The sequence below is a fragment of the Lates calcarifer genome, linkage group LG5 (assembly GCF_001640805.2).
Source record: "Lates calcarifer isolate ASB-BC8 linkage group LG5, TLL_Latcal_v3, whole genome shotgun sequence".
Classification (NCBI taxonomy): Eukaryota; Metazoa; Chordata; class Actinopteri; family Centropomidae; genus Lates; species Lates calcarifer.
In genome coordinates, this window is record NC_066837.1 from 7,763,209 (window position 1) to 7,890,805 (window position 127,597).

The window sequence follows — 127,597 nt, forward strand, 5'->3', positions numbered from 1 at the left end:
AATCATGTGACAAAGAAAAGCAGCAAATATTCTCTTTTCAAAGACGAAATGTACAAATATTTGGCATTTTGTCTGTACTGGCTGTTCTATGTAAACATCATATCCTGAAATGATCACAACCAGAGTAAGGCTGAATGTAGATGAACCCAGTGTCTTCAGTGGGTACAGATGATTCCTGACTAAATATGCAGTCAGTTTCCAGTTTTTAAAGGGACACACATTTCTCCAATACTGCGTTCACATCATTTATATCAACGAGGGCAGTTTAAACAAGAGAAACACCCCTCAGTATAACACAATACAATTTGAAAACACCACATATATAACAGTCTCTGAAGTGGAACAATAAAACGTTATCAAAAAGAGCAAGGTTGTTTGTTAGACTGCATTACTTTTGCCTACATGCACCTAATAAACTGGTCAATCCACTGTTACTACAACTAGAACAGAAGCAGAACTTCTTTGTGAGAGCACTGTCATCATACTGTGCAAAATCAGAGCAGTTTGTGTAAACCCACTTTGTCTTTCTAAATCTCAAGTCTGTCAACAACCTATACACGGTGCCGATTGTCATTATCCTGTTAATAGGACTTATCTCAGCAGAGCCACAGAACTGAGGCATAAATTAACTTCGCATGGGGTTAGCTTGCATAGGAGACGTTGTACCCTGATCAGCAGAGGGAAAAGCATACTATTCACTTGCTTAATCGCGCCTATAAACGACTTTTGCACACTATGGTCAAATTTTTAAAAATCCACGCTTATTATTGTTCTTTATCAACGTGTTGCATGGGCATTAAACTCCTCGCACTTTGCAGCTTATAGCTCAGTTTGTGCAGTTTGTTTAAAAGGCTCAGTGTTAGCAAACAGAGTGATCCAGTACTGTTAAACAAACTCTGCCCAGCTTTAATTTGTGAAGCTAACATTACCACACGGTGCGTTCAGCTACAGCGAGTTAAAAGAGCCGACTTTAACTTCTTTCAGATCGATAACAAGCTCCACATAAGCGCTAGCAATGCTAACTCGGCTAACCAACGAGCTACGTGTTAGCTGGTGCTAATGCTAGGCCCCTTTCTAGTACATCACTGCATTGCAATATTTCACAGTTGTGATCTTGCACTTTGTGATTTTTTACTGTGTTTACCTCAGAAATGTGAAGCTGGACAAAGGCGGCGGGCCTCCCCCGGCGACTCCTTCGGGTCGTGTATCCAAACCGAGATATCCTATGGGGCTTGAAGAGGCTAACGCTTGGGGCTCCGGTGAGGTATAATACGCTCCTGCTTCGCCTCTTGGTTTCCCACCTGCAGCAGCGACTGTTTGCACCCAGCTACCAGGAGCTACCGCGTTAGCAACATCGGCTAACTAGCCCCCACAAGCGGAGTTCGGGTAATGCTAACTGGCTAGTAGCTTAAAACACCGCTAACGTGAGCCGCTCTGTCAAACTGACGCCTGTGTCCGTCCACCCGTTGACTCTGCTCCTTCACTGGGCGCCGTGTGATGGCCTCCGATCATTACAAGAGGGAAAACACGTCCACGGAGACCAGATTTTTGCCGTTCACAGCCTTCTCGACACCCGCCAGGTTCGCTCGTCTCCTGACTCTCCACCGACTAGTGTCGCAACATGATGATGGCACGTTTTTGTTTGCAAGTGGGCGCTCAAATGTGATGTAATAACATGCTCCCAGGTGTGTTTATATCATAAAGCTAATTATTACGTTGAAGAAAAAAAACCGTCTGACCTCAATTTTGCAGTTAAATGACAAATGCAGCATCAAATAAATATATGAGTGGGGTGTGTGTTTTGTAGAATTTTAAAATGTATTGTAATTACCACGTTTTATTATAATAACCTGACTTATTGATTTCAAGACAACTGATCTTTGTCTTGAATGTAACTAATTTAGTTTGTGCGTTTCAATTTTATGATACCTTATGCACTTGTTGAGCACTTTATTAGGAACACCTGTGCACCTGTTTATTCATGCAACTATCCAATCAGCCAATCATTTGGCAGCAGTGCAATACATAAATTCATGCAGATACAGGTCAGCAAATTCATTTAAGGTTCACATTAAACATCAGAATGGGGAAAATGTGATCTCTGATAAGCTGTCTCTACAACTGTGGTGAGCAGAAAAACATCTCAGAGTATCACCTCACATAACCTTGAAGTAGACGGGCTACAACAGCAGAAGAAAACATTGGAAGGTACAGAGCAGACCAGAAGTCTGCAGCTGCAGTGAGCACAGTCTCACCAAAACGGGGACTGCTGAGGCACGCAGAAGGTAGGATGGTAGAATTTGGCATCAACAACATGAAACCATGGACCCAATTTGCCTTGTGTCAACAGTCCAGGCTGGTGGTGGTGGAGGTGTAATGGTGTGGGGAAAATTTTCTTGGCAAACTTTGGGTCCCTCAATACCAATCAATCATTTTTAGAAAGCCACAGCCTATCTGGGTATTGCTATAGCTGATCATGTGCATAACTTTGTGACCACAATTTTTCATTTTTTAACTTCCAGCATGATAATGCACCATGTCAGAAAGCTAAAGTCTCAAACTGATATCCTGAATACGACAATGAGTTAAGTGCACATTAATGGCCTCCACAGTCACCAGATCTGAATCCAATAGAACACCTTTGGGATGTGTTAGAATGGGAGATTTGCAGAAAATAGAAACTGGAAATATATTCTAATCAATAAAGTTTTGAGGGGAAAAAAATAACACAGGAGGAGAGAGAGACTCCAAATCCAAATTTGCATGGTGTGTCACAAATCATGCCAGATGAAAACCTAAACCTAATTCTTCTCAGCATACTGAGCCTTGTTTATTCATAGGCAAAAAAAGAAAAGAAAAGAAAAGAAAAAAAAGATATGGTGGATTAGTGTGCTGCTGCTGCTGAAGTTAGGCCAGCTATGGTTAGCTTTGGCTCATGGTCATTTTCATGCCCTGTATCTGGATCCTCCAGGGAAAGTCTGAAACCCTGAGATATCACTAAGCACCAGACATGTGGTCCTGAGAAGTGTGGAATTGAGGCTGGCATCCAGTCAATGAATACTGAAAAGCAGACCCTGGAAACAAAAGACGACTGTAAATATCCTCACTTTGTATTAAATGCACTCAAATAGGGGTTTGAAAGCAGCTGTAGCTTATGTGCTTTTATGGAAATTGCTCCTGAAAGTGACTCCTCACAAAAAACCTGAGCTCTAGTGTGGAATTTTCTGTTAGTGTGATTTCTCTGCCTGCTGCTTCAGTTGCTCTGTCAGTGAATTTAAAGACTGAAAATGTACTGGATATATCTTACGGTTGTATGTATTGATGTCAGGGTTGGAGCCTGGATCTTAGGAAAACTGAGATCATATCTTAATATTTCCACAAACTCACACCCCAGCAGTTAATCTTGAAGAGACCTGAATTATTATAGAATAGAATTATTAATATTTTGACTGTCTTTACTTTTTTGTTTATTTGTTTGTTTGTTTTTATTAAAATAAAACTGTTTTGTGTCTCAGAGTTTCATTAAATGAATGTTTGCCAGCCTTTTTGACTTGTGACCTCTCAGAATAAACTCATCTTCTTGAAACTCTTCCTTACAGGTTATGGAGTTGTGAGCTTGCTTTTTGGTTGTTTCATTTCATAATAATGAAAACAACAAGAACCATGATGAAAGTTAGTATTGAATTTAGTCCATACCATACTCCCATACACACAATTTGACACGGTTACTGGGAGCAGCCTTGCATGTTGTTTTTGTACTGGCTCGGGTGCAAAGTTGCATCAGTAGCAGCCACAGCCCTCCTCATGTCAAATAAAGAACTAACTTTTCAAATCTGAGAAAACATAAATAACAAGCAGTCTGTAATGTTTGTCAGAATGACTGAATGCTTGTTGTTTTAATTACTATCTTGAGTTTATTGAATTTGTTATTAAGTTCAGTTAGTTTAACAAACTTAACAAATTATTAAATAATTATTCAAACCAAATTCAGTTCACACATATTTTTAAGACACTGGGGGAACTTACATTTGAACTAGCAAGTTGAACCAGCTTAAAATGATTTACAATTGTGTGTAACATTGAATTATAAAATGTAAACTACATATCCCATGAAAACACAGAGGACATGACCCCTGTGTTCTCTGTGGGAGCTACAGCCCAATCACCCTCTATCAAATGTTGTCCAACTGGTGCAAGAGGCAGTCTTTCATAAGAGGCAGGCGAAAGTTTCACATGGTTCAAATTGCTCATCACAACTCTATAAAAAACCAAATTCAAAACTAGTGTGAAGTCTCTCATAATGGCATGAACACACTCTCTCACACACACAGATTCCCTGGTGTATTATGTGTTTTCCACTCAAAGATTGCCCAAGAGTGACTGAATGTGATGATTGCAACAGACGATGCTCTGTAACATCACGGCTCTTGAAGGCAAACAAACACGGCTGCTGGCGCAGCTGTGAAATGGAGCTGATGGAGTGTGACAGGCAGCAACATTGCCTGCTGGGTAGACAGTGATTCAGTCAACAAAGCTTGGTAAATTCAGAGAGATGGGTCACTGGAAATGTGGTGTTATTAATGTGTGCTCCAGGGGATAACATCACATCATTCCTATTCACTATAGCATAGACATGTCTGTAATCGAAATTTTAAACAAGTGTCTCATGTTATAGGCTTAGGTTTCTCACTTTATGCATTACCCATTGCATAGTGTTTTCCAAAATTGTGTTTTGTTGAGAAGCACTGCTGTTTTATCTACATGTAGACCAGTTTAGCTTGTATGCAGCACAATGTGAAGAGATGCTCTTGTAGCACAGCTATGTATCATTCAAGTTAAAGGTACAAGTGTATTTGCACTTTCTCAATAAAATAATTTTGTGTCTGTATTTATGGGATTATAATGTATTGATACAGTATTTTGTTTTCAAAAATTAAATTAAAAAGTGTTTCACACAAAGCAACAAATTATAAAGTAGGGCTCCGGCTATCTTCTTTGCCGATTATTATGTAGATTATTTTCTCAATTAATCAATTAACTCAGTCCACAAAATGTCAGAGAATAGTGAATAATAACAATTCAAGTCCAACATGATATGATCAGGTCACACTTGTTTTGTCTGAGCAACTGTCTAAAACCCCCAAAATCTTTGTCGCTCTGTGATAACGTCGCCTCTCTTCCTTCTTTGCTCCTGTCATAATCACTATGGCCACTAGAGGTCTTTGTCACTTGAAAGTAAACGTCTGGAGCAGTTTGCTGAAAAGACAGATGTCACTTAACAATAAAGTGTAAATAGTGGGTGGGTTACATAATAAGTCTCCTATAACAAATGAGACGCTATGAGGTTGTTTTTCATTGGAGAACAGTGTTCCTCATATGGGACCTAAGGGCTAGAGCTAAGGCAAGGAAGCAGGCCATGAAGAGCCTAGTATTAATAGGCAATTGTAAAAAATTCAAAAAAATAATAGTTAGAATTGATGCTGCAGAGGTTGGATAACGTAGACTTTCAGACTTTTGTAGGCCAAGCTTCAAATGCCTTGAAACCTAACGCAGAGTTTCAGAGCCACGGAAGACATTTTAGAACTGTCTTTAGAGACTGGGTAATACTAAACATGATCTGTACTCCTTAACCTCTCTGGGAGCCAGTGTAAACAGGCAAAAACAAGAGTGAAGTTCTGGTGAAAATCTTGGCTGCTGAGGTCTGCACAGTTTGTGCCCTGTCAGTAGTTTATTGGTTAGGACAAGTGAAGAGCTGTAATAATTATGGCTGTAGAGAAAGCATGCAACATGGTGTCTCTTTCTCTAAAATTTTAAATAGATCTTATTTTTGAGGTTATATAAACATGACCAGACAAGCCTTTTGGCATGATGCTCCAAGCTTAAGTTACCACCAAACAAAAGGCAGAGCATATCTGCAACAGGCTTAATAAATAAATAAAGAGTAATTCAATATTACCTTAGTTGTTGATTATGAAAATGTCATTGTTTAGTCAGCAGTGTCTGACCGGCCCGACAGGAGTGATGACGAGGACACTGTGCAGCGACAGACAGAGCAGCCGTCTGGAAATCTAATGAGAAAGAGAAAGTGAGAAGGAGGAGAAAGTGGAGTAAGAGACTTATTTCTCATTTGTATGCATTGGTTTATATGGATTGTCTGTCCTTGATCCCCCAGACCTTCTTCTGGTACGAGTTCCATCATCTTTTTACAAGTGACTATCAGACATAACAGAGAGCTCAAAGAGTAAAGACTCAGCAGTGGATCGGCAGCAGGGAGGTGAAGAGCTGAAAAGGAACATGTGTTGGACTGATGTATCACACTGTAAACCTGTTGAACTATTATTCTTAACTGATCAGAATGTTTTAGATTACACTTACACCAAGCTGAGAACATTACACATCTATCACTTTAACAATTACACAGAAACAGAGAAATGCAACAATCATATTTATCTCTGAGGCTTCTCCTTGATGTTCTGTGGCTTGGATTGTACCTCATCTGTAAATTATTTTGGACAAAAGCGTCTAATTGAATGAATGTAAATGTAATATCATATTCAACAAAAGAGTCAGCATGTTAACGGAGCTATTTCTAAGTTTTGCCATCGCTACTAACATTAGCATTAACATATTATATTATATTATCAAACTTCTATCACTTGTTTTCTTCTACTGAAGTTAGCATGCTAACCAGCTGACCTGTCTCATCAATTTCCAATAGCAGACCCTGAAGAAGTAGTGCTGCTTAAAGGGCATATTTGAATCTCGTCTATTTTAAAGGCAACGATGGCTGAAGCTTTTGGCAAGCGGCCATCACCAACACCCACTCCCAAGAAGAAGCTGCATTTGGTGGCAGAGGAAAAGGACAAATAGTTCCTTTAACATGCTCACATTAGCAATGTTAACAATCTGACGTTTAGCAGGTAATGTTTCTCATATTTACCATCTTAGTTTAGTGTGTTACCATGTTAACATTTGCTAATACAAAAGTTCAGGAAATCACCAAAGTGATGCAGAGGAGGACTTGAATGTCTGTGCCATTATTTCATGGCAGTCCATCCAATAATCGCTGAGATATTTCACTCTGAAACACAAATGCCAAGGATACAGGATACATCATCAAGGGGCTGTGAATGTCTGTACAAAATAACATGGCAATTCATCAAATGTATGTTTAGATGTTTCTGGAGTGAAGTGGTGGATCAACAGCCTGACATCACCAATACCTACAGCAGTGTCACTAAACATTTTTACTTATCACAATTTTATCAAGATTTTTTCTTTATTGAAATTTTATCAAAAGCTTCATCAGCAAAATAAAAATACTACAACCTTAAATGAAATATTTACACAAGGCATTCCATGAAAATAATATCTTTTGGTATTTTTAACTCCCATATTTACAGTGCAAGATCCTGCAAAATACTGAGAGTGACAGAAAGTAGCGCTCACATTTAAATCAGTGTAATGACTGCTTAGATTCAACACATTCAAGCCAAAACTGGTAATGAAACATCTGAACAGCACCTGTTATCTGCTGTAACATATTCAGTCAGAGAGTTATTATCTATAGTGAGATGAAAATCTTATCAGTAGCAGCTTTTAGAAAGCTGCTTCAGCAACGGGTAGTAATTTATCAAAAGACTCAGAAACAGAAGGCTCCTGATTTCACACTCTGAGATTTCAATCAGCCTCTGAATAAAAACTCTTTCTCCCTAAGTCCCAACCAGCTCTGCACAGGCATGAAAAAGGAGTGGCCCCTCTCTGTCATGCATGCCTACGAATCTTCAACAGGATATTTCCCCATTAAAACCTGCAGCTGGATGGAGTCACACAGTGTAACAAAACAAAGAGGCTTTGAGCTGAAGATAAGCCATCAGCAGAAACTATGAGCAGTCATGTCTGTGAGGGGTAGAGATGAGTGTTGGCCTAATGCACTTGAAGATGACTGCATACTCTTTAACAGCATGAATCAGCAAATGGGAAACATTTGGTAGCTACAGCACAGTGGGTTTTTTTTTTTTTTTTTTTTTTTTAGATTTATACTAAATACTTGTCTTTCAAGCTGATTCTATGAGACAGAAAATACTGAATAAGTACCTGGCGTCAGTAAACAACAAACAATAAAAACAGACAGAGCATGAAAGAACAATACATGAAAGGCAAAAAAACACTGATCATTGTAATAAAAAAAGAGCCACTAGTCAACACATTTAAGTCTAATTGTTCTCCACTGAAGACTTTCAGGAGGAATGACTTTCTGAATGTTTTACTGTAAAAACAAAAATAATGTTTGCAAGTGTCCCCTCAGTGTTGTGACGATGTTTCCTGGCAGTCAAATGACCTCCTGTGGTCACAAATGTAGCTGGATTATTGTAGTAAGGTCAGAGCATCCAAGTTGGCAACGATGCATTGTTGACTGTGCGTCCTTGCATACCGGGAGAGCGTCCTTTGTTAACCTGCAGTAAAGGAATCATGGGAAAGAGAGGTGACAATGTCACAGTCAGAGAGACATAGAGAGAGAGGTCAGTCCTCTATTATCTCTGAATACAGTATGTTCAGGGAGCAGGCACTTACTCACTGGTACTGAAACTAAATTTGTATTGTGATTAAAGCTGTAAATTACTTGTTGTAAAGTCCCTGCATCCAGTGTTCTCTCTCATCCTGACTGCAGTGAGGGCACGCCCAGTCAGTGTCACACTTACTGACTGTACTGTACAGTCCATCCACAGCCTTACTACTGTTGTCATCAGCCTCTGCACAAACAGAGGGGCATTGTTCACACAGCATCAAAGAGGAATCGCTGTGGTCATAACGAACTCATGACACCAACAAGCTCATAAAACTAACTAAAAACTACAAAAAACAAAAAAAAAAAAAAAAAAAACTACCACAACACAACCTGCACTTTCACTTCAGGTCAGTGTGAGCTGAGCTGAAATACTCTCTGCACACAAATCAGAGACAACACAGACATATTTGGCTCTGATTGTTAACACTTCAATATTTTTTATGTTAATTAGTTATAAGCGTTGGTAGCTGTTAATAACATACAGGTGAGCTATTAATCGCAGATATTTCTCCTGTTTTCCAGTGAATATTGAGCCACTTTTTTGTGTTACTGGTAGGGTTGATGCTTAAAGCTACACAAATCGATATTTTTTTAAATAAGCAATAGGTTAAATGGTTATAAGTTTGTATAAAGGTTTGCTAACTGTGACAGCTCCAACTCTGCAGTCTCCTGAGATTTATTGAGAGCTTTAGTGTTTTTCAGCTCAGTAATTTGGTTGTAGGATTTAAAACTTTACTGTTTTAGTGGAATAAATCCACCGCACGCCACCTGCACAGCACAAATGAGCAGGTGTGTAATGTTAGCCACCAAAACAGCTAAAAGGAAAGTTAATAATTCCCTCATATTCATCAGGTGGACAGAAATATTACTCTGAATGAATCCAAAATTTTGTCTGCATCCAGCAGACACAGAGATTTCCTAACATGTTCACCACAACAGTTTTATGGAGTGATAGCATGCCAGTGTTGTATGTATAGCTAGTTGTGCTGCTCTCAAGTGTCAATAAAATGCAATTAGTGCATTAGTAAGTATACAATTGCACACTTTCATAAATTTGGTTTGAACTTTTTTTTTTTTAACCAGACCATTTTTCTTTGAGGGTAGCTCTGCCATGGTTCAACTTCTTCAAGTCTTCCAATTTAAAGTAAGTGGTAGGTTTCAAAACTTGCTTTTTAGCAGCTTTTAAAACACTGAATAGTATATACTTTCTTTAATTTAATTCACTAAGTTGCTTTGGAGTTTCAGTTTTCAAACAGGGCACAGCTGTCGCAGTGGCAGCATCACATTTTGCAACCACAGCAGCAGTAACATCACATTTACTTCTGTTTTGAGATCTCTTGTGTAATTTACTGTGTACAGAGTGCCTCCCTGTTGAATGAAAGTACCATCTAACCCTTGCACAGCTTTGGAAATAAAATCCTGAGAAAAAGCGGTGTGTAAATGACGTTGGTCAACAGTTAGTGGAGTGGACCTTGACCTCGTCTTCCCAGCCATTCCAGTAAAGAGACTATCCCAGAGTTAAGTTGCGCCACACTTCCATGCATGCCTTTTGTAATCACTAACAGATGTTAGTGTGTTTGTGCTTTCAAACAATACCATGTGTAATGACGAAAGGGTCACAGTTCATCAGTCACAGCTATACTGAATCCAGCTGGTGCATCACAACAAACAGGCTGGCAGAAAAAAAGGAACCAGTCGAGAAAAGACGTCTTATTGCCCAAGTCGACTGTTGACCTCTGTTGTGTTAGCATTGTTGTGTAACAAGCTGTGTGTAACAAGCTGGCTGTGATGCCTCAACGTGTAGAACATAAATATTTACATTTTTGTTTTGAGAGTATTCATAATGAGACAGTTCATTTGTATTCACATGTTTTGCAGGTATTTATTTGTAAAGCAATGAACTGGACAATATTTTGACCCCATGATGGCACCACATGAAAAGTCAGGAGTTCACCTAAGTGATTTCAGTTCCTTCAGAGGGGGACTTGAATATCTGTAACACAATTTGATGGAAACTCATCCTATAATTGTTGAGACATTTCACCCGGAAATACAAATGTCAACCTGTTGGTGGCACCAAAGGAAAACCCAGGGGATCAACCAAAGCTGTCCTTACGTAATTGCAAAGATATTTCATGGAATATAAGTGAAAGCTTTAAGCTGCTGGTGTCAGGTTGTATTGTGACTGTTAGACATTTAAAACTGCCAAACAAGGCTCACAGACGAGCAGGAGTGAAAATATTAACAAAAGAGAAAGCTAATATACAGGATACCTGATACAAGTTATTTATTTTATGCTTTTTACGAATTCACTAATAAAAGAAATCACAAATTCCCAGGCAACCATCAGCTATCACTAAAATATAATTAAGTGCAAAATGATTCCATGTTTTCTAAGGTTATAAGTAAAAGCCCCTGACTAGAAGAAATAAACAACAAGAAACTGAAACAAATCTGTATGTTTTCAAGTGTAGTGTGTGAAGTGTAAAATATGCTCACCATTATTAATTATGCAGGATTAGAGTCTACTGCAGTTTCACCTAGAAAATGCAAACCAACAAATAAACCTATAAATGTTTATTCTCTAAATGAATATTAACCATGATCATTTGTTTCATAGAAATGTTGCATACTAATATTCACAAGTAAAATGTATCATAAAATATACAGAATTAATAAAGATGACTATGTGATAACCTGGCACGACACAGGACAGTGACATTAAGCTTTTTGCTGTGTGTTTACCTCATATTAAGCAACAGTGACCTCTGCTGGATGAACTCTTGTACTTTACTTTACCCTTTTACTCTTTTACTTTAAACTTTACTCTTACTTGGCAAGTTTATTCGGTTCACCTAGCTGAAACTAATGCATTGCAATACAATAAATAACTGCCTTGATTCTTTATGGTCATTTTGGAGGCTGTGTGTTGCTGTTGAACTGTATTGCATTAGACTGACAGGCCTCTCTCTCACCTCTCAGTATAGTGCAACAGAATGCAACAGCACCACCAGAATGACCATAAAGTTGAATCAACATCTGTGTAAAAGAGCTGCAAACAAAAACTAAACATTATAAATTTAAAAGTTATTGCTGGGCTGTTGTGTTAGCTAGGTGCACCTAATAAACCACCACAAGTGAGTGTATTTCTCATTCTGATCTCTTTACTTCCTTTCGTATGCATGTGTTTTATATAGTTTTTTTTTTTAATATTATTGTTAATTTTTGTTTACAGAAACTTACCATCTTTTTTCATCCATTGGTCCAACTCCTCCATCTCCAGCTCCAGTACAGAGGGCACATCGTCTTCAAACATGGGCCTAAAGGGCACAGTTATTAAGAAATCAATCATCAATCATGTCAACAAACTGAATTAATGCCATTTCAATAGCTATTACAATTTATTCACCTGTTTTTACAGGAGCTAAACATACATCAAAAGAAGCTAATTTAGACTTTTTTTGTGTGTGTGTGACTACAAAGGTTAGCACGAGGGCTAACCACCATGGAGTAATGTGTGAACAGAATAAGGGGTGTTTTTACTGTTCCTCCCAATCTGACAACAATGTGTGGATGCAGCATGTTACAACAGCAAATTGGCAAATTAAATTGTGATGAAACATTTCACATGATTTGCAACAGTCCTTCAAATTAACAGCTGTAGAAAAATACTTACATTGGCACCTTCTCTGTGCCAGATTCATCCAAATATGGATCTTCTTTTCTTAGCTCTGTGAGAAGAGAACATGCTTCAGTCATCATTATAAAAATGACTTATTGCAGTTATATCAACAACAGGCATTAGTAAAGAGTCATTAGCTGAGTTTTTTTTTAAATATCAATTCAGTATGTTATAAAAATGAAGTCAGAGTTAACATCAGTTGCCCCAGATTACATAAAAATATATTTTCCCACTAAACCCTTGTGGTATCTAGCCACACAGAATTATTTGTCAAGATCAAGTACTTAGACCCAAAAATGATATTTGATCAGATCTCACTGTGGCACAGCACATGCTGTTATATTTGCTGTTATTGAGCTTTCGATGGTGTGGGCACAAAAAAACAAAAAAACATCGCCCCACTGAAAAATCTCAGCAAATGAAACCAAATCAATATGCTCTGAGAACCAGGGTTAAGTGTGAAAATATGAGGATGACCTGACCCTTTAAAGTGTCCACTCTTGTTATGACAGACAAACCTTGATTTCTTGGTTTTTTGTTCCACCTGCGGCTGATGAAAATACCACAAACTATTATGCCGATGATGACAATCACCAACACCACGAGGATGACGATGATGATGAGACCCAAATTCTGCTCCTCTATTGGTGTTGTGGTGGCACCCACAACGGTGGACTCTTCTGTATTTGTTGGTGCAACGTCTGCAGAAGCAATGTAGCAATGATCAGTCAGTTATCATCAGCTCAGCTAGGCTTAACTCACTTGAATAGGCTGTCACTTGAATAATAATAACTACTGTACAGACTGTCTCACTAAATGTGAAATTTCCGCAGATGACACTGGTTACAGCCCAGGGTACTGTTGTAGTTGTTGTCCTGTCATTTTATCTAATGATTCATACAAATAGTATATATATATATATATAAATGTTTTTTTCTTTTTACATGTACAGGAAGACAGACAAAATCAGCATTGTGCTGGTATGTTAGGCCATGGTTGGTCTGACATACCATCAACTCCAGTGATGGAGCGGGTCTGTCCTGAGCCGTGTTCTTCCTCTATGTCCTCCTGAACTGGAAACAACAATATAGGAAATAATGTGATGATTTGACCAACATTTTTAGTGAGCACTCCCTATTGTGCAGGCTCTGTTGTGGAAACATGGTACAGGGCAATAATATCCTCTCATTCCAGCAGATTAGAGGCAAGTTTGATACTTCATGGTCTGACTCTCTTCTGTTTTTACATAGTCAGAGCTTTGTAAGTACAAAGTTTAAGTTGGTTGCAGGTGGTTTTGTCATTTCACCCATAAAGCTGCTATAACAGCCACAAAACAGATTAGATTTACTCCAAAAACATTTGTATAATTAGATATGTGATGCCAAGGTGGACAATAGAGATAAAATTAAAAGAATGTGGGAAGCTGGTTTGGGTTTTATGGTTGATCTGGCAGGCTGGAAAGATAAATATGAACAACCCACTCATGATATAGCATTGCCTCAGGTTTCCATTGTTTGTATGACTGTCCACAGCAGTTCTGATCTAATTTGTCAGCTGGGGAAGACCTTTAAATGTTCTCTTGTCTGGAGACAAAGACCTTTGTTCTGGGTATAAACAATGAGTGACCACTGAATTTTCCAGGTATGTATTTATTATACAGCTTATTGCATTGTGCTCGAAAATGTATTCTAGTTCTCTGGATTACAGATAAAACTCCTTCTTTAGATCAGTGGTCCCAAATTATAATTTGAGGCTTTTAGGACAAAGCTTTTTGTATTTTTATAAAATCTGTGGTCCATACTGGAACAACTGTACTGAGAAAGCTTAGAGACTGATTTCTGGGGTGAAGGATCTCACCTGGAAAAACAACTCTGTAGAAAATCACTGTCTGCAATGTAAGTTTATTATTTAATTTTCTGTTGTGCATACTGTAATTATTATTTTATTATTTTATTTATTTGTATAGAGACAAGTATTAGAGCTGATTTACAGTGACTGTCCCTAGATAGGCCCTTAAAATAGATTAAACCTGACTATAAATTGCATACAACACAGTAAAAAACACAATTTAGAAATAGCTAAACAAAAAAGTAGAATAAAACATCAAGCACTACATGACTGATTCCTCTTTAAAAACTATTATTATTATTATTATTATTATTATTATTATTATTACGTGGCTTACCTGTAGAAATGATGTCTGGTGATAAAGTGGTGTTATGTATATCAGTTGTCGTCTCTACAAACAGAGAGCGTAGCATACCATCATGATGACACCATTTACAATGAGTAACACAACTGAGAGTCTGTTAACATACACTCCATGGCCAAAAGTATGTGGACTATCAAACACACTACACCCAGGGGAGAACGTTGACCATCTCATTTCAATGGGAATCATGGGCGTAACAGTGATAAACTGCTACCTCAGCCTCCACTCCTCTGACAAATGTTTCTTGTTGTAAAGACCCAGTAGGTCCAAAGGCATACAAAAAATAAAACAAAACAACAACTTGAGCCTGAATGAGGAACAAATAGTGTCTCTCAGAGAAACTGAAGTACAAATGTTTGAGGTTAACCAAGCTTAGCCTCATAAAAGGAACAAAAAGTAAAATTGGTCCCTGTCTCTTACATAGGTTATGTATGACATTATTAAACGTGTGCAGCTGAGGTGCAGCTAGTTTTACCTACTTTATATAGAGTTAGATAGTGTAGTCTAGTGGTTCCAAATAGAGGGGTCGGGCCCCTCTAAAAGGTCACAAGATAAATCTTAGAGGTCATCAGCTGGTTAATAGGAGAAAAAGTTCTGCTGCACAAATTTGTTGTGTGCTTTTGCACTTTTCATGAAACTCAGTTTTTATTATACAGGTTGTTTATTAGAAAACTTCCAATAAATTTAAAGGAGAAATCAGGTGAATACGAAAACAGCTCACAAATTTCTGAGACAGTTCAAAAATGATTCAATCTCTGACAACATACTCTTTTTATGAGTTCATAAAAATGTAAATGCTTAATCTGATACAATATATTTATACAATAATTGTAGTGGAGTCAAAGTAAAAAGCAGCAGAAAATAGAAATACTCAAGTAAAGTACAAGTGGTACAAGCAGTACAAGTACAAGCCTGAGAGTCCAACCAAGCATTCAATAATAAATTTGAATGCTTAACATTTTTTTAATGGTATTTCTCCACCTATCCCTGGTATTTTGTAGATGGCTTTGAGACAACATTCAGACTTCTTTCCAAGAAACAAAATTTCAGGAAAATATTAATGAACAGTTAACAGGATGAATAAAAGATGAAAAATCCAAATGATTAAACGTAATGTTACTGGAGGGTACTTGGACACGTGACTTCAGTGTCTCTAAAATTCTTGCACAGGACCCTGCAGCTCTCTGCAAGTCAGGCAAATTCTTCCACAGCAAACTCTGAAAACTATTTGGAGTACTCTGGTGGCTGAATGGTTACAGTGCATGCCACATAACCACAGTGCCCATAGTTTGAACCTTTGCTTGGGACCTCTGTTGCATGTCATACCTCTTCTCTCTCCTCATGTTTCCTGTCTGCCTCTTATCGGTTAACCATCGAATAAAAGCAAAAAACAAAAAAAGAAGAAAAAAAAAAAGGAACACGAAAAAGTCTAACCCCAAACTGTTGCCACAAAGCTGAAAGGTAACTCTATATATTAAAAAAATAATTGTAGCTATATCATCCCTCTAACCTGTGCACATATATAGTATCCATAGAAACGATGAGATGCGTTGTAAAATAAATAAAGTAAATATGCTGCCCCTTCCCCCTGGAAATACGTACAAAAACTACTCATAGTGGGTCTAGTGGTTAAAATGCAAACCAATGTAAAGAAAAGAAATGAAATTAAAGTGTAAATACTAATTATAGCCTCACAGGATCTGGACAATAGCAGTCTGGGTCAGTGCTGTTGCTACATATTTCATCAGTTTTGGAATCTCACACCTGTTAATGCATCATAAATGGATATTGTTTATATAATGTGAGAGCATGTGACAGTTGTCTTGGCCTGTTGTTTGTATATTGTGTTGATGATTTGTATATTTTAGTCTCAGTGAGACTTTTACTTGGTGAAATAAAAAAACATTATTGCTATTTTTAAGGAGACTAACCCAAAATATGAACAGACTTGCATGTAATGTGTTTACATACTTTTGGCCACATAGTGTATTATTGTTATGATTATTTCTGGAATACATTTTATTATTCATGTCTCACCTGATGCACCTTGACCACCATCACCTGCGTCATCACTACTGTTGCCAGTGGCCTCCCCATCTGTCTCAGCCCCTGAATCTTCATCATCATTGCATAACACTGCAATCCAACATGGTTCATTACTTTATATCATGCCACTGTCACTTCATCGTAAAGGATGGTGAAACTTTAGGGGAACAGTTGTTGCAGCATTTACATTAAAAATGAAACACACAAGAGGAAGGAGATTGTCGTTTCTGAAAGAGGGGTTTCATCTGCCAGGTTTTGAAAAACAATATGTGCAGTAGAGGAGAATAACTGTCACTCTCATGCAGATCATACAGGAACTCAACACTTCCGTCTAAATGATTTCAAACGGCTGCTGCGAAAATCAAAACTGTTGCAAAATGCACACACTGGGTAGAGTGGAGTAGGTGGAGATATTCATCATGTTGAGCAATTTCTTCCCGACAGAGCTTTGTCATGTTTCTCTTGCTTAAGAAAAGATAAAAGATTTTAAACAAAAGAGGAATCCTCATGATCAGTTTTTACTGTTAATACTGATATATTATTGTATATACTGTCACAGTTTAAAGGTTGCTTAGCTTAGAGAGAGCAAATGCAGGAGCGATTCAGTGTCTAAACATGGCACAGTTTTGACAGAGACAAGTAAGATAAAAACAGAACTGGAACACAAAGTTATGTTCTTCGGTTCGTTGAGCCTTGCTATTCAATCTATCTGCTCATTCTGCCACTCCTCATTTAACAAAAGATCCACAGTATTAATAATAAACACTCTTTACTTTCAGTCAAGGCGTTCAAGTTGCACTAACAGTCAGAAAAATTGACCAAACCACAAGAGAGAGAACAGCGAGGAGATGAAGGAAAGTGGAGGGTGTTTCCAGTTTTACCTGTCCCAGTCAGGGCGTTCAACAGCAGCAGCAGCAGCAGGAGCGGGGTCTTCACCCGGGGGCCTCTCATGTTACCAGGCCGAGAGGCAGACATAGTGCCATTGTGCGCCTGCTTCCTTCTGTAATGTCACAGCATCACACTTCCTGATTTGACTTAACATGTTAAATGGAAGGAAAAGAAAAAAAAAAAAAACCTCACACGCCCTCAGACTCACACAGATAAGTCACTCGGATGTGATGCAATCCACCGTGTGCTTGTAGCCACAAGTCTGACGGCTCCTCAGCTGCAGTACAATCACATTCCTGCCGGTTAGGTATGCGGCCCTACAGAGTGAGGGGGAAGCTGAACAAACTGTAAGGGAAGGAAAAACAATTTGTATGAGCTCAGTGAGTGCCAGCTGGTCCCAGTATCTCTTGAGAAAACTGTTAACATGTCTAAGCTGCTCCTTAAAATAACTCCAAGGCTGTGAATTTGTTTGTTGATCTGTGTCTTGATACTTGGCTCTGGCAGGATCATAAGTCACTCTTTGTGGTGAAATACTGGTCATGAATTTGAGGGTCATGCTGTTATGATTATCTATGGGTGAAGGCTGTTTCGTCTGCTTTAAAAAAGACTCTACAGTCTTCATGTGACAGGAGAGACATGGTGGTGGCAGGTCTCAACAGGATGCCAGGGCTTTTGTGATTTTTATCAGCTGTGAGTATTATTAATGCTTTAAAATGGCATCAATAAACAAGCTATATTACACTTCTTCCTTGAATTCAGCTGGAAGCCACTTCTCAAAACAGAGAGAGTATTGAGCAATACACACAATGATAATGCTAACGTGTTGATACATTTTCTGATTCTCACCAAACACAGAGTACAGCTCATGAAGCCACAGTCATTTTTGACTCTAAATGAAAAGTTCAAGGATCTCCTAAGTTATTACAGTGCATCCTGGGAGGGACATGAATGTGAAACAATCCCACACATGTAGAGACACTTTTATAAAGACAGAATATACACAAAAACACCCACAATATTTCATAGTAGAGCCTTAAAAACCAGATAAAATAGATATCAGTGTGAAGATCAGTGTGTGGGTGGACAGGCAGAAGAGCACATGTATATAGTGATGCTCACTTGTCTGTATTGAGCGTGTGTGCTGAAGTATGTGTGTATCTGTGTGTGTATATTAACTGTGATGTGTTGTGGGTTTGTATTTTGAATAGGAGGATGCATAATTGGCTACAGGCGCTGAGGTGTCCCAGTGGCAGTCCAGGATCCAGTCCAGTCCATCCCTGGAGCCAAAATAACCACTTTCTAATGAGTTCTTGAAGTTCAATACAAAAACAAAACACAGCAAAACAAATGACGTTCCCAGCAGCATCAGCTGTACTCTGTGTTTGGTGAATGCACCAGCACATTATCTTTGTCATTCTGAGTATGTTATCATGCTGCTGTTGTAGACTCTTGCGCTAATATTAATATTCAAGTTCTATTAATTGCAATGGAAAATGAGTTTGTAATGTTCTGGGTTACCTCACCCTTTAGCCTGATATTTGTCATGTAAGAGTCATCACATATTGCTCAACACTCTCTGTATTTCTAGAAGTGGCCACCAGCTGAATTCAAAGAAAACGCTTTGTATATTGTTTATTAATGGTAATAGCCACAATTGATAGATATCACAAAGCTCCAGCATCCTGTTGAAACGTGCTACAATGATTTCACTGTGTCATTATATGCCATCAGGCCTGCAGTGTTAATAAGTCACTAATAAAGGGTTTTAATACTAATACATGCAGTTGATTAATAGCTTATGACTGATATATAAAACGTTAGTAAATTACTTTGTAACTAAAGCAATAAGTTACAACTTGCATCCTCTTATTAAAGGGCACCTTATCATAAAGTGATACCAATACAATTTATATTTCTGAGATTCAAAGTTCATTCTTGACCTAGGAAACTGCAGCGGGGAGAAAACAAGGTCCATTTAGTAGCTACTCTGAAGCTTTCAATCATTTAATTCCTTTGCTTCCTGGATAAATGTCTCAGTATCTGACTGTCCATTTACTGTTAAATCACAGATCTTTTTCTCTTCGTGTATTCAAACAGAAAAACAAGAAACAAACAGTTACATAAAACAACCCAAAATGACCACAAATTAAACTGTTAAAAGCTTACGTAAGATACATTTTCAGGAAAGAAAGAGATGACTTTAGATCTCATTGTGTGGCAAATTAGAATGAAAAACTAAATAACGTTTTTTTGAAAAAGAAGAAGAAGAATTTTTGTTTTCTAGTCCTTGACTGTGACAGCACAGCCAGCTCATACAGTGTGATTTCAGAATACGTAACTGCTCTTCCTCAATCAAAAGATTTCATTTATCTAACTGAGTCATTCGATCTGAGTCAGTCTGTTAAAGGTGTAACTCACTTCAGGGGACACACGCTTAATTTATCACTGTGAGCATGACTGACAACACCCAATGTTTAACAAGAAGTGTGCTTCTGTTTTGTTTTTGTAATTTGTTGTTGTGTCATGGTGTGACTGTGATAGTGGTATTCTCACCAATAACTAAACAGATTAACTCAGACACTGTACTTAGAAGGTACAGTTTTGAGGTATCTGTACTTTATGAGAGTAATTACTTTATAATTCTATTTCACTACATTTCACAAGGAAATATTGTATTTTTTTCACTCCACTATGTATATTTCAGAGCAATCACTAGTTGCTTTACAGGTTAATACTTTACATAAAGATACACATAATGTTTCTATAATATAAAATATATTGTTAAAGACTAAACCAGGGGATCCTGATCTTCACAAAAAAATCTGATGTTTCAGATGTCTATTACTTGTTAGCTGTTCCACCACAGTGATTTCTCCCTCAAAACATCTCAGCTAGTTTCATTTATATTAAAGTTTGTGACAATTATCCAATATTTCAGACACATGCAAAAAAGGAGGAAAGTCCAAAAATGAATAATTACTTATTCATCTTTAATTATCTTCATGAACCCTAAGATTCATATTGTGGCCCTATAGAGGGGCCTGACTAAAAAAACTAAAAAGTAGCTGCAAAGCAACTTGTGAAAACAGTAAAATGCTACTTCTTTAATACTGCATCCATGTTAGAAATTTAACTTAAGGGTTAGGGTTAAGGGTTAATTTAATCAGTTACAGGGGCCTTTTTTCTGCTGAACAAGTTTTTCAACTTTTATATTTGTAGCACATTTTACACTTTACTGATTATAGCCATGCACTTTTAAGTAAGCAGGATTTTGAATGGAGGACTTTTACTTGGGATGTGGTATGTCTACATTGTTGTATTGGTGCTTGAATGATCTGAGTACTTCTTCCACCACTGGACATCATTGTTCTCCCAGAAAGCTTTGAGGACTGTATTGTTTAATAAAATTACATGAGGTGTCAGGATTCTCCTTCCTTGGAATTGTGTGTCTTTGCCTCTGTTTACATCATTCAGGAGTTCTGAAGAAATCTGAGCTCACCGCAGACACACATGAAATTACCTCTTGCTCCAGAATTATACACCTTATTGCCAAATGTACACTGGCACCTGAACATTTCATCTATTTGTGGATGAATGTGGAAGTTACTTTACTGTTATAATCAGTCACAAGTGTAGCAGAATAGAGTATGTACTTTACACAGAATTTAGTCCAGTGGTTCCCAACCTGCAGGTCAGGTGGTAGGTGAATATGGGGGCAGTGGGTGTCATGAAATGATTATTAGGGTAAAATAGTTGTGAAACTAACAGATCAAATTTTTCTTCCTTTTCAATCATGTAATATGTGTTATACTGTATTACATTGTAGCTTTGTGTAAACAGAGCAAAATTGCATGCACAGGGGTGACCACATACTTTTGATCACATAGTGTATGGCCAAATTATAATCTACCTATATGAGAAAAAAGTTGCCTCTGATTTTTGCAGATTTTAAGGTGATGGTCTCAAAAGCAAACCAGGGCCTGTTCCTCTCCCTCATATCTGATCAATTTAACTTGAACCAAGTGTGTTATTCTGTTATTCTGTGTTATTCTTTTGCAATTTTGTCTTAATTTTTCTGTCTTATCTTTTAATACTTGATTGTGATTGATTTTCTTATACATAAAAACACCAGGGGCCACAGCTGGAGAGGCCCCTTAAATATCCCAGTGTAGAAAAGACAAAAGGTTTGGGTTAGGGATAAGGTTTGGTTCAGAAAAACAGACTCTGATCCAACAAAGAGAAGAATGGAAGTAACTAAGAGTCCCAACATTAAAAGTATCTTCTATTCTTTTTACACTTTCTGCACACTTTCAGGGCATTATAAAGACCTGAACAAGCATGAAATACATTATATTAAACTAAACTGTTAGTAAATTAATTATGAGCTTTCTCAAACCAGATCTCATAGTTGAAGGTATCATACAGTAAAGCTACTGAAGAACAGTTGCACGCAAAGTTTGCACACATCACATACATTATGCAGGGTTACTTTTTGTGGACTTTCATAAAATAGAATCAAACAGTAGCCGTTTGAACAGTCTGGTACTAGTTAAGATTAGCACTAGCTTTAGTGCTAGTTAGTTAAAACATGTGGTGTGAGGAATACTCTTAATAAATTGACTTTTAAGTGACACGATAAGGCACTGAAAACAGGAACGGTGTTTTTCCCCCGTGACACGCCCGGACATAATTTGACAACGGACCAGTCCGCTTCCGGTGCAGTTGTCAACAGAGAAGTACCACGCGTGTACAGTCAAAATGGTAAAAACTCCGTTACGATAATCCGATTTTTGTCTTTTTAAATAATAATGTTACCAATTAAAGCACATATAATGATTTTTAATACGAGCTCGGTTGTTGGAAACAGCAGATAAAAGCGGTGACTGTTACTTTTTGCTTTTTTCAGCCAAAGGCTCAGAAAGGAAAAGTGTCGGAGAAAGTCGTTCACCCGTTCAGCAGGAAAGCTGCTTATCTCGCCCGAGAAGAAATCAGACTGAAAAGGAAAGAAAGGTGTGTCGAAGAGAAATAAAACACAACCGATAACAGACAGTATTTATAGCAACGCATGTCTGTTGCTCTCTGCAGTGAGCTTATAGTTATAGTACGCCATTATTAACTGTCTGTCCTCTAATGTCTTGTGGTATTTGTAATAGCTACTACATTTAAAATGTATTGTGACAGATTTGATTATTATTATTATTATTATATCCTCCTCCCATTCTCCTCTTACTGTTGTGAAAGACTGTTAGATGTTAAAGTCTAAACGCTGTTTGAAACCCACTTTCAAATCAAACTATTTTATGTATGTAAAATGCACGGTTGTGGGCTTGAATGATTTTCATTCCTCTATTTTCTTTGCAGGCAGAAAAATGACAAAGCCACGCGTCTGAGCAGCATTGGTGAGCTGTTTTTTCTTTTATGCTTTAGAGCTCTTTATTTTATATCTTAACATATTAGCTTGTTGAAGTTCATATGAATAAACACATAGAACCATGACAAAGAGAGTTAAAGAGAAGCCTGGTATTCCCTTCTCATCCATTTGAAAAGTGATCATATGCAAATGTTCTATATGTGGTATTATTATAACAGCCTCACAACTATAATAATAATGATGATGATAAAATTGATAAAAAAAATATTGAAATAAAACATCTTGTCTTTACTCACAGGTGAGAAGCTGTTGTGGTTTCAGGGACACTTAGATCCAGCAAAGACGTCTTACACCAGAAAAGATGCCTGCGACGTCATCGAGAGGTTATAAAAAATTCAGTAACTAATTGTTTTAAGTTTGAATTGAATCAAATTGTATAAATAACAATATTTTGTAATTAATTTTTAATGTAAGCAGTTATAATTTGCACATTTTCATTTGTATGTATTTTAGAGCTGTTGGTCATCCGTTGTGCGGGTTTAGATTTTTTATTTTGGCATCGATCAAAACAGTATAATTATAAACAGTAAAAATAAACCCACAAATAATCATATTTTCCCCTGTATAAAGTGTTAGAGATTTTTTTTTTCTCCAAGTGACCCGTCAATATCTTGTATCTTCTAATGTTTTGTATTTATTTTGTAAAACATAGTTGTCTAATATAAATCACTACAGAGGGAATATAATAATTGATGCATTTATTTAGTTGGGGGAGGGGACCTTCAGGAATAAAAATACACAGCTCAGCTGAGCATGTATGTGAATTTGTGTGTGCATGTGTGTGTGTGTTTAGGTACCTGCAAAGGTTTGATTCTGAACTCGAGCAGATCGAGTTGATGAATGGGATCAAAGGTCGTCAGGGCCGTCTCCATGGTGCCAGAGAGGCTGTCATCAAGCAGACCATCGAGCGGGAGCAAGCGCAGTATGAGGGCGTCGGATTTGGTGAGTCCTCACTGTAAAAATATAAACACACATATACAGTAAACACACACAAGTCATTGTTGGAGAACATGTAACAGTTCTGTGTGTTGTCTCCTTCACAGAGATCCCAGACATCATCAATGCAAAGCATCTGAAAACATTCAGGTGAGTAAACTGGATTAACATCACCTGGTTAAATGTTTTGTTGTCCATACCCCGATGGATTTAAAAATGATTCAGCCTGTTTAGACGTTTGAGAGATTGTGATTGTGCAGAAGGTGAAAGGTATTTTGCTGTTAATTGTAAACCTTGAGCAGAGCAGGGCTCTGGGTGGGCGGCCATCTGCCTCGACCAGTTGGGTTGAGAGAGGAACAGAGATGATGTATAATAATGATAATCATCATCATCATCATCATAATAACACTTGATAAAATTGTAGTTTAGCAGGACCATGGGGGCAGCAGGAGGCTTGCAATCACAGATCCAGACTCCACAGATCCAGAGGCAGAAAGCGACAGGAGAAATGGGAAAGCACAAAACTACGGGAGAGAGAAGATGCTGTTAGTAATACAGGATATTAATGGCATATGAATATGTACAGATGGAGAGGGCGAGGAGGAGAGAGGAGCTCAGTAGTCTAGGCTTGTGGCAGCAGCATAACTAACAGATGGCTCAAGGCAAGCTTAATCTATCCCACACTATAGACTGTATCAGAAAGGAAAGTTTTAAGCTTACTCTTCAACGTCACTGCATCATTTCAGTGCCAACACAGCCTGAGAATAAGACTACATGTGTTTTAACTGTACTGCCATTGTTGTGTGACTGCATTGTGTAGATTGGATCATGTACTTTACCTTGTGCAGAGAAAACCATCAGATTAACATGTGAACATTTACAAACATCCTTTCTGATTACCTGTGATGTTGCTTGTTGATTCTTTCATTTTCGGCAGGGAGTGGACCGGCGACCTAAAGAAACTTCCAAATATTAAACTGCGAAAAGTGTCAAAGAAGGGTCAGGACACAAAGAGTGAGAAAGAAGAGAAACACGAGGCAGAAGATGATGATAATGAGGATGATGACGATGATGATTTGGATGACGAACAGGTAAATGAGATGGTTCTGATGTCGGACTCAAACTGAGGCTGTCTGTTCACGACAACTGAACATCAGACGGCCTTCAGCAAAGACTTTTTAATAGAAAAACTGTTAGTGAGCATGTGTGAGAAGATGCTGCTACTCCACTGTTGTCCAGAAGATGGCGCCATGACCTCAGACATGGAGAATAAATTTCTATCACTTTGAGACTAGACTAAGTCTTGTTGTTGTTCAAATAACTTAAGGCCAGTCTATGAGGGGTTCTACATTCATTGTTTATTACACAAACAAATATGCAATATATATATAACCTGAATATTCCATTTTATCCAATCAGAGATAGAAAAAAGGTTTTGACAAAGATGTTGAGTGCTCTCATGTTGTGGATATAAGACAGAGAAAATTGTATTTTCCGTGACTTGAAGTGACACCAGTAGAAAAAAAAAACAAACAAACCCAAATTAAACCTGTATAAAAGTGGACAAGTGTAAACAACAGCTGCCTTTAGCAGATTGACAGCTCAGTCGTTCACACTGCATCAGTTCAAACACTGTTAAAACCTAATGTAAAACAACAAATGGCAACCATGAACGCTCTAGTTACACAAATGTATAAGTTAATGGACCTTGCAGAGCAGGACCACGGAAAGCTGCAAACTTTCAGAGAAAAAAAAAAAACAACTGGGCTACTTGAGATTTGCTATTTTAAGAAATATTCAAAACTTTTCCTATGACAGTAAATAACATTAAATTTTGATATCAGACTGAGATAAAGATACTGTTTAAATAATTGTTTCTCTATTTATAATATCTGACTCTTTGGTGTCTGAAGACCTGATTGTCCAAAGGGAGAGTTAAGGCCTCAGTATGCTTCAAACAGAGACCTTGTCATTGTCTAACAGCGTCTAACATCTCCTCTCCAACCTCCTTTCATCACGCAGCAGATGTGTGGAGGTGTGTGCAGGCTTCACGCAGCTACCTTCACCACGTGTCGTGGGAGTGCAATGCGACAAATGCCTCCCAAAGCATGCGCCATTGTTTCCATTTCAACAACTGTCAGGTCTTTCATGTTGCCATGTTTGATGAGCATTTTTAACCTTACCCTAGCCTTTAAGTGCTTCCTTGAGTAAGTGCTTCCTTGAGTAAGTGCTTCAAAGTGCATCCAAAAATGTCAAATTCACTTTGTGTGAACAGACTTATGCAGTAGTTTGCATCCACTGTCTATATTTACCCTTTACACTAAGATTGGCCAGATGTGCAGAGGTGAGAGAGGAAGCAGGGTATGAACCTCTCTCTATTGCTCTATTTTATTTTTCATAAAACTACCTTATCACTTGAGGCTAGCCACAAGTGTGCACTGCTATTTGTTTTTGAATGATTCATCGCATCTTGCCTCTCTGTGACAGCAGGCTTTCAAGTGCAACCGTTCTGGACAGCTGTAGACATGTTTTCCCTCAGACGTGGTCATACAACGTGCCGTCCAAGGTTTTCTTGGAGCATACTGAGACCTTTAGTCAATAGCAACCACAGGGTATTTACACCTTTAACCCATGTCAGTGCAGTTTTTGAAAAGTGCATACAAGAATAAAATGGTGTCAATATTCCACATAACAACAGTCTGTACATGCTGGCCTTGCTAATGGCTTTATTTTCCTTTACATCTCCTCACCTGGTCTGTTGTTCTTCACTTAATCAGTTTACTGCAGCCCTTCAGCCTTTCAGTTTTCTGTGATCCACTGAGGGACAGGAACGGTTTTTTCCCTTCAAATCTGTCTGCTGTGTCTCATAAGATCAGAAATCACAGGAGCTGAGAATGACAACACACTGAAACACTGGATGAGTCTAAATCACACCGTGATCACACCGGCTCATCTTCACGGTGTGATCCCACTCTCTGAGCGGGAACGGAATCAGTCAGACAGGGTTTTGTGTCGGTGCCACCGCAGCCTCCACTGACATATCTGAGTCCACCTGTGCCTCTGGAGCCGGGCTGACTGGGACCTCCACGGTTTCGTGCTTGCCATTGGTGAGGGCGCTGGGCCGGGCCTGAGGGTTGTGCAGGTCTTTCTCAGGGCAGTTCTGCACAGTGATGATGCGGTTAAAAGCCTTGAGGCGGCGCCACAGCTGCAGGTACACTTTACACTGAATGTACATGAAGATGAGGCCGCCCGTGAAGCCTATGGCCACCACAATCAGTTTGGTCCAGAAGGGCCACTCCAGCACACCTGAGGACATACACACACACAAACACACAGAGTTGCTGTAAGTCAACCTGTGGGATGTGTGAACGGCCACGATGGGTGGTGTGTGCAGAGCTGTGCTTACCCTGCGGCGAATAGTGCTTCAGAAGAGAAATTCTCCATAAATCGTCTGCAATCAAGAGCGAGTGTAATTTCTCTTTATTTCTATGATCTCGGTAGAAATGTGGTCTATGCTATTTTTATGATATACAGGAAATATATGTTAATGTTTATTAATGTAAATTAAGTGTTGTACACTGAGGTGCCAGTTTATCAGGTACAATTCACTCAGTCTAATCCAACGGATCAGACAATAAATCAAACCTTCATGAAGGTGGTAATGTTCAGTTTTTATTTAAACTGTTTTAGAGAGGTGTTGATTCAACTTAATGAATATTGGCTGAACTGCACTGTTACACTGAACATCATAACCTTCATGAAGGGTGAGTTATTGCAGAGCTATTGTGTTATGTAAACTAATAAACTGGCCACTGAGTGTATGATTTCTGCCTCTAATGTTAGGTCCTACAAGGTGAGAATGATAATACAGACACACTAGCATGACAGCACAACACCACACCATCACTGAACACAATGACGAACACACAAAGCACTGAGGAGCCTGTGTTCACTTTGACAATGATGTTAATTGTGACAAACTCAAAACTGAAGCTAACGTGTGCATCAGACTGTAACCAGCACATCTCTGATTTTATTCAGTCAATAACCATCATGTCAAAGTGTCACTCTGAGTCAAACTGTCAACATCTGAAACTCGACATGAACCTCCTCATTGTGTTTGTATTTGCATACAGTTTTGTTCTCTGGGTTTCATTTTCCAGTGCCATACTGTAGCTCCTGCTCTTGAAATTAATGTTTTTCACCACACATGAATATTGGAATTTCCACAAATTCACCAGTGTTTTCCGAACAAACCGTTGTTTATGTTAACAAAAGAACATAGGGTACGTATTCATTTTCATGCATGATTCAGGTAAAATAATAAATTTTATTTGACTTGTGTATATGTGCAATTCTTCAAGAATATATGTTTTCTAAAACCACATAGACAGTTAGTGATGACTTCTACAGTCTGCACTGTAGAAGTCATCACTAACTGCGCAATACTGCACAATATACTAACATACTTTGAACTAGTTTTATTAGATATATAGAAAACATGAATACAGTGGTTGACTACAAGGGAAATGTATCTTCAAAATCACATCACCAGAGTCAGACAGGTGTAAAGATCAACAGGTGAATAGGTTAAAGGTGGCCGCTGGAGTTTGTGACCTCTGTGGTGCTGCAGAGTAATGGCCCTGTATTGTTAATTATCAGATGTTTTGTGATGTAAATTCAGGGCAGCAGCAGTGTTTTTATCTGTAATTTTAATTATCTTAATTTCTATTCTTTATTGCACACACTTTTTAGTGCAGTTTCAGGAGTGTGCCACCTTGTATTTCATGCTCATTTCATGCATTTCAGCATGTGACAAATATAACTTTGAAACTTTAATCTTAAAAATTTGGAAATGTTTATCAAGGTAGAAAATGTTTGTTAGGCGCTAAGTGCACTTACAATGCCTTCAGGTGAGTAATGTTGAATGCTCTACACCAAAAATTCGTACTTTAAAATAAAAATGATTAAAGTTTCAAATGTCACTCTGCATGTCTCTGGTGTGTAAGAAAAGGAGTGAGGAAAGTACTGACCGTTCTTCCCAAGTCTGATCTCCTCAGCAGTTCTCTTGACCAGAATGTAGACTGACCACAACATACACACTATTGCTATCAGGTGAAACAACACTGAACAGAAGATCTTTCTCCTCTCACTCTTCGACATGTGTAGTCTCTCCCACTAGAAGACAGAGGGACAGAGATGGAAAGGAGATGAGAGGTAAGATAACATCAGATGTCAAGACGGTTGCAGGGAGAGAAAGAAATGAGAGGTTGATGAGTGTGCGCTTACCTTGCGTAAAGGTTTGAGTTTAGTCTCCATGATGAAGTCAAACTTGCAGAGTTCACAGCAGCGAGTGTCTGAGGATTTGATCCACTGGTTGAGACAGGCCTGGTGCACGAAACTCAGGCTCCCTGTGCAGCGACAAGGCATTATCAACGGGCACTCGTCATCCCCCTCACAGTGGCAGATCCTACACACACACAAACAATGGAAAATATATACACATTCATTAGGTAAAGAGTGAAGTGCACCTACTTCAGTGTTATTATGGATTGCCTCTGCTGTTTTATCCTCTCTATCTCTGCAATCCTTTTGGATAACAAAGTTGAACTTGGAATTTATATTGCTAGATGATCCATGTGAACACAAACACCCACTAACCTGCAGACCTCAAACTCTGAGTCATCAGAACAGGGCCGTGGTGTACCTCCATTCACACTGCAATGTTTCTGTGGTGTAGGAACTGACATGTCTCCACCCCCTGACCCCTTTTCTTGGTATCTCTTGGTGATGAGCTCTTCGCCATCCTCTGCCAGTGAAGAGCTGCCTCCTGGGCTCCGAGACTTGCAGCTTTTCTCCTTATCTCTGCTTTGTGAACCCTCCCTCTGTGAAACGTGGCCTTCTCTCTTCGTGGAGCCCTGGCTGCTGTGCCGCTTCTTAAGGCCTCCACTGTCCTCCACCAGAGGCTGGTTCTCCCTCCCTTCATCGGAGCCCACCGACTGCAACTCCATGATGTCTGCTTTATCTTCGCCTCCTTTACCCCTGGTCGCCCTCTCACTTCCGCTTCGGCGGCGTGCTCTTCTGGCTTTTTCTTTGCTCCAGCTGCGCGCTTCACGCCACGCCTCATCCTCGGAGGAGGAGACAGACTGTGCAGCACCTGAGCAGCGGAGGCGAGGTGGGAGCTCCCTTCGGTTCTTGAAAGACCGCTCCCTCTTTTCCCCCCACTCACTGCGGTCAGAGCTTAGGCTGCGGTCGCTACGGTCCGTCTGATCCTGTTTGCCGTTGGTGTCCACGCAGTCAAAGGCGGTACAGCTGCTCCTCTTGCGGCGGTGACGGCGCTTCACCTGTTTCTTCTGGGCCTGAGCCGACGAGCCCAGAGTTGTGCTGGTGACTGTCATCACAGAGGTGTGTGCGTGCTTGTTGTGCTTCTGTGATTCAGAGGCATCCTCCTCTAAACGGGTCAGCTGGCCAGAACTAAACACACACACGCACACACATGCATACAGATGGAGATGTATAAAAATAAGGTGAAATGAGATGGAAAAGCCATGAAAGTGAGGACATAAACTAAACAAATGACATGGAACTTGACAGTACGAACCTGAAGGGTCTATACGCTTACAAAAAAATGGTTTTGTTTTTCATTTCTCCAGGTTTTAAAATATTTGTATCTTGAATTTCTGCCTTCACCCCAATACAGTGCAGTACAACAAAATATCTCTTTCCAGAATTTCTGTCCAGGCTACACTGGAAAACCCACAGACCTAACTTTTCATATGGACTATTTCTTTAAAATAAAGTAGTACCAGTTACAGATGTTCACATCTCCTAATTATCGTGAGTAACATGTTTCTAGAAATACTGACAGTGTTTTAAGCACCATAAACCTAATTCCATTCAGCTCCATTGTAATCAGGTGAAGCTGAAAATACCTTAAAATCTGTATAAATAAAACTAAGACTAGCTGAACAGCTAGATATCTTTTAAGGTGAGAAAACATATTTTTGTGATTCTGGTAAATTATCAATTTTAACTGCCACTGGCAATAATTCTCCAGAGCTGACTGATGAAGATGATATCAAGCCTATGAAGTTCCCATCTCGGTGATTCAAATAGGTCTTTGACAGCTGAAGCTGAGAAATAACTGAGCCAATTAGAGCTTTATAAGTGATATTAAAAATGTTACATGGATGGTAGTGATCCAGCTCTACATTACAGAAATAACTCTTGTAAAATAACAAGTTAACAAAACAACTGCTATGCCCTCTGTATTAACTAAAAATGATATCTGCAGGATGGATAGGTCACTTAGTATTTACTAGTCAGGGCAAAATAACAACAACTGACAAAAGCATAATGTCAGACTGAATAATGATGGTGGTGGTGATGGTGACATTTGAATGACTGAGCAATGGTAGGTGACAAATGGAGGTCCAAGCACTCACATACATCTTGCGTCGATTTTGCTAATGAACACAGTGTCCTTTCAGCCTGGAAGCCACAGGACTGAGCCTGTCAGCGTGACGACCACACCCCCATTGGATATAATAAGCTGAAGCATCCCATTTCTGCAATCAGCCATCTTCCTCTCATTGATTGCTCTATGGGAGCACCATTGGATTTCAGCATCCATTTTAATTTTGTTATACCCTCGGGGTGCGGCAGACCATACTAATTCATTCTCCCACTCAGTGGAGAAGAAACCATAAACTGTGCATGTTAATATCACAGAGGAAACTGTGGCTGCTCTAGCACCTGGCTTTGAGAGAGGTGTTCTGCGTTCTGCCCAGGTAACTAAAATTTTGGATAACACCTAGAGAGACAGCTGTGTTACCTGCATATGTCCTGAGAGGATGGGGTGATTGATGTCCTCGAGGCTGTAGTGAGTCCTGTTGTAGAGTTGCTGGCCTGCAACAACCAATAGACCCAAATTAGCTCTATGCACATCAATTATTGCTGAGATCTTTACACACTTCACACAAAGAACTCATGATCGCAGTTACAGAGCCCTGACGAAGGACCCTATAGAGCGGTGTGGCTATCAAGTTTGGTTTGTTACTTTAAGTTGCCTGTCTACATTATACATAGTAATTTGTTTCATAGCTATGATGAAAAATAGTAGTTAATGGAGATTAAAAGAATAATTTCATGTCCCGAGTTACACAACAGTGTATACTTAAAGCAACTGTATATTGACTGGTTAGTATCACTTCTTGCATCACATTCTTGCACATCAGATTCTGCTTGGATAAACAATGCCACTATACATTATGAACTGTGACCTTGACTTTGGCCCTTTAAGCTCTCTGATATTCAGTGGTTACCTTGGAGATGTTGCTGGATCGACTCCCTGAGCGCCCAGGGGCCTTCCTTCCCTGCAGGGAGAAGGAGAGAGAGATGGAAAATCATTACACAACACAGACAGATGTATGTGATGCTTTAATGGCACATGGCACCTGTGATGCCTGAAGTGTTTAAACCAGTGACTTCTTTGGCTCTCGACACCAGAACAATTTTATGATATTAAAAGGATATTTTACTTGTGCCAACACAGAAGCTAAGAGGTCATTCATCTCACCATAACAGTTTAGTGTGAGCTGGCTAAATACTCTGCAGGTGATTTTGGAAAATCCATTTATTGTTAAGTAGATAAAATCAATAGTTCTGAAAGCTAAAAGTGATGTCTTTAAATGTAAATAATATACAACACAGAAAAGCAATAAATCTTTTGATAAGCTAGAACCAGAGAATATTTTCCATTTTGAGTAATTAATTCACTGGTTATTGGCATTTTTGGCCACTACTTTTCTGTCAACCAACTAATCCTTTAATTGACTAATTGTTTCAGCTCTAATCTGTTGTCAGTTACATTTTCCTTAAGGTTCCCACATAAAAAAATGTATAAAGGCACTGTTAATTTTGCAAACTAGATTTTCAGTTGTAAATTCTGTTACTAAGGGAAATGAAAGAAATCTGGGTACATTTTGTAAGTTTTGTGTTGTTAAAGTAGCTAAAAATAAAACTGGACAAGCTGATTATTAAACTCAGTGGTAAAAACAAAAACATTATAATTAAACTAAGAAGCTTTAAACATCACCAGTGTGTTCTATAGTATTCAGTGTTTGCTGGTCCTGTGTCGTCTGGTTAATATCCAGCGTTAGGAGTCATGCGTGGCCACGTGTCCCTGTTATTTCGTTGTGACCTGAGCTAAAGCCAGCCAATCCTATTACCTGGTTTGTCCTGCTAAGTGCACAAGATGTTGCTGTGCAATGTGTCTCTATTTAAAGTCAACTTAAAGCACATTTTCTAGAACTTCCTAGAGCGCTGATTGTGTGAGCTCAACTGGTAGACCTTGAACTCAACAATCAGACATCTGTGTCCTTATTCACCACCAGCAGCGTCTTATACACGTTTCAGTTACCAGTAGACAGTGGTGCGTGGGAGTTAGCATGAAAACACGCATCTTCCCTGGTGTCTGAATCATGTTTTCCAAGTTATTTTCCAAACACCAACACACTCTTAAACCAGGTCAGCTTACAAGTAAGCAATATGGATGAAAGTCTATATCACAATATATATTTTTTATATCACAGTCTCCATTTTACTCATAACATAGGACATTCTATTAAAAAAAAAAGAGAAATTGTTCATTTCTGTCTGAAATGTCTGTTTTGGGGTAAATACATAACATCACACTGATGCTAAAACCATATAAACGAATCAAACTTTACAATGAATCATTTCTGTACAACAAGAACAAATTTATAGTGTTTGACAGTACCTGTCATATCATCCAAACCTAGTTCAGGCATGTGTGTTCATATGAGTAAATTACTTCTTGTTTAAAAATGTGAAATAAATGTATGTAAGCTGAGCTACTGCAGGAGTCTGGTCCATATCGTGTACAAATTTCTTGTAATGTCATTGGGCCCTAAAATATCAGAAAATTCTTGGCAATTGTGTCAACAGAGAATGCCCACTTAACACTTACTTTGTTGTGGGTTGCTGAAGCTATAGTGAGAAACTACCAGATTTATTAAGAAAAGATACAGACTAACTGGAGCGATCACAAAAAGAACTCCAAGTCAAAACTTTTCCTACACTACAATCACTACTATGACTACTATGTCTTTCATCCCCAGCCAGTCGGTATTGCTGACAGCCAGATGGATTATTTTTTAATACATCTTGTCCCAAACACAGGACACATGCATCCATCCTCTGTTGCCTGTGGATATGTGCTTTGTTTGAAAATTAGTCCCCAGCACGCGCGCACGCACGCACACACACGCACGCACGCACACACACACACACACACACACACACACACACACACACACACAGAAACAAGCAGGCTAACCTTCCAACTGAGCTGTGGTGAGTAAGCAGTGGGAAATTAACTGAAGCATAAAATAAAGTGAAACTAAAATATATGTTGTCAAAAGATTTACACAAAAACTAGACAATAAGGCTGCTTATCAAAACCCCCCTCTCCGTCTGTAGTACTTTCAAAAAAGGCAGAGTGATTTCCTAAAACATTTGAATATCTGTAGTTTTTCAGCAAATGCTGCTCAAACAAGAGTAGCAATTATTTTCAGCTTTGAATTAATGTGTATTTACAGCAGTAGGAAGGTGTCTGTGGGACTGATTGAAAATAAAAGACAGTGCCTATATTCAATGTAGTGAAGCAACATGTCATACAGTGTGGTTCACTGATGTGATTTCTGTATAGGTTTATGGCACAGAGAGCAAGCTATATCAGACTGTGGCTATGCAGACATGATGCACTTTGTTGACTGTAATATTTGTTAAAATACTCCACAGCTCTGATGGCCTGGATAGCAATACACAGACACAGCCAATTGTAAGACGGTAACAAAAATATTTTAAAAATCACTTACAAAAATCAAAAATTGGTCTTTAGTACATGCCTGCTTACATGTAGTTAATATGTTTAAAGTCTGCCATTCTTGTTTGTAAAATGTTGGTATTTGGGTTAGACTGTACAGTATAATACCTAGAGTTGTTAAAAGTATGAAGATGGACACTTTCACAGGACGAGACAAGATTAATGAGTTATTATGTATTTTACAGAGTTTAAAGTTTATGTTTGGAATCTCTCATGTGGGTGGCTTCTTTTTTATTTTTTATACTTGACATATAAAAAGCAATACAGAGCTTGCACATATCAGCCCACACACAGACAGTTGTGGGTACACTCTGTGCAAATCGGTGAAATAAGTAAGAGACACACTGACAAGAAAAAGACTACATCATCTAAGCTGATCAAGGGATTTGCTGATAGCCAGGTTTAAATCAGTAGTCCTTCGTGGAGTCATAGCAAACACTGTGCAACCTCCTCTGGGTGTTAGAGGGGATGGACACATGTACCTGTGACCTCAGCTGCATGTGTGTAAGGTTTTGGCAGTCTTAAAATAAGCTGCTTATCAAAAATGACATGCTTCTGTTTAATTTCACCCTTCCAAGTGAATAAATTACAAAACGTGTGTTCAGGAGATTTTGCATTTGTCTACACCTGTATTTCTGATAAGATGTAGGTGTTTGTACCTGTGTTCCCCATTCAGAGATTTAACATTTTCAGCCATATCAGGTTTGTAAAAGCATTTACTCATGGCCAACTTCAACTGTCTGGTATGTTGGCATTTGAACTCAGCTATCACCTCCTAATGACTTCTGTCACAGTCAGATCAGGCACAGGTCCAGAAACTTGAGCACATGAGGCAAAAACGAAACAAGCTGATATTCAGCCCATTATTGTCAAGTCTGAGGATAGCCCGTGACCGCAACTGGTCTAACAAGTGTTTAGCATTTCTTACCACAAAGACTGGAAGAAAGCGAAACAGAAAGCCTTGTTAGCTACTACTAGTAGTGAGCTAATTGCCAGTACATCTACGAATCCACTGGATTTTCTTCCGACTTCAGTGCTATGAAAGTGTGGCAGTACATAAAACACAATGTGTTAATATCACAATTTTGAAGTTGTTGTTGGAAGGCACCTTTGACAGAGCAAGGCTAGCTGTTTGTCTTTGTGCTAAGCTAGGCTAAACACATCTGGACCAGTCCACTAGACAGAGAGATTAAAGTGATATCAATCTTCTTACCTAACTCTTGGTAAGAAAGCAACATAAAGCTGGATTTTGGAGGATTCTACTGACACTGGCATGTTGGAGTTGAGCTAAGTAACAGGTGAATTTACTATTCAGTCCATGCAGTTTTTTTGAGGAGGCTTCAACACAATCTGCACCAGATGTAAAAAAGGAGAAGCACCTTACTGAGGCAAGCAAAGAAGCCAAAAAAGGACACAAATCGTGCTTGTTCAGAAGTCATTGCACGACAGAGCCAAGGAGTTAAATGAAGATATGAGGAATATAGAGCCTGTTCAATTTCTTATGGGCAGTTAGTGTAGCTAATAAAAACTTCTGCATGTAAATATTGTGTTGGCTAACACTGATGTTGGCATGGTCCACCTTAAATCACAAAACAGTTGCAGTCCTGTGATAAAATCTACTTCATTATATATAAGCTTTTTTTTCAGAGAAACTATTTTGAAAACATTGTGTGAACATGTGAAATAGTTTAAGCTAGTCGTATGGCCGCATTAACGCACTAAACCATAGCCGTCAAGACAAGATCACCACAATTTCCAGTATCTCTCTGCCATAGACAGTAATAGCATACCATTGGTAAACTGAGAGAAAAACAAGAAGTGAACATGACATCAATGTTTTGCAGCCAAGAGCTTAGCAGAACTAGGAGGACAGGATTAATACACAGCAGAGTGATGAGAGTGAATGTAGTTTTATAAATGCCTCTGAATACCTTCAGTCAAAAATGCAACATGCATCCCCAAATATGTATATAGGTCTGTAGCATACAGACAGTAGCTGCATCTGTATCGAACTGTATTTGCCTCACACATAATAAGACGATCAAAATAAAAATCCAATTCTATTCCCATAAATGTATGTATGTGCCAATTTTTGATAACAGGCTTAAACTCAAAAAACATTTTGGTCTTGATAGTGGTACACTGGCTTCAGTCCCTCTAAGGCTTTATCATAATCTATACTTTTAGTCCTCATGACAAATGAAGCTGTAATTAAACATCCAAAGTACCCTGAATTAACAGCCTGATTGGCCTAAGATGCAACAAAGCACTTCCAGCTAGAACATTTGGAAGAGGAATTACAGACAAACTGAACATTAGAAGATCAGAGTAAAACAAACAGTTCTGTTCTACCGGGGGCATGAACATGCCTCACAGTTCAGCAGTATTAAAGTGCTGTATCTGAGCTAACATGCAGTTGTCACTTACCTGAGTCTCTCTTCCTCTGCCGACACTCTGACTCTGATGCACAGCAGAGACTTTGGTGAGTCTATGTGTGGACATGTGCATGTTTCTGCAGCAGGGATTAAGTGATGTAGCGTGGACCAAGGGCTATACTTTGGTTCTGTACTCTGGCTTGGGATCAAAAACTCCTACGGCCACATTTAGACAACCAACCATGTAGCTGCAGCTGCACAGTTTGTATTTGGCTACGAAATGTTTTACAGAATCTCTGCTTAAAATCTTAAATATTCATTTACAATGTGAAATAGTTATGATTAAATAAACTATAATCAATTATGTTGTGGTTTGATCAGATTGTTGCATCTCCACAGCAACATAACAAAACAAACCAACAACTGTCATTAGATTCTGACTCTTTCCTCTTCAGTCCTGATTCATCCATAACAAAATATGTGGACTGATTGATATGTTTGAGGCCCGGGATAGGAGGAGATGAGTTAACCAGCTTTCAGTACACGCACACGCAGTTTAACTCTTCATGCTGAAAGTTTGAAGTTAATGACTTTTGGGGTATTTATGTTTAGGATAATTAAAAATTGCAAGTCAGCACTGTTTGAGAGAATGGTCCACAGCAGCGATTGCATTGTCACTATCAAAATGGCGACCACTGAGAGGGAAGAGGTAATAGTCTGAGGATGCCATGTCCTTTTTTTGTGTGTTATAATCCTGCTACTGCCCCATATTTTTCTGTTTGTTTTCAATTTCAACTGTAAAATAAAGACAAAGAATGCAAAAAAAATAATGATGACAAAAAAACTAATCATATACTGTAGAGAGGTGTCAGGTAATAAGGGAGAGAGGGGAGATGACATGTTACCAAAGGTCTATGGTAAGACTCAATCAGGGGGAGGTTGCATTGACATGCTCCGAGCAACCAGGACATCGAAGATGATGTTATTTATAGTCTTTTGTGGTGTGTGACACTTGCCTTAGCCTGTTTATGCTGTTTGCTTTGTATTTATTGTATTAACAATGTTTAATGCCGACTTGTTGGCCAGGCCTCTTTTGAAAAAGAAATTTTAATCTCAGTGAAACTTTTTCCTGATTAAATAAATGAACAGAAAAAGATACTTTATATAGTGCTGTGATGGTTAAAGGAAAGCACTGGCTTTTTATTTTATTTTTCATTTTGACAGGGCTAATTAGTTAATGAGTATTTCAGAAAGCCAATAATAAATCAGGAAAGTGAACCTGTTTTACAGTACTGTATTTACTTGTTAAAACTGGTGTTAACCATCTGACCACTTGCATGACTTTGTAAATGACATAGACTTAGACTTAGACGACTTTATTGATCCTTTGATGACTTCGAATTACGTAAGTTACAGATCCTAACTTTTTAGTTGATGTATGGCCACAGCAACCTCAGGTTTCTTCCTGCTATTAGACTCTCACTCTGTCTACATCAAATCCTCCCTGTACTGAGAGAAAAACACTTAATATCCTTATGTATGTGATGTAACATGAGGTGACGTGATGTGATGTTCTACGATGTTCTCTAGGATATGATATTTTATGAGGTGATGTGATGCCAGGCTCTGTAAAAAAGAGAGTTGAAAGTCCCCAAACCCCAAGTGAGTGAACAGTGATAAAAGGCTGCTGAGTGCATCCACACTGTACGTGTGAGTGATTGAGGGAGAGTTGAAGAGACTGTCAGCTAATACTGGAGGCTGACACACACACATACACACATACGCAACCTCCTCTACAGTCATGAAGATCAACACTCAGAGATAAATAACTCATCTTGAAATCTTATATCTGACTAACTTTGCATCAGTTTTAGGTCTGAACTGCTAAAACAAAGAAAAAAAGCCTGCAGAGGTTTTATTTGGACCTCAGAGGCTTGAGAATGGAGTTAAGAGGTCAGAAACTCACCTCATTTTTGTCCTTGGAGCGAGGAGCGCTCTTGCCGTTACTGGCTGTCTCCCTGGCCGGCACCACAGTTATCTGTTGTACTGGCATGCTGCTGTTTCCAGGCAACACTCTGGCGTTACTCCCACAGCATTCCCAGCACGCCGCACCTTCCTGTCCTCCGATCTTCGTCCCTGTGTATGATTCGCTGTCCCATCCACGATCTGTTTTCAGGGAAGGAAGACGGCGCTACTGGGTCGCTCTCCTTTATCAGCCCAATCCGGATCATCAAGAGGAGCGGAGATGGAACAGGATCAGGTCACCGTGGCAACAGGAAGACAGCTCTGGAGACGGTGGGGTGTGAGGTCGTCATGACGACTGGGAAACTACTCAACAGTGCGCACCACCTCCTCCCCTCCTCCCTCCTTTTTCTCCTCTTCCTCTGGCCTCCTGCTGAGAGAGAGACGGAGAGAAGAAGAGCTGGAGCTGAGCAGTAAACAAGGCGGCAGGGAAAGCGTGTGTTGTTGTGATGTGTGTGTGTGTGTGTGTGTGTGTGTGTGTGTTTCTTTCTTGGAGGGGTGGAGCCAGGATTTTGTCGTGCTTGGTGGGTAACAAGCATACGGTCCACGAGGATTAGGGCTTAGACTAACCTCAATCTCCTCCTCTGACCAGTGGTGCTGCTAATAAGCTTACACAACTTGTGCACATGGACAGCACTCACACACACACACACATACAAACATGCACACACATACACACACACACACTGCCCAATTGTTCAGGGACTACCTGATGAGAAACAGTGTGTTGACATACAATATGTTGAGCCTCCTCATTTCTTCTGTTGTGTTGAATGGAGAGAGGCACATAACTCGTCTGACTGGCCGTGAAGTGAAAAACCTACAGAAATCATGTACAAGCATATCAGTGTATTCACAGAATGTGTGTGTAGGTGTGTGTGTGGGTGATGAGGGTGTAATCCTATTTCAAACTGTCTCAGGTCATGGGGATTATGATTAATATAACTGGAAAATGGGTGACTTACAGTGATCACTAAAGAGTGGTGGTTGACTGAAGTAAGAGGGCAGGCGCAGACAAAGAGGCAAACAACTCAACACTGTCCAGTCTGACAGTACCGTTCAGAATGATTCATGATGGCCACAAACTGCGTCCAAGATAATTTGGATAAATCACAAAAATGCATTCTTGCCCACTGCTAGTGGCATCTTGAAACAGATTCAGTAGTTTTTTTCCCTTACACTTCTATTATCAATTTTACTACACTACTACAATTTATTGTTTTAAGGGTTTTTTTTGTAACATGTATTTTGATTAGCCACAAAGTGCTTCCAACACCTGAGATGATTTTGGATTTACCAAAAAAAAAAAAAAAAAAAGATTATTCATGCATTTATTTTAAGCTTTTATATTTTAAAAGTTGAAGTGCTAAGTCACAATATGTTTTACCATAAACAGACTTTTGACAGACAGTTGAGGGTTTAGGTGGTTTCATCCACCTGCACTTTGGTTGTAACTGACCGATAGATCACTTCCCCAGGCTATTTCCCCATTAACCACTACAGGGTTCCCATGTCCTCTTAAACTTCAAATTTTTGACTTTTGACAGTCAACAGCTTGTCAGTAGTAGTAGTAGTAGCAGTAGCACTGTTTTCACCAAGCACTGTTGAGAGGAGAAGTGGTCAAGTAAGTGTCCCAGATATACGGTGCGTGTCCTCCCACATCCTTTTCACACACACGCCAGCATGCTTCGTTGCAATAGCATTTAAACACATTGCAAATGAAGAAGTAAAACAATACTTGCTCTGTGGTCTCAAATTAAAAAGGAAAAAGACTACTATTCAACATCTACACGTCTGACATGTAAAGCTTCATTTCTTTATATCTTGAAAAGATATTTATGTTTTTATGTAGGTACTGAAGATGACTACGGGGTTTCAGGGGGAAAATTGGAATTGTTCCACTGCAACAGGGCAATACCACATCACAAGGTTTATTGCAAAAAACCCCAACAGAAAACCACAAACTTTATCTTTCACAGAGTTTCAGTTTCAGAACCACAGTGAGTGTTAGCACAAACATTTTAAAATACTAAAATCTTCTGCACTCCTACCATCTAGAACAAATACTCCACCTGAGAGCGGTCATCAATCATAAAAAAAGAATATATTCATACATTTTAGCTGGGGCGTTTCAACTGTTAAACACACAGACACAGACACACAGAGGCGCAGGGTGCATTAATAATTAGGGTTAATATGATCTCACTTGAACTTGAGAGGGGATGTGTAAGTTAGCGCTTCACAGTTCTTGCAAGGATGCTACACAAAGACAGAGAGAGAGGGAGGGAAAGAGACAGAGTGTGTGATGTGTTATGAAGCTGCTCTGTTGATGGTCAACATCACAGTGCTACTATAATACACCAGGTAAGTGTTTAATGCTAATTTACATTCAGTGTGTAATGGGAGGTGGTGTCTGATTTTACATTTACTGTCGACACACAGCTGTGGCAGTAGGCATATGTAGATGGCATCTCCATTCACTGAGCTGGAGGTGCTGACGATCGTGTTCTCTCTCCTGGTTTTCGCCCTCTTCACACTCACTGGGATGCTCAATGAGGAATGTCCACACTCGAATGGTATGACTGCAAACACACACACACACACACACAATCATATGTGTTCAACTTTTACACACTGCTACTGCCACTTTAGTTTTTAATTGGGTGGGGGGAAAAAAACAGAAATACTTATGTACATAGTGTTTCTAGTTCCTGGTAAACTTGAATATTTTAAAGACATTTTGATTTAACTTTATGGTCGTTATGGAGGAAGTGGTTTTGCCCATCTACCTTTATTAATATAGTAGATATTAATATTATATATGAGGTGGAAAACATTTTAAAGACACTTATTCTAACATTTTTGCTCTGTTTAAAAGATGACTTAAAACTTGTTTTTAAAGAACCTGTATTGTATCTACATGTCTGCTTCATCATTTAATTCCTTTCTGTCCTACATTACAGTTTATTTCTTTTATTCCTTAATAGCACCCTTTATTTACACTTTTGCTGGCAATGCAGTTTGTGTTTTATTTGCTTAAAAAGAACAACATGAAATTATATTATTAAGTGTTCCTGATATTTTGTCCATCCTACTTAACTGCAACTGCAGCATCCAGAATAATTATAAAGTTGAAGAAAGCTATGGAAAATAAAGATTAAGCAGTGGTGATATGTACGTATATTGATATATTGATATGACATGTTATGGAGATAGGGGCCAATTATAAAAAGCTGAACAAAGCTGGGATTACAGGGGCGTATGCATAAGTGACTTGAAGGCTTTTGAAGAACCAGATAATACAGGTTACGGTTGGGTTGATGCTTTTTCTGATGGCACATCGTAGTGAACCCAGGGAAGTGTAATCAGCCCAGTGCCATTTCACATGATAATGAATTATATCAAGATATGGTGATGATGAGATGGTCTCTCCATTTTGGCTGAATGCAGGAAGTCTTATATAAAACAGTTGACTGGGGAGACAAGTGAGGATTTAAGATTTCTGTAGCATGTACAGAAAGGTGATAATTGTAACATGTTCTCTCTCAGGGAGTACATGAGGTGCTGGCAGTGGCAAGGATACACAGTTAATGATTTACAAAACAATGATAAGGCCAAGACTTAATTACAGTTGCTGACAAATCAGCTCTTAAAAGGGTGGATGTAGTACGGACAAAGGCATCGAGAGTATGGATGTTATACAACATCTGCAATCGTCCTCCTGCTGCCTTGATATTCTACTAACAGGATTTTTCAAAAATGTTTCTAATTGCATGAACTCAGATCTTGTACAAGTCGTCAACACATTGCTCCTCTCAGGCGTGTAAAAACTGCCATCATCAAGCTGCTCTTAAATATGAACAATCTAGACACATCACTAATGAATAATTATAGACCCGTACCAAACCTCCTGAAAAAGCTGTTTTTCAACAGCTGAACAACTTCTTAAGCACTAAACAACTGTTTTGCTGTGATGAGACTGCCCTTGTTTAAGGTCCTCAATGATACCCACTGAGACCCAGTAATACTGGTACACCTTCCAGTATTACTGGGTCTCAGTGTGGCATTCGACACAGTCGACCACAACATATTACTTCACAGTACTCGCCTTGTTTGAATCCTACTTAAAGGACAGGTACTGCTTTGTGTTTATTGACAATTACAAATCTGGGTGGATAAAAATGAAATGAGTTTACCAAGGCTCCATTCTGGGGCCTCTTCTGTTTAACATGGTGATAATTAGCTCTTTAGTAAAGATAAGTTAAGCACTGTTTGTGTTAAAGGTTTTACATCTGTTCTGAATGAAATTCTGTAGATTTGTTACTAAACAGGGTGGCTAGCTACATGAGCATACAGTAAGTGTTATCACGGTACACTGTAATGGTGGAGACAGAATGAAGCATGCTTGAAGTGTTTTTAGTGAAGTCATAGCATCTATGAGGGCAACTGGAGAAGTGGAATAACTGTACATCCTATGCTGCAACCTGGAGCACTGAAGGTTGCCGGAGGCAGGGACTTGTTTTACTGGTTTAATTTACTTTTAGTTAAATTATTCATTTTTGCAGGAAATCCTTTGGAGAACTTATTAGTTAATTATTTTTCTATTTAGAGTTCAGAGTTTATTAAAAAATGCTCCAAAGATCCTTCCTGAATTTTATTTTTGAAAATATAATGTTGAAATGAATTGAATACATGTTTAAAGGCATTTAAAAGAAGTTTAGGAGTTTGTGTCAATGTAAATTTTGACGCTGTAAATGTGTACCAGCTCCAAAAATCTGGTGATTGGTCTCCTTAATTAGTAACACTTGGTATCAGTATCTGACCTGAAAAAAAAAACATTGGTTGACGCCTAGTTAAGATTACTTTATGTTGGTTTTTATTCATTAATTTTAAACATTTCAATACATTGATTTTTCAAATAGATATTTTAAAATACATATATATTATTTTATTTATAAGATTTCTTTTGTTCTTTATAGATTTTTCTTTTATGACACTACAAAGTTTTAAGATTTCATAAGATGTAATTACAGACAATTCCCTCTCATAGATTACATACAAAAGGTGCTAATCGTGTTGATCAGAAATTTTGTTCAATCTTTTAGGTGGAGGTGGAAAAGTAAAGAAAGTGACCATTTTAATGTTTCCTCTTATCCAGAGACTAACACACAACCACAAAGTGAGGACCATGTTGTTTGACCCCAGATGAAGTGACAAGTCATGACAAAGAATGAAAAACCTCTGCCGACCACAGCAAACCCTTTCTTCCTGTTTGCTGCCTTATGAGGACGTCAAACCCTGAGGACTGTGTGTCAGTATGTATGTGTATGTGTGTTATCAGTTACCAGAGCAAAGTCTAAATGGTGACCTCTGGATGTGTGTGTGTGTGTGTGTGTGTGTGTACTTTGTTATAGGATCCAGTGTTATTTGCTTCCAGGATGAGGCACAAAGGAGTGGCCTAGATGGGACACTGTCAAAAAAAAAATCAATAAATAAACGCCTGCTTTAACAAACTGTGACGAGACAGTATGTCACGCCTGCTTTCTTTCTTCTTTGAGACAGAGTGTATGTGTCGATACACACAAATTCTTTTATTTTGATCTTCAGATGAAAAAACCTTCTGTGATTCTGCTTCTGGTGAGTTCCAAAACCTTGTGACTACCACGTTTCTTGTTTTATTTGTTCAAGAAATTTGTATCAAACGAAGGTCATTTCTGATTTAAAGCTACAGCTCTGGAGAGGTTTTTCTAAATCTAGGTCAGAAACAAAAGGTGTGCTGACAGGACTAGAGTGAGCTCTCAAATTATTCTGCAGAAATGAATCATTCTTGTCAGGGATCAAAGGGTGGAGCTTGTATGAATGAACAGATCTACAGCAGCAAGAAAAATGTGTGAATCACAGGCCATCTGTGTTTGGCTATTATGATTCATTCAGCCTTTTGGCATTAATATAAAACTGCATGGTGCAAGATAAATGATACCTGTTGATGTATTATGTCAAACAGACCAGCGGAGAGATCATACATTTATTTAGCCTCTTTATACATTCAGTGACGCTCCCGACTTTCTTTTACTGTGGTTCGGAATATTTCTAAAGGTTTTCATAGGATGTGTTCATAAGAAATGTTAGGGGTTCATTCACTTATTTTATGGCTAACCTTAAGAAAGTACATTTTTTTAAACTTAGGTAGCTGATGTATGTTTGCTTAAGTTAGGTTTAGAGTTTAGAGGAGGTGTGATCACTAAACTCTGCTGAAAATGAAAAATTAATTCACTGAGGTTCCCTGAAAGCTCAGTTCCCTGAAAACTTCCAACACCTCTGAGTAACTCTACTTTCGTCTTTGATTTCAGCACTGTTTTATTCATGTGAATAGTGTGTTTCTTAACTCTATGATACTTTAACACAGCATCTGATACTGCTAAGGCCATGAACTGAATAGATCAAATGTTTGAGGCTGAAATTAAAAATTAACAGAAGATTCTGCAAATCTCATAAACAGATTTTCATTTGAGAATGATGATTTTTGATTCTTCAAACTGTAAACGGATAACATTGAGCACTACAAAGAGCACTGTAGGTAGACTGAGGAGCATGAGTCATTATGAACCAACAACAGAGTTAACAGTTGGAAATAACAAGGTTATAAGGCCCTCTGGTGGAGATGACAGGCTGCTGCATTTCAAGCTGTATGTAAACAATATTGCTGTGAAAAGACTATTTTTCATGCATGTCATGCAAATCAGTGGCTTTGGTGCTGACAAATTAATCTATTTTAGTATATGGATTATATGTATATAAGTTAGCAATAATGTAGAGTTTTAGCCTGTATTTGAGACAAGTCCTGATTTTATCCACATTAAATGTGTAGTATCCTGTTCCAGACCTCACATTCTCAGCCCACATCTCAGATTTGTTATGTGGTTCAAACAGTGAATGGATAAAGTGAAAAGACTAGAAATGCCACTCCATGGGTGTAGGCCTTTACCAACCAATCAAGTTGCAGTTCACATCCAACATGCACACTTCACCTGTTTCTGTACATCCAAGCATGGATGAACTCATGCTAACTGTATACACATGTAAATATGCACAGTATGTAAATTATCATATGACATACTGTGTTGGGTGTGAGTATGACTATGTCACTTTTAAACATAAAAAATGAACTATATTGTATGATCCTCAGTTGTCCTACTGTATCTCTTGAAGATCTATTTTTACAAAAATGACAGCACAGTAAAAATTTGTCCGTTTCTGACGTGCACTGCATTCTATACAAATATGTTACATAGTGTAATAACATGCTTTGTGTTATACAGTTGTGTAGATGGAACTGCCATTCACTGGCTTTGAACTGACCTTCATCATCGTTGCCTTCATCATCTTCTCCCTCTTCAGCCTAGCTTCAGTCTGCATCCAGCCACAAGGGGCTCAGCCAGGTACCGAGTCACCACTGTTATCAGACACACACAGACAAATGTCAGCTTTTCGAATGCTACAAACTCTATATGTGTTCACTTTCAGAAAAAGATGACTATGAAGCAAAGAAGTCAATACTGTCACATCACAGAAAGCAAAGAGTGATCACCAAGCAAGCTGGAGAGAAGCCATAAAGTAAAAATCTGACGAGTGCTCATTGTACTATGAAGTTCTCTGAAGAATGAAACAGCGAGACAACACAAAATGAACTGAAAATTCAACATACTGCTTTCCCATCCAGTTTGTTTGATATTAGAGCAGGTCATTATGGCTCAAAACGCTGAGGCAAAGTCCATAATACTGAGTTCACCCAATAATAAGGCAACAATAAACTTCCCCAGCAAATGATGATACAAATATGGAAAAGGTCACATTTCACAACTGTTACATATTGCTATAATTAAATCAGAGTAGAGGGTATGAATTAACTAACTGTTCTTTTCTGCCATTTGTTTTGTGTTACTTGAATTTGGTATATATGATGAGTGATGTGATTTGGTTTTGGGTAATCAATAAATAAATGAAAAAGCATGAAAAAAAACAACAGAGTAACAATTTGCTGAGTATGTGATTTGGTCTGCATGTCTCCCTTTTTCTAGCCCCATCTGCAGTTTTCAACAAGAATCATATTAACACTAAGCTAATTCCACTGAAAATGACCCCAAGTTAAACGAGTCAAAGCTCAAACTTCAGCAGAACTTGATGAATTTCTCTGTATACTTTTAGTTCTACTAATGCACAGAGCCATAGTGCAGTCCAGGGCCTGGACCCTGGGTTTGTATGTGTCCACAGAAGCCGCTGCGTCTGGGTTAGGATTTAACAAACCAAGTGACTTTTGGCCCCTGAAGCCCTTGTGGGGTGACATCCTGGGGGGGTTAGAGGCTGCTCCCTGTTGAGTTTGCCCCTTGACCCCTGAGCCCTCCGTCACTCCTCTGCAGTCAGCCGTCTAGTTGCCAACATGGAGGAGAGGAGGAGCTCCAGAACTGTCGTGAGATCTTTTTCTTCACCAAACTGCAGGAGAAAAAAAAAAAAAACACTCACACCCAGCTCATTTGTGTTGTGATTCAGGTTGTGCGATGTGTCCTGATGATCTACACCATCTGTGTGTGTATTGAGTGTTCACTGCTGTTCATGTGTATATGCATCCATTGAGGTCTGTATTGGGCAATCAGAGATAAAGGGTCTTAAGAGTAATTAAGCTCTGGCTGGCTGCGGCCCTCATTAACAGTGACGACCTACGCCATGACAAGAGGCCCACTATCACTCTAACGATGGACATCGAAGTGACCCATCAGATCACAATCAACACTCGTACACACACAGAGACGCTGGACTACACCCTAAAAATTTCAGACAACACGGCACTTAGCATCTCTGCTCTCATGCATACAACCATTACAACTTGGTTTTTATCTTCATATTTCTAGCAGTTGGTTCAGTTATGATTACAAAAATGTTTAGTGGGGGGTGATAGGATATGTAATTTTATATCACAATGTCAATTAAGACCACAATTTAAGATTATTTTCATCAGTAGCGTAGCACATACATTTGGGCCCGTACATATTCAGCTTCAGTGGGTCTACTTTTCCTTTTAATACATCAATCACCTGTTACTAAATCATCAAATTATGAAATATGTTTGGTTCCACCCCTGCAATAGAAAATCTGTTCCAAGGAGAACTGATATTGCACTGGAGACTTGTGTTGGCCCAACTTTAAGTTGGTCACCTATCTGTATGTAGTGTATACAACTATTTGTACATGTTAAGCCTACATGTATAAATGCAGTAATGTTCAGCTAAGTGGAAAAGAAACAGTCACTTTATGACCCACTGTTCTTAACAAGTTTTATCAGAGAGGAAGTTCTTTATCAGTGGATCCTGTTCAAGAGAAGATGGGAGAGGAAGAAGAAAGTGAAGATTCAAGAAGGGAGGAGAGGCTGAGGCTTCCTCTATAGTCGTAAAGATCACAGCTACTAGGAGGACCATGACTACTATCACCAGCTCTGCAGCCCAACTCTGTCCAGCTCTTTCCTAAGTTACACACACACAATGGCAAAAGGATATCAGGTAAAGCATACTGTTCCACTTGCAGGCAGACACAGCACGGTGAAAAAAGCCTATCGCAAGTTTCCACAACCAAAGCTGAAATCTTCAAATTCGACCAACAGTCTAAACCCATTTATATTCAAATTACAACAGAGAAAAGCAGCAAAAGTTCATGTCTGAGAGGCTAGGACCACCAACCGATTATGTATGTACACTATAGAACTGATACCAAGTTGATACTTCTTCCAGCTCTTTTCTTTGAGAAATACAAACATGCTCTTCTTTAAACTCTTCTCAACCAATAAAAGAGCAAAAGTTTTCCAATGTTAAATGTGTCTGGACTAAGGCAGGCATCATGCTGATAGATTTCAGTTGAGTAGAGCTGAAACAATTAATTATCAAATTAGTTGATGGACTGAAAATAATTTTGGTAACGGTCTGAAAATGTGATAAAGTCATTTACAAAGCAATAACATTCTTTGGCTAGTATTTGCTGCATTTCTATGTTTTATATCACTGTTTAGTGAATATTATTTGGTTTTGGACTGTTTGTTGAACAAAACAAAACATCTCAAGACATCACCTTGGACTCTGGGGAACTGAGGGATATAATTTACTGACATTTTATAGACTGGTTGAATTAATCAATAATGGAAAATAATTATTTGTTGCACCGTGACAGTATTGATAGTTTTCAATACTCAGTGCTACCAACACATTTTGGTTGATACCAAAAAAGTACTGAGTGTTATTCAACTAGTCATCACATACAAAATATTCACCTTTCATAGAGTGAGTGTGAAGTGCAGCCCTGCCAAGGTAGTGAGGCAGTTTAATTGGGGGCTGCCCTGTATGTGTGTGTGTGTGTGCCTCTCTCGTAGGGGAGTGTTTGAGCAGGCTGGGTAATCCCTGTAAAGACGTATAATCCCCAGGAAGAGCAAATATTACAACATGCTCGAATCAGTCACACAGAAACCTGGTGGGGAGAATCTGGCAAGAATCACTTGTTTCTGTTTTTAGGGGTCGACAGAAAGAACCAGAGACAGACAGAGAAACTGAGATTTGGCAGCAGTTAGTGGGCAGTGGATACCAGGTGGCTCTGAATGACAATTGAGACCAAATTAGCATATTCAAATAGGGAAAATAAAAGTTTTTTAAAAGACAATGGCTGCTGATATGCAAAGCGCAGCCCGCCACAGAAACAAACTACATACCTCAGCTGAGTGTTTGCAGCAAGATGAATGTGTGTACGCGAGTGTGTGTGTGTTTGTACATTACCCAAATCCATGAGGAATCTCTGTCATTTCAAGCAACATTTTTGCAAACACCATAAAGCAATAAAGACAACATTTCTGAAGATATAATGACACTGACACATACACACACAAACCACTAAAAAACCCACAAATGGAGACTCTGTCCTCTTTTGTCTATTTTTCAGGGCTAAGGAGAGCTGACGGTCCAGATGCTTGTTCAAAGTCTCTGTGACTATTTTGAGCCCTGCGGTCCATTAGTGTCCTGCTGCTTCTCTAATCCTCATTCACATGTAATGGCTGACATTTCATCTTAATGTGTTAATTCATTAGCTGGGTGCTGAATGGAGAGTCTCAGTCCACAGAGACGGCTGTAAGCAGACACGCTAATGAGCCCCCACACTTTGCAAAGCCACCGGCAACCGCAGAGCTAATGCCAAGTGAAGTGGGATACCTGCAGCAAGAAAATCCCCTGATATACCACCAACTGACAACCTGCATGAGAAGCAGGGCTTCATATTGTCTGTCTAATATGTCGATACTGGTACAGATACAATTGGAGCATTTCATGTTTTCACAGACATTTTTTCAAACGTTAAAAGTTGTCTAAAACACAAGCAGCTTTGCAACAACTTTGTCTGAATGGTGTATAATTCAAAAATATAATTAAAATCACAAACTTGTAGAAATGAGGTTCTACACTCAACCCTCATGGTCACACAACCAATCTGACTGGCGATTAACAAATAAATAATCAAAACTACAAAACTGATCATGAATTTGACTCTAGCTTTTGATACTTGACAGTTTTCGATACTCTTTTTTATCTGTACCAAAAAAGTACTGAAGCTAGATTTCCTGCACAGAGAGAAGGTGAAACAAACCAAATGAACTGAAGACAAAACTGCCCTAAAACACAGCACTTCTTGCTGCAGTTGCATAAAGGACAACTTGTTAGAAAAATACAGAAACTTCGAAGTTTTACACATTAAACTGAATTAGAATTAGCAAGCAAACACCCACAAAACAAAGGTAGACACTCGTGCAGACAGACAGAGACAGTAGATGGAGGCCCAGACAGACACACAGAAAGTCAGGCTGTTGTTAGTCCAGTGCATCGCTGGATTTCATTCAATCAGGTCCCCTGCCCCAAAATGCTTGGTGCAAACAGCACCCTCCCTCCACTCCACCAACATCACCCAAAAGCCCCAGATGTGTGTGTCCTCAGCGCGGGGGTAGGGGACGACTGAGGGAGGAGGGATCTGTTTCTTGAAGGACCTGCTACTTTCAATTACAGCTTCTTAAAGTCTTTGCTCTAATGTTATAAGCAATAAATCAAACATGCCTGCTTCTTCCGCTCTCCTGAAACATATCAATCACTCATAGTTGCACACACACATACATGCATACACAAAATGCAGCAGGAGAGTGTGTGTTCAAGGGGCAGTTGGAGGCTAGGGAGGGGGCTTCCTGTCATTTGAATTACCCTCTACATGTGGGGTCAATATGTGCAGTGCTGAAGTGTGTGTGTTGGAGAGTGTGTGTGTGTGTGTAAGGAGTTGAGGTGGGGGCTGCTTTGGGAGCTACATCCCCCCATACTCCCCCCTCCCTCTTAAAGGCTGTATAAAGGAGGTGGGGGGAAAATCACCTTTGTCACTTTGCTCTCAGACACAGAGACAATCACACTCTCACTGGACACACAAACACTCTGGACACTCACATTCCTCTGGGACATACTGATTATCCTGAGAAAAGAGGTACTTCTGTGTGCTGGATTCTCGCCGTGGTGGGCCATCCGGACTGAAAGAGAGGAGAAGAAAAACAGAACTGAGCCGCACTGAGCATCATCAGCCCAGCACAGAACCAGAGGGACTTGTGGAAAAAGTTATAATTAACTAAGCTCCTCTGAAGCTAACTAAAACCAAACCATGAAGATCTTCAACTTGCTCTACCTGCTCCTGCTGCTTGCAGCTGTTGTAGCACCAATCTCCTCTGCCAGACCAGGTAAGCATCCCAAACTTAACCGTTCCGTTTTCCTGAATGGCCGCCAGGTGCCCTTTAAAATAGGTCGGACCATATGTGGTCCAGGCAGTTAAAGCAGCGTTCTAAATCACTGCGCAATGTAAAGTACTTCTTAATTAACATTAGTTCATTCTGATATGTTAAAAATCGGAAACAAATGGGTAAATAGCCTTCGCCTATTTTTGCCTAGCATGAGGGTAAAGGCAACTGGAAACTTTATCGTCCAGCGTTCTAGATAGATCAACAGGTGTCCGTTAAAATCGGTCAAGACAGTTAAAACTTAGCCCCAGCTGGACAACGGTTTTTAACATCATTCTAAATCACTGCGCGATGTACGGTATACTGGAGGTATCCATAGCAACAGCACTTCTTCCTCTTGCTAACTTAACTAGCTTAAATCACTGGTGAAACAAACTGAGGTTAAACAAATGGGTAAACTCACTTAAAACTTTTAGAAAAGTAAACACAAGTTTATTACGGGACCTTCTTTAGACTGAGGTAATGGTAAAATAATAATAATTAAAAAAAAGTCCATAGGTTATTTCACTGCGACGTAAACTGGAACTGTACCTACCGATTCCCTTCAATGTACGCTGCGTTCACGTCTTTTCGGACAAATATAATGAAAACTATGACGAACACCACTGCCGTTAAAAAATAACTACGAAAAAGTGTCAACGAAGCGGTGGTAAAGCGACCTACACCACCAGTTGCTTGCCAGCAACCACACGGGGACACGACAAAACTGCTAATTCATGATTTAGTTATATTAATCTGCTAAACAACATGGTTACCAATTCAGTAATTACAATAGGATAATGCATTTAACGTGGTTTCCCCATTCTTTCATTCTGACAACAGGAATTGAATGCAGCAAGGGGAAAACACGATTGTGGCTCGTTTGGATTTTAAATTATTAAGTATAACATTTCGTCTTTAGGGCACTTTGATGAGAAAACTATCTAAAACAGTGGACGGGTTGCTGCTCCTGTCTGAGGTAGCAGGTGCACTTATTGCGCAAATCCAAGCTGGTTTGCGGTTAAGTGCTCCTCGGCCTTGCGGCGGAGACAAAACAGCTGTTGTTACGAGGGTTGAGGCTTCGGGCTTGAGGTCGTGACTGGGTTCATGTGACGATGGAGAGGAGAGGATGAGGGGAGGAAGAGGGGAGGGGGCGGGAGTGGAGCGCCGCCGGGTATCGCACAGCGGCCCCAGTGAGTTCTATTGTCCCCGGCTGGAAGGCACTCCGTCGCGCTTTTGTTAATCACGGTGTTAAAACGCCATGCAAATACCCGAGCTCTATTAACATGACATGGAGTAGCGGTGCCAAGTGTAAAGAAGCCTACCTTCAGGCGTGGGGAGCAGTTTCTTTCGGAGGTACTCAGAAGGAGAGGAGGAGGAGGAAGGAGGGAGGGAGAGGGAGTCATAAAGTCATCTGGCAGTTTATCTCTTCCTGGGCTTGGCTGGCAGCCTGTGAACCGCGGGAGTCAAAGTGGATTTATTGAGGACGTTTAAAAATAATCATGTGTTAGGTCGGTATGTCCCAGTTTATTAGAAGGGGGTCGCCCTGCTGTTGGTAAAAGGCTCCAAACAATAAAACCCGTGAAAGTAGGATTTTCTACGGTCAGGAGAGAATAAGTTGAGTCATAATAGGCACTGTTAGTTTCAGAATTGTCCTAACTTGGAAAATGGTGACTGCAGGAAATGCAGTTTTATCTTCTTTTTGTGCTTAACGGTACAGACTGAGCTTATCCTCCACTTGGGATTAATTAGGCCTGTTGGGTGATATGCAGGGTCCACCTGCAGACATAAATCTTACTTAAGATGACATTTACACCTAAAACAACATCTGATAATTTGTCTGCCAGCAGTCCAGCTTATTATGTGGTAGAACAGCCTGTTTATTTAGTGGCTTCAATTCTTCACATTTTAATAAAAACATGCCTTTCTTTCAGATTTCCTGAACCTGAGGAGAAAATACCACAGACACCACTGCCCACACAGGCGCTGTCTGCCCCTCCACTCCAGAGTACCCTTCCCCTAAGGTAAGACATGCACTCATAAACGTGTTTCTGTGCAAAAAGAGGTCATGGGCTGAGCTGTGTGATACATATGGTACAAAACCTGGTTTACAGAGCTGGCAGGTGGCAGTTGAGGAGGTGTGTGTGATTAGTGGGCAGAGGTGTGTATTCACGCAGAACAGGAGTGCAGGGGGAAAAGCCTCAGACATAAATCTCACTAACGATGAAGAAGAAGGCTTTAGTGCCATGAGGAGAGGGAGGAGGGGGGGTTCAGCTTTAATTTAGACTCTTGTACATGCACAGTTACTTCAGCTGTTTTTGTCTGACCTTGAATTCCTTAACAGGACACTAAAATGTTTTTGTTTTTGATACAGGTAGAAGCACAAGGAGAGTGACCTAAGAGAAATATGAATATGAAGCAACTGCAGTGGGTGGCACAAACACCATGGGTGGATCCCAGTACCAAGACATGGACTATGAAGTGGAGGGAAAGGAGAAGAAAAAAAAAAAAAACCCTACTCGACACCGTGAACATGCCACCCAAAGACTGTCAGCTTCAGCTTGTGCATGACTGACAAAACAAAAATGAAAATATAAACCATTTCATGTTACCGTAAGGCAGTTTGGTGGCCAAAGATCTGTGTTTCTCCAGTTGCGAAGATCTTCCCTCGTTGTCCTTAAAAGCCAATGCTGCTTTCACTGTCACGGAGAAGGGAGAGGAAGCCACAAGATCATCTACTCTTCATGTAATTTAGACCCTCCACTGAAATGCTACAGACCAAAGAGCTGGAAACATTTTATTGACTGCAGCTACGATGACCAGCATCCACATAGTATTCCTAAAAAAGTGTTTATAATGCATGTATGCACTTCAAATGTTTATTGAATTACATTTTAAACTTTTTAATAAAAATTTATAAATGTACTTTTTGAGTCTTTTTCTGTGTGTTTGCATTAAAGTAACAATTCATGCCATGTGGCAACTTTGACAATGACAGTTAATGCTTGTTGCTGTGTGAAGCCATACTTCATTTAAATTTGGGATACTTTTAGTCAGAACAAAGTAAAATATATATATCTTTATATATGTACAATCTAAAAGCCCCAAATCAAACACTTATCCTGATACCTGTGGCACTCCCTGGAAAACTCCCAGCAGAGGCCACATGAGAAAGAGGTCGTAAATGCTGAGCTCCCTGTGGAGTTACGGACGCCAGAGCATAAAGGAATCACAATGGGACACAAACACCAAGGGCTCAAATGACGACCTCGATATTTCGTTTACGCTGGATTCCCGTGACTGTCGAAATTTAACACAGAAAGGGTGAGGCGAGAAAAGGCAGCATTCACTCCAGCTAATGTTGACACAGCAGAGTTTCTGTTGTTGGGGGCTCTTTATACAAGATAAACACTGAAACACAAAACAGTAGCCACTTACTTGGGTTTCACTGAAGTATTGTGACATCCTGAAAAGGCTTTAAACATGAATTAAATAAACAAAACATGAGAATATTAAAGATTTATTGGAATCTGATCACAAATACACAAACTAGCTGATTGTACAAATAGAAAAACAGTCACCAAATAATGCATTTATACATTCAAACTGATAAAAATACCACTTACAGACATTTAACAGCGTTACTTCTCTTTCTCTTGTTTGACCCTGATAAGTGATAAAGTGATAACCTCTCCCTCCTCTATCTGCTGCTAATTCTGTCCCTCCTTAGTGCAGATGATCTTTAAAACAATTTCACCTCCTCTCTCTCTCTCTCTCTCTCACAGTAATACAAGTGACAGCAAACACAGGTCACTGGGGGTCGTAAAAGAGCGATAAAAACCCCTACCTCTGATCTGTGACCCATGACTCCGCTCCTCCTCCCACCTCTCCTCTTTAACTGTCCTCCACTTTCAGCTCACCTCCTCCTGCGTTATCTGTCCATCTCCCGTCTGTGCGTACAGGTGCACATGCTTACTTTAGTCTTTCATCCAGTGGCTTTAGTCCTTTTCTTTTAAACCTCTCTCGGAGTGTTAAAAATGATCAGGCTTGTTCTCCACAGCGCTGTCCTCTCCGGGGAGGGTGTTGGACTGGCAGGAGGAGGACGAGGAGGCCTGGTTGTGGTCAGTGCTGAGCGGTGAGATTGAGCAGCCTCTTGCTCAGTAAGGTGTTGTGCTGTTTCAGGTATTCGATCAGGTCAGCCTGCTTCTCCACCACCTCCTCAAGACTGGAGCCCTCTCTGTGACACACACAAACAACACATACACCCTGTTTAGACAAGAAGCTGTAACTTTGCTGGCTGCATCTGTCTGCTTAAAGACAAATCTGGTGACAGCCTATATTTTCATATTGCACACAAATCACATAAAAAGACTAAACCCAACAATTAACTGATCTGAAGTTTTACTAACTATAGTGAGTACTGCCTATTAAGAACACATCAATGGTCATGTGAAAAGACTGTCATGTTTTGGGAGAATATAAACAGTATTTAACCCTTAGAGACATTTGAGCATGTAAGATAACTACGGACAGGAAGACAGTGTATTTTGAATTGATAACAGAGGAATCTGTGCTGAGATATGACATCAGTCACTGTAAAAGCAGTAACTCAAAACTGGTATAAAGAGGAACCTCCCATCAATCAGCCACATCACACTGATGTCCTACACGACATGTTCCTGTTCCTTCAATACCATGAATATGGGCACTTTATTTGGAGTCAGTCCCATATACACATGCTAGTGTGCCAAATCTGTAGTTTAAAATAAAGCCAAATAAATTAACTGTTTACTGCTTGAGAGACGTTTCCAAAAAACTCAATTTTCCACCTATTTTAAAGAATTATTTTGTCTTTCTTTAAAAATCTAGCACACACACTGTATATATGACTAGTTTTTTAAGATGTACATCATCAGTAGTAATGAACATGGCAATGCATTGTTAGTGTTGGTCTTTTCATGGGATCTGTTTGACAATAACACAAATACAGGCCTTACACTCTGTTGCTTTTTTGCCTATAAAGAATTTTTCTTTGTATAAATGTTCTGCTATGACTCTATTCAAACATGGCAGGAGCCATTAAAAATATAAATGCAATGTTTGTGCAATATTTAGAATCTGGTAAACAAGAAGCAGTGACGGCAGTGCTGGAGAACAGGTCTGCATGGAGCAAAAAATATGAGGATGAATGATGGTCTGATGATTGCTGTGATTTGTTGTGAGGATTTTTTTCCTACTGAGGGGCAAAATGAATAAAATTCTAAAATAAAATTGGCTCATTTTATTTTCTTTATGCATAAGAGACTAAATGGCAAAATTATTGCAGTACTTTGAAGATTGTGGACCAGCATTTTATATCTGTTTATTTTCACCTTGTGCTGCTGTAGATGTTGTGACTCAGGGGTTTATCCAAACTTGAGAATGACCTAAAATGTCCAGCAGTTTTATGTAATATGGTGCATGACTGAAAGGGGTCATAGAGACAGGGATGTGTGTGTACCTGAAACCGGTCTCAGTCGGCAGACTCGTGATACTGTAGGTGTGCAAATGCTCTTCTTGGCTCACGTCTGGTGCAGCTCGCTCCCTGTTGAACCGCATCACCTTGACTAGAAATGTAAACAAAACATCTCCAGTCAGTTGCACATGAAGACACGCAGACATTATCGAGCAGTGAGAGCTTTCCTTCAAACGTTAATTACTCAGGTGAGAAACAGCACACGTGGGTTTTTTTTTTTTTTACTGTTTTCCATCCCTCTCCCTCTCCTAAACACACACGGGCTGTTATATCCTGCACTTAGTCCTTATGGGTTGCCATATCCTGCACTCAAACCTCTAATTCTCACACCCTAAACATACACCTTTACACAAGGGGTGGGGTCAGCAGCAAGGTGTGAGTGTGAAGGATACAGTGGCAGCAAGAGGAGCCAGAGCCAAAATATGGGATGAATGTTGGTGCTGTTTGAATGGAGATAAGGCTGAGGTGTGTGTGTGTGTGTGTGTGTGTGTGTGTGTGTGTGTGTGTGTGGATGCAGGCCGGGTGTGTGAGGAAGGGCAGAGGGAGGAGCTGGCTGAGTATTGATAAGGCTGAGTGTCATTAGCCAGAGGAAATTGTCAGGGAGGTTCTAAAGAGCGCTATCTTTGCTTTGCTTCAGTGCAGCATCTCAGCATCCACACTCACACACAATCCAAAGAAATACTGCAAATTCCTGCATAATGAGGCCCCGAATCTCTCGTGTCGTGTCGTGTGTGTGTGTGTGTGTGTGTAAATAAAGAAATAGTGCGCAAGTATGTGTGAGAGAAAGACATTCCAGGGAGGCAGAGAAATGAGCGTTGTGTAAAGCAGAATGGAATAGAAGCAGGTAAAAGGACACAAAGTGATGATGAGGCTGCGTTTGCTGAGTTTTTGTTGCAAAATATGACGACGCAGAAAAGGCAAATTGCTGTCAAATATTTACAATCAATACCACCAAGGCAAAATCTAACTATTCCCCCAGAATTTTTTTTTTTTTAAAAGGACACAAATGGACAAATGCTTCCATGTAAAAACCTTACAGAGAATAACCAGTAATATCTTTATTAAAATATTCACATTCACACAACCTGTTTTCCCCAATAACTTGACTTTATATTACTAATAAAATACATGTTACCAATGGACATTTATTGGTGAATGCTCAGTGAGCATGTCTTACTTATGGTAACATAACTTTATTTCCATTTCATATAGTTGACTACTATACTTTGAATTCTTAATATTTTTAGTCACTTAAAATGGCATTCACAGACTTTAAATGGTAAACGCACAAAAACTTGTTAAGATAAAAGTATTCTACATATAAATAGACTACATAACAGCTTAATTTCTTACATTTTCAGCTTAATTTGTGCACACAAATACTAAGACAATATTTTTTTTTACAACCTTTGACCAATCTATAATGATATTTTGAGTGATTTTTCTTGTAAATTGTGTGCCTGTAAGCTGACTTTAAACTGATAAGAGATACCAGGATGGATGGATGGATGGATGGATGGATGGATGGAGCAGTGTAAAGGAAGTGACAGATTTCACACATCCCTGTTAGAGATTCTCACACACTCACTCGGCTGGACAGACAGTGCTCAGACCTGGTCTACTCAGATCTGAGAGGCTGCAATCACCCATCCAGAAGTGCACATTTCCAGGTGATAACAGTGAAAGCTGCAGAGGTGCTAACAGCTAATGGTACCACACACAGTGCTCAACAACTATGCAGTGCCTGTACTGAAAATCAAAGACCTGGAAGGAAATGGATCCCAGCAACCACAGAGACTGATATGAAGTCTTGAATAGAGCAGTGTGAACACCTTTCAGTTCAAAGTAGAATGAAAGTCTGATGTCTACTGGAAAATAAACCCTGCTCATGGAACTGTTTCATATGCAGGAGCTGCATATGTGGGAAAAGATTCAAAAACCTGCTTCAAAGACACAACTGAGGAGACCCTCAAGCTTTCCTCAGACTTATTAGACTCATGTTCCACAACAAGCAAGACCCATTTAGAAATTATATAGATGAAAAAGACCAGAAGCAATACAAGCGAAAGAGTCTGCACTTCAAAAGAGTGTGGATGCTAAACTAAAAAAACAACTGACAACTTTGTCCATAGTTACAGTTTTGGTACTTTAAGAGGATGAACACAGTTTGTAAAGAAATTAAACAGTGGACTGGCACTAACTGGGCACATATTACATCTTTGAAACTGCAGGAAAGATGTTAGGTGAACCTTTGAGTTGTTGGTGTTAACTGCTTGGGTTTTGTATAGGTCTGCCATTGCTGAACTTTCTTCATAAACAGGTTTCTATAAGAGGACTGACGCAGGGTTATTAACTATGGCTTCACAACAGTAAACCTGTAGTTACTGCTAACTTATTACAGGTCTTTTTTTTCACAGAGCTCTTCTAAGAGTGGAACTTATCATAAAGTAATTTAACAATGTAACTTGACTGATTGCAGAAAATGAATCTAGCAAAGTTACACCAGGTTGTTGCTGAAGTGATGTAGCTATACATGATAAGACAAACATGATATTTACTGTGATATTTATCCTGAGTAAGGATACTTATATTACCAATTCTGACATTCATTTAGCACTGGCATGTCACCGTCATAAAACAAGCGTGAACAACAAAAGTCAGGTATTTATGGTCAATGCTATGAAATCAATGACTGTATGACAATGAATGACATCTCCCATATCACACAGCACATGCGGTTTGTGTGTGATACTGTAGGTATCTTTATCTTTATCTTTGTGTGTGTTTGTGTGTGTGTGTGTGTGTGTGTGTTTTGACCCTGTGCCCTGCAGTGCTTACACTAAGTTCTGACCAGTCAGAGGAGAGAGATGTATTAAGCCTTTGAAGGCCAAGGCATGGCTTTGATGTGCATGGAGGTCTATAGAGGAGAGTGTATTCATGTTAAAATGAGAGAGGCAGAAACATACAGAAAACCTCAAAGACACACACACACACATACATGGGCACGCGCGCACACACACACACACCACACACACACACACACACACACCACACACACACACTTACGATCAGCATGCACTTCAAAGAGAAGTTGAACGAGGCCTTCCTGTATGGACTTCATAGCTGCAGGCGTTATATCTCTACCTCTCTGTCTCCTCCAAAAAGAGAGTTTTTCTTTTCTTTTCACAATCTCACCAATGTCAACTTGATTCTGCATCAGTGTGTGTGTGTGAGAGAGAGAGAGAGAGAGTTTGTGTTTGTGGTGTAAAAGGTTTGCGCTGCGAGGCGTCGCTTAGTTTGTGTCGTGCCTGGCTGCACTGATCTGAGCAGGAATGCGATGGGTGAACGGAGATACCCCTCCCTCACACACTGGGTCACCCTCACTGTAAACACAGGACAATGTGTGCTAGTGTGTGTGTGTGTGTGTGTGTGTGTGTCTCCTCGTGTTTGGGTGGAGTGGGCTCAGGGCTACCCTTTGGCTAAGTCAAATCCTAATGCCTCTTATCTCCTCTCTTTGCCTCTCTGGTATCTCCATCTCCAATCTGCGCCCTTCAGCTGCCAAACACACCTTTAATATAAATTTCCTTTCAATAGACATTCTTCAATATCAATATCCTCTGATAGAGAATCGTTAACAGCAGTTTTCCTTTACACACCAAGAGGAAGGCCACTCTATTGGCCCGCACCAAACACTCTGGGCAATATACCAATATTCACTGTTTCTTCATCATGTTTATCACTGTTAACAGTGGCATTTTTAAAATTTTGAGATGAACACATTTATTAACTAAACTTAAAAAAAACACACATATAATTACTACAAAGTGAAATTTAGTGGTTAAGGTGCTGACCATGAGCCACTATGTCACCAGTTCGAGTCCGACCACAGGCCTTTGCTGTATCTCTCTCACTCATTTTCTGTATAATAAAAAAATACCAAAATACTTTAAACAAAAACAAAAAATCTGTCACCTAATTGTTTCTGAAATACCCATGCTAACGTTGGGCTGGCTTTTGTACTACTGCTGACAGATTTGAGGAACACGTTTTTCTTCAAACTTTCATTCTCTATTTAAGAAAATTGTCCAAACTTCTCAAATACTTTTTGCATTAACTTGGTTTATAACAAATCAGCTTTAGAAAAACTGTTCCTCAGCAAAATTATGAATTACTTTTGGTGCATGTCAGTTATTTTCTATACTCAAAGCTTATTGAGGTTCCATGCCCCTATTCCCAAGTTTGACTTCCTGTTAAGATGCAGCCTGATGTGATGGAGATCAGATAGAAAAATTGAATTTTTAAATGTTTTTCTCACAGAATTTTCCTAAACAGATAAATATTGATATCACACACATTTTTTTAAGTTCATAGTGTTTCTGTGAGGCATGTGTATCTCTCCCTTAGATATGGAAGATCTATATCTAGTGACTGTGAATATGTACAGGAAGAGGAGTTGTAGAAATGTCAGTTAATAATAAGACTAAACTAAATATGGTTCATAAGTTAAGACAGGCCTGATGTAAAATTCAAACCTACACAGATTATAATATTAGGGCTGAATCTTATCAGGGAATGTTCTGAGAAAACCATCGTAACACAGGAGTGACTTCTAATTGAACCTATGTTAATGGATGATATCATAACAACCACAGCCTGACCAACATCTCAGCATGTGAGGGGTCACCTGTTTTATCTGAAACATGTGCAGAGACCACACTGGCCGTAATCTCCACTGGAGTATTTCATGACACTTTGTTTCTGTGCTTTATATTCCACATGCACATTAGTTCACCATAAACTTGATTAATCTATGGTTAATTGTATTTGGGAGGGTCGTCCAAACACACAATACAATGATTTCACTGCTTTCCCACATGCTTTTGAGTTATTTTTCCTCTTAAATGCTGTGACTGATTATAGTATTGCCTGTTATTGCAGTTTGAGGCCATTCAACAAAGCTATCAAAACTTTGGACCATAAGGAGTTAGTAAACAATTGGTTATCCAGCTCCTGGGCAGAGGGTGAAAGACAATAGATGTATGGGTATCATCATCAAGTCTGTATGGTGTTTGTATGAGAAGCAAAAAATCAGCACATCAGCAGTGAGAGGGGGAGAGAGGGAGAGAGAGGGAGGGAGGGAAGACAGGGAGCTGAATGGTTGATTGTCATGCTGTCGAGTCTGAAAAGGGCAGGGCGGGTATTGTGATGCGAATGTGCACAGACTGAGAGTGGGGGCAGTGTGTGTGTGTTTGTGTGTAATGTAATCTGCAGGGTGTGTCTCTCCTATATATTACTACAGATATTACAAGCTACATCCACAGACAAACTAACTGAGCACGAGTGATGCTGCAATACAAAAACAACCTCTGCTTAGCTAAAATATTAGCCTGGACAAAGGTCTCACTTATCAGGCAGGTATCATAATGACTGTCTCAGTCAAAAGGGGAGGAATGTTTAAGTTCACAGACTTACACTTAATACAGTTAGATTAAAAACAGCCCTCTGTGAACACATTATGTTCAGGGTATAACCTGGTTTCACTGAGTGATACATTTTGGTCCTGTCCTCTCTTCAGTTTCCTCCAAACCCACTGACTTCCAAAGTACCATCCAATTTCAATGCAACTAAACTCACAAGAGAAAACTGTAGTATTTTGATGCCATTCATTATGTTTATTTATACAAAGGATTTAGAAGTCAGGATACATGGCATGCTCTCTTCATTATGAACTGAGAAAATACACATTAAGGGTAGGGTTAAGGGAGGGTTATTTAAGAATGTTGCTCACATGCTACCTTTTATACTGCTGCTGCCTTAACCTTCTCTACTCTGGGTGCCTACATAGCTGCTACATCACTGTTTTTTCATTTTGTATTGTAGTTTATTGTAACAAATCTGTTGCTTATTTTTTTGATTAATGATAGATTAACCGATTAGCTGTTTTGTTAACAAAATGTTTCAGAACAATGTGAAAAAAGTCCATCCCAATCCCCAAAGCCAATGGTGATGACTTCAGATGTCTTGAAGCCAAAAACCTAAAGATACTGAGAGAATATCTTAGAGGGCTAATGTGACCAGAAAATATTGTCTTCTGATAAATCTTTATTGTGGCATGAATCTTTTTCTTGTATATCTTTGTTAGTGGGTGGTGAAAGGGTGGATGGAACTATGAAAACAGATGGGTGTGTGGATGCATTTATATATGGGAAGGTGATTATGTGGCTTGATGAGGTGGGAACAAGGGGTTTATGGTTGGCCATAAAAATGAGGACGCATGTTAAGAGTCCATGAGTTAAAAAAAAAAATAAATAAATAAATAAATAAAATAAAACTTTAATCAGCTTAGTAAACACTTGCAGAAATAATGCTGTTTAAACATGTGTCTATCTGCAGGCAGAGCACCATTATTTAACACTAAACAACTGATAACAAGGATCAGTTTACCTGTGTAATAGAGCAGACATGGCACTGCAACCAACAGCTCCAATCCCAGGATGCTGAGCAGCAGGTAGGTGTGCACAGTTGGTGATAATTTAGCAGCCAGAACAACCAAGAGCAAAGCATTCCCTGAAAAACAAACACACATTTTTCCTTAAGTATTACTGCCACCTTGTGGTTAAAACTGACCTCTACATGAGAAGCAAACAGACCATAAGTTCACAGCTGTACCTGCAGAGTGAACGGTGAGCGGCAGGTGATCCAGTCCCTGTGTCTCTCTGTAGAATCGCAGGTATCCTCTCCTTCTAGCTTGACTGTGATGGTGCTGCACACAGTGAGTGAACACCAGCACCAGCACCCACAAACACACCTTCCCGAACACAATGACGCTGTCACCCGACACGTTACCCAGAACACTCATGCACACCTCCACCTGGCCAAGTTTCAACACACACAGAACTGCCACACACACTGACAACACCACGTACACAACCTGAAGAAAAGAAAAGAGGAGTGGAAGTAAGACGGATGAACCCAACCAGCATAATATAATTTCTGTTGATTGATTAGTTGACTAGTTATTTCAGCTCTAAATTATTGTGGTAAAAATATCACAACAACAATGTCACCATGATATTGAAACAAAATAAGAATCATTACACTTCAACTTTTAAAGACTGGGTTGTGCTTTCAGCAGTTTGTTTTTTAATCACAAGTAATTCCATTTCCAGAGTTGAAAAAAACTATGCAAATGCTTAAAAAGTCAAGTTACTGTTTGTCTACATATCATACATGCAACAGAGACAGCAGGCCGGCATGGCAGTGTGTCGGCAGAGTCTGAAACTCTCTCCTGATGGCAGAGTGGAGGGCATCAGCAGAGATCAGAGGTCCATCCACCATGGAGTCTTCCTCTAAACTCCGTGTCATGTCTACCGAGGTGCCTGCCTGCTGAAATAAACACCATGTTATTATACTACAAGTTTAACAGTAGGCTGTCTTCAAATACAGTCATTTGTTATTTTCTCCACAAACTATTTTCTAAATAAAGGGTTAGAAAATAGTGGCATTGTATTTAGTTTATTATAATATATGACTAACAAAACCGTCTCACATTTTCACACCAAAATAGTTGATAATTATAATTTTTGTCAGACAGTAATCGATTGATTGAGCTCTGGTGTGCAGAAGTATTACCAGCCCACACATATATGTTTTCATATCAAAAATATCTCTTAATCTGTTAGGGGTTTTGAGATCAAAGCATTTTGCTTCATCGTTATTCAATAACGCTCATTCTTCGCAAAAACGAGTAATTGACTAAAATCAACCCAGATCACCATCTATCAATTATTCAATTCGCGGGGGAATGCCTGTTAGCTGGTTAGTATGTTATAAGATATCTGTATGATTAACCTCTGTGTTAGTGACCGAAAGAGAAAGAGAAACTAATTGTTTGTTGTCTTTAATCTACAGTCTGCACCACAACTATCTTCAATAAAACCAGAAGCAAAACAGGAAAACCGCAAGATAACTGACCGCAAGTGTAGGTTTTAGTACGTGTTAGAGCTGCTTAAGACTACTATATCGTTAATCCGTGATAGAGAACCGTTTTACTACACGACATAAAAACCCATCACAGTCGTACTTAGATTTATATTTTGATGTTTTTAGCTGTCAGCTCTAACTAGCTCCCAGGCTAACTAACATAAAAACTAACCGTTGACATGGCAACCAGTTAACATTAAATGACGTGTACGTACTCCATAAAGCGAGCGTCCCTTTGAGTCCATTTGGTTTTGATATTTCGACGTTTTTGAAGAAAAAGAAAAAACACAACAACAAACATTAGCTTACATGCTACCTATAGAAGGGGCGGGCTAGCAGATATCTGTAAACTTCCGGTTCCCCTGTTTTCTGGTCCCGTTCTCTGTTGAAATTAAGTTCCTAAGACAAAGGTTCCGACGGAGCAGCGTCATTTTAGCGACACAGAAAAATGGAAACACTTCTGTTGTACTGATACTTTTATTTACTTATAATATCTGAATACGTCTAACCGTATAAATTGAGCTATCCATTATGACATTTTCAGACAAAGCCATGATGTTTTCATCCCTTAGACTGCAGACTTTATTAAAGAAAAACTCAAAGAAAAAAAAGAGACAGCATCCAATTTAAAATATTTTATTGATAAACATACACTTGCTATAAAAGACAATGAACTGGGTGCTCTACTCCTCTGAGTGGCGAAGACAATGTCAGGTGTCCAGATAGAGGCAATAACACAGAGAGGAGTTCAGCTCAGACTCTGGGGAGGCAACACTTGTGATAGAGGCAGACGAGGAAGGAGAGATTTTAGGACACTGTGAACTGATATAATATCAGGGGGTAATTAACAGGGAAGCAGCAAATAACTTTGTGTCATTGGTTTAGCCCATGGGAAAAGGTGGAAGAAAACAGGGTGATTAAGAGCGGCTGATCCATTTAACATTTTTTTTGCTGGTATGGAATTGTGCTTCAGGTCAAATCACACACTGCATACATACCTATACATGCATGATTTCATACACACATGCACACTCACTCGTAACACACACACACACACAATGTGCCAAGACCCAGAGGTCTATGTGAGTGTGAAATACTCCTTCACATAAAATTCACCAGCCCTCGCATTCATTACATAAGGCACTGATTCAGATGCAGTCACTCTCTGAGAATAAACAATGGCTAAAACATCTTAAAGGGAAAATATTTAAAATCCAAAGAACAAGTATTATTACTTAATATAATGCATTCCCATTCCTGTAAAATGAATAATAAAGAAAAAGCTTGAGCAAGTTAGCCAGATTGCCAAAAATTCAAAAATATGATGATGATGTACAACATACAAGAGGAAAGTTAAAGTTCAACCATTGAGGAGATAATAACCTACGTCAAACTCACACTATCCATCTGAGCAATACTCACAATAACTTATATATGTTCTTCTTTCATGCAAAACTGTAAACACAAAACCCAAAATGAATGACAAAGTATGATGAGTAAGGCATTATAATGGTCAAGCTACTTCAGGTTATCCAACCCACAACCAGTTTTCAACACACTCAAGAGAGTGGAGTCACATGGTCAGTGCAGAAGCAGGGGTTAATGGATCAAGATTTTTGAGACTGTGTTGTGTTAAAGACAGTAGTGTTTAGCCCATAGTGTAACATGTTTAGCTTGTGACAGAACAATTCCTTATTTTAGTGTCTTGGCTAAGTATGGATGTGCAAAGACCTAAACACACTGATTTCTTCATTATGTCCATGCTACACATATTAAAAAGAAGTGTATACATGTGTACAGTTAAGAAGCACATATCGCACTGTATGTGCGGGTGATGTTGTGTTATTTAGTCCACATGTCAGTCCAGTTCTGCCCTCAGAAACATCCATAAAGCTGTTTGTGCATTTCAGGAGAAAAAACAAATTTAATTGCAACGTTCCAAAGAGTTTCCAAGAGTGTTCTAGAATGTGATTCAAGGTTCTAGAATCATTCTCCGCCCAATCACAGACTGCGACGGTGATGGTGGTATTTCCATTTCTAATGTAACTCATCATAGCGTGGTGGGCTGTCCCCTGCCTGCACACACACAAAAAATGACAACATATTCATGTCTGTGCAACAGTCTGCTCTTATAATTTACTGAACTTCAGTGTTTCAGCAACTGACTCTGTTATTTAGTTATGTTATCATATTTTGTTACAATTTAGTCATATTATATCGGACCAGGATAAGTCAGATTGTGTGTATTCTTAACATGTGCTAATAGAATATTTCTTAATTTTTCTAAGTTTTTCCAACTACCTCCACTTTATAATCCTCCATCTCTGTCACAATCAGTGTGTTCCTTTGAATGTGGAGTAAGAAGCTGGTTGAATCTTACATATCCTTTCTTATTTTTAAGTATATGAATGTAGTAGGTGGGTGGTACTCACGACTAATGTAAGGTATGTGTGTGTCTGTGTGTGTGTGCTGGTTCTCACCTCGAGATGCAATGTAGCACTCATGGCAGCTCAGCAGCCCGTTACGAATCCTTACGTCAGTCCCTGCAGTGGCGTCACCCAGCTGCCCATCACACACCCCACACTGAACAGAGAAACAGTACAACAACTAACATTAATAAGGAAAGGAAATGTCACACATGTCTTCACATGGATAAATATGTCATACAAACACAGAGGATGGGGATTATCAAAAAGTACATTGACCACCTTTTTTATATATGTTAAATATATCTTACATCTACGTACATCCTCAAAACCCTCACACAGAAGCCAATTGCTGCTCCCATATGAAGTCAAATAAATTTTCCTAATTAATGTGCATGTGTGTACTAGAATAACATGGTACCTTGAAACACTGCATGTGGAAAAACAGTCCCAATGTATCGATGATCATGGCAGCTCCTTTTCCCAGAGGTTGAGAGCAACCAGAGCAGAGTCTCTTCCCACTAACACACCTACACACGGACACAGCAGTGTGAAAATGGACATTAATTCGGTTACCAGTCCTGATTCGCCACATTTAAACCTCCTAGTCTTTCACTATTACACTGTAGCCATCTTTACTTTTGGATTTGTTATTCTGTGTCATTACCTGCTGGGTGATGGAGGCTGTGGTGATGGTGAGGAGGGAGAGGACTGTTTGCCTGTTACAGCGTCATGTGATCCAGACCTGTGGTCAAAAAACAAGAAGTTTACTGGAGACCTTACATGAATATCCAAAACATCTGTAACATGACTGTAAAATGTTTCAGGTAAGTCAGATGATAACTGTATATACAAGAGAAGAAGCATGGGAAGAGAATAAAAATATGTAAAGGTTTATGTAAAAAACAAAATAAACCCTGCCTAACAAGTGAATGTGTTTGTGTGTCATCTATACAGTAGAATACTCCACTGTTCAAACCGTTGCCACATGGACATAAATTAATTTATTCATGCAGGGTTTCCGGCCATTTGTCCTTCATTAAAATCTTGGCATTCAATTCAATAAGAAAACATGGCTAACACGTTATGATGCGGGTACAAAACACATGCTTAAGTAATGCATAACTAATGTAAGCCACATGATGATTTAATACAAGAATTAATGCAGGCTGTATCACACAAAAGCATACCTTTTAACAACATGTGCCTGGTTTAGGCTGTGAGTTGCGGTCCAAAGAGGACGTCTTCCACAATTCCTGTTTCTTTGAGGGCTCACCATCACATGCAGAATCTACAAAAACACAGTAGTGGCATTAAACCTTATCACAGAAACTCTGAGGAATACACAGTTCAGCTGTACATGAACACATGCGGACACCTCCTGCATATCTATCTGTATTTCTGCATGAATCTCACCCTGGAAAAAATGCAGCTTTGATGAATGCTGGTCCTCATTCCCCACAGAGATTCTTTGGCCGTTTTGCTGAGGGGGGATATTTCTGTTCTCTGTCTTGTTGTTCTCTGGAGCTGTTGGAGTCGTCTCTGTCTGCTGGCTCAACAAGCCAGTGGGATTGAGGGGTGTTACAGTCTCCTCCAGAATCCGTCTCTCCTGGAAAGAGAGCAGACAAAATAAACACACAAAGATTGAGATATAAGATACATGCAACCAGGAAACCATGTGCTTTACTTAAGTGTGTCAGTCTGTGTGTGTTTGTACCTCCTCGTTGTGTTTTCGCTCCTCCTCCTCCACCTCTAGCTGTGCTTTTTCCCACTCCTTCTTTAGCTTCTCCTGTTCTCTCTGGTATTGCTCCTGCAGAGAAACACTGCACATGTTAAACACAGTATACACAAAAACACACACACACACATAACAAACACATAAAGACATATACAAACATCCAGAAAAGCCTGTGTCTTCTGTTTTCTGCTAAACATTCCCCGAGCCATGCACGTACACACCATTCCACCAGTGTACCTGTAGGAGACGCTCCTGCTCCTGCTGCCACCTTTCCAGGCGTTTACGCTCCTCATTGGGGTCCCAGACCCAGTGATTAACACGTTTAGCCAAGTTCAACATGGGGGTCTCAATCTACCCAGACCCGACCAACAAGGAAACAAACACACACACGCACACACATACATGTATACAGACCAAAAGGACAGAAAGAGAGGAAAGGTGAGAGGACAAGTCTGACTACAGCGACTACAGTGACTACTGGAGACGAAGGATCAGGACAGGGTCAAATTTAAGAATGAAGGAGAAACAGAAAAAAAAAGTCAAGCTGGAACTGCCACCAAGATACTCACAGACACACTGCTCTCCTCGAGTCCCTCTGTGGAAGAGAAAGACACAAAACACAGTTCAGAACTGCCTCACACTGTAAATGATACTTTACAGAAGTCTAAATTGCAGTTCTGTGAATTCTAAGTGATTGAAAAGACAGGAGCGAGCAGTTTTACCTGAGACAGTGGGGGAATATTCTTGCATGCTGCTGGGTGATGTAGGTGACTGGGGCATTTTTTCTTCCACTGGCGTTCCAAACAATCCTGTGGTGCCATTGACCTGAAAGTAGGATATTCAGCTAAATGAATAAAACATTCACTGGAAGCCAGATAACTGGAAATACACCTGTGTTTGTCATGTTTCTACTTAAATATTTAATGGACAATACTGGTGTTTATGGATGTTGTAGCCAATTTAGTCAAAATTACATAAGATTTAAATATCTGCTCAACATTTTTTAATGTGTTTTCCCTTCTCCTGACCCTCCAGACAGTCGCTTGTTTCTCTTTATGCAAATCCAATATTAAAATCAACCTGGGGAGACTCAAAACTTGCTTTGCATGGGCCATCCATCACAGTGAACCACTGAAGAGTGTTTTAGGTCATGTTTCCCCACTGTGAGTCTGCCCATTTTAAGACAATGTAGATGAAGTGCAACAAAACACTCTCACTCTCTTCTGGTATTTTAATCTAAGGGAGGTAAAAATGCAGCTAGCCTTGGATTTGTGCAATCACCATGTATGGTTGTGTTTAGTTCTGACTGTAATTGTGTAACTGTTTTTTAATTGCTTTTTTATTGCCTTATGCAATGTTTTATGTCTGTAATATTTCCCATCGCATTTATTGTTTTTAGAAGTACAAAGCACAAAAGGCAAATTTCCCAATAGGGACATTAAGTATATTTTATTCTCTTGATTTTCTATTTGTATTATCATTTTGTGGTGATGTAGATTTTTGCGGGGCGAGGGGACTCTGCATTGGAGTATTAATGTGCTTTCAAAACCAGAGTCAGCTGCTGAAATGCAAGCTTTCAAAAAGCAAAAGTAACTATATTGACAGTAGCCTTTTAATAATGTCCATGTCTGTGCATGGTTTGCCTCCAGGGTTTAATTTTCCTCCAACGCAGCTCATGAACAGAATGAATCAACAGCTGATTCTCATGTCTCAGGTGTCAAAGGTTTCCGTAAACACTTGAATGCTCCAGGATGGAAAATTCATGAAAACAATTCCCACTTTCATCTGTATTTCCGCACAGACAGTAAACACAACAGAATTATTGTTGAACACCTCTCGCAAGCTAGACTGAAGTCTCTGCAAGTGGTTTTTAAAGTGCGCAGAAAAAAAAACTGCAGTATCCTTTTGAAAATGGTCAGTAGGAATGTTGCAATTTGTAGTAAATGACTTACGTATGTGCAATTTGTAGTAAACGACTTACAAGAAACACAGGTATTGTTCTTTAACATGTCAACTGTTGTGTTACCTGTCCATTGCTCTGGATGTCCGGGTGATGAGGCTCCACAACAGTCTGCGTGAGCTCTGTGACAATAGTTGTTGTGATGACACAGTTTCGGCCTCCGATCAAGGAGCTGATGGCAGAGCCTGTGGAGGAGGTTGATTTCTCAGTCTGCGGAGGCAGCTGCTGCTCAGTTGTCTGCTGATCTTTCACAGCCTCCTCAGGGGGAACATCTTTCTCCGTCTGTTTAGAGGTGACGTCTTTAATCTCCTGTGGCGACGAGCGCTGAGGGGAGGCAGGTGTAGCGGAAACGGACGAATCCTCCGTCGCCTCTCCATTCACACGCACCAACCCATCCATCTGAGTGGGACACATACAACAAAGATCAGGATTTGAACCTTCAAGGTTCAAAGTTATATTTATTTAACCACATACTTATGGAAAGCAGTGCTGATTACAGAACATACGTAAATAAAATGAAATAAAACCATGGATTAAAAGAGCAAGAATGGTCTGCGACATGAGCAGCGATTGGAAATCAATCTGGGTACAAATATCCAACTGTATAAGTATACATATTTGTATTCATCTAATATGTACAAAGGAAGTGGGTCAGAGGCGTGACCTTGAATTACTTCTTGTCAATAGAAAAATAATGCACAACAACACTGGCTTCCTTTGGAGAAGCTCAAAGAGGCTTCTCTTTTGAGCTTCTCCTTTGGTGAAGCCCACTTCTGCTTTTTGAGAGAAGCTGATACTTGTTGCTACTGACAGCTGATCAGACATGTTACTCAATACACCTCCAAACTGCATGCAGAGAAATAACACAGCATCCATGTCACTGAGTGAGAAGTCAAAATGATACCTCCTATAAGAAACAATCCTTTAATTTAAGCATGAGGGCAGGCACTGAGGTGAAATGATGAAGTATCAGATGATGCTGACTGGTATGACTGTAACCTCACCTTGACAGGTTTGTGTCCAGACGGTGTGCTCCTGGGCTGGCAGTAGGGTTTGGCTGCCAGAAGGGGAACAGGTCTGGAGGGTACAGATGGAGACAAGGGGAGTGGGCGCACCGGCGGTGTCATGTGAGGCTGCACTGCTGCAATCTGAGGCGGTGTGTGCTTGGTCTGAGGCTGTTTGTCTCCTGTAATTGGCTGTTTCTGATGTGTGGTTGGTGACTCTGTCGGTGTGGACTGAGGTTCATTAAGTTCTAATGACTGAGGTGGTACAATTTCTGAGTTTGTGACCGAGGTGAGGGGACTGTTGGGTGTTGGGGAGCTGGTGGAGACACAAACTGATGCCTCTTGTTGAGCAGTTGTTTCCACCTCCATTGGTTCAGGTTCTGTTTCCCTTGGTTCTGTTATAACAGCTGGTTCTGGTTCGCGCAGAGGTTCTAATGTTTCAGAGTCATTAATGGGTGATGACGGTTTGTGCTCTTTGTCCACCTGCTTTAGGTCTGATTTGGGTTTTGCCATGGATCTGGGCAGTTTCAGGCTGTCCAGTGTTGCGTCACTAATGGTGAAGCGGAGAGCATAACGCTGCAAAACCATGGCTGCCTCCTCTGGAGTCGCTGCATTCCTGTAGGCTTCACACAACTCTGCCTCTCTGCGCTCCCTAGAAAGGAGGAGTAAGCAGAAAGACACAAAGCATTTGGTGTCTAGGTAGTGTTTTTATATTGTATGTATGTATTGTATGTATTAGTCTAAACAGTGCCTAAATATCACCCTTACTTCTCCTCCACGATCTCTTTGTAGGTCTTGATGCTTTTCCTCTTGTTGCCATCACCTCCCTCCTCCTTCATCCGTTTCTCCATCCTCTTCCTCTCCTCCTCCTTCTTGATCAGCTCCTGTGAGGCGCTGCGACGGCGATTCTTCCATCGAGCCAAGTCCTGTCACAGGTTCACAGTGTCAAATAACGGCAGCGTTAACGCAGGATATTGCTGTTATTTAAATATGCTTGTGGACAATAAATTTTCACCTCTATTATTCAAATGGATACAGCTATCTTACTCTATTTTTCTTTAATGTTATATGTTTCTTACATCTTGCCAGTGGTCCTCCTCTTCCCGAAAGCTGCTGTACTGCTCGTGCATGCGCTCGTGTCGTGATTGGCTCAGTGGTGGTAAGTGTCCCACTTCTTCTTCATTAAGCATGTCACCCATACTCACACTCCTGGACAGGAAATAGACACAATAATCTTGTATAAATTACTTGACCCAACAACATGCTCACTCTGTCCAACTTGGCTATGGAAAACAGCAAATATTTACTTTGGTGACCTCAGTGTGTATTTTCAACACAAAGTTTCACACAAGTTATAAACGCAATTTAAAAAAAACCAAAAAACATTCAACATCAAAAAAGAGCAGTGTGGGAAAAAAATCTGCCCCCGTCTCAAAATAAATAGATGACACAATCACAGATGGTCTGCCATAATTGCAACCTTTTTGCTACAAAATATGAACACACAGGAACACATACACAACCAATAACAGTCCACTAAACATACAAATTACATTATCGTTCTTAATGTCCTCTTTTCTGTATATGGTAGATTTATATTAGTTGCGTATGTGTTGCCCTACACCTCAATACAGACAAAAATATGATACTGTCCTATAACTAATCACAAAGTAACTTAACAAGCAGCTGAGCAAATTAATAAACTATAACTACCAAGCCAAACAAATACATTCAACTTAATAGTAGTGGGTTAGTTGAGTAGTTCATATCAGCCTATGTATCTTTAATTAAAAAAACAAAAAAAACAAGCAAAAATTGCATAACAGAATTCAGTGGTGGAAAGTAACTAAGTACATTTACTGCACTGCACATACAGTAAAAAATATTACTCTGACTTCATTGATCTCTGGGGGGAAATTCACAAACTACTTAGCAGTATATGAAGTAATTAAAAGTTCCACATTTACCCAGCTGTATGTTTACAGTAGTATATAATTTTTTTAATATACAATTTGGAATGCAGGACTTTTACCTGTAACAGAGTATTTTTACATTGTTATATCGCTTCTTTTACTTAAGTAAAAGATTCTTCCACCACTGACAGATTTACATTAAAAATAAAACTTAAAGCAAAATAAGAAAAATAACAAGTTGGATGTCAGTAGTAAGTAATAACTATAATGTTATTGTGTTGCATGTTAATACATTTTTGGCATGTACTCTTGAAATCTGAAATCGTGCACTGATTGTATATGTTGTTATCATGCAGAGGCTCTTCCAGGTTCACGCTGAAAGACTTACTCTGTGTCCTCAGACATAAAAGCAACTCGCCGGCTCATCCTAAAACAATAACAGAATAAAATGAATGAGAGGAAAGAGCAGGTGAGGGAAAGCGGAACATGGTGCTGTAGTCACATCTCAAAGGAAGACGTCAATTAAACATTTCCATCATTGCAGTAAAAACTCTAACAGACAGTAATTGTTTGGTTCTCGTTCACATCCATTCACAGATGTGGTAAATATGTGAAATAAAAACAGAAGTGAAGACATATTCAAAAAGCTTCAACGGGCATCTCACATCATTGGAGGTAGATCGTCCTCTAGCCAGAACGGTTTCTTTCGTGGTTGTTCATTCACATCCTTTTTTCTCTCTTCCTCTCTTTCCTCAACTCTCTCCTCCACACTCTGCTTCTCCAACTTTGCTTCCATTTTGCAAATGTGGGCAGAAGCAGGACCGGGTGGAGGGGTGAGTGATGGAGAAGCGAGAGGTTCGGCCACATCCGTGACAGCAGTGTTAGGGGCTGTCATGTCCCTCTGTTGCTTTCCATCCTCCTCCTCCTGCCTCTCCCTCAGTGCTGCACACTTTTGGCTGGTTGGAAGTGCGGGGGGTGGGGCCTGAGGTTCTGCTGCTACGGTAACAATGCTGCTAAAATCCAGTGACAAGGCCGAGATTACCAAGAATCACATCTTAAAAGGTAAATCAAGACGTCATCACAGGCAAGAGAAGACTGAAGCTAAGCTGTGCTTCTGACCACACCCCAGTAGTGAAGTACTGTGAGATAACTGAGTGGGGAGTGGTCAGAAAAGTAATTTCACCCAAATTACAAAAAAAAGTTTTCTCACTCACACATATATATGTCTCTGGCTAGATAACATTAGAGGTAAGGTAAGAAATATGTTTTTCAGTTTTATTTTACAGGTCCATGAACTCCTTGGGAGTTTAAGAGCTAAGTAATTTGGTACTAAATATAGGAAATATAGAGAAGCTAGAGTCTGTATTCATGACACAGTGGCTCAGCTCAACATGCAAAAATGTGAAATATATTCAGGTTAACATATGCGGAGAATAATCAATTCAAGTCCAGTAATAAATGAATTATAGTTCTTTTAAAAAAATCTATTTCCCTTCTTTCCACAAAACCTACTAGGCAATTATTAGGTAATTTCAGACTTGTTTACATTTTTTTTTGTGTGTGTGTAATTTGGGTGAACCAGCCCTTTAAGAGTTTCAAACACTAAAGCAGCAACAGTTTCTGTCCCCATGTAACTCAGCAGTGATTTACACTTCGAATACAAAGATAACTCAGCTGAAACTGAGCAATCAAAGTGATGCCAAACAAACTAAAAGGCCAGACGAGTCCTAAAGCAAGCACAAACTGAGCCAAGCCATGTGAGGAACAGAGCTGCAAGAATCTGACCACGACGACAAATCAAATCCACCATTCCTTTGATATACAAATAACGCAAGTGAAACCACATCAGACGTGCAGCTGCAGGCACTCAAACATGCTGGAACCCAAACAACGACACCACTAAGTCAGGATCTAAATCATCAACAGAGATTTATTAATGTTAGTATTGCAGCTCATAAAACTTGCGAACATGATTAAACCATCATCTTTGGCCGTAAAATATGCTTTGTTAGCTAGCTAGTAGTTGACCAACACCACAATCCCATCATCACTCAGACACAGTAAATACCTTTCACTAGTCATCTTCTCTGTGAGCTTAGGTCTGCTGTGTAGCTGCTTCATTGCAGACACTGGGCTGACATTGTATTTGACTGATCCAGGTACAGGCAGAAACTGGTTAAAGAACTGATTTGTTCTGGCAGCAACTGGTTTTTGGTAAGATCCGGTCCTTCGTGCCATCATATCGTCCTTCTCCAGGTCAGGTGCAGGCTCATTTTCGTCATACTCGTCCTCATCGTCATCATATTCGCGTTCACTGTGAGATGTTGATCGGATCACTGTCGTGTCAGGCTGCTGTTGAGGTGTTTCCATGCGAACACTGGGTTGCTGTTGCTCCACTCTATGAGAGAAACTCCTATAATTGAAATAACTAAACATCAAGTTGGAGAATGTCTTTGAGGATGCAAACCACACCGAGCTTGTTAGTGTCCTCTGCACACTGTTAGACACAGTCCAACACAAATCACAGCCCACCTGACGTTCAGTTTCTTGTTTCTGTCTGAATGCACTTCCTTTTTGTTCCTCGGAGCAGCATCAGTGGTGTCCTCTCCCTGTGTGCAGCGTTTAGAGGCGGGCAGAGGCAGGAAACGGTTGTAAGTCACTGTAGCGGCGCTTTGTTTATGGAAAACACCTGTCCTCCTTGCCATCATATCGTCTTTTTGAAGATCTGGAATCCTCTCCTCTTCCTCCTCGTCCTCCTCCTCTGTTCTCCTTTCGTACTGAGCCAGACGAGCATCCAGCTCAGCAGGAGTAAGAGCGGCCACAGGGGTCAAGGGTGGGAGGTCAGCAGAGGGAGGGGTAGCATGACTGAGGTCAGCTCCATCAACCTGGCTGTGAGAGCATTGCATAAAGCTCTAACTACAGCAGTAAAGATGGATAATCTACAGTATACCCAAACTTGTAACTATAGCCTTGAAATTCAGGCATGTACATGCAGAAAAACCACGTATGGTCACTCGGAATTCAGAATACAGATTATATTTTCAGTGTGATCAGAACAAACTAAGTGTTAGAAAAGAAAACATGCAAAAGTCTATGACGAGATGTTGAGCCACACTTTGACCATCCTGTGATGACCTTCTCCTATAAAGTGGTCTGCCTGGTAATTCACTTAAAATATATCAAAAACATACATTAGAATGATTCAATGATTCACTGGCTTATTTTTCACATACACAAGCAATGCAAGGTGGTATGCTTCTAAGGCTGTGCTTAAAGACTAATGTAATAAAAAATAATAATAAATACGTCACAATTTTAAAGTAGTCAGTCAAATGTAAGGAGTAAACAGATTGTGTATTATCTTAGCAGAAAAACATGTAAATAAATAATTCCAGAGACGCATGATATGTGCATTTGCTATAGATCGAGTCAATTTATCACACATATAGTGGTATGTTCACTGGTGAATAATAACAAGAAACTGTAGTATCTGAAATGTTTTTTAAAGCAAGAGGTCCTAAATAAAGCTCCTAATTATCCATATATTATATTATAAATAGCTTATCACAGCAAGGTATACATGCATGTGTCTGTGTTTGAGTGAGTGTGTGTTTACCTTTGTTTCTTATTAAAACTACAAGCAAATCACCACAGTGCAGAGAGGTGCATCCAAACTACCTGATTTACTAATTCAAATAGGCTTAAAATGTACTGTGTGACATTTCCCAATATGACACTGGCAAGCAATTAAATGACACCAATTACTAAGTAATGCAATACTAAAGGATCTATTTATTCCTCAATGCAGTCCATACTAATGCAGGTGACTCTGGATTCAAGCCACTGTAGCCTAAAGTTGTCTTGTATTTGGCCCTGTCCATACCTGCGTTCCCGCTCTGAAAGCTGGGAGCCCAGGCGAATGGTAGGCATGGCTACAGTTGCCTTGGAAAGGAGTCGTCTTAGCAACTCTGTCTCCTCCCCTTCATTTGACGTGACTGTGTCTATTGGCTGCTCGATCTCAGTCACACCCCCAAAGGTCACAACTTTGCTGTGACCTCGTCCAGCCTTTGCTGATCCGCTGAAAGGACTTCCATAATTTTTCTCCAGACAAGCCTGACACACAGGTGCCGGGCTAGCCTCACTGTAGATATAACAACCTCACAAGTGAAGACACACACAAACACACACACGCACACACAACACCAGCCAGCAAAAGAGCAGGGGGGAAAAGAAGCAGAGTGGAAAAAGAAATCATGAGCAACTAGAGACAAAGGATCAGACTGTGAAGACAAAGGAAGGATGAGGTGGAAATGATGAATCAGACAGGAAGTGTGGATGGACAGAAGAGGACAAAAGCATGGGTTTGTGTATTTAAACCACTTCAACACACATGTACATTCACATATATATGCCAAGCTTTTTATCCACTCTAGTAGGTAGCCACATTTTCCCGCTAACTGCTGCTCCTCTGGGAACACAAAAAACTCTTTATCCTATCTAATGACATCAGCACAGACAGAGAGAAAAACAAAGCCGAAGCAGTGCTCGCAGCCAACAGTCGCCTCTTTTCTTTTTTGGTCACACACACATAGAGTCTCATACACACTGGCCAATTCCCTACTCTGTTTCAATGCCTGTCAAAGAAGACTGAAGAGGACTGAAGTGCACAATAATGAGGAGAATAAACAAGCAGATGAGAACATGGGGAGAACAGAGACAAGGAGAGAATGGAAACCAAGCCAAGGCGGATAAAAAGCTGCTTACAACAGGAGACGAGATTTAAGACAGAAAAGAGTGGAAACTGAGGGAATACTAACTTTAGATGCTGGATGGTGTCTTTTAAGGTATTTTTTGAAATATTTCTGATTGTGTTTCTAACAATAAAAGATTGTTGGAGAAGGACTATAGTGACATGACCTTTAATCTGGCCCAAGCAAACTTTATTTACTTTACAAATGACTATCTACATTATGGATAAACCTGATGATTTTTTTTTTCAAAGAGACATCTTTAAATTGATTGTTTTGTCACCTTCGAGAAGCCGTAACAAATTAATGGGCATTTTTGCTTAATTAATGATTCAAAGTAATAGTTTAACAGTTTGGGAAATACCCCTATTTGCTCACTTGCTGAGAGTTAAATAAGAAAATCTATACCACTATCATGTCTTAACAGAAAATATGAGGCAACAGCCATCAGCTGGTTAGCTTTAACCAATTATTAATTATCTTTCTTTTCCTAAATCTGAGTCATATAAACAAAGATTTTAGTGTTTTGCTCTGTCTTGAGCCCCTGTTAAATACAAAGATATTGGAATATTAAAAATGGCTGACAGAGATAGATTCACTAGGCTTTGAGCTTTCAAGCAAATACATATTTTGTGCAGGTTTAGTAAGGATTCAGCTGGATGACATTCGAAATAAGGTATTAAATCCCCACTTATATTCAAGCTGCTGTATGTTTAAGGTTTCAAGAATATCTCTTATGTAAGTTTGCGTGGTTACATCTCTGCAGATTTATTACACTCCTCTTCCTACAATGACTTGATCAAGACTGGAACAAAAACTAGAAGCAAATCCAGTCACACACACACACACACTGCACATTCTTTCATCGGCTTTGATACACACAGTCAATAACAAACCACACACTTGACATACAGCAGCATCTAAGTGCTTTGTACTGCATGTGTGCTGAAACAGAGAGTGTGTGTTGGGCACCTGGGTTCAGTCATCTTGAGTCTCTCCCACTTCTTCATATCTGCCTGGCTCATGGAGGCAGAAACAAAGCTCACCGGTCCGTCCCTGTGAGGGAGGGGCCTACTCTGAGCCCGCCTACGAGCCAGGTCATCCTTCTGCTTGTTAGGCATGGCCTTAACCTTTCCCTCTTCTCCCTCTTCCTCCTCATCCTCCTCTTCCTTGTGGCGAGGGGCGGAGTTTAGGAAGGGGTTGTCTCTGCGTGTAATGATGTCAGGGAATGCTTGCTTGTCACTGTCCAATCACAAGGCCAGTACAGTGGCATCACATGGCACATGTTACACATCAAAGTGGAGCACACACATCAAATCACAAGTGATCACAACACCCAGAGAAAGAAAGAGCAGGACAATGGGAAAGAATATTTAGAAGAGAGTTTGAGGAAATGGAAGAAAATAGGCAAATTCACACACAGACACACACAAACATACACAGCTAACCTGATCTCCTTCTCCTGCAGTGTTTGCTGTGAGGCCCGTCTAATGCCCTCCCAGCGCTCTCTGTCTTTGTTGCTACACACAGGCGGAGGGACAAACTGGTGCACTGTGCGAACAACGGGGCCGCGATGAGCTCGTCTGGATGCCAGGTCGTCTCTATGAATGTCTGGAACTTTCTGCGCCACTGTTTCCTCCTCCCCATCAGAGGAAGAATCCCAGGCAGATTTCTGAGAGCTCAAAAAGTCATTATCACGACGAAGGATGATGCTCGGGGACGGTGACCTCACTTCCTGTTCCTCCATTGCAGGAGGGCTGGAGTTTGAGATGGGATGACGTGAGCATGGTCATTTCAGAGATGATTAAAAATCCATCCTACCACATTGCGAGCAATGGTAGTGACGTGCAAAATTCGGACTCAGCATGTGCTTACAAATATTGTTAGCAGGTCCTGTTGGGTCCTGGTTAGTTGACGTTTGCTGTCAAACATATCATAACATGCTTCAGAAAACAAGGATTTCACACATCAACCCAAAAGCAGTCGCTCAATCAGGTAGCATTCCCCGTCCACTGAAACCTCTATTCCATCATAAGCACCTTACATGATTTAAATCAACTTCTCTCATGCGTCTCTCTCGCCCAACTCCAATAAAGAACCAGCAGTTAGTTATCAGTCACCCCACAAATCACTATCCTATCACACAAAGCTCATCACAAAGCAACCAGACTGTTGAAACAAGATAAGACACAGCACCAGCCCCAAAACAAACCACAGGCAAAATTACCATCACAGCTTTTCGTTAGTCAACATGACCAAAACTGTTGAACCACAACGACAGCAGCAGATCTCATGCCCGTCCTCTCTGACCTGCTGTAGCGAACAGCAGCAGGCAGGACTTTAATTCCTGCCTTCTCCAACTTCTGCAGCCTCCTTTGCTCCAACACCTCCCGGGTCACCTTCTCCTCTTCCTGTTTTGACTTTTCCCCATTGTTCTCAAGAGCCCAAGTTACAGTCTTAGGAGTTTTGTGGTGCAGTTCAGTTCTTTTGCCCTGCTCTGGAGTGGCTTGAGGGCGACTGGGGGACAGTGCGTAATGGCAGGGAAAGATTAGGGATGATGGAAGTTTGTGGGTCTGTATATCCGTATGTGTTTTCCTTTTTTCTGCTCAGATTTCTTGTGCTGCTCTTAATACCATACATTTCATTTACATTAGAATTATCTACTATATTAACGTGTGAGCTGTTACCTCCGCTGCTCTCCCTCCTCTGTGTGTGGTTTTCGTCGTGGAGTGGGGATGTAGGAGCTGGCGTTGGCTCGGTTTGGAAGAAACTGGTTGAAGGGGATGGAGCTTCTTGCTTCACTGCTGGCAGTTCGCCTGGCCAACATGTCATCCTTCCGCACATCTGGCTTCCTGCCTGGGGCATCAGCCTCAGAGTCGCTGCCTCGCCCTGGGCAGCAAAGAGAGATGAAGCATAAAAGAGAGTAAGGTTAGAAAGTATGTCAGGACTTTGAGGAACTATTAATTGGCTCTTGCATAATAACCCTGGCAAACACTATGCAATTGTCAAGACATATGGCTCTAAGTTGTTTTTCCACCAAAAGTTCATAGTTTCTTCTGTGCCATTTCCAACTTACTGTGTGTTTGTAAAAGCAAACACTGCTATGATTTTGCCTCATGTATCTTTAGTTTCTAAACACTGATTAAACACCCGTTATTATAAAAACCAGTTAACACCCGTGGTATTTGCCTCTTTTTACCTTTGGAAATTAAAGGATGAAAGATAGAGTAGCAGAAGAACAGACAACAAAGGCAAAGAGTGACATAAATACCTTAACTGTCCATTATAAACATCCATCCAGCTTACTGTTTACTTTCAGTTTTACCTCCAAATAAAGTGGTTTACATTATTTGGCTATACTTTTGGCTTGTTTGCAACCTGTGTGGTGATCTGGCCAGCTGCATTTCTTACCCAAACAGGATTTGTCTGCAAATCTCAGCAATTATTTTGATGAGTACAGTGTCAATAAAACTGACAGAGATACTAAAACCAAAACTGTAAAATCAAAAACAGAAGGACACACTGATCAGTTCCTCTCTTGCCAACTCTTTGACAACCTTTTCATGCACAAATCAATGAAGTAAGACTTACAGAGTAGTACAAATTATAGCCCCTGCCCATCTTTCTTGTTGGGTAATAAATATTGCTTAGTAAAGCAGCACAGTATCTCTGTGACCTTTGGGAAATGTAGGGAATTAATCTATTCCCAGCCCTGGATTAGTGTTTTTCTTGTCCTCCTGCATACATATTATACTGTCAACATAAAAGACACAAACAGGATGCCGCGCACACACACACACACACACACACACACACACACAGACTGACATGTGACAGGCAGGATGTTGACCTCAGTTTGTGTTTCCCAGGTCCAAATCTCTGGTGATTGCTACTTAGACTAACAGCTGCTGCATCTGGGGCATGCACATATATACACACACACACACACACACACACATACACACACACACACAGACAGACCGAGACGTTCAGCTGTTGTCCACAGCCAACCTAAGTGACCATAACATACCAAGGTTAAAACCCCAACATTTTAGAGAAAAGCAGTCAGACTATTTAGGGATGAATGGCTTTGTATTTCTGCTTCAAACTAGTTAACTTCTTTGCTTTCTTTTTAAGAGTTACATGAGAGGATCAATACCACTCTCATGTTTGTGCATTAAGGTGGCAGATAGCTTAGCTTGGAGTTAAGTCTGGATGCCATCACCAAAGCTCAAAAATCTTTACATTTCCTATTTGAGACACATTAATCAGAACCAACCGTCACTGTTGCCTCGATTCACCACATCAGGAGAGGGACTGTGCTGTGAGCGGGAGCCAAAAGAGTCCAGACTGTTCAAAAAACAGATCAGAAAACATATTACAGTTTCACACCGTAGCAACTAAATTCACACATGGGATATTTATTCAAAAGCAAATGTAGGTTTTATGTCAACACTTGTATTGAATTTCTCATGACTGATCTCAAATACCCCTTAGTGTGTGTGTCCACATATTTGGGTTATGTGTGTGTGTGTGCTGACAGATGTCTCTCACCTGTCGAGGGAGTTGTCACGAGTGTGTCGTGGTGGAGAAAGAGACTCACTCCTCTCAGAGTCCCAGCAGTCATAGCCGCTGTCTCTCACACTGCGTTTCTGTGGACTGTCGCCTCCTTCCTCGCTCTCCTACAAGAACACACATGAAGAGGCACTTGGATTAATTTAAGTCCCACCAAGATCACATATGCTCACAGTTCTAGTAGTTGTGCCTTTAAAAAAAAAAACTGTTTTACCACATTAATATGCAAATGTTTGCAGGAAGACATGTCTACATCTCATCAGATCATCATATGGTGTACCTGTGGTAGGAAGTAGGAAGTTTCTACTATATACTGTATCTGTATTAAGTTATGTGGTTCACAAGAATGTGTCTACACAGTAACAGTCACTGACACCAGCATTTACCAAATCAGACAACAGTAAAATATATGAACAACTGCATAAAGATGCATAAAGAAAATAACTTTAGAAGACATAGGTGAGAGGAGAAATTAATTACAGAGGAGACACATAAGAGGCTAAGGAAGAGAAACTTGCAGACAAATGAAAGAAAACTGAAAACAAAATACAAGTGTTTGGTCATTGTGTCAAAGGAGCCTAAACTGCAAAGATTAACTAATTTGAGTGGACCCTAATTGATCCAGAGGATACAATTTGCAGAGCAAAGCTTTTTTCTAAACTCAGACCCCCCCCCATCTCTCCCTGAAATAGGAGTAGCTGTGGTGTAACAAAAACAAAGATGTGTTTTCTCCTGTCTCCTGCACCCCCCCAACAAAGACAGGAAACTAACAAATCCATCCCCCGCGCCTCCTCCGTGTTACTATCTGTCTTTCTGTCTGTCTCTCTCCTCCTTCTTTCTCCGTCCTCATTGCTGTGTTCACTTACCATCTTCATTTGAGCAAGAAGCCCTTCAAACTCCTTGAGGTTGAGAGTAGGGCCACTGTAGGAGGCACAGCCGCTGGCAGCCTTCCCAAGCCAGAACACTGTGTTCAGCACCTGGGAGACATAGATAAGGGGGGTTGGTGCATTTTATAACTGCTGAACATGCTAGCACTGAAGGTAATGCAAGGAAAAGAGTAAAAAAGGAAAATAACAACTCACATTTTTTAATTTGCGGTTGCAGTCAGAGTCCCTGGTGAGAGAAAGTGTGTTACTGTTGTGTGATGCTACATTAAAATGGACATGTACAGGAATAAAAGCCACCAACACGGCTATAATTACTTGAGGTTAGCCCGTATAGAAGTGTCCTGCAAGTCTCCGGGGTCAAACAACTGGGAACCCTTCAAGCCCAACTCCTCACAGCCCCGCAGGAAGACTGACAGGTTGTCCTAGAGGAAACAGCAGGGGACCACAGAGTCAGTCAAGAGTTCATCACTTTGACGAACAGGGTGGTTTACAGGGCTAAATGTCACACTGGAGAGTGTCTTCTTACCAGACCAGCGATGGGGGTGGGCAGTCTGTTGATCTTCTTGACCAGCCCTGGTTTGATTGCACTCAGCAGCCTGTGTGGTGGGGAGGGGACAAGCAGAGATTTATTGAGTCCTAGGGGTGTTTATGTATGTTGCTGCTGCTTCAGACATCAAAAAACCGTAGTGAAGCGATGTCACGGGCTTACTCGCATAACAGGATGCCGTTCTCCAGCGCCCTGCGGAAGTCCTTGTCTCCAAAGCTCTTCCCTGTTACAGCCTGGGAAGAGGGGACAGGAAGAGACAGATGTAAAGGAGGTGGACTGGAGGCTGGGATGCAGCTAACAATCATTTTGAGTATTGATTGAATATTGGTAATATTTTTTGTTTGTTCATCATTCGTTAAGTCTAGAAAACATCAGGAATCACTGAAAAATGTCTTAACAGTCCACAACACAGAGACATTCAGTTTATAGTTTTAGAGAAAATCCTTACATGTGAGAAGGTGGAAACAGCAAATGTTTGACAGTTTCTTTGGTAAATGGTCATTGATTGATTATCACAATTGCTGGTGTTCAATCTTCTGTCAACTGACTAACTGCAACTGCAACTAAATTCTTCAAGCACACCTCTATCTGATGCACTGATCCCATACACCTCATCAATGCTTTATTCAACAGATCAGGTATCATTATTGTTTCTCTGACAATGTAATGGAAAAATCAGCTACATTCAATCAGTCAGGGTGGGCTACTGACTCACAGCTCTTTGTCCTCATGTGACCTTAAACAAAAATGATTTGCACATGGTGAGACACAGATTTTAAAGGAAGCACTGGTATCCAATCTGTACTCAGCAGAACTCACGAGTTGAGGTATCGGTATCAGAGTCAGGAGAAAACAATGGCCTAAAGCCTCAACTGGAAAACAGATCTTGATCTTAATGAAAATTCCTGCATAAATAAATCTTAACCAACTAACTACTTAACTAACCAACCCTGAAGTCCACTGTTTTCTATTCAAGTGCTGCACTCAAAAATGAAAGCAGTATCCTCTACTGAGGCCATGCTGCCCTTCTTATGAGTTTGTGTTATGAAAAAACATTAAACTGTAAACTAATTATCTTTTACTTTTTTGCAATGTTAGACAAATTAAGTACTCTGAAGATATTACCTTGGACTCCTGGAACCTGTGACTTGTGGCATTTGTTGTAAGTTTTTCACGATTAGTTGTAACCATTATTTACAGCCCTAATATGATCACAGTCATTTATAGACAAATGTCCTGGGATTGTGCCTGACAGAGGAACCTACTGCTGCATGCTTCACCCTTCCCCCACACATTTTGCTTCAGTAGAAACCAAATTAGAGTGACGCCAGGCCAGTGACACACTGCTCTGTGTGTCCTCATTCCATTTTCCAAAATGCACCCACATGCACGTCCCTGATTTAGATGCGTGCAGTTGTAGCTTGAAAAAGCTGCAACGATAACCTCAATCCTCTAACTTGGACTCCAATTTGCTGTCCATCCTGGCAGGAGAGAATCAGGGAGCCATACTACCACAACACCAACCCACTCTCACACACAGAGGCATGTGCACACACACTGCTTTCTGGAGCTGTTGTGTAACCAGCGGCCAAAGATGAATGGAAAAGTAGAGAGGTTTGACTGACACTGTTTAGACGTCTAATCCAGATTAGCACAGATTACAGTTAGCACCCAAACTGCTAGCTGCAGGCACACGCTGTCTCTGTCTCTACTGCCCATATCTACGTTCCTATACATGCTTCTACAAACACACTTAATCTCAGCTGATGTTGTGGGCAACTGATCACAATCATGTACTAATCTGAGGGTTTAAAAACTTGGACAGCGTTTAAATGTGAAAAATACTTGACTCCTCAACTTTCTTCTTCTGTTCCTGTCTTCTCCTTCTTGATAATGATATGTCTGATTTATTTCTAATTCTTTATGTACAGTTTTTGGTGGACATGTATCATATGTGTGAGGGGAAAACACACACACACACACACACACAAACATACAAACACACTCACAGTGCATCTGCAGCTATGAAAATAGTCTATTGTTTTTTGTTATGTAAGTGATGACCAGATGTTTCCCATTGGCATCCCCTTCTTTCTTCTTGTCTTTCATCATTCTGCTATCACACACACACACACACACATACATGCTGGCACATGTCATGTTTATTAAGGTTCGACTCCAGGCCTTTGAAACATTTACACCATGGTCATGCATAATTTACCCACCAAGGAGAGAAACTGTTTTGAGGTAGAGCAGGACTACTGTGTTTGTGTTTTGTGTAGGTAGCGTGTGTGTGGAGGAGGCAGGACACGGACAGTTGATGGGGGCTGGAGGTGGTTAACAACTAGCTATGTGCCCAATGCTGCAACTGAAATACAGCAATTAGACATAGTGACTGGCTTGTGAGCGTACACAGTTTAGAAACAAAAGCTAAACAGAGGAAAAGGGATTGTTGTGACAATTGTGTGTTAAGGAAAGAGACAGAGTGTGTACATGTGTGTTACATTCATGTCTGCTACAAAAACCAAGCCAAAGGCCTTGGGGGTATTTCAGTGCCAGCAACGGTAATTCGACCCTCTCTGGCTCCCTCTCAGCCCTCATGGTGGATTGCTCTGCTAAGTCTGGCTGAATGGCAGCAGCAGCTACCATTTAAACCCTGAGGTGGGAGTGTGTGTGTGTGTGTGTGTGGGGGGGGGGGGGGGGGGGGGGGGCAGAGGAGAAGCAGAAGTAGGCCAAAGTATCCTTTGCCTTTATTTTAACAACTGCAAAAGATGGAAGGAAAGAGAGGCTTGAAAATCAGAGCGTGCAGGAGATGATATAGTACATCATTAACACAGTTAGTGGCATTGCTTCTGCTAAGCACATCATGTGCTGTAATGCACTAAAGTGACAAAAGCCAGGATTTTTTAAGTGATGAGGAGTCTGTTCAGGGCCATGATGCTGCAGTTTAGTCTAATTGTTGTTTATTTTTGGCATGGGGCAATCAGACAGTCTCCTGGGTTGAACCTAGTCCCAGTTTATATCCATCGTGTATTACCATTACTTTTGAGTCCCAAAGCTAAGCATCTGTTTTTCTGAAACATAAATGCCTATCTATGCTATGCAACCTGGTCATTTATCAACACGTAACACTTTTTAAATTCTGTGTTTAATCCCCAGAGATTCCTCGAACCACCTGGATTAAAACATTTTTCTTTTTTTTTTTGCTACTACACAATAAATGTGTACTGATTATATGTCCTTTCATTTTTGTCTTTATTAGGAGTCACAACATGGGAAGTGGGTTCAGGAATCTTTTTACTGTGCAGTGGATTTTTTTTCATCCAAACAGTTACAAAACTCTTTGAGGTTTTAATACTGTCAGAACAGTGGGCTGTGTCTCCCTTAGATGCAGTTTTAATAAGACATCCGTCATAATCTTTCTTTCCTCACATTATTTTATCGGTCGAGCACATGTTTATGTTTTATGGGAAGTGCACTACACCCTCAGTGTTGGTACATGACCCTCTGTGTTTTTGACAGGTATTTTTTCTGGAAACCGGATGCTTGTGACTGAAGTGCAATGTTAGAGCAGTGCAAAGCTGAACGATTAGTTTCACAGAAAATTAAGTGACATCTATTTTGATATTTGTACACTGGGCAAAACAAGACATTTGAAGACATCACCTTGGGAATGGTTTTCGTTCTTTTTTGTATTTTATCCACTGTTTTTTACTGAGAGAACAATTCAGTTGCAGTGTATTAGATGAGAAGCACGTACTGGGACTGGCTCGAACTAACTGTCTGTGTGCTGCCAGTAAAGCCTGTCCTTAAAACAAAATGCACTATCCTGCAGTAAGCGATGAGGATGAGGAGTATTTGAGCCCTTCTGTGATGCAGCAGCCACTAAGAGAGCCTTGTTATAATGTTATAATGTGCTGCAGGCACTCTGTACACTACTGCTATGTGGTACACAAAGAAAAAGTCAACAAAGAAAAAAAACAGAAAGGAAGAGAGAAGCAGACAGATAAGGTCATAATCCAGATGCATCGTAGGTTTGAGGATGAGTTTAATCTGGATCAGAGTAATTAACCAGAGTGAGTCGACACCAGACAGCGCCAGACTCCTCAGCTGCTGTCAGCTGATCTCTCTTCAATATCAACTGTCAGCAGCTGACGCACACTTATTCTACTGCATATTTTGAAAATGTAATGGTAATGTGCTTATTCAGTACAGTAAAATACATTAGTAGTGCACTAAAATGGAGTTTACAGCGATGTGAGTAGGCACCATCATGGTGTAATCGCTGTATGATAATTTGGTATTTTCAATTCAGTGACAACTCATACACATGGAAAAATTTGGTGTTCTAAAAGGACACTTTTATTATGTATATAAATTTCACTTTACATTGTACATCAATATGCAGTCACAGTGTGAGTATACATAAAGATGTGGTATTTTAACACAGTGAAGAAGTAGAACTCTGGACTAAGGCTCAAGTTATGAACATTTTTGTAAGCCTGTTTGCATGTACATTTCTAGGTTCTCTGCATCTTAAAAAGTGGTATAGTTCAAGCTAATACTATCTAACTAATACTATCTGCACAACGCATTTATTGAATTATTAAGACAATCAATCATATATCATTATGTATGCTATGCTATAAATGTATGCACTTTCTAATGCTTTAAACAAATACATGACACGTTTAGTTTTGTCTGTGGCTAACTGTGACTATCCTGGCTTTACAAAAACTCTTTAAATCGCTGGGGCATGAAAGACATTTTGGCCAGCAGCAAGTCTGTGTCAACATTATTATTTCACATTCTTTCATGCGGAATTTGATGCAAGGAAAGTCCATGAATCTCAGCTCTCACACTCTCTCTCTCGTGCAGACACAGCTGGCTGTCTGAGACCACTGGAGTTAATCTGCACAGGACAGCTGTGACATCTGGCACGCACACACACACACACACACATACACACACACACACACACTTGCTCCGTCACACACATTCCTTCATTTATTCCCTGTGTATCCGACCCTAACTCTTGCTATGCACTGTATGTCGGTGACAGCAGAGGTTAACTGCTGTCATTAAAGTTGTGTTTCTTTGAGCCTGTACAACCTTAACCTGCTCAATGTCACATCCAACAGGTCTAAAGCACCTTCGACAGTATGTATCAGCTTTGAGACAGTCTAATCCAGCCTTGTCCCGTCTATAAACAGACAGAAAGGTCTTGTCTGTGCCAGTCTAGCTTCCTGATCGGGTCATGTGGTGATATATAGCCTACTGCTCTACTGCCCCCCTGGAAACAGTGACACCTGAGAGCCTGCCCGTGTTATGTTCCCATAGTGACCAGTGTCACCCAACCGGGGCGTGTCTGAGGAGTGTGTGAGCAGTATCATGCATAGCTGATTGGCATTTGTGTGTGTGTGTGTGTGTGTGTGTGTGTGTGTGTGTGTATCTGTGTGTGTGTGTATGCTTTGCATACTCTTACACACACACTCACACACACACACACACTGAAAATGTTGCATGGAGCATAGGGTGGCATGGTTAACCCTGAATCATCCCCACCTGTGAGAGTGTATAAATACACCCCTAGAAATAGAGTCAGCATGACCAGCCTGAAAATAACTGGAGAATTAGGAGGCAGGAAGACGACAAAGCAAAGGCAAAGAGATTAAGACTTAGAGGAAAGCATTAACCTCGACCAGACTGTTTGTACTCACTAGTGGTGTAACATAGCATTGGTGCTTTTTTAATTGCTGACCAAAATGTGTCCATTGCATCAAAAACTGCTAATGATCTAAGGTTTTAAAGCAATTTTTGCAGAGTTTAGTGGACTACAGTAAAACACGGGGCGTTTTAAGAGCAAGATAAAACTCTGTTAAATGAAGATATATTGAAAACTGTTCTACAGACTGACTTACACAGACCTAGCATTAAAATGTCATATCATATCCAGATTATATCTAGATATGATTTTGACCTGATTACATTTACAGCTGGTATTAATGTGTGTCCACATTAAAACTGAGATCACTCTGTCCAGCTCATGTCAAATTCTCTTCTCCTTTGCATGGGTCCAAAAAAACAATAAACAACAACAAAAAAAAGACAGAGGAAGAAGAATAGAAAAAGATGGCAGCCAGCCATAAAGCTGTGTTTGCTTGCTTTTTGAAGTGGGAGATCCCCCAATTGTCTTCACTCCAGTAGCTGTTGTATGTGGACTGACAAAGCTATTTCATTTACACTTGTGTTTTCTTGTGGTCAAGCACAATCCGATTACAATACTATCACCTCAAACACATTTAATGAGGTCTTAGAAATGAGTTAGTAAGTAAAAGTAGAAATTTGAGTATATTTTGATTGTGAAAAATGAGGCTAAAAGAAACAGCATTTGGTATTTTTACTGAAAAAATAATTTAACCTATTTGTCCATTTATGATATGATATTGTATATTGAGAAAAATCTTTTGAAAAGTTAGTTGGAATATAACTTTTGATTATCAAATAACTGTTTTAATATGATGAAGAAGGGTTGTTCAATGTGTTTGATTTTGGTGAAGTATCAAAAAATGTCAGTTATTGCTCGCTTATATTCATGTTGACACTAAACTCAAGTATCATTTTGTCACTGGTATGTTTTTCTCATATTTTCAAACATACCCAGTTCTAACCATCAATGAGCAAAAATGTATACTCATTACAACAACACACACTTCTGGTTTGAGCTTCAAAGGTTATAGAAAGATGCTCACATTTCTTCAAGATGCATCAGAATTATCAAAAAGCCATGCAAATAATTTAATTCCTCAAATTGCCATCTTTTGTAATCTTTTTTGTGACTTGAGAAGGATGACTTTTGAGGGTAAATGACATCCAGTCTCAACATGACTCACTGAAGAGATAACTGTGCAAGTTTGGTGGGATATTATCTGTTCATGTTAATATCCCTAAAGCCACATAAAGAGGTCATTACTCTCCACAGAAATAGACATTTTAATAAATGCTGATTACTTTGATTTCCCTGCACTGTATGTGGGACACTGTGGGAGGTGAATGATCCACTTCTGTGGCCTCTGGAATTTAAAAGTAATCATGATGGAAAGATTCAGCCTCAGGCGAACCATTTAACTTAGACTGAAAAGTCAGAATGAGTATCAGAGCTACTGAACCGAACATTTTTTGACATAAAAAGGTGATGATGTTATGTGAAAACTGAGTCCAGTGTAGACCAAAACACACCAATACCATCGCTACCACAACCAAAGTGTCCCACAGATGGGATGGTACACTTTAAATACGGTGAGCTCATTACTCCAGCTGTCATCCCAACATCCTAACATCAGTAACTTTTCTCTCCCTGACCTAGTGCACATTTAAAGTGCCCTTGAACTGTGTCCTCACTAGTGCTGACTAAAAAGCTTTCACCTTTCTCCCACCTACTTGCCTTAAAGAAAGCATTACAATCTTAAAAACTCACTTGAATGCTGTATGACAAAGTTCAGCTTTAAGCAATGCAGGTGGACTGCTGACTGAATCAAGTCTTCCCCTCAGGACTTCCTATATGCCCTCCCTGCTGAGACAGTTCAGTACTAAAACCCACACAAACCTGCACAAACTCAACTCAGTTCAGCTGCTGTTATTACAAGGTCTTGTACATGCCCTCAACACTTATTGTACATGCTGAACTGCAGCTGTACATGATGAGTCAGGCTTACCAACTTTATTCATGTACCAGAGTCAGTCAGGCTTGTTAGCCTGTGGATATTACTCCTGATTCCTGTTGCCTATGGACTTTGGAGAAACTCACTGCTGTAGTTTTGTTACGTTACACAACTTTTGGTGCTTGTTAGTGTTAAGAATTTTGATTTAACTTAACATTTCTATCATTCCCAAGTTGTTCCTGTCATGATACAACATGACTTAGTAGAGTTTGGTTTATTTACTGTATGAATACACATGTTTTTTTCACAGTAAGTTAAGTAAAATAATATTAATATGGTGTATATACTGACGGAAAATAACACTTGAACATCCCAGCACTAGTCTTCACCCAAGCTAAGAGCAGATGCTCAGGTTAAACTAAAGTGGATAGCCCAGGTGGCTTGCTAGGAAACGTAATCCAAATGCCACTGCATCAGTTGTGGAGACTGTGGTGATCTGTCAAATACATGCATCTATCCATCTTCTTCACTCTCTACCACAGCCAGCAGTAATCTGATTTGTGTGGCAGCCCTGTAAAAACACAACCACAAACTTCGACATCAACATGCATTTTGACGTACATCCAAACCTTTATTTCCCCAATCTGAGATTCTAGTTGGCAGGTAGCTCGGCTAAAGCAGACTGAGCTATGAGAGAGAAAAAATAGGTCATAACGCAGCTCCACGGGCGAATCATGATTCACCACTCAGGCTTATAGAAGGAGGCGTTTTTTAGCCAGATGATGGTGGAGGCGATGCAGCAGACCACGGATGATAATCTCATCCCATCAACTGTTGGTACAGTAGGCTGCAACATCTCGTGCGTGAATGCTGGCCCGGTTTCATAACCATGGCAACCGGAATCCCCTCGAAAAAGGGGGCGTTTCTCTAGCTAGCAAGTAGATAACGAAAAAAAAAACTTTTAAAAAGGAAAATAAAAGGGGACTACGTGGGGGTTTACTTCGTGTGTGTTGTTTATTTCCTTGCTTGGACTGTGTTAAAAGTCCCCACAGTGCTGGGGGCTCGGTGTTAAATTTCACCACGAGTCAAGCATGTGTGAAAACTTTTAACACACACGGTTGTTCCCGCATGCAGCAGAGCCGTTGTCCCACAGCGGTAACCCGACACTGCATCGTCCCCCCCCAACAGGTGATGATGCACCGGTGGTGCTGTACGGCTATGTATTTATATCCCCGGTCACAGTATGTGGCAGTATGACCCATTTCTGTCCCCACTATGCTGTAGCAGCAGGCCCCGGAGCCTCTCTACTCGGTCACTTCACTTACCTCTATCCATTTCTGTGCCTCCTGACAGGCTGGTTCGGGATGGTTCGGCTCCAACGGCCCCGACTCGTCCCGCGTCGGAGCGTTCGGGGCGTCTCGACCTGCAGCGGGGCTAGCCATCTCCGGGCAGGCCGTTTAACGAGAACCAGAGTCGGACGGTGATGATACGGTGATACTTGTTATATGTGATAAAGCTCCCTTCAGATATGTGGTGGTGCTGCTCCCCTCCCCGCTCTGTCAGTCTGCTGTCCTCCTCCTCGGCTTTCTACCGTCAACTACCCCGCAGCTTCACGCGCAGTCAGCCCTCTTGTACTCCCCCGCGAGTCCTGCTCAAACTGTGGCCAGAGGATGGAGAAAAAAAATCCTGCTGCCAACCCGCGACGCTGCAACACGAACCAGGCGCTAAAAATAACGATTCTTGTGCACCTCCAAACTGCGTGAAGCTGACGCTGCCGCCGCTGCTGCTGCTGCTGCCGCGCATTTCAGGACACGTGAACGCGCAGCCAGGAATCTATGCGGGGGAGGTCGAGAGAGATAGACAGAGATAGGAGAGAGAGAGGGAGGGAGGGAGAGGGGAAGAGATGAGGGGGTCCCGTTATTTCACAGTTCCCATGCGTCAGCTGAAGTGACTGGTCGTGGTGCTTCGTGCTTACCTGAGCCACAGAAAGAACAAGCACGTGTCAAAAAGTAGAGAGAATATTTCTCTGTTTGAGTCCATGAAAGATAGATTGAGATTAAGAGTGGATTAGGAAAATATAGACAACCAGCCAGGGCCTCAGGCTTTACCATTACATAATTTGATTAATCAGCAATCTGGTAGAAATGTGCACCACTACAAAATCAACAATCACTGGACTATGTGTCAAAATCTAGTTTAGTCTGTAAATATAGCCCTAATTTGAAGGTGTGAATCCTATTTCAAGGCCCAGTCTTCAAGGCTGGATTATCAAATAAACAAAGAGGGCAACCACCCTGGGACCCTCAGACTGTCAAGGGCCCCAAAAACCATCAGGGCAGGTTCACTGTTTCTGCTGACTGGTGACAGAGGTGCATAGATTTGGGGAATATGCACCACCATGACATTACATAAAGTGCATTTCTACAATGCCTTTACTGTGTTGTTTAATAACAAACCTTGGCAAAATGAAGTCAAGCAAGTTAGTCTGGCCTTACTTTTACACATCGCCAGGAATAAAAACTCTGGTGGATAATTACTAATTCCTCTATTGATTTACTCATTTGTCAGTCTCAAAGTAGATGAAATGCAACATACAGAGTCCAAACTAGAATGTTAACTTCTCCTAAGGTTGCTATGACCCTGTGTTGACCTCAGTGTTCTCAAAAATAGCTGCAGTACAGCCCTGTCTTCAAATTGCTTAAAATAAGAGGTTTGCCCCCATTTTGAAATAGACAGCTTCCCTGAGATCAAACAAAAATCCATACAAAAATCAATGGCTTAACAGTCATCAGTGATGTTTTAAGTAATCAGTGCTGTTGCTATCAGTTGCGTACACAGTGGGGTTGAGTGTTAGTTGCTCCTGCCCTTTACTATTGGATGCAAATGTGACCTTTTCAAATGGCAGGTCAAACCTTTATTTTCTGTGCATGTTACTTTATCTAATCACCTGAATAGAGAGGTAAAGTCCTCATGAGTAAAACACACAAGTAATTTTGACTAAAATTAGCTTCACAAAGTACCTTTTCTCTCCCCTATCCTTTAGTCTTGTCCTTTAGGTCAATATACTGCATATCCTGATGTCTACGGTCTTTTGCAACACAGAGGAAGGTCTTGTGTCAGTATCCACAGTGATGAGCTGAATCGCCAGACAACCTATCGTCAGCTCTTCTGTCTTCCTTGTTTCAGACCTCCACCACTGAAATGCATCCAAAATCAGTCAGGATGAGCCCTGAGCCACGAGAGCAAGATATTAACCACACTGTGACAGAAAGCATGAATGGACATAGACTGGTGACCCAGGGGTGGGGGGCTGTAATGTATATATATATATGTATTGTATAATGTTGATTATACAACTAAACAGTGCAGCTTTACACATGTTTGCAGTCAGATGACTAGAACATATTAGGAAAATAGCATTTTGGATTTTATTAGGTGTATGTAAAAGAAATCAAAACACTGACATCCAGCTTGGGATATCTGACTTCATATAATGTAGGTACCTTATGTAGATTAGAAGGCAGGTGCATGCAAACACAACAAGGAGACACATACAGGTTTAATGGTTGCTTTATTGAATTCCCACAGCATCACCAGCAGAACTACAGCAACATAGTATTTGGAAAGTGCAAAAAAGGTAAACAATTTGAACACTGCCTAGACATACAGTACTAATCACCCTGCACTGCACGACAACAACCCAACATACAGTAGCACTTTACTTAGATGGTCCCGATCTTGATTGGAAGTTTTGTATTTTTTGTGTTAAACCTGCACAGTAATAGTGTATTTGACTATTTGGATATTTGAGAGCCATTTTCAAATGAATAATTTACAAATATAATTCAATTGAGTTGATCAAATTCTGAAAAATGGCAGTGAGCTAAATTAAGAGAAATGTCTGTAATCCACCGTCAGCTTTATTTCTGTGCTTTAAATTGAAACTTCTCACATAAAACTTCAGTTTTTCAGAGAAATGTCAGAGTGACACCCAAGAACACAACTCAAAAGGTTGCCTGCATGCTTCGAAACAATGGTTAAATTATTCCTACGGACACATTTGGGCTGTTGTGAGGAATGTCAGATCCTTACGAGCTCAACCACACAGCAACTAAAGGCATTCGGAGAAACAGGCCAAAAAAAGTTTCCCTAAACAAGTTTCCTGCTTTTTTCCCCTCTCACTCTTATTGGCACAAAAGGTATTTAAGCATCAGTCTTTTGAGTTTGACACAGATGCACCAATGATTACATTCAGAAAACAAAAGCTGCAAAAGGACAAATGCACACAAGCAGTGGTGAGATCTGACCTCATGTTTTACAATTTTCACTGCTAAATGACATCACATAAAAAGATTTGGACAAGCTTGTATCAGTTAGTGTTAGCAGAACAAAAGGTTTTGATTTGTGTTTGCGTGTACATGTGCTAATGCTAAAGAATGCTTTGTTCATGAGATGAGAGTACAATATGTGGAAACAATATGTGCTTTATAGTGCATAGTGTCTGCAGATGTATGTGTGTGCACAGGTCATTCTGGGTGCCTGTTGATTGTGTTTGCCATGTGAATGCTCCAACACATTTTGGTTTACAGTTTGGTTCTGTTTCCTGCCAAATATCTAACTCTGACAAAGAGCCACTGCAGAGAAGCGCACTTCGCCTTGCTCTCTCTCCATGAATCCACGGCACACTTTGGCTGCATCCTGGACACAATGAAAAAGAAAAGATAAAAAAGGAAAATTAGATATGTCTATATATTCACTATATTTCAATTAAAAAATACTGCACTTTGAAATAAAGACTCAACATATGAGGTTACTGGTCACAGGTACTTCTTTTAATTTTTAGACCTAGACAACATCGCTAAAATATTAATACTGTACTATGAGACCCTGATGTCATGAAGTTTAGTTATCATTATATCTTCTCTGGGTTTTTTATCTGGTTCTCCTGTACATTCTCTGAACTTATTAGACCATTCTAGCTGAGTAAAATGAATGCCTCTCAATGTTCATTCTAAAATATCATTGCTCCAAAAGCAGTCCCAAATATCATAACATTTCTGACATATCAGTAGCAAAGTATTAAATCTAACTACCACTACTAATACTTTTACTTTAGCAGTGCTTCATCCTTTAAATGAGATCCAATGAATCATCACATTTAATGCTGCATTTTCATCACTAGTGCATGTGGAGCCCTCTTGTGGTAGTTTGATGTGACAATCTAAAAAGCTCTGTTGCGTGCGGTCGTGGCTCCCAAAGACAAAAACATAAGCAAACTGAGTCTGTAAGTTTGTTGTTTTTCCAGTTGAATTAGTCGTATTCATTGTGTTTTAACCTTTGATAATTATCATATATTTAACACATTTGAATATCATGGCCTGAGAGTATGATGAGACATAACTGGCTGCAAATTCCAGTTAAATTCATAGTTTCTTCTTTATACACTACACTGAAGATATTGCATTAGTGTGCATTAGCCAAGTTTATTGATTGAATCAAGACTTTCAGGAACAACCACTCCCTATTGCAGTTCGATGCCATGATTCATCACAGACCATGTGCATGGAGGAACTTGGCTCACAGTTACATTGTAACATATCCAGAACTGACACATAAAGTTGAAGAATGACCATACTTTTACATACCGTTATGAAGGAATCATCTTTGGTGTCTCCGTGGTTCACTGGTCCATTCATTCTCCCATCTTAAAAACGAATTAAAATAGTTGGGAATCCAATGACTCCATCATAAGTGAAACACAAACCGGAATGTACATGATGCGTAGACATGCTTACCAAATTCATAAAGTTGTCCATTTACATTGACAAAGGCAATAAAGTGGAAATTGACTTTGTCTGCTTCCGGCTGTGAGAGTTGAGATATGTAGAAGTAAATATTTTGATACTAAAAAAAAAAAGCTTCAGAAAAGACAAGCACCGCAAGACAAGCATATTGTTGCCTTCAACATTACATCTGTTTTGAATATAAAGTCTGTCATCTCTCTTATACCCATACCCCAGCTCATGCATGTGCTATAAAGGGAGAGGGAACGTGCAGGACAGAGAGAGGTGAAACTGAAATGTAACTTTTATCTGGTAATTATTCAAAGAAATTTGGTGCAACTCAGGTTTATGAGTAACGTGTGTGTGGAAATACACCAAGGACTGGAATCTCTGTATCACAGTGGCAGGCAGGGTGAATGGTGTCTCATACGAATGGATCAAACATGGGTCAAATGTTGAGTAAAACTGCTGCTGTCTGATAAGACAATAAGATGTTAGCCATTAGTTGCTGTTGATGTTGTGGTTAAGTATCTTACCCTACACTGGCCCTGTGCTGCAACATCATTGTGAGCCTCACGGATTGGCTGGAGAAGAAAAATTCAGAACATGTCAGTTTAATTAGACTGCTAAAACATTCAAAGATGGTGTTAATGGCAAAGCACAAAGCTGCCCCTTCTAGTGACAAGGATTTAGCAGTGTCTGGCGCCCCCAAGCGGCATTGACATTAACATGTTGACAACTCGTTAAACTGTCCACATTGTCAAATAAATTATTCTGTTCAGATATAATGACATGTTGAAATATGGAGGTACATTTGAACTCTAAGTGATATGCAAAGTTTTGACTATTTTATTCAATATTTTATGTATCTTCTGTTGTTTGAAACAGTCACCATAAACGCATGCAATCACATGGAAAAAAGTCATAAAGGGCAAGTTTTGATTGTGAAGCTTTATAGCAAAATAGTCTCATTAATATCATAAAAGATACTTTACCCTCCGCTGACCAGATTTGCAGTATAATCTATGTAATAGCTGAAACTTCATTCTTTTATACACAACATTACATAAAGCAGCATTACCTTGTTATTCTCCAGTTGTTTGGCACGGTCATCAGCAGACATCTTTGCAGTCTCATCTAGAAATTTCTTCAAGGCAGAGTCACCATCTGAAAACACCAAGAGCAGCATTATCTTACTCCATGATAAATAAATACCATTTATTTAAATTACATTGTTTCAAATGACAACCTGCCACACCAAATAACTGCATCATCAATACTCACTGAGTACTTACATATGGGTAGAATCAGCCATTTTTGCATCTAATTTAATTTTTCTGTCCATAACAATTCACTAAATACTTGAACACATCCACCACATTTTCTTAAGCAAACAACTGAAGAAGTAACTCCTGTATTTGTGACTGTACTGGGCTGTAAAATTAATCCCTGCTGAATCGACAGTCACAGACTTTTCAGACTTGTTTAACTCATCTGTGTATCAGTTCTTGTACTCTAAAGTTGTTTAAATTCTAGTCCATACCTGTTATTTTGGTGAAAAAACCTGAATTAAGTAGCACCTCCAGTCACAGTCCTAAGAGAAGCTGCTGTATTTTACATTTCAGTAACATCACAAATTCAGATAACAAACAATGTCTAATTTGATTATCATCTTTAGGAATGATGGTGCAGGTTTGAACAATAGCGTAATAGTTTGTTTTATAAAAAAAAAAAAAAAAATTAGTTATTGTTCTCACTATTGTACCATTATGTATTTCAATCCCACTCACCAAAAGTCAATTTGCTTTTGTTGTTGGCTGCTGCATGCAGCAGGGCAATAGTGCCACAGGAATTGGTTATGGTCTGCTTCAGGAAATAGACATCAGAGTCTTCTGCAACCTTGTCTGTCTGCTGCTGTCTGAAAGAGTCATGCTGCCACACACACAGACAATAAATAAATAAAATAAAAAATAAGCACACATACACACACAGCATGTCCATTGTCATCTGCCCATGAGAACACAATGTGCAGCCAGTTCTGCCTCTTGAAATGTGCACATGAATTACAGACAGAACTGGAAATGGCAATCAACAGAACAGGAAAAAATAATATAAAGGAAAAAAAGCTTCTCTAATGTAGGGATTAGCTGCTTTTCTCTACTCTGTTTCATTGTAAATGGGGCTACAACTAAAGATATTTTCATAATCAATTAAACTGCTGATTATTTTAATTATTAATCAGTTAATTGATTGGTCTATATAACATCAGAAACCAGTTAAAATGTCCATCACAATCTCAATACAGTCTAAAGTGAAGTCATCAAATGTCTTGCTTTATAAAGCATGATAAGTTATTTAATTTAATAAAATGCACAAACAAGGAAAAGCAGGATTTTTTCAAATTTAAGAAGCTTTTAAGAACAAGAAAATATTGGGTGGTTTAAAAAAAGAGGAAAAGACAAACAATTTATCAAGTATCAAAACAGTTGGAGGTTAATGACTAATCATTGTAGCTCTAATTTTAAACTGAATCTCTGTGGGTTTTGAACTGCTGAGGAGACAAAAGGAGTCACCTGAAAGTCTCATCTTGAATTCTAGGAAACCACGGTGGGCAGTTTTCATAATTTTCTAACATTTTGTAAACCAATTGATGATTTAATCCACTGTGAAATGAACATAATGACATGACCTGTTATTAACTGTTAAAGAGTAGTCTGGGTTTGACAGGATAATTATATTTCACCTAGAGAAAGCAGGGAAAGCATCTGCTGAATCACTTCCCCATCATCCCCATCTTCCAGCTCCTTCTCCCTCTCCATGCCCTCCCTGCATCTCAGTCTCACCCCACCCCAGACAGCCTGTATCACTGGCTCACCCCACCCCTCCCCAGTCACCACCACCAACGCCACCACCACCCCATTATTATTACCTGTTGTGTCAGTGGGAAGAGCAGCATCAGGGCACAGCATGGTTTCGGGACGGCAGAGAGTTGGTCACCCTCCAGCCCCAGCACATCCACGAAGCGCCAGTTTTCACCCACGCCAAGCTTGCTCATCATCTGAAACACAGGGCGAGGAAATAAACAAAACGCGATGCTTTAAATTGGATGTCAGACAACTGAGGTTACAGTGGCGACATCCATCAATGATCCCCCACTGAGTCTGTTTAAAGATGCTGCGTTGTGTTGGTCCAGGCAGACCACACCCTTTAGCCCAGACACAGGGGACAGCGCGGGGAAGGATGCTGTCGCTCATTAAAATAAGACAAACGCTTCTCCCCTTTGATGTCGCACCTCCTTTTAATACGATTTTCCACTTTTTTAATCTAACCAGTTGATAATACCAGTAGAGCTGTATTCATGTAATGGCTGCTACGTGTGGCCTGGTGGCGTTTTAACGGCCGTCTTAGTAACGGTTTAATTGTTCTCACAAGTAGCTAGCTCCCGTGAAACTTACCCGACAGTTGAAACAAATAGTTATCAATATGTCGCCATTACTCAGCGTCTAACGTTTGCCACCCACCTTGTTCAGCATCTGCAACGACATAAGCAGAGATAGCAGGTGAGTTTGCGACCTGTGCCGGCATGACAAAGTAAATAGACACAATTATATCCCCACCTCAGGATTGATCTCCATCGCGGTCCACTCCATTGTTGCAATAGTTCGGTGCGACTCCGCAAGTTTGACGTTGTCCTGTCCCTCGGTTTTTGCAGCTGTCAGTTGAAGTTACAGAGCGTACCCACACTTTATGCTGCCGGTCGTACCATCTTACCGGCAGACACGGGGGTGGGCTCAGATCAAATTACCGGTGCTGTGCAGATTTAGCCGGTTTACTCATAAATATTTGAAAGATTTAAACGCTAGTCTTTACATGCTACACATTTAGCGATGTAGCAACGTCCTAGAGAGAATGATATCCTTATTGAAAGCAGATTAAAGTTAAATCACACCGCTAAAATGTGAGATCACTCTGGTCAAACCACGCTCTTTCTAGAAAGAAAGGTGTGACGCATCAATCACCCCCCCATCAACAATAGTTCTTAAATATTAGATTTTTGGATTCACAGTTTAAGGATTATCAAACAATTACTTTTACACAGCTGTCCATCTGGCAGCGAGATACATGCACAATATGTGAACCAGCAAGGCCAATCATGTGACCTCTTTTTTCTTGAATCTTCTGTTGATAAAGTTTACTTTTGCAAGTGGTGCGCTTTTCTTTGCTGCCAGTTGTCCACAGCTCCTCAGTTTAATCTATACAAATTGTTGTTTTTGCTGGCAATGTAAAATACATACAGAACAAGACTGGTTTTAGTGTAGTTCTTTAGCTTTAGCCTCCTCCTTGAACCTTGTGTGAAAACAATATCCACATTTCAACTGTGGCAACACAGGGGGATATATTGGTATATTATTAGATTTTAGATTAGAATACACCCTCTGACTTGTAAAACCCTGGTTATGGTCAAAAAGAAAGAAACTGCAAACAGAAGAGCGTTTTCTTCAACTTTCTCTGCCTAGTGAAACTGACTACTCCAAGATAATATTTTAAGTCACAAACCTTTATGTTCAGATCTATGGCGTGCTTGGCTGTAGTGTACACTGGGACTATGTTGTGCTGCACAGTAAATGATGCTTTATATAGCTAATAATAAAATGTTAACTGACAACTAACATAATCGTTAGTGCGTCAGACTGCAGTTGCCGAATGTCACCTCATTCTGGGTGGCGCTATTGTGCCATTAGTGAGAAATTTACTGGAAACTGAGCATCAAGTACAGGAAAACCATGCACATTCACTCAGTTCTTATATTTGTACAGTTTGTGAGAATTGAGTGACTCTTCCCTGCCTACAGTTACACAAGGGTTAGTTTGCTCCAGCTGTGGGTTCTACTTTTGCAATATTACTTAATGTGGCCTGTTTTCCCAGTTTTTGTACACCTTGTTTGTTCATGCTGGTGTTTCTGTAAGAATGAGCACCTGTCTGCCTTACCACCTGATCATTCATGTTGGTACACATCTGTGGCAGTGAAAATAAAAGTGTATAAATAAATGCTCCTTGTGGATGGGAGTTTCCCCTTGTCTTTTTTAATTCAGCTTGTGGCTCTGTGGCTTTCCACTCTTCCTTCCTCCTGGTGGCACTATAACCATCTGCACTTAGTTTCACTAGTATGACAATTGTGAAGAGTGATGATAGTGACTGAATGCATTATAGTTATAGAAGACTTATTTATTTATTGTTGCATTTTGTTTATGTTTGCTGCTGTTATTGTCATTCTAATTCATTGTTTCATGATACACTGTATACAAAGCCTTAAGAGACCATGACTCCAGATAAATGCAAAACATTTCTTCTAAATGGAGGTGTAGCAAGTGGAAATTAAGGTAATTTGATCATGTACACCACAAGGACTGTATTCTCTCCTTTTTTAGAGATTTTCAAAATGCATACTAGTCACAATGTAGCCACAAGATGCATGGTTTATTCATGCAGACTGGACTTTGTAAATATGTTTTAATCAGAACTGAAGACAGATAATCACAGAAGGTATCGATCATACACACCTGCAGGACGAAGTCACCTGCAGGACGAGGTCAATGGAAATACGTGTTTGTATGCCTGTATCTGTGTGCGTGTGGTGTGTGTATTTATGAGAAAGCGTGAGATTGCCTGTTGGCTGATGGGTTTATAGGTAATTGGTGATTTACTACTACTGAGACAACATTACTGTTAGACTTGCTGCTTTGATCAAGATCTTTGCTCTTAAATTAGTTTTTGGACAGCTGCTGAAAACAACAGTTGGTGTCCACGAGCTTCATGGAATAACTGTGGTCCTCAGAAAATAAGGAAAACCAAATATTCACCGATGGACAACAGATTTGGGGGACCTTGATAGAGTTACTGTTCATCACCAGCAGGGTTAATGCTGGAGTGTTCACCTATCACCCCCCAGCCAACAAGGAATCTGGTTGGGGATGAAGCACAGTGGTGTGTGTTTCTCTCTTTGTCTCACTTAGTTCTGTTAGTTCTGCTGCTTTGGTTTTTAATTTGAGAATCCCAGTGCTACAGACACAGAAGGTGACGATACACTGTGACCTATACCCACTACCTCAACAGACCGTTTGTGTGGGACTGTGCCTGGCAGCCTATTGTGTGTGTTTTAAATATTTCATCTGTCAAACTTCATTTACAGCTGGTCTGTTTGTATGAGCAGAGTTAATATGATCTTAACCTGACTACAGTATTAAACATGTCAAATGCCATGTAAATATCTGAGCACAGTGCTGCTGTTACCTTACTTTAGACTTATGGTTAGAATTACATTTTAGATTGATACTAGGCAGAAGCACTGAACTTGCTTGCTGTTCTTGAAGATGTTGGTAGTATGATGTGTAGTATGGATGTATAAGATCTTCACATTAAATTTAACACCTGGACATACCAGCAGGATTTGTGCCCCATCACTACTAGTCTGAACAGGCAGTCAACTTAAACAGCAGTGTTACCAAGTATACTGAGGATTAACTTTGGCACTTTGACAGTGGAGACATCTTGTGTCAAATACAATCTTTTAAATAAAAAAAGTATAAGGAGAATGGAGTAGAAGAAAGAGTTTTTGTGAGATCTTTTTTGAAAAATTGTATGAGACACAAATTATTATTCAAAGAGCACTTTCATATGTATTAACACATTTAAAAATAAATTGTTTTATTTATTGCTCTCTCAAAATAAAATATTATCCATCCTCTATCTAAAAAGTCTAAGTGAATTCAAAGTCTGAATAAGCCTCATGTTTAACTATTTGTGTTTTAAAGTAGTGTTTAAATGGTGTAAACCACATTCTGTCTTCTCTCCCCCTCGCTCTCTCTGTTTACTTTGTCTCTTTGTTAGCATTGATCTGTAGCCCTCAGTTCACTTAAGTTGGTGATTAATGGACATGGCATGGAGATTCCATACATGCCAAAGCAAAAGAGAAAAGAATGGACAGCATTCATGGTAGAAACAATTCAAATCAATATATTTCTATGGTGACATTCTTCATTGTGACGGGCTACATTATACCCCTGTGATAACAGTTCTGGTGTCAGTCTCCACCTGATATCAAAACCTGGTGTCTCCTTGTTTCCAAATGTGGTCTGATTATGTGGCCAGTTTCTGACTGCAGTGACTGACTACTTATTTATTTGTTTCATATTTAATCATTATGACTATGAACTATTTGTACATGAGCATAATTTTAAACACCTTAGATTCCTTGTTTACAGACCAATCTAGTGAGGTGCCCTGGCTCCTACTGTCAGTTAGACTATTGCCTCAGGTAAAGTTCAGTTTAACCATAAAGTGTCCATAAACACTGATTGTCCTTTGGTTATAATTACAGTCAAATCACATCAGGAATAATCTGGTGCTTTAGTGAGAGTGATAGCAATTATTCCTTGACCTACAAGTTCTATATCTTCTTGACCTAAATAAAGTAACACAAATCTAACATGAGTACATAACTGACCAGTTGATCAGTAGCCTATCTCTGTCTTCAGTTTATATACTACATGAATGACTACACATTGTAGTTGCATTGCCTGGAAATATTCACTTTAGGTCAACAAAAAGAGTAGCTTGACATCGGGAGAATGATCTTTATAGTTGTTAGCCTTTAACTGAAATGGATACCTCTGCTTATTCTGCTGCTATTAAACATTTTAAAACAAAGGTGAAAATCAACTTTTTCAGCATTTAAACACCCAAAACATCATTTCCCAGAGTGCTTAGGGAGTAGGGCTACGCTAGAGCCCGTGCGCACTGGGGTGTGGCGCACACACGCGCACCGGCAATACACTCACGCGCACCGCAGAGAGTTTTTCCGAGTGGGTTTTCTCTCTCCGTCCTCCTTCTTCTTCCTCTCTTCACTTTCTGCCGGGTCTCTCTGTCTGCTCACCGAGCTTCATCTGTCAGCTGCAGCTCTGCGGTAAGTCCCTCACATCACCGAAGCCGCTTTAACCTGGCACGAAAAGTTCAGGGGCATCAGCCAGGTGAACGGGGACAGCCGGGGTCTACCTGGGGGACAAAGGAGAGACACGGCTGGAACCACGGAAGTCTCTGACAGCTACTGTCGACTTAAGAGAGAAGACAGAGCAGGGAACCTGATTTAAGCTGACAGGAAGTTAATAACAGACGTTTTAAGTAAATATGGATCTCCAGAAACTTTGGTATCTGTCTAATTTCGATTCCGAATAACGTTTTTCTCTCTTCACCAGACTTTCTTCTTACCGTTGAATAAATCTTCAACTGTCAAAATGGTGAGTCACTTTCATTTCGCAATATTTTCTCCATTTGTGAAAAATACTTCGCTTAATACAAAGTTTGTATTGAGCGCATGTTTAGATACTTTAAACAGTAATTCCTCAAATAGTCTTTGTAAAAATCCGTTATTTATGCAAATGTATGAGTCACAGTGGGGTTTTTTTTACCCTCTAAACTCCAGGACAACGCCCACTTTATTCTTCATTATATAATGCTAAGACTTAAACTGACTGGTGAGAATAAGTCAATACAACATGGGTAGTTGTTCACTGTTGATAAACTTTAAATAACTTTCAACTTTACACAAACGTAATAGTATATTTGCTTTTAGTTTAGTCGTGTAAGGTGAAACAGAATGGACTTGGCAACCTGCAGCTGAATAAGTACTGCAACTTGTTTCTTTAGTTCAGTGTATTTTACCAGAGAATGTGTGGTATGGACACTTTTACAAATGAAACTTATGAAGTTTTAAGTGTTTATGTGCATGTTTGGATTTGTCTTGCTGTTTGTGAGGACCAGTTTAAGTTTGAACAATTGCAGTAAGGACATCGCTACATCATAAGGTTGTTAGACTTAGGTTCTGAGGAAAGACTGGTTTCTGTCATTTAGTTATGGTTGTTAACATTAGGGTGAGGCAGCTAGAGAGTGCATTATGTCAGTGACGGTCCTTACAAGTATAGGAAGAAGAATGTGTGTTTTAAGTGTGCTAGCTTGTGAGGCTGCAAAGACTTTTTCATTTGGGAAATTGGGAAGTTTAGTGTATGACTCATGTGGGCTCTATTCCATTCGGGTGGGTCTCCATGTCTCTCTTTCTCTCCACCTCTCTGCCTGTTTTAATACACCCACATCCACGTCTAGCCATGAGTTTAAAGCCTCCCTCCCTCTCTTAAAGGGGAATGAGTTCTTTTACTGCACGTCTGGGTGGAGTCTGGTCCGTCACCATAAAACATTTTATGGTTGTGTTCATGATAATAATCAGTTGTGATTATATTAACACTGCAGCAGTCTGCAGACAGTGTTATAAGCCACTCACAAATGGACTAAGATCTAACTTGACTTTAAAGATGAATCTGGTGATGATCTGTTTTTCTTGTTGTCAGCAAATCCAGTGAAAAGACCAAAACCAGCAATTAATTGATCTTACTAACAAGTATTGTCAGTGTTGCAAAAGCCTGATGTAGCATATTCCTTTGTACCACAGAGCTCCACTGTGCACCAAAAATTAAGTGGGCCACACCTTTCTAGTTGGTGACACAATCAAGGGCACTGTAATTTATTTTTGACACTGTCCTGGAGCCTCTAAATACTCCCTTGCATGTGTATTTGAATTAATAGTTCGCGACAAATGCTCCATTTACTCCTGTTTCGGTAATGTTTGCTAAAAGCTACAGCCCAGCTCCATTAGGAAGTTACTTCTCCTTTTTTGAAAAAAAAAAAAAATGTGCTGAGTCCCAGGGCGGCAGCTGGGATTTTAGAAATACGGAGGTCGTAAGTTCAAGTAGCCTCCTTACCTCCCTAATTAAAGGGAACTGATATTCTGTAGAATTAAATGATATCAATTTTCATGTTTATACTTTTAAAGATTCACCTCAGACATGTTTTAAAACACATATATTCTGCAATGTTTCTTTCCCACAATAGTTCAGTTACCTTGTTAATTCTTAAAATTGCATGAGCTCCTTCACGCTCACTGAAGAATCCAGAATATATGAATGTGTACTTCTCAACATCTCAACTAACAGCCGTGATATGTCTCTTCCACTTAAAAGTCCATTAGCAGTGTTTGTATTTCTTCACTTTTCTCAGCCTGAGAGTGAAGGACACAGAGTGTAAATATTTTGGTATCCAACTTTTCTGCAACTCACTATGTGTAACTTTAAATTATAAGGTGTAAACTGCACTTTGAATTTCCAAATACAAAAATACAGAGGACATGATCTCTGGGTCACAGTCCTGCTTGTATGTGCCACAAACATGGCAGTGTCAGACAGTGCTGAGAGACAGATTAACACATTGTTTAAGGGATTTGTTCACAATAAGAAACATATTGAACAATGCCAGCCTCATTCATCAGTCTGTAAAAGGGTAACATTCACATTTAAGCTCTACAGTACTGACAGTGACAGCAGAGTTAGCTTTATAATGCATTATATGACAATATGATAGGGGACTTCCCTTCATTGTGTACAGTCTCTATGGTGACCACAGTTCATAAATGTAGGAGGGGAGTAATAAGACCTGTTGCGTTAAGGCAGAAAGATACCAGTTGTAACAGTCTCTGTTTAGATATGGATGGTCAGCATACCTCGATCAGAAGCCCCCTCCGCCTCAGGCATGCCTGAACTAGATCCACTGAACACATCATTTGCTATAGGAGTTAAAGTTGAGTCTTACATTCCAGCAGAAATGATCTGCATTGTGATGTGTTGTTGTCCAAATATCTCCCTGTTTGTCCAAGCAGCCATCTGCACTGAGTGCTATGTTGATTAGATTTTGTTTAGCTTGTGGTGATGAGTGTGTTTGTGAAACAGGAAAGCTTGTAGACATTTTGGCATTTCTTCCTGCAGAAAAAGACAGAATCATGGTTGTTAACGGTGACTTGTTTTTTTTCCCCTTGGACATACCACATGTTATCCAGATTTTTGGGCTCACAATTCCAGAGACATTCCCGTGGTTTTCCTCTCTAAACATCTCTCCCCCTGAAATACGAAGCAACCCCTTGACTATTCTATTGTTAATGTGTCAGAGTTTTAGGGAGTGGCTGGAATGAGTGTAGCACTTCACTAAAATCAATCTTGCAGTTAATATTTTTTCAGCCTTATCACATTCAATAGTCAGTCTGCTGTTTGGAAATATTGGCTCCACATTCATGAAATGATTAGCCAGGTAATCTGACTGAATCGCCGTTTCGTTTCACTTCATCCATCACATTTGAATCGCCAACCAAATCTGAGACATGGTTGGCAATTCAAAGGCTAAAAAATGATGTGGGAACATGCCATTTATGAAACGGGAATGTGTGAAAAAAGTGGTTTAATGTGACGTCTTGTGTGCACATCTAAAAGTATTTCATGGAGCTGCAAGTCATTAAGTTCGTTAAGTTTATCTTTGAGGCGAAAATCTCTGATGAGTATGAGAGACAGACTTTTATATGTGGCATGAATCTTAAGATTAAATCTGTACATTCTGAAATATATCAAGGGGGAAAAGGCAGAAAGTCTGATAAATTTATCCACGCAACAAATCTGAGCTACAAAGGCAGAAAGTCTTTGATGAAGTCATACACATGACATAATCTGAGATATGTTTTACACAGTATTTATGTAAGAATGAACATAGAGATTTATTAAGTTGCAGTGATATGAAAGGGGAAGAACGCAGAAAATCTTTCATAACTGTATGCAAATCTGAGATAGAGCGTTTTATATGAATGTATGTGTGAATAAAGAGATTGATTTATTCTGCTATGATTTAAAAAAAGGGGGTAAAGTCTTTGATGAAGTTATCCATATGAGTAATATGAGATTATATATATATTAATATGAGCGTAAAGCTACACATTGATTATGTGTGCTCTGCAATGTTACAGCAGTTAGTTTACGTCTGATAAGAAGCCACAAGCAACAAGCATGTATTATAAATACATTTCAGAAACAAATTCTCTGCTAAAGCTGAGTGTTGCTGGGCTTACAGTAACATACAGAAAGAGACTTCTCTACATTTATGTCTGTTTACTGTTTGATGCCACTGAATAGATAATTTTAGTTATTCATTTTTAATAACTTAACATTGTGGTCAAGAGAACAGTTAGCCATAAAAAATATAAAGAAGTCTCTAGAAAACATGGTTCTGAACAGTGTTAGTAGCTACAGTGTTTCCAGTTAATGCCTGTCAAACATTAGTGACATCCAGTGCAGCAGATCTAAATATTCTTTATCTTTCCTATTCAGTAATATGATTTTTGAGAGTGAGAGTTTATTTGCTGGAGGGTTTTAATCTTGCTGAGGCTGTGGACAAAGCGAGGGTTAAGGGCGCACTCATGGCCCATTATGGTGGTTTTAAATGAATGTGACCTGTGTCTAAAATTGTAACACATGGGTGCACTTACATAAGGTGTATAATTGTTAGGTACTTGCATAATGTCATGCCAGACGTTCGTGTCTGGAAGTCCCATGATAATTAAACTGCTGTGGGTGTAATGGATTCTGTTCTATATTATCTGTATATTGTAGATGGAAGAATATCTTAATATATTTAGACATATAGAGGGTATCTGAATTTGTAGAAAGTGTCTGTGGGGACACTGTATCAGCTGCTCTACAAGAAGGAATTTTTAGAAAAAAGACACGTTGGAAAATACACCAGAATAAACCTTCTCTGCCCACATCTTCCATGTTGCAGGCCAGCAGAGGAACTGTAAAAGCCAGCGGAAACTTCAACGCCGGTGCGGATGCTGAGGTCCTGTACAAGGCTATGAAAGGGCTGGGTAAGATGACACTGGTTTGTGTGTTTACATATGCTGTCAGCACAGTGTTATCTGATACACTGAATGCGTGCCAGCCTGTAGTATTCCTCCAACAGACCAATGAGAGAGTGTTATTTGGGGAGTTCCTCTCTAAGCAATTACTGTAATGATCCCTGCTGTCTGCGTGGAGCTCCACCCAGACAGCAGTGACTCATAAACACATGAGCAGAGAGCTGAAACTTGAGACGCGTCATGGTGAGCAAACACGCATACTGACTTCCACTGAGGGCCGTAATTATATGGATGAAAAACTCGTAATCAGGAGTCTACCTTGACAGAGTATGCCCATTGTTATGTAATGCGTATGTCATGCGAGAATAATCACAAACACTTACAGCTTGGCTGAGTAACCATGGTCCTTGTTGCCATAGGGACCGATGAGGATGCCATCTTGGAGCTGCTGACGGCTCGCAGCAACGCCCAGAGGCAGGAGATCAAGACCACCTACAAAACTCTGTTTGGAAAGGTTGGACTGAGTCATAATCACATGATCATACATAACATCACAACTCCAACTCAGAAGCCTCAGTGTACAACATGTCATCCAAACACATCATAATTCATACTTGTTCCAAACTGCCACACTCAAAGCTGTCACATCCTTCTCCTGGCTGAATCCCACTGCCTCCCCAGTGTCTCTCTAAGAATTTGGTGTACCTTTGCAGTCTTGATGCAAGGCTTTAGCTAGAATCTGTGTTCCTATGAGCATTTAAACCAATATGTGGCTCCAACACGTGTAGCTCTAAAAATGAGACAACTGAAAAGAAACAAAGTCACTCATTGCACTGCATCAACAATAAAGAAAAATATAAACATGACCAGCTGAAACTAAAAACAGCATTAAATTGAACTTACCTCCAATTAGATGAGAAAGATGCCACTCTCATATCTGTATATGACCATCGCTAGAAAGTGCAAAAAATGAAATACTGTGGTTTTATCAGGGGTCAAGTGCTGCACTGTTTCTTAGCCAGATTCCATTTCCACTCTTAATGTTAATCTAAGCAGCTGCTGGATGTACATGTAGCTTTATGTTAACTGTATTCATTTATCTCTCTGCAAGAAAGTGAATAAGCATATTCCCCAAAATGTTAAACCCAATCTTCCACACTTAAAAGTTGAACAGGAAACTGTGTGTTGCAACTGCACTGAGTGATAATCACCTGAAATGATTTGCTTTTGCTGAATTAGCTAACTGAGCTGAACAGGGGACTAGCCACTTAACACTGTAATATTATTCTGAACATTCTGACACCTCAAAAACATTCAATAGCACTTGGTTGTACAAATAACAAATGATGCTAGTGGCAAAAAGAAAGCTTGAAAAGTTCAAACCCTGCTGCTTTCTCACCTCCACACACCTGATCAGTCCCTGCATGAGGCACACTGAGGTCTCTGAACACAACACACTATCACTCAGTACATCAAAGTTCCAACTTGTCATGGTCAAATCCATTCAGTATAAATGACATGACAGAAACATCCAGCCACACACAACCATAGAAATCCTTTACTTCACAGTGACAGTGCTGTCACACACCCAGAATTTCTGCTGTACCAGAACTAATTTAAAGACACGCTGTATCTTCATGACAGGATCTGATCGATGACCTGAAGGGAGAGCTAGGAGGCAAGTTTGAGACCCTGATCGTGGGTCTGATGACCCCACCCATTGCTTACGACGTGACATTACTTCGCAATGCCATCAAGGTAGGTGCTACAGTTGCTGTGATGTGGACAGAGATTTTAGCAGTCAGAGCAGCAGCTGGGAACTGAAATGTGATGTCTGTGACCTTTGACCTCTAGGGGGCAGGAACAGATGAGAAGGTGCTGGTGGAGATCCTCGCCTCCAGAACACCTCAGCAAGTGAAGGACATCATCGCTGGTTATAGACAGGGTAACTCACACACACTGACCTCTCGCACACATTAATACTGGATGACATATACACCAGAGATCATAAACATATTTAGTTTAACTTATGAGTTTATCTGTATAAATATTGACAGAATTATGACAAAATAAGTAACAAAGCCAAAGTTAGGGGAAAAAATCTTTAGTTATTATTTTGAATCAATTTAACATTCAAAAACCTCACCTCAAACCAGCGAGAAGAACGCATAATACAACAATCTCTAATGTGAAATAACCAGTACTGTTCTAATTTTGGCAGAAAATTGTGTGTTCTTGTCGCTCATAGTAGGAGGCTTATTAAGAGGCCTTGGAGATTTCCTGTTCAGATACTATCAGTGTTGCCTGTGAAGTCTAGCTCAAACTAAAATATCTACAAAAGATTTTCTCCTGCTACTGATACACATGCAAGTTTATAATTATGATTACAGTTTGCAAAATTGATTCTAGAGAACTTGACAGTGTTAAAGACTAACCAAGAGGGCACCCACAAAACTGAAGCAATTTCCTTCCTATGTGGTGATATTTGTTCCTCATAATTGCCCTAGTTTGTGTTGGACAGTAGCCATATCTGTGTTACATTTGGTCTTTCTACGTCATATCAAGATTTTAGAAGATTTGCACAGAGGCCTCTGTTCATTATACATACAAAAATTAATCTAACTAATGTTTTCCTGAGTTCAGCAAAATGTAAATGGAGGTCGAAGGTTTATTCTTGACTCTGGAACTAGTAATTTGACAAAAAATTCTTACCCAAAGACCAGTTAGTAGACCTCTTTAAAAGCCTCTCAGCTGTGCAGATTTAATGCTTTTCTTTGTTGTGTTTTGTCATACAGCTGAATCAACGCCTCTTTGAAATAAATACAATATAAACTGAACCTCATAACCTTCATGAATGGAGGATTAAGACCACGTGTTCTGTTGTCTTTGTGTCTTCCCTCAGAGTATGACGCCGACCTGGAGGAGGATGTATGTGGTGACACTTCAGGTCACTTCAAGAGACTTCTAGTTATTCTGCTGCAGGTAAATCTTATTTCTCTCCTCTCGTCTCCTCTCCTCTTCTTCTCCTCTACTAACAGAAATGTTCCTGTCTCTCCTCAGGCAAACAGGCAGCAGGGGATCCAGGAGGGAATGATCGAGAGCGATGCTCAGGTGAGTCAGTTGGTCATTGCTGGTCCAGTAAATACTCCTGCTCTTCACCATCAATGGCATCTTTGTCTTGTCTGAGGGCGTGACTGTCACATGTGTTTGGCTTTGAGCAGGACGAAGAGCGTTTTGTGTGTGTTATGGATGTGGGGGTGAAAGGTTGTATGACTGACCTGTAATGATGTTGTGGCACACTCTAGTGGTGGGAGTAAGTAAAAAAAATTCTCTCAAAGCACTGTGAGGATTTGTTTTGGTAGACTGTTTTCCTCAAGAATCGTCCATTAATCAACGTGATTCACCTTAAGAATTGTGGAGAATTTGTTTTGATTTGTTCAGTTTTATCAAAGGTAACAGTGATAATTACTCTCTTATTTGACCACATGGTCAAGTATGGTTTTGAGTGAGCTGAATCTGTTCAGTATGTTGCCATATAGGAGGCAGTATAAATTACTGTGCTGTCAGAGATTTTTTCTCTTTAATATCTTTGGATGAGTTAGGACCAGACTGTAAAAGGTCATAGCATGCATGAGAAGTTGCATGATTTGATTTGTCAGGTATTTAATTTGTTGCTTTAGCCAAAAACAGATGCTACTCATCTTGAAATCTTGAAATTAATCTTAAGTCTCCAAGTCCAAGCCAAGTCACGTGGGTGATGCTACTTGGAATTCATGTTAAATCAAACTCTTGACAGGCTGTGTAGTGATCTGTAGAGTTGCTGAAATGCTTCTTTATGAGTCTAATTTAGTCACTGTCATGAGTTTGAAGGACAAACATTGTGTGATATATACATTTTTTGTGGTTGTAGGCTCTCTTCAAGGCAGGAGAACAGAAGTTTGGCACTGATGAACAATCGTTTGTCACCATCCTGGGCAACCGAAGTGCCGAACATCTTAAGAAAGGTGTGTGTGTCTGCGAGTTCAGGGCTGCAGCAAGAATTAGAAAGCTACTGTAATTATTTTGCAGTTTTGAATAACAGTCAGACTAATTATGAACCTGTGTGTTGCAGTATTTGATGCTTACATGAAACTGTCTGGATATGAGATGGAGGAGAGCATCAGCAGGGAAACATCTGGAGGCCTGAGAGACCTGCTTCTCGCCGTGGGTACGAAAACAAGTCCATACAGCAGATTGTTTCTGTCTCCACGTCTTCTAAAGGGTGGCGACTTGTGAACAACCGTCTTTAAATCTTCACCTATCATTTCTGTTTTTCCTCAAAAGTGAAGTGTGCCAGGAGCGTTCCAGCCTATTTTGCTGAGACCCTGTACTACTCCATGAAGGTAAGACAACAAACAGCAGTGGAGATTTAGTGTGAGGATGTCTGAATGTTTTGCCAAGTATATATCACTCTAAGTTTAACCTATTTCTCAAAAACATATCGTAATACTGGTCGTAATACCAGTAAAATGTTGCCTTTTATTCAAGGTTCTTTTTTAAAATTAACACAGAATCTGACATTTTTTCATATAGATTTAGCAGTTATTTGAAAAGGGTCATAAGTGCAGATACACATTATAAAATTATAGAAAGTTAGGGGATGAGCCAACGAACAAGTGATTTATGTTCCTTTATGGTGCTGATCTGTTTCCAGTTGCAGATTTTAGGGGGTTATTTTTGAACATTTTTACTTTTATTTCATGAGCTATGTCACATTCTTGAACAGGCACATTATTTATCTGTCATTTTGTGTATCTTGATACAGCTCTAAATCTCAACAGAAAATTGTGCAGCCTTAGCAGATTTTTCAGTGAATCAGTGCTGGTTGAAAATGTGACTGGTATCAAATTTATCAAATTTCTGTTTTTATGGGAGAGAGTCAGTGATATGTTTACATGTTTCTTTCAGGGGGCAGGTACTGACGATAACACCCTGATCAGAGTGATGGTGAGTCGTAGTGAGGTGGACATGTTGGACATCAGAGCTGCGTTCAGGAGGATGTTTGCCTGCTCTCTGCATTCAGTGATCAAGGTATCATGATCAGTAAACATCAAACACACACACACACACACACACTTACACTAGTTGCCACATATGAAACTTTTTTTCCCCTTTCTTAAATTTTACTGCATGTGTGTTGGATACAGGGAGATACTAGTGGTGACTACCGTAAGGCTTTACTGTTGCTCTGTGGCGGAGATGACGCATAACCACAGCAACAAGCAATAACAGGAACCACACCTGAAGTGCCTCCTCCCTAAGTGGACCCCTTGGGCTGTCGGCTCACAGAGACAACAAGCTAATACAAAGTCAAAATTCATTACAACAGAACTTTCTTGTGTGTGAGACACGGTTCATCAGGTCTTTTAAACTATGATTCCAGATATTGTCTTTGAAAGGTAGCTAACATTTTGTTCATGTCCATATTAATGCAGCTTTTGGTCGACTAATATCTTCGCAATAACTAATGTTTTATCATTTATAATTCCAAAGAATCTGACTACCTTTGTTTTGTTTGCACTTTGTATGGCAGAACCAATATGCAATAATAAACATTTCAATTGATGAAGTACAAGAGTGCTTTTTTTCCCTGACACTGTCCTCTCAGCCTATGTACTTGTAGTTTCTGTAGGACACACACTGACCTCCCTTGGCCACTAGAAGGAGCTAGAGCAGCTTTAACAGAGCTGAGCTGTAGCTGTTTGAATTTTAGAGCACCTCAAAAGCATCCATGCTATTTTTACATACAATACAAAACACATGATAATTCTATAAGAAAACTCTCCTGCAGTACAGATTAGCCTCCACTCTACCAGTTACAACATGACAGCAAATGCATCACTAGTAATAATTAGTAATAATAAATAAATTAACAATCTGAAAGGAGTTGCTCTGCATAATAAAACCTTTCATTTTTGATACATTTTGCTTATTATAATTCTATACTTTTACATATGACTTTTACTTGTAGCTTCATATATATTTTTACATTGTGGTATTTGTTACCACCACTGCAGATAGTGCTTGAGAGTTTTGCCTAATTATAATACAATGAGGGTAATGCATGGAATTTCATTTGTGGTGCCTTGAAGAAACTACATTTAGATCTTCTAGAAAATAATCCCTGTGACATGATGTCACCAGAAGTAGGTGGCAAAATAGGTGTTTTGACCATTTAGGTGATGCATTAAATGCTCAGACACACAAATTAGTTTACTGCTGTCAAAATCACATAAGAAGCTTCCTCTGCTGCATGTTTTGCAGATTATCTCCTGATGAGGAGGCTTCATAAAAAGGTTACGATTGTCACTGCCATGCTCTCTGCTCTCTGCTCTCTATACCTGTATAGCTGGTTGTTAAGAATGAACTTTTGGCCTCAGCTTCATGTACTTTAACTTAATTATTACCCAAAGGAGAGTATAAAGTAACTGTTGTCGCTAAAATGACTTTAAAGGAAAGTGTTTTGTTCTGTATGTTTCACTGTGTGTCTGTGTGTTGGGTTGAAGGAAAGGTCATCTCAGGTTCTGTTACGCTGCCCTCTGTTATTCCTTTCACGGAAGCGGTTGCCGTTGATTGTTGCCACAGAAACGGGCAGCCAATAACGAGGTCTGAGCAGCAGGGTGTGGGGTCAGGCCACCTCGTGCCACAGGAAGAACAATACCTCTGACTCCACCCCCTCGCTGCTTTGCGTGTTTTTGGGTGTGGGAGTCAGTGGGTGGGCATGTGTTTGGTCAGCTTTGTAGGTCAGATCCAAAGTACTTAGTGGAGCGTTGAGATGTGTTTTGATGTTGTTTTTTTCTCCCCCTCCTCTCTGTGAAGTTCAGGTTGACTATGATGGGAAGCTTTTCTTTTTTTCAGCTATAGCTACTGTTTCATTTGAATGACAAATAGCTCTGCATTCTTGGCTTAAATGAAAGTTAATGCCACATCATTTTGTCTGTAACTGTACAAACTTGTACTCAGAGAAAAGTTCATCAAACCTGCCAAAACCTGATACTATCCTCCTACGTGCAGCTGCTGATGTATTTACATTGATGTAGAGCTGAAGCAACAGAAAATTAACCAGTACCTATTTTGATAATCAATAATTTCATTCATTTTTCAGGCAAAAATGCCAAATTTCTCCACAGGTATTTGTCTTTAATCACTTATAACAACAGCTCTATGAGATTAACAAAGCTGTAGATGGTTTCATGTCAACCCTGTCAAGTGTTGCTTTCAGCTGCTTTCATGGCCTGACATCAAGTGGTGACTACAAATCCAGCAGATTTAACAGTAATCTGGTGGTAGAAATGGTCACAAATCCATAACACCCAAATTCCTGAAAGTGCGCCCTGACATTCCAGGCCTGCTGGTTTCAGAGTCTGGTTTAGGTCTTTTGTATCACACCACCCTCCTAATGTAGGTTATATCATCCATAGTTCTCAATTACATTGAAATCAACACAGCTGAGTTTCGTTTTCATGCTACCAGGTCTCGAAAGCAGATTTTACAAAGTGCTTTGCATTCAAAGTCAGATTTAGAAAGAATGTAATAGGAAAAATAAAACAATAATCCAATAAATTCAAATGCAACTAGACCTGCAAGCAGGTATACTGAGATACTCCTTTTCTTTGACCTGTGGTCCTCAGCTCCTCGTAACTTTGTGTCCTTGCTGCTCAGACAAGAACAATGTCCAAAGATCAGGGTCTTATCATTTTGTCAAATTTTCTCACCTCTGTTAATAGTAGCAAGTTCAGCAAAGCCTCCCTCATCTTGTGTTGTGTAGCAAGTCAAATGTTCTCTCTCACCATGTCCCAAATCTAAGAGACTGGTTCCTTCAACATCAAAGTCTTACACTTTAAATTCTCAGGAGAAGAAGAATGTCAGCAACCAAACAAATTATTAGGCTTTGAAACCTGTTTGCACCTGTTTATTTCATCAGGGAAACACTTGTGCACACCACAGTTAGAGCGGTGGATCTGCTGTTTGTGTGATCATGCTTTTACTTGTAAACCTCAAAAGGGCAAAGGGAAGTTATTTAAATACTTTGAGTAGAGGAGTCAAAGGCTGGTGCTTTCACAGGTGTTTTGTAAAGCATCGACACTACCCTCCTCATTGAGAAAGCGAAAACAAGATGAGGCATGCACCTATTATACCAGTTATGAAAAGGAAAAGGACACACAGACCTAAATATGACTCAGATGAGTTAATGATTATTGACAATAATGTGTTTTCCTTTAGGGATTTCCTCAGCTCATTAAAATATTACAGGGGTTACTGACAGTTTAGAGTATTTGTCTTGACAGTCTGTCGATAGTTAGAATCACTGTACTACCTGAAATTAAAGGGGCGCTACACCAATTTTACATGTCAAAGTCAATTTACTTGTCATGGGGAGTAATGTACAGCCTGTGAAGATGCTTTTTGTGGCTGCGAAGGAGCTCACAGCCACTTCACGCTTCACTGGCCAGCAGTGTGGAGGTAAGGAAGGAGTCAAGGACTGTACTTCTCTCTCTAGATTATTTTTTATATCTACTGTCATCTTTCATGTGAACAACAACTGTACAACACTACGAATCTGAAAATGTCACTGTTATCCCCTTCTTTAAACCATTATCTCCCCCTTCACTATGACAGGTGAGGCACTGCTTGGTATAACTGATGTCAAACACAAAGGAAGGTCTTGAAACACATCACATCTACAGCCCCCCAGCAAAGATTCTGTCTCGATGACGTGGCCTGAAATAATGGTGAAGGTATGGCACATCGTCATCTCATCCCCAATGCACATAATGTGCGCGAATGGATGATTGGTCTCTACAGTCCTGTAAATACCTAACCATATTGGTCATACTGACATTTCATTGTTTGGAAGCTCCCATTCATGAATACATAGATATGATAGGACACAGGACATCCCTGGTGTTAATTAGAAGCACTGTAGCTAAAACACCAGGTCAATCTATCCATCAATAACTTCAGTCATGCCCTGTGTTTAAGAGCATCAGGCAGTGCTGTTATAAAATCCAACAAATCAAATAGTACAACAAACATCCACCCTTATTCTAGTAGAGAATCAAAAGCACAACTTACAGGTTGCAATAAATGACCTCTGGGATTCCTCACAGTGGGTCTAAAGACTTTTGCTCCTCTCTTGTAGATGGATTTGGGAAGAAGAGTTGGCAGGACCTTCGAAGCTCTCTCAAATTCAGCAACTAAACAGTGAGAGAATAATACACACAGTTACACTGATACGTAAATAATATGCAATATATATAACAACTGATATTTCTGAAGCTGTACTTTAGACCTACGTACTGTGTTGATTACGTAGCCTATTAATCACAGAAGCACTGTAACATTTTATAGTAGTATATTCAAAAAGTAACATATTAATTCCACTGCTGTGAGACTACAAGCCCGAGACATTTCAGCTTTTTATTTATTTTTTGTTTGTTTGTTTGTTTTTTATCATGGTAAAATGACTGACAATGAATACCCACGTCAGGTTTTTAAATTCATGAGAACTATTTTGAAACTGTTGTTGTTGTTTGTTTGTTTTTTTACTTCAGCTGTATGAAGGACATATATTTGTTACTGCAACACAGATGACGGTAGAAAGTGCAAAGAAAGATCCCAAGTTGTCTTTGTAATTGTAACGTCCAAAGGGTTAGCACGTTATGCTAGCTCTCTAACGTCCAAATGTTAGCAGCTAATGCTACTACTTACATTTCCGAAAGTAGCAGCTAATGTTAACCGTTTTAGTTTTAGTGGCTAACGCTTTATCTCACCGTTAAATTTACAACGACCAACCTTTTTTTTAAATACAGTGTATAAGACCAAAGTTAGCGGCTAAAGTAACAGGCGATTAATCATTCAAACTTACTGAGTAAACTTTTGAATTACCTTAGAAAGGAGACTTCCGCTTTTGGTGCTTGATGCTAATACGTCTGTACTTAAATGAGTCAAAACGTGAACGCAGGACTTTCTGTCACGGTCTGAATGAGGCAACAGGAGGGAAGACCCAAATGTCAGAACAGGAATAAAACAACATGCCAAATATTAACGGCATGACCAACCGGCAAACGTCTGGTAAATACACTCAGCTGATTCGGGAATGAGAGACAGGTGAGGTTGGTGTGGGGGTCAGGTGACTGAGAGGGAGGAAAATCCCAGGACATTTGGTGGACGGATGGAGACAGGAGACAAGAGCCAGAATGGCCAAAACAAACGAGGCTCAGACATATATTGTGACAGATATTTTACCAAAGTAAAAGATCTTAGTAGTTTTTCTACCACAATTAGAATCTCTGAAATTAGGAATCTACATCTGATCTGCTGAATTTATTTGCAGATTGACTGAGCTCTGACAACAATTAAATCATGTAAACATTACATTTTTTAAATCTATACTATCTGTAATCTGTATCTTGTAACACCAGCTATTTCAAAACACTCCCACAAACTCACTTACAGTAATGATAGAGCTAATGATCCATAAATCACACAAAGACCAGAATCAATAAATTGTGATTAGTGGAGGAAGATCTTCCCTTTTCCGCTCTGATCTTTATCAACTATGAAGCACAATGCATACCTGTGTGCATGAATGTGTGTAGTGTTAATGACATCCAGACACACACCGCACAGCGAGTTGGCACTGCCTGCAAGCAAATTCCAAAGAGAACACTTACTAATGATAGAGCCAGTGAATTACTCACACCCTCCTATCATGAGCAAACATGTTACTAAAACCAGCATCTGTTCATATGTGTGTAAAGATCCTTTATCAAGCCTGTTGATCTGTTGCGCTTTGACTGTGTGAAATGAATGGTTGTAATCTGGGAAGCCACCCCTTAACCACTCCCACTCACAGTTTAACGGCTCTGGAATTGCAAAATAATGGAATTACATTTTTTTAACCTATGGTTGTTTTAGTTATAGTCATTCTCTCTCCTTTTCAATCCCCCATATAAAACCACCCTGCCACCAAACCACATGAAGAAGTTTCCCTTTTCTCTTGAGTATTCCTTCATTTTTTGTCCAATGATATTCAGTGTACAATGATATAAACAAGAAGAATGAGGCAAACCCTAGATTTGAAAAGCAGAAACCTGCAGATTTTTAGTAATTAGAGACAACTAATTGCCTATTGTTGGTTCACTGGCTGATCTAGAACAAATATCAGCTACAAATCCGACCACTTAAAGGACAGTGAGGGTTAAAAGCCCAAAAAGAATCTGATTTATAGCTCTGCAGATCTTCCACTCTCTGTCTAAACCAATTATCCTGCATTATCCTGATGGTGGATCTTCTTTTAATCAAACCCTGCTGGAGCCAAGAGAAAAAGAAATAAACCCACACAATGACTCGTGGAGGTGGAGAGGAGGTGGTTGATTCTCACGGCGCAGACCTGCGGATGGTATCCTCATTTCCTTCTCCACCCTTGACCTCTAACCTCTAATTACTTCCTCCCTGGCTGTGGGGTGGCGCTGGAATGCGTCCTTGAGCTCTGGAGAAGGAGTCAATAAAACAATATGTCTACAAAAATCCCCTTTGTGCCATCAAAGAGAGCGGACTTCCGCTAAAAGGTGGAAATCATTCTCCACTTGGCTTTTTCAGTGTCTGTCTGAGGGGATAAAGACCAGCAGGTCAGAGGTCACAAAGGGTCACAGGAAAACATAAAAATCCACATCTGTGGTTGCACTTGTTCAGGGACTACACTGCACACATGTGCACAAACAGCTGGAACATAGCAATCTTTACCTCCAGTCTTCTTGTATAGAAACAGCTCCTTTAGAAAGTAATTAGAGACTGCTGCAGAAGACTGAGGGAACAAGTTCTATATTTGGATGGATGCCATGTGCAATCGCTTCTCATAAATGTATGAAAGAAAGTCTTTCACCATGAGTCTGTGGTGCTTTAACCTGCAGGCATCTCAGCAGCAGGTGGGAGGACAAAGTAGTGTGACTCAGGAATGGTTCCATCTGCTAGAGACTGTTCATGACATTAAATATGACATGACAAATACCTCATCTATTGTGTTAAGACAGTTACTTTAAACAATATGCCACTCGCCTTCAAAGTTTCTAAGTCACTGCATTAGAAAAAGTAAAGACTGAGCCTGACAATGAGCCAGTTTGTGCTTGAAACTTTGTATTTTTTCTAATGTACATCTGTAAGTCCTCAAGAGGCAGGACTCTCAGTTAGCTTTTTGGACTCAGCACCTGTCCACACTTTATTTGTATTGGTTGGAAACAAATAGTTTTTAGAAAATAGATGTTTTAGGGTTCAATAAGAGGGAAAAATGATAAAACTGCTGTGTTTCTGACATGTCACCACACAGACAGGAGTGTACATACACCATTAAAAGTCACATGCTTCATATTGTTCAAGACAACAGAATACGTTGTATAAATAGAAAATATTTATTTCTGGTGCATAAATACAGTGGTGTTTATATGATATTAATGGCTGATTGACAAAGTTGACCGGAGGTAGATGAAAGTACCACTCTACTACAATCATCAATCTTCAGTTTTGTGTGATAAACAGAGATGGAAGAAGGTTATTATTTCAATAAATCAATGGCACACTGTTAAAAAAAACTCTATTACAAATAAAAATGGTCAAATGACTCAAGTTCATTGTTTGCAAACCAGACATTGTGTTGGATCCACAAACTGTTTCAGGGTGCTGTGTTGCCTGCTATAATTTAAATGGTAAAAAGAAAATTTACTGAGGTAAAAGTACAGATGATCAGCAAGTGCGTCAAGTGTCAAAAGTAAAAGTACTCATTATACAGGATGGTCACTTCTGTGTTATGTTATTATACCTTCTACTGTTTTAAATTACTGCATTGCTATTGAATTGATGTTTGGGCAGAATTTGAATGTGTGGAGCTAATTTCATCTATTTAACATAGAGTTGGCTGAAATGCATCATATTTTATAATCTCATTGCAGATGAACATTTTAATCTGAAAAGAAACTACATCTGTATGAACAGTGATGTTTACCGTTTAAATTTAAAGAAGCATAACATTGAAATACTCAAGTAAAGCAGGCCTGCAAGTACCACAGATTTGTTCTTGTTGTGTTGTTCTTCCGCCCTTAATTAATGATACATTATTACATTTAATGGTAAAAAGTTCATCTGATAAATAGGTACATCCACATGACTAATGAAAACATGAAATATTGGTGTATGTGGTGACTGACATGTGGAGACCTATAGTCCTAAAATAAATCCTGCATCCAAGTCTGACGACGTCCACGTCCTCTCGCAGGGTCTGAAGCTAACAGTCCTCACTCTGCAGCATGGAGAAGAAGAAGGAGCACACACTGGCCCACGAGCTGCTGCAGTACTCCTCAGCCGTCTTCAGGTGGTCCGCGCGCTTTGTGCAGGCCGTCGGTCCCGGGGAGGTGGTGCGGGGCCGCGGTGGGGGGGTCTCCGGGTCTCCGGACTGAGCGGAGAGACTGGAGGTGGAGATGTTCAGCTTGAAGGGCACGCGTTTACACATGCCGGCCTTCAACAGCGCGCGGTCGTCCCTGCACACTTTGCCTTGGAGCCTTTTGAACGCGCGGGACACCTGTTTCCAGAAGCCCTTGGGGTCGGACCGGTAGCCCGGGCAGGTCTGAGGTTTGGCGTTGTATTCACACTGCATGTCGGTGACCCCGCCTTTGACGCGCGCCTCCGGGTTCTCGCATTTGACCAGCAGCTTCACCGAGTCCCCGGCGTTTCTCGCCGCCCACGTGCACTGCATCTTGTCCTTGAGGGAGAACTTCCCCCGGCCGGTCGCCGTGCCCTTGCTCTCGCTCCTCTGCGCTCTGCCAGGGATCGGGACGGTCTTGTTTGCTCCACGGGTCTTGTTGCGCGCACCGGAGGACACGGAGACCTGCTGCCCGAGGAAGGCCAACAGCAGCCAGGGAGCAAGAGTCTTCAACAGCAACATGTCTTAAAGACACCTGAGTATCACTGTAAGGATGGTTACAGGAGAAAAGTTTCAGTCAGATTTAAACCTGGAAACTCTGTTACGCACATAAAACGGTGCAATTAAAACTGCTATAAACCCATGAGACTACTTTAAAAAACTAAGGATTTCAGCTACAGTACACTATACAAACAGTGCATTAGAGAAAATCACATTTACTGACTCACACTCACAGAAAATGATAAGTGCTGCTGCGCGTAAAGCTTCTTCTTGTGGCTGTCTGTGGTCTCGCACATGGCTTTCATACACAGATGCTGCGGCACGCCCACCATTCCCGCCCAAACACACAAACACACTTACACACACCTCTGTGCAAATCCATTGAGAAGTATCTTGGCAGTCGTTTTCTCGGGAAGGAGAGGGGAATGTGTTTGTTCTGTCCCGACCGGACGTGTCCAAACCGAACAGAGAGCTCAACTGAAGATCAAAGAGAACGTGAACTAAAAGTGATGATTCGTGCGCTTTCACACACTCTGAGGTTATTCTAAAGAACTTCAACAAGGCAGATTATAACGCAACCTCACAGCCCCGTGCGCACACTTTCCCACCAATCCGCTGCTGCACTCAGGCACGAGCAGATCATCATTAAATTCATTTTACAGCTGCTTGCACAGGCATGTTCATGATGTTTCCAGTTTCTCCCCAAAAAACAATGTACTAATGTAAGGAAAAGCATGACCACTGAACATTAAACTTCAGATATACTCCATATATGTCAGGTTCATACATATGAAAACAGTCTCAATGCTACGTACATTTAGTGTCTGTTCTGCAACTTTTATCAGAAAATCATCACCATCATGTGTCTTTATTGTGCTGTGTTATGTGGTTTTTGCTATTTTGATAGTGCAGTTCTTTGATCAGCTGTGTGTGTGTGTGTGTGTTTGAATAAATGTGACTTGATTTGATCAGCAGATGGAGATTTGTCAATATTGGGAATTTTTGCTTGAAAAAATTAATAACAAAACAAACAAATACAGCAGAAAAAAAGTAAATTTCAGTTCACTGCTTGTTTTTGTGAAAATATCACTCATTCAAAGTCTAAAAAATGTGTGTTAATCAAATGTTTAGGGTCTGCAGACACTGTGTGAGAGCACCACATCACCACTTTTTTTCTAGCTGTGGTCAAACACAGGTGTGGCTAAAAACATCATCAGTGACTCCAGTCCACTCGGGTGACATGACTTAGTGACAGAGTATTAATGTTATTAATTACACTTGTGCTTTTGCTGCCATGACAAGTCAAAGTGACAAACATACTGTTTATGTCACTTTAACTTTTTGCTGTCACTTTAACTACCTCAATGGTAAAGGACTTTGGATATTGTTGTTGTGTCATGTCATTTCATTTATTTCCTTTTTCTATATTTATATTACTGCATATTCTATTTTATATTTAGTTAGTTATTTATTCTGTAATTGGCTTGCACTGGGACCAGAGTATCCTATTTCGTTTCACCTCATGTTCACATGTGTTGGAATGACAATAAAGCTCCTTGAATCCTTGAATCCTTGAAAGTGTCTTGTGTGAAAAAAGGCCCAACATGCAGGAAATAAAAGACGTGTGTCCGTGTAGAAGCCCTGTGTACAACATCACAACACAAACCAAAACGTGACCTTGTGTCTCTCTCGCACACCTGTTAGAAAGAACTGAATGCAGTTTTAAATGACATCTTATTTAATATTGTAAATTTAAACACTTCCAAGTTTATTTCAGTGCATTTTGGTGCTATGAGGGTGGCCTACTTCCAACACTGATTCTACGAGGGAAAGCTGATAAATCCACCCCACCCTGTCATCACATTTCACTACTGTAATGACGCAGCTTCTGCAGGTGAGAACAAAGACATCACGATAACAAGGAAGGAACCATATAAGGCTCACGTGGGCACATGTCCGATAATCTTACAAGTTACAGCATGAGTCACAATGTCGGAAACAGTGGCAGGGAAATAGTGTTCATTCCCACAAGATAAACCATTAAATGTTATGGTCTTTACTTAAGGTTAACACTCTAGTGAATGGATGAAAGACAATATAATGTCCTACTTGTCTGTGTGTGTGTGGTGTGTGTGTGACTGACATTAAGGGGGCACAACAGCCAGAGAGGGAGGGAGAGAGAGAAACATGGAGCTTTATAAGCCAGCAGATCGTTTCCTCTCTGCTCAGCAGCAC

The 127,597-nt window shown here is 39.9% G+C and overlaps 9 protein-coding genes and 3 long non-coding RNA genes across 18 annotated transcripts; 4 read left to right on the plus strand and 8 right to left on the minus strand.

The window, feature by feature from the left end:
- Positions 1–7,260: 7,260 nt before the first annotated feature.
- On the minus strand, positions 7,261–17,558 carry tmem154 (transmembrane protein 154). 4 transcript variants are annotated; one of them, XM_018690942.2, is made up of 9 exons: positions 17,391–17,558; positions 16,501–16,599; positions 14,437–14,490; positions 13,262–13,324; positions 12,770–12,952; positions 12,246–12,300; positions 11,813–11,889; positions 11,069–11,109; positions 7,261–8,456 (listed from the first exon to the last, which is right to left on the minus strand). In XM_018690942.2, the coding sequence occupies exons 1-8, from the start codon at positions 17,482–17,484 to the stop codon at positions 11,078–11,080; spliced, it is 657 nt and encodes a 218-aa protein (XP_018546458.1). In that variant the 5' UTR covers positions 17,485–17,558; the 3' UTR covers positions 7,261–8,456; positions 11,069–11,077. The 4 variants fall into 4 exon arrangements, with proteins under 4 accessions (XP_018546458.1, XP_018546461.1, XP_018546460.1 ...); XM_018690943.2 differs by lacking the exon at positions 7,261–8,456 and adding an exon at positions 10,436–10,562; XM_018690945.2 differs by lacking the exon at positions 13,262–13,324.
- A 4,478-nt stretch (positions 17,559–22,036) lies between these two features.
- Positions 22,037–25,053, plus strand: tma16 (translation machinery associated 16 homolog). Its single transcript, XM_018690923.2, has 7 exons — positions 22,037–22,158; positions 22,304–22,407; positions 22,759–22,796; positions 23,067–23,151; positions 23,622–23,770; positions 23,872–23,914; positions 24,702–25,053. The coding sequence occupies exons 1-7, from the start codon at positions 22,156–22,158 to the stop codon at positions 24,889–24,891; spliced, it is 612 nt and encodes a 203-aa protein (XP_018546439.1). The 5' UTR covers positions 22,037–22,155; the 3' UTR covers positions 24,892–25,053.
- A 49-nt stretch (positions 25,054–25,102) lies between these two features.
- Positions 25,103–39,708, minus strand: marchf1 (membrane-associated ring finger (C3HC4) 1). Of its 2 annotated transcripts, none has more exons than XM_018690922.2 (7): positions 39,015–39,708; positions 32,089–32,139; positions 31,599–31,672; positions 29,426–30,238; positions 29,054–29,234; positions 28,798–28,942; positions 25,103–27,070 (listed from the first exon to the last, which is right to left on the minus strand). In XM_018690922.2, exons 1-7 carry the CDS (start codon positions 39,099–39,101, stop codon positions 26,760–26,762), a joined length of 1,662 nt encoding a protein of 553 aa, XP_018546438.1. In that variant the 5' UTR covers positions 39,102–39,708; the 3' UTR covers positions 25,103–26,759. The 2 variants fall into 2 exon arrangements, with proteins under 2 accessions (XP_018546438.1, XP_050926492.1); XM_051070535.1 differs by lacking the exon at positions 39,015–39,708 and adding an exon at positions 37,101–37,342.
- Positions 39,709–41,496: 1,788 nt separating this feature from the next.
- Positions 41,497–46,981, plus strand: LOC108893102 (uncharacterized). Its single transcript, XR_001962607.2, has 5 exons — positions 41,497–41,646; positions 44,229–44,385; positions 44,485–44,707; positions 46,390–46,509; positions 46,595–46,981. It is a non-coding gene; the product is annotated as an uncharacterized LOC108893102 (long non-coding RNA).
- Positions 46,439–52,961, minus strand: LOC127142456 (uncharacterized). Its single transcript, XR_007813220.1, has 5 exons — positions 52,450–52,961; positions 51,806–51,909; positions 51,574–51,653; positions 47,375–47,560; positions 46,439–46,523 (listed from the first exon to the last, which is right to left on the minus strand). It is a non-coding gene; the product is annotated as an uncharacterized LOC127142456 (long non-coding RNA).
- Positions 51,671–54,421, plus strand: apela (apelin receptor early endogenous ligand). Its single transcript, XM_018690924.2, has 3 exons — positions 51,671–51,848; positions 53,807–53,917; positions 54,268–54,421. The coding sequence occupies exons 1-2, from the start codon at positions 51,782–51,784 to the stop codon at positions 53,914–53,916; spliced, it is 177 nt and encodes a 58-aa protein (XP_018546440.1). The 5' UTR covers positions 51,671–51,781; the 3' UTR covers position 53,917; positions 54,268–54,421.
- A 976-nt stretch (positions 54,422–55,397) lies between these two features.
- Positions 55,398–65,772, minus strand: tmem192 (transmembrane protein 192). 2 transcript variants are annotated; one of them, XM_018690905.2, is made up of 6 exons: positions 65,607–65,772; positions 64,639–64,794; positions 64,078–64,339; positions 63,853–63,975; positions 57,394–57,499; positions 55,398–56,130 (listed from the first exon to the last, which is right to left on the minus strand). In XM_018690905.2, the coding sequence occupies exons 1-6, from the start codon at positions 65,634–65,636 to the stop codon at positions 56,016–56,018; spliced, it is 792 nt and encodes a 263-aa protein (XP_018546421.1). In that variant the 5' UTR covers positions 65,637–65,772; the 3' UTR covers positions 55,398–56,015. The 2 variants fall into 2 exon arrangements, with proteins under 2 accessions (XP_018546421.1, XP_018546422.1); XM_018690906.2 differs by having other exon boundaries at positions 64,639–64,791; positions 65,607–65,767.
- Positions 65,773–66,011: 239 nt separating this feature from the next.
- Positions 66,012–94,665, minus strand: LOC108893088 (LIM and calponin homology domains-containing protein 1-like). The gene is given in 32 exon segments (XM_018690904.2): positions 66,012–67,467; positions 67,872–67,974; positions 68,239–68,347; positions 68,485–68,562; positions 69,008–69,033; positions 69,035–69,108; positions 69,234–69,426; positions 69,535–69,627; positions 69,793–69,906; positions 70,125–70,150; positions 70,278–70,380; positions 71,582–71,914; positions 72,520–73,171; positions 73,288–73,445; positions 73,599–73,728; positions 74,821–74,859; positions 75,098–75,445; positions 76,501–76,845; positions 76,965–77,321; positions 78,316–78,573; positions 80,153–80,422; positions 80,629–80,937; positions 81,491–81,697; positions 81,868–82,069; positions 83,460–83,530; positions 83,735–83,862; positions 84,622–84,732; positions 84,838–84,868; positions 84,958–85,064; positions 85,169–85,238; positions 85,352–85,422; positions 94,176–94,665. Coding segments are annotated over 32 exon segments (5,259 nt in total). The 5' UTR covers positions 94,293–94,665; the 3' UTR covers positions 66,012–67,441.
- A 1,739-nt stretch (positions 94,666–96,404) lies between these two features.
- On the minus strand, positions 96,405–102,383 carry uchl1 (ubiquitin carboxyl-terminal esterase L1 (ubiquitin thiolesterase)). The gene is made up of 9 exons (XM_018690940.2): positions 102,251–102,383; positions 102,155–102,166; positions 101,563–101,691; positions 100,424–100,565; positions 99,715–99,800; positions 99,170–99,217; positions 98,646–98,715; positions 98,496–98,554; positions 96,405–97,548 (listed from the first exon to the last, which is right to left on the minus strand). The coding sequence occupies exons 1-9, from the start codon at positions 102,281–102,283 to the stop codon at positions 97,465–97,467; spliced, it is 663 nt and encodes a 220-aa protein (XP_018546456.1). The 5' UTR covers positions 102,284–102,383; the 3' UTR covers positions 96,405–97,464.
- Positions 102,384–106,453: 4,070 nt separating this feature from the next.
- On the plus strand, positions 106,454–117,016 carry anxa5b (annexin A5b). Of its 2 annotated transcripts, XM_018690914.2 has the most exons (13): positions 106,454–106,596; positions 106,886–106,927; positions 111,333–111,417; positions 111,828–111,922; positions 113,053–113,166; positions 113,263–113,353; positions 114,311–114,390; positions 114,469–114,519; positions 115,319–115,412; positions 115,520–115,615; positions 115,732–115,790; positions 116,356–116,478; positions 116,595–117,016. In XM_018690914.2, the coding sequence occupies exons 2-13, from the start codon at positions 106,925–106,927 to the stop codon at positions 116,655–116,657; spliced, it is 954 nt and encodes a 317-aa protein (XP_018546430.1). In that variant the 5' UTR covers positions 106,454–106,596; positions 106,886–106,924; the 3' UTR covers positions 116,658–117,016. The 2 variants fall into 2 exon arrangements, with proteins under 2 accessions (XP_018546430.1, XP_018546431.1); XM_018690915.2 differs by lacking the exons at positions 106,454–106,596; positions 106,886–106,927 and having other exon boundaries at positions 111,317–111,417.
- On the minus strand, positions 106,487–111,882 carry LOC127142457 (uncharacterized). Its single transcript, XR_007813221.1, has 2 exons — positions 111,792–111,882; positions 106,487–106,685 (listed from the first exon to the last, which is right to left on the minus strand). It is a non-coding gene; the product is annotated as an uncharacterized LOC127142457 (long non-coding RNA).
- Positions 117,017–123,838: 6,822 nt separating the features above from the next.
- On the minus strand, positions 123,839–125,383 carry fgfbp1b (fibroblast growth factor binding protein 1b). The gene has a single exon (XM_018690850.2). The coding sequence runs from the start codon at positions 125,381–125,383 to the stop codon at positions 124,727–124,729; it is 657 nt and encodes a 218-aa protein (XP_018546366.1). The 3' UTR covers positions 123,839–124,726.
- Positions 125,384–127,597: the final 2,214 nt, after the last annotated feature.

Bases quoted from the DNA above. Each gene is read 5' to 3' on its own strand.
- tma16 (XM_018690923.2), top strand. The intron at 22,797-23,066 runs GTGAGCTGTTTT...CTTTACTCACAG, and splicing joins CACGCGTCTGAGCAGCATTG to GTGAGAAGCTGTTGTGGTTT. The intron at 23,152-23,621 runs GTTATAAAAAAT...GTGTGTGTTTAG, and splicing joins GCCTGCGACGTCATCGAGAG to GTACCTGCAAAGGTTTGATT.
- marchf1 (XM_018690922.2), bottom strand. From the start codon at position 39,101: ATGCCAGTACAACAGATAACTGTGGTGCCGGCCAGGGAGACAGCCAGT. The intron at 32,140-39,014 runs GTGAGTTTCTGA...TTCTCCCTGCAG, and splicing joins GCTCCAAGGACAAAAATGAG to GGAAGGAAGGCCCCTGGGCG. The intron at 29,235-29,425 runs GTTAGTGGGTGT...GTGTGTGTGTAG, and splicing joins TCAGAGTTTGAGGTCTGCAG to GATCTGCCACTGTGAGGGGG.
- uchl1 (XM_018690940.2), bottom strand. From the start codon at position 102,283: ATGGAGTGGACCGCGATGGAGATCAATCCTGAG. The intron at 99,801-100,423 runs GTGAGTGGGATT...TGGTGTTTTCAG, and splicing joins CAAAAGCAAATTGACTTTTG to ATGGTGACTCTGCCTTGAAG. The intron at 98,555-98,645 runs GTAAGCATGTCT...TTCGTTTTTAAG, and splicing joins TGGACAACTTTATGAATTTG to ATGGGAGAATGAATGGACCA.
- tmem192 (XM_018690905.2), bottom strand. From the start codon at position 65,636: ATGGACTCAAAGGGACGCTCGCTTTATGGA. The intron at 64,340-64,638 runs GTATGATATGTA...TCTTTTCTTCAG, and splicing joins GCCTGCTGTCTCTGTTGCAT to GTTGTGTACGTGGTGTTGTC. The intron at 57,500-63,852 runs GTAAACTGATCC...TTACATTTCTAG, and splicing joins ATGTCTGCTCTATTACACAG to TCAAGGTGATGCGGTTCAAC.
- tmem154 (XM_018690942.2), bottom strand. From the start codon at position 17,484: ATGTCTGCCTCTCGGCCTGGTAACATGAGAGGCCCCCGGGTGAAGACC. The intron at 16,600-17,390 runs GTAAAACTGGAA...GTTGGATTGCAG, and splicing joins GAACGCCCTGACTGGGACAG to TGTTATGCAATGATGATGAA. The intron at 12,953-13,261 runs GTATGTCAGACC...TTGCTTCTGCAG, and splicing joins CTCCATCACTGGAGTTGATG to ACGTTGCACCAACAAATACA.
- fgfbp1b (XM_018690850.2), bottom strand. From the start codon at position 125,383: ATGTTGCTGTTGAAGACTCTTGCTCCCTGGCTGCTGTTGGCCTTCCTC.
- apela (XM_018690924.2), top strand. From the start codon at position 51,782: ATGAAGATCTTCAACTTGCTCTACCTGCTCCTGCTGCTTGCAGCTGTT. The intron at 51,849-53,806 runs CCAGACCAGGTA...TCACATTTTAAT, and splicing joins TGTAGCACCAATCTCCTCTG to AAAAACATGCCTTTCTTTCA.
- anxa5b (XM_018690915.2), top strand. From the start codon at position 111,324: ATGTTGCAGGCCAGCAGAGGAACTGTAAAAGCCAGCGGAAACTTCAAC. The intron at 111,418-111,827 runs GTAAGATGACAC...TTGTTGCCATAG, and splicing joins CAAGGCTATGAAAGGGCTGG to GGACCGATGAGGATGCCATC. The intron at 111,923-113,052 runs GTTGGACTGAGT...TCTTCATGACAG, and splicing joins ACAAAACTCTGTTTGGAAAG to GATCTGATCGATGACCTGAA.